The sequence below is a fragment of the Carcharodon carcharias genome, chromosome 20 (assembly GCF_017639515.1).
Source record: "Carcharodon carcharias isolate sCarCar2 chromosome 20, sCarCar2.pri, whole genome shotgun sequence".
Taxonomy (NCBI): Eukaryota; Metazoa; Chordata; class Chondrichthyes; order Lamniformes; family Lamnidae; genus Carcharodon; species Carcharodon carcharias.
The window spans coordinates 90583759-90727937 of NC_054486.1; the positions used below are offsets into that span (position 1 = coordinate 90583759).

The 144179-nt window shown below is 43.0% G+C and overlaps 1 protein-coding gene across 6 annotated transcripts; it reads right to left on the reverse strand.

Annotated features, from left to right (window-relative positions):
- Positions 1 to 8088: 8088 nt before the first annotated feature.
- Positions 8089 to 74752, reverse strand: si:dkey-87k14.1 (leucine-rich repeat transmembrane protein FLRT2). 6 transcript variants are annotated; one of them, XM_041214036.1, is made up of 5 exons: positions 74557 to 74752; positions 68317 to 68383; positions 63576 to 63714; positions 14462 to 14769; positions 8089 to 14096 (listed from the first exon to the last, which is right to left on the reverse strand). In XM_041214036.1, the coding sequence occupies exon 5, from the start codon at positions 13659 to 13661 to the stop codon at positions 11682 to 11684; it is 1980 nt and encodes a 659-aa protein (XP_041069970.1). In that variant the 5' UTR covers positions 13662 to 14096; positions 14462 to 14769; positions 63576 to 63714; positions 68317 to 68383; positions 74557 to 74752; the 3' UTR covers positions 8089 to 11681. The 6 variants fall into 6 exon arrangements, with proteins under 6 accessions (XP_041069970.1, XP_041069971.1, XP_041069974.1 ...); XM_041214037.1 differs by lacking the exon at positions 63576 to 63714; XM_041214040.1 differs by lacking the exons at positions 63576 to 63714; positions 68317 to 68383.
- Between the last annotated feature and the right edge of the window lie 69427 nt (positions 74753 to 144179).

Below are 144179 nucleotides of genomic sequence, written 5' to 3' on the forward strand. Positions count from 1 at the left end.
AGGTGGGATTGCCCAACTTCTGGGCCGATCTTTGGGGCTGCAGTCAAGTTAACAAAATGTCACTTAGAGTGTGAGGTTTACCAGGAGGCTATGGCTGTAATTGTCCAAACAATTACCTGCTCCTTGAGAGGTGCCACCAGTGATTGGAAAATTAGCATTGATGCAACTTCAGTCCTGTGTTAGAGGCTGATCTGATACTGAATTGAATTAGAGTGAAGCTTGTGAAGGAGGGAGTCTGGAGAATTTGCCTCAGAAACAGTTTGAACCTTCTCAGCTGATTTACACTCTAATCAGGGGGTTACTGATAGATGTTGAGGTGCCCTTGAAGCACCTGTGATTAAATGATGCACTGGGTCAGGCAGGTGTCCCTGGCCATTGGAGAAGTGAACCTTCCAGCAGTAGCATTGGAACTGAAGGTGCTGCCAGAAGGCCCCTTCTTGGAGTATGGAGTATCTGGAAAGGAATCCCCCCCAAACCCCTTCTCCTCACAACAACTCAGGAAGCTGCTAGGAGGCTGTGTCAATGTAGTTGGCAGACTCACCATGTGGATAGGGGCCATTTTGACTTTGATAAATCCTTCGGCTCTGGTAAAATGGCTGGAAATCGACCAATTAATTGCCTTAATTGGCTGCCCATGCTGATCAGCTGCTTCTCCCAATGCTGGGAATATCCCCTAGTGGATGGATCACATTGGCCTTCCTTCCTGACACCACTTTACCACCACTTTCGTCCATTAGCCCATCTCCAAAGGGCAGTGAAATTCAGCCTTAAACCTGTGGAACACAAATGCACAGTTAGCTTAAAGCACTAATCTAGGTGAGCTTACCTTAAGCATGGAAAATGAAAATAGAGGAAATCCTAATTTACTTATTATATTCAGCCCTCCTGAAAAGGAAATCCAAGGTCTTTAATATTTCAATAAAGACTGTCCTCTAAAGTCATTTTTTTCACGCAGTTGCCAACTTCTACCCTGGGTGGAAAAATAAAACTGTCAGTGCTCTTTGGATTCATTTATTGTTAATTAGAATTACAGTAAAATGATACCCATGAGTGTTTATGCTGCTTTTACTTACATTTGACGGGTCCCAAATATTTTAAAGTACCTTCTTACCATATGTAACATCAATACACAGAATGAAAGTTATACCAAAGCAACATTTTGTAATATAATGCTTATATTATGCAAAATGATTTCTGTAGCCTAATGACCCATTGCCCAGCACTAAATTCCACGATCATTAGGTTCAATTTGACTGTTAAAAGGAAATGGCAGCAAACTAATAAATAACACAAAAGAATAATAAATTTAAATTCATTTTCAGCCAAAGGCTCAGAAGTAAAGAAAATCATTGAAAATAAATTTCTAGTTTTTAACTATTGTAACTGAGCGCAAATCATTTTTCTATTTCTGAATATAGTTTGTAATGGAAGCCTGGCTTCCATTACAAAAGTCTAATTTAACATGAGGCAGAAGGACAAGAGAGGATAAAAAAAAAACAAAGTACACATTAGAGAGAGGAAGTGAGGTCCATGACACTTTGACAGACCATTGGCCTTCATTTTTTTTTTTGTTGGCAGCACTGTCAATTTTGCATGATGAAATTTTTGAGCCAATTTAAAATCTAAGGATTTCTGACTGAACATCAATAGAAGCTGAAAATGAGGAATATTATTTATGCAGTAGAGTTGGGTATCTTCAGAAAATAGTATCCCATTTGTTCCTACGTGCATATGCAGTTTGATTCAAATTGTATATTATTATTGTCAAACTACCTCTGGGCATTGTCTGGTGAAGGCTCGATTTGGGAAATTTTTGATGTGGCCCATTTTGGGTCCAGGAATGGCAATGCTCAGTTACCCAGCATCCAATCCCATTGAGGCAAGGAGCACAGAAACTTTACACTGCCCGCTCATGATTGTAGTGTGCAACCCAGCATGGAATGTACTGCTAACTGGCTGCAAGCTCAGGGAGACACATCAGCATGCGTGGTTAGCATAAAAGAAGGTGCACGCAGGCTAGGGCAGCTTTTAGAGCTGTCTCAGGAAGGCTTGGATGGCACGAGAAAGATTGGTAATGGAGCTCATGCACTAAATTAGCATCTGACGCTGTTTGACATCACAGTCCACCCACTCGGCATGCTTCCAGCACACACATGGCACGCCTAAGCTAGAGTACTTACTGTCAGAATGTGCCATGTGGGCAATGCCAGGATTGGCCTGGCTGACATTCTTGAAGTTTCAGACTTCCATAACTCTGGCGCCTCCGGCACTATGGAGACAAATTTTACAGCCTATTTATTTTAAGTAATGTAAATTTAAGGAAATTTTGGTGACTCCAGCATCACTCAGGAGAATACGTTGGGAATTGGTGTGGTCTGAAGCATCGATAATGGATGGGAAGTCACAGGCTGGATTGTTCAGTTTCCAAACAGGTACTGGGAATGCTCGAGTAGAAAATCTCTCCTAAATTATGCACCTTGACATATCGTTATGCTGTGGTGTTCTGACTATCCCAGATACTGGATTGGATCAAAAAATAATGAATTTATTAGAAGTATAGTAAAATACTATTAATTTATCCAAATTGAAGAATATGTGCAAATCCTTCAAAAGGAATCCCAGCATTGAAGGAGGCCTTTCAAGCTCTAATGCCTGTGCTTCAATCTACAATGGGAGCCATCATACTATCTAAGCATCAGCCTTAGCTGAGTGTTAGCACTCGTGCCTGTAAGTCTGAAAGTTATGGTTGAAACCCACCTCCAGGGGTTTAGCATATTGATTTGGGTTTTACACTACCCTGTCAACGAGGTTGAAGGTGGGGGCATGTAAAATCCAGCAGGTGGTCTTCCTACCCTGCCCCCCACCCCCCCGACCTGTCTGAAATTTATGGGGTTGCTGCGAAAGCCCGCCTGGCCTTGGGCTTATTGAGGTCCTTAAGCAGTCAATTAATGGCAACTTAAAGGCCTCATCCTGCCACTGCTGGTATTTCCCCCTGGTTGGGGTGGAGGACAGGAGGGCCATGCCATGCAGGAAGCCTGGCACCCTCATCTCATGCAAGGGGGGAGAACCTCCTTTGCGGGCCCCAGTGTCCATCGGAGGTGCCCCCCCTCCACTCAAGGGTAATCTCCTCCCTTTAACCACCCACCCTCCACCCCCAGCCACTTGAGCCCGTCCCCCTCACTGCCCTTGGCACCCTCCAGTTCACCGAGCCCCCATCCCCAGACTTAACTGGGGACTGCCTGTAGTCCAGCAATGGCCACCACTCCCGAATGGCACTCCTGCGACTACAGGGCTGCCAGCCAATCTGATTGGTCAACAGCTCTCTAAGGCGGGACTACCTTCCAAGAAAGGGATGAAAGTCTCTTTTTAAAGCAATTAACACTGCTCCCAGAGTTAAATTGCTGCTGGGCAGCCAATGGGATTGTGGGCAGCCTCTCCCACTCCCCAGCTTTTTAGCCGGGCAGACAGGGACTCCGTCAAATCCAATCCATAACCTAGAATGTCACTTCAGTGCAGCACTGGGAGATTGTATTGTGACATATTAAACCAGGGCCCACATCTCCACTACAAAAACAGAATTACCTGGAAAAACTCAGCAGGTCTGGCAGCATCGGTGGAGAAGAAAAGAGTTGATGTTTCGAGTCCTCATGACTCCTCGACAGAACTTGCGAACCACTTAACTTGTGTAAGCAAACATTGTGAAATTGACAGCAGAGATCAGAGAGCCTGAGAACCCACATCTCCACTCTCAGGTGGATGCACAAGCTAACACTGTAATGGTTGAAGAAGAGCAGAGGAATTTTTACCATTGTCTTGCCATCATTTATTTCTCAACCACTATCAGTAAAACAGATTATCTGGCCACTTATCTCAATGCTATTTATGGGAGCTTGCAGTGCACAAATCTGCCTACCAAGTTTGGCTAATTTTCAGCAGTGACATCACTTTGAAAGTGCCTCACTGGCTGCGATGCGCTTTGCAATGTCATGAAAAGTACTGCATACATTTGAGCTCCTTCTTCATACATTGTAATCCCATTTCCTTCCATTTTCACTCCACTATTTTACAGTCTTCTTTTTAAGTACTTAGCAAATTCAATTTTGAATGATGTCATTGGCCTGGATTTTCATCCTCAAGGCGGGTAGGGGGAGTTGGGGAAATTCTTGGCTCAGCCTGCCCACCTTGGGAGAAAATGCCTGGTAAGGTGGGATCTTCATTGCTTGGAGGAAGGTATGGGCTGAAGTCGGGCCAGCCAATCTGGGAGGAACTGCAGAAGCGACCTTAGGGGCTGCCGTGTGTGGAGATGGGCTGTTGTAAAGGCTCACCTCGGTGCTGTGGGACTTTTTCCCAGTGAAAATATAAACACAAAGACCTTCCATCCCTCATCCCTCACACCCCCTTCACCAAACAATCAATGCCCATGCCCCACATCCATGCCACTTCATGGCACCCCACCGACACCCCATGGCCCATCCATTACTCTTATGCCCCATGGTCCCTCATGCCCTCTATTTCCCTCTACCCATCCCCTATGTCCCTTCATGCCCCCATGCCAAGCTCTGCCCTTCCACCAATCCCCTATTGTCCTTTCATTCCCCCTATGCCAAGCTCTGCCCTTCCACCCACCTCTATCTTCCCTCATGTCCTTTATGCCTAGCTATGGCACTTACAAGCCGGTTGACCCATTGTACACTTTTTAGAATCAATCAACCTCATAGTGCACAGTGGTCTGCATAAAAAAAGCTTTGAAAAAAAGCAATTCATTGAGAACTTTCTCCTATGTTTGAAAAAAGCCTGCACTACAACCTAATATAAATGCCAATCATCCAGGCCCTTTGAAATCTGAAAAGCCACAAACCCTTGAAACCACTTAACTTGTGTAAGCAAACATTGTGAAATTGACAGCAGAGATCAGAGAGCCTGAGATGTCAATCAAACCATGATTCCACTGGGGAGCAGGTGCTCTAATATTCTAATAGCTGTCTGGGATCTCAGCCAAGCATACATAATGAGGCTCAATTTCATAATGATTGGCACCTTTATTAGCTTATAGGGCAGACATTTTTTAAACTTGGCAGAAAATTCTCAATTAACCACTTTTTTTCAATGTTTCAATTTCTTTTACACACCCCACTATACACTACAGGGTTCATTGTTTCTAGAAAGTGTACAGTGGGTCAATGTAGATGGAAATACCATAGCTTGGCATAGGAGGTATGAAAGGACATAGGGGTTGACTAGAAGGGCAAAGCTTGGCATAGGGGATTTGAGGGGACATAGGGGGTGGATGGGGGGGCTAAATTGGCATGGGGGCATGAGGGCAATCTTTTGAACTTACCTATTAAAAGCTCTCCTCATGCAGATTAGGGTTTGCAACTCCCCAGAAGGGCCGTGAATCGTGACCCTTTAAAAACCTGGTCCGTCTCTATGAAAATGGCAGAGGACTAAGACATGCCTATCTCCACAATAGAGATAGGTTGATTATGCCAGGGAACCAGCCCGCATCCAGGAATAGGGTTGGGAATCCAAAATTTGGACTCACCAGCCATTATTAAAGGGTTCCCGAATCAACCCAACTCAGTGAAAATCCAGGCCATTGTTGAAGATACATTCTCTGTTCTGATGAACCTTTGTATATAAAAAATTTCTTCTAAGTTCGCCTTTGCAGTGCTAATTCTCAGTTCATGTCCCCTTGTTACCAATTACCAAAAACTATCTTTTATTGTTAACCCTCCAGAATAGGAATGTGAACATAATTGACTGAGTCAGTAATAAAGTTGAACTTAATAGTCATATAGGAGCAATGTTGCACAGAGAAGTACCAAGTTGCGGTAAAGCCTTTTTATGCAATCAACCATGGCTTAGTTGGTAGCACCTTTGTCTCTGAATCAGAAATTTAAGGGTTCACATCTGACTTGGATATTCTCAGTGGGGTACTGAGGGACTCCTGTGCTGTCAGAGTGACATCCTTCGGATGAGATGTTAAACCAAGGCTCTGCCTGCTCTCTAAGGTGGACATAAAACATCCCATAGCACGATTTCAAATATGAGCTGGAGAGTTATCCTCTTGGTGCCCTCATCAATATCACTAAAAAAAGATTATTTGGTCATTATCACAGTGCTGATTCTGGGATATTGCTGTGCACAAATTGCCACTACAGTGACATTATAACACGAACTATGCTTTAAAAGTACACCATCAGTTGTAAAGTACTCTGGGATATCTTGTGGTCATGAAAGGCACTGTAGGAATGCAAGGAGACAGGTTGCAACAGGGTCAGCTGCAGTTTCATCAACTTTCCCCACCTTCACAGGTGAAGGTGGGTAAATGTTTTTCTCAGTATGGCGGAGAGTTGTACAAGCTCAAAGGGTTACCAAGCTCAATCATTGGACAGTAAGGGAGGTGCTACAATTGATATCAGTACCCTTGGTTGGGGAGGGTGATCTAAAACATTCTAGGATTCCTGTTTTTGATTATTACACAAGGTCCTGTATTGGAAAGTGTGATAATGTGATATGCACCAGACTGGGCATGGCTGTGATTCCCTCTGTGGTAATGGATTCTGCAAGCACTCACTGTCAAAAGCTTCCAACATGAAGAGTAACCACTAGAGAGCAGTCACCAGCTATGCAACTGTACTTGGGCATAAGACAGCACCCTTAAAAGAATGGGATCAAAATTTAAGTATATTCATTAAAAAAAACATGTTAAATTAAGTATCAGTGGTAGATTGGGATTTGGAAATTATATTAGAATGGCTGAGAGGATTATAGCAAAAAAGACAGTATGTCTTCCCTTTATTAGAGAGTAAATCAAGGAAAAAATGTATTGCTTAAATTAGAATTTACAGATGTCTATTTATTTGTACATTGCCATAATATTCAATGCGCTGAAAAATTCCTGGGAATCAAATGTCAACAAAAAGGTCAATTGTGTTCTGTATTACCAAGGATGATCCAGTCTCAGCTTAAATGTAAGTGTCTTAAGTGCTTTTGCTTGATATATGGAGCAGGATGAATTCCCTATAATATCCCACGCAGAAGAACCTAATATTCTGTGAAGCTCAGCATCATTTTGCATTGGAACCAAATTTTTCAATGGTGTCCTCTATTATATTGCATGATCATTCAATAGTGGTTGAAGCAAAGATGTAGATGATTTAGTTAAAAGGATACACCCTTGGGAATTTAGGGGCAACAAACCAGAAAAGTGCAACTCGTTTCAGCCTTGTAAGGTGGAACCTCTGTGCATCCTTTATAAGGTCAGTGATTCCAAGGGTGACAAGCGGGGGTCAGGGGTCATACCCTAGGAATTCCTGTTTCCCCTCCTGAGAGTCCAGTTAACCAAGAGAGGTGAGGTATGCTGGCTTCAATAAGGTAGAGGTTTGCTCTAGTGGGGGTAGGAGGGGCACGCCATCTGACAAAAGAAGTTTTTTTTTGTGCCTGTCCTCCTAAATAGGGTTGGGGGGGAGGGGCAGGTGTGCTTGAGGGAGCTGCTTTAACTCTTGGGAAGGTCTTGCCAGCCCTCTTCACTGTTTCCAGTGCTGGGAATGAACAGAGATTTTCCAGGGCCAGACAAATGTCAAAGACATTCTGAAACCCTAGGTAAATGCAATGCTGTACCACTGACCCTGCAAACTGTGGGAGGGTTAGCACTGCAGGGCATCAATGAAACAACTGTCATCTTCAGCCATCGAATTTTGGAGGCAGAATATTAAAAAAATGATAGTTGACAGATGAGCACAGGCAGCAATTCAATCTTCAGTCTTTGGATAAAACGCCAACACTAGGGACTTTGCTTTTGTAGTTGAAGATGCAAACTGAAACCCTTCATCAGACTGGTCTTGTACTAAATCTCCACCCTTTTATCGGGCAAGAGACCTCTGGCATTGCAGTATCCACAATTCCCATGTATCTCTATAATTATTTCAAAGTAGGATTTGCTGCCACACTTTGTACAAAATTCCTGGAGGCAGTGGAATTGCTAGTTTATGATTTGGATGCAACCAAAAATTCACAAGCCTGACCCATTCAGCATCTCCAGTTTATTCCAAATAACATAAAGCTGATTTTAATGCCAGCACTGTATACGTTGTGACCATACTTTATTTTGCATTTTGGTTATGGACATCCTTCAAACAATGTTTTAGAAATACAGAGAATTTGTTGAAAGTAAGGAATATGCAAGTGAGGTACAGAGTTTATCTGGAATCTGCAACCTGTCAGTATAACAAGTATATCTGTGCATTATTATAAGTTACATCAAGTAGCCATTTTATATATAAAGCATGAGATTTCTTTCTCCCACCTTAACAAGACAAAAATATATACAAAACATAAAATGCACTGTTGAACTTTCAACGTGAGATTTTCTGCTCTAGATAAGGCTAAACAGTAAAGCTGAGCACAAGTGACCTTGCTCCCTTTAACTCCCTATGGTTCAGAAATGTGTTTTTTCACCCATTGTAAAAAAAAAGTGTTTTTTTTCAATTCACTTTTGCAGTAGAAAAAATATTTTGAAAGGATTTATTTTTATTACAACATTGGCTTTGAAGCAGCTACGTAAAAAAATAAAAAGCTAGCAGTGCATTGATCTGTTAGAAAACAAGGATTAACTGGTTGTCAATTGTGGTAACAGGTCCGTGCATGTTGGATCTAAAGGAATGTGCTGCACTGTATAGGGTAACACTGTCCAATTTAGTAAATGCTCAGGTTATTTTTATTTTAGAAGGGGAATAAATAACCACGACAGGGGTTATCATGTGCTGGTCCACAAATGCTTACTTTCACAGACTAATTGCTTGGTCACTGTATTTGTTTAAATTACTACAAAAATGTACTAGTTTTCATTTAAAAAAAAACACAATCATTTTAGTCTTTTTTCTAGAAGTACTTTAAAATGGTAAAAAGCGGTCGTTAAGTCCCAAAAGGGTTACTTGTTGCTTCTGTAACAACTCAGAACCAAAGAGAAGAACTCCAAGACTGCACAAATATAAAGGTCACAGGGTTATCTTTACCTGAAATTAAAATGATTCACATGATTTTTTTTTGTTGAAATATTCAACTTTCATAGCTGTTTATTGTTTCATAAAAGCTTTGTTTCTTTAATGTTTTCATACATTCTCTGTAAAATAAAAGACTGGGGTGGGGGGTGGGGAGATGAGGAGGTTTCAAGGACTCAACATTATGATTTAAATTCAAGGCACATACATGATACACCAAAAGGGTGCAAGATAATGAACTTTGGTTCCTTGCACTATGGAAAATTTGGAACAAAAGGAAAAATTAAACCAAAATGCCACTGTCATTTGCACAAACATGTTCTGACATCTGCATTACAAAAGTAGTCGTTGATTTTAATACATTTTTAAGCATTCTTGCTGTAGGCATTTTTTAAAAAAAATGAATCTGGATTTTTGTTATTGTTCTGTTCACCTTAGATGTAATGCCTGTTTACCAGTATTGCTTATTCCCAACACTGGCTTAATTTCAGAACTGTCTGCTGCCAAGTGGAAGGTACAAAGAATGAACATTTCAATCGGGTCAATGTTTGCGTGGATTAATCAAATTGAATCAATTAAACGTATGATCTTCAGAAACTTAAGTGAACTGCTAATCCTTCAATTTTCATTAACATCAGTATGTCCAAGATAAGGTACTGTGTGAATATTTTACCTATCAGTATTGTACAGAGCACTGTTATCATTCAAACATTGTACAGATTACTGTTAATGCAGTGTTCTTAATATTAAAATGGAGTCACATTTCTTCAGTTAACAAGCTGTCCTTTGCGTTAACTAAATAACATACTGTGGCACATAGCCCCAAGTGTTGGAGCTCTGGTAGTACATGGGTGAAATTGTGCTTATGCATGACGAGTTCCTGATCTCGGTCATGCCATGGTGGAGTTTACACCCTTCCCTCAGGCTGCCAACAGAGCTGACAGAAATCTGGGGGGGGTAAGGAAACAGGTCGTCCTGCTTGTGGCATGGAAGGCACAGGGAGACAGACAGAGACAAAGGGAGAAAGAAATAAACACCCTCAGTTTAGAATATAAAGGTATTAGATGCAAACTAGCCAATCTGAATTATCTGGGTAAGATTCATTCAGTAGGACAGCAACATGTTCCTGTGAAAGCTATCCTCTGCACGCTAAACTAAGAAATGAGGCCATTTTTGTCAAACTGTAATGTACCTGAATATTGAAGCAATTGTCCCAACAATCTGATAATAATTCAACGCCCCAATCGTAGCCCATTCATCTGTGCAACAAGTATGAAATGTAACAAATGGCTTCCATTTGAATGGAAGAGATGTAAGTGTAACTATTACATGTGGGAACCCTACGGAATGTGTTATATGATTAGTTTCGCCAGTACAGAGTTGGTCAGTGAGTTGACATCCTAATGCTTCACTGTTGCCATGGTTTGGTTAGCTCTGGGTCAAAGTGCTGTTAATCATATTTATTAAAGTGTTCCTGAAAACTTCTTGGTCTCAATAAAGAACTGCAAAATTTTAACAAATCAACAATGAAGACAATGCACCCTTTGAATTAATTACTTTGTTGTTTGAGAATAAGCCTTATTTGTTTTCAGTTAATCGACAAATGTGCTGTAACATGCAAAATGTCATTGCAGCAAATTCCACATGGATTCTGACCTCATTATTATGAAACCACCACGCTCTTCAAATATATTAAATATTGACTATTGCGGAGTTCAAAGTCTAAAAAACTTAATTGATCTAATTGTTGGGGGAAATCTAATCAAAGCATTGAATAAAATGGAAGGTCGTAGCTTAAGTGGAGTTTTAAGGAGACTCTGCTAAGAGCGTATTAAATTATATTGTACATACAGTATACTGAAAGTACTGAACAGTCAATTGATGCATCTGATTAAGCTCCTGAAATGGGTCGTTAGGTAGATGTGTGATGTGGTTTCCAGTCTTGGAGACCATAGGTCCCAAGTTCAACTTCCAGTCTGAACTGAGCTGAGTTAGTTGCTCCTAGCTGAGTGTCTGAATGCTAAAACAGTTCACAATGCCCTGGGCTACAGATAGTGGGGGCTGGGGCAGGGGGGTGGAAATCATCAGAAGCTACAAATGCCTAATTGCTATGCAGTGGCCCCCTGCTGGAAAACAGGTGGATGTTGGGCTTGGCTGGACTGTCCTCCGAGGCCATTTGCTTACACTCACATTTAGGCTCACAACTCGATATGGCCATGAGGAGCAAGGTACCAATGGCAGGAAAAACTATACCACAGCAAAGGACAAACATTTTTAAAACAGGAAGGTGAGCAAACATGGTAGAGGACAGTTTGGGAAGATCAGATTAACTATCAGTCTTTGTTGGTTTCTAAATTAGGTGCCAGTGTAACTGTTCAAAAGATGTTTTAAACCCCGACTGTGAAACTACGTCATTAAATGCTGTCAAACGTTAAAAAAATCATTTATGAACATAGGCCTTGATTGTACAGCAACAACTATACAGCTTACTTAATCTCTTTTTTTAAACCACTTGACTGCATTACAAAATTGTTGCTACTTATTTTTTGTAATAGAAAAGATAGCAATTTTTTTTTACACTGTATAAATTACACAGTAGGCAGACACAATCTGTCTGGACAATATTTCACAAATATATTCTAGAAAGTCCCATAACTGCAGGGTCTTTATACTGCATGGTCATGTATGACATTGTTCCAAATCTGGAGCCCCACTAGTACAGTATCTGCTGTTGCTTCTGGTGTGACAGTCTGTAAAGTTAATCGCTCCATTTGGAGGGTATATCGACTGCAGTCTAAAATCCTCCTTAAGCATTTGTTCATTATTTAATGAGACTATGTGAAAACTGTTCTCAGTCATTTCGAGAATTGTGTTGTCCTTTTTAGTGCCCGCCTCACAGTAGTCATCTTTCCTCCGTCCTCGATTGTACTTCCACGAATGTGAATTGTATTTCCCCTTTTTGTGCATGTGCCAGCAGAAAATGCTGAGTAGAACAACCAGTACGATGATCACTGCTCCCCCTATCAGCCCTGCCAACAGTAAAGGGGAGCTCAGATCCTGTTGGGTCGCCTGCTCGGGACTCGAGGCCATGTTTGTGTTAAAAGATGACGACTTTGTAGTGGCTTCTGAACAAACTGTATCATCCTCGGGGTGAAAGTTATTTGAGGCATCCAGGAGAACCATGCAAATCCTGTAGGTCGATTTGGGTTCCAGATTCAGCAAGCTCAGCTGCTCCGTGTCCCCACTAACTATCCTTTCATGCATAATGCCACCGACTAAACTGTGGCCTAGCTTCACCCACGTGACTCTATACTTGGTCACCGTGAAGATGGCCAGCCAACTGATTTGAATGCAGGTGTCATTCACAAATTGAACAGTGAGTCGCAGTTGGCCGACTGGCAAAGAGTCCGTGAATTCTTTGTCTCTTGTAGGGACAAGGGACGTCGACCCCGGTGCGAAGGGGAGAATGGAGGTGTTGTTAGCAGGATTAAAAGTAGTGGGGATGACAGTCACTATGGCAGATGGCAAAGGGGCGGGGGGGATGGGTGTGACGTGAGGAGCAGGGGTGGTAACTGGGCAGGATACTAGGTTTATATTCAGATCTCTTATAGCCATTCCTCTGACTTTATCGGGCCCCTGACACATCAGCCCACGCACGTTTATAGAAAACGAAAGTGACTGCAGCCATTTGGTCACCCACTTTATGTTGCAGTCACAATGCCAGGGGTTATTCCTCAAAAGAATCTGTTTCAAACTAGTCATACCATTGAAAACTCCTTTCACCAGCATCCGGAGCTGGTTATTGGAAAGATCCAACTTCTCGAGTCGTTTCAGTTGAGTGAAGGCAGCAACTGGAATCTGACTGATTTGGTTCTCCTGCAAACTGAGTTTCACCAAGTTGCCGCCTGGAAGGTTCGGTGGGGGCACGGTGAGAGAATTCCGCACCAGCGAGAGCTCTGTCAACTTCATCAACTGCTCCAGGGCTCCCTCGGCAATCCCTCCGTCAGTCAGGAGGTTCCCATCCAAGACCAAGCGCTGAAGAAGGGTCAGGTTCCGAAAGGCTAGCTCTGACACAGTGGAGATCCGATTCTCGTCTAGCCGTAGCTCCTCCAGGCCTAACGGTAACCCAATCGGCACACTGCTCAAATGGTTCCTGGATAAGAACAGCAGCTTGAGGTTGGTAGCTTCTCGGAAAGCGCCATCTTCAATGCCAACAGTTGAGATGGAGTTGTCATCCAGATGTAGCTTTTCAAGTTTCTGCAACTGGCTGATGGCTTCCCTGGAGACAGTCTGGATGTTATTTTCCTGCAAGTGGAGCTCCTTCATGTTTTTTGGTAGGTTTACAGGGAACTCATCCAGTTCATTGCCGTACAAGTATACCGTTTGAACAGAGAGCACATTTCGCAAGTCAAGAGGAAATCCAGCATTGTTGATGACGTTGTTTTGGAGGTAGAGAATAACAGCACCCTCTGGTATCCCAGCAGGCACTGATGTCAAACCACGGTCATTACAGTAAACAAATTTCCTATCACAACGGCACTCCAAAGGACAAAAATCCGCCCCGGCTATTTGTGCACACAGTCCCAATAGAAACATAATCCATAACTGCAATAAAGTAATCCAGTCCATGAAACAGACTCTGGTCCGTGACATTCCCATCACTCTTAACAATTAAGGAATTCTAATTGTAAAACAGCAGGCGTTTAGAAAATCCACAATGCCAGAGGCAGCTCTTGTGAATGGAAAGCCGGTGTTTGCTTCATCCAAACACTTGGGAGGAGAAACAGTACATGTGCCTGGTGAGAATAATCCTTGTGTGCGTTTTTTTTATGACTTAAGAGTGGAAGCAGCAATTTGTTAACTAGAGCTGTGCTCTGAAAATTCTTCCATCTAAACCAGGACACTCGGTGACGACTAACACACATCACATTTTGCTTTTGCTGGAGATTGGCAATTTGGAATTGCACATATAAACGCAAGCACAAAGCCCAGCAGCATTTGGTGGGTTTATTAAATCCGGAGTCTCTTCATCACACACTGCTGCTCCAAGTCAGAAAGGGGTGTCATCTCAGCTTGCCTTGTACATCTAGAATCCTATGCCATTAAAAAAAAACACACACAAGAAATAAATGAACAGTTCATTTGGATTCACATACTCTCAGAGATGCATTTTTCAACCAAGAGCTGCCTCTGCTGGAGAAATCTATGGGCTGTCAGTATACCATTAACTGCCTTCAGTTTACTCCACGCCAGTTAATAAAATAAGACTATTAAAAAGCCAGTTCAGAAGGGACGGGGGAAAAAACACCAGCCCTGAGACTGACTAAGATTTAAACAGTGGCGATGGTGATTATTACTAGTGATGGATGTTAGCACCAGATAATAAAAAATTAAATCAGATTGCAGTATAAAATTCTAGCGGTTTCTTTTTTTTTTGAAAGAAACAGAATTATAACTACCTTTACGTTGCTGACCGATACTGTGCCTCGGTCATACCCTGTTTTTTATCCGTCTTCTTCACGATTTTCGTGGTTTGTTAGTTAATCTTGGCTGAGCCAGGGTAGCACAATCCCAGTAGTTGGGTTAGGCTGACTTGTACTCCACTCGGCTTCTGTCATCACTGAACAGCGTCTCTGCTCAGCCCAGCGGAGGGCTCTGCTTCATCAGTCTGGCCATGCTTTGACGCCCTCTCTCTCTCTCTCTATCTCTCCTGGGTCCCTCAAAGCACTGGAACCCCTCAAGAGTCGCCTCTGCCGCGGTTTCTCTTCTAGGGACGAGAGGATTTATACGTTAAGTAAAACAAGAAAGAGCCTCAGCCACTTATCAGTCTTCCAGCGCCCCAGCCTGAATTCCTGGTGCACGCAGTGATATGCCAGTAATGATGCGTCTGATCAGACTGTTTATTGCTAACGTAAGTCTTCCCTTTCCCTCTTAAAACCCCTGGGAGATGTTTACAGTAATGAATTCAGCTGACAGCGATCTCTCTCTCTCAGACCCTCCCATCTCTCTCTCTCTCTCTCTCTCCCCATTTGAAGAAGGTTTCTGCGCTCCAGCGAGAAAGCTTTCCTCTGGCACTAAGCGAATGCTGGAGCTCCTCAGCGCGTCTCTGTCCACTCCTTTTTGACAAACTGTGGAGTTGTTCGATGAACAATTTTATTTTGCCTCCCCTCAAATTTCCCCTGGCAAAGCCCCCATTTCCTCTGACCTTGAGCTCGCCTGGAAATATAATTGGCTCGGGCAGTCAAATAGCTGAAGGGTCCATTTAAAATTTGGGTTTACTGTTCGATTTTTTAAAAAAAATTATACAAACTTGACAGTTACGCAAGGTTTCCTCAGCAATCAGCTACAATCTTGAGGCTGCCTGAACAGGCAGCAAACGAAAGTATTAAACGGATGCTTGCGGTTATACTGGGGCGGGGGAGTTAATTATGAATTAGACGATTGATTTTCCCTTTATCAATCGCTGATCATTATTCAACAGAGGACATCGAGACTTTGACAGATTCCACTGTGAAGGGTTGGGGGGGGGGGGGGATGTTACTCGCAAATCTGATAAACAATTTACTTTGCGATCAAATTAACCATCTAAGCTGTTTCTTGTTTAATAGGACTTGCCTGGGCCATAGTTGTTGCCTGTGGCCCGAAAAAGCGGCTTGCACTTTGAAGTGCACAGAAGGAAAAATATCGAGCAATTCGCCCAGAAATGTCCTCGTCCCCCTGACCCTTTAGTAGCCACAGGGACGCTGTGGTAGGTAGTGTATTCAAATAATTCGATGCCAGATTGGCTGTTCAGCAGCAATTTAGAGGGATCTTGTATTCCCCCTTGCATGTTGGACCCTTAAAACGTATCTCTTCGAATATTAAAATTTCATGCAAGCAAAGAGGAAGATTAGTCCTCGGAACTGCGCGGTCAGTATGCATTTCATAATGTATTATACAATTTGCAACTTTTACTGTATGGCCTGGCAGCGAACAAATTATATCACCTGAAGGCGTGACTATAAACTCACAAGTTGCTGTCCTCGGGTTAAGATCCCAATGATTAGAGCCGTTCCCCAAACGTCCTACTATAACAGAGGGGCGAACGCTTCAGAAATCCGTCTGTGCCTGCCCGAGATTAGAGAAAGATCAAGTGCGGTCCAGTGAAAATGCAGTGCAGCCAGGTTGTGTGTGTGTGTGTGTGTGTTTAAAAAAAGAAAAGCCTTTCTGGGGCAGCGGGATCGCACTAGGGTTAACGTGCGCACAGCGTTAACAAGTGCTACAGGCGAAATGCTTCGTGCCTGCACCGCGGTAGGTTATAGCGAGGTGGCAGTGCGACACAGGGAGAGTCAGCCCAGTTACTGTGCGGTGAGCTGGTGCGAATGGAGGACCCTGCAAAGCGCAGCTGTCGTAAATGATTTGAATCTCGCCGTCCAACCAAAGACACAAAAAGATACATTGACATGCTGCACAGGGAAAGAGAGAGCGAGAGAAATGAAGCACTTTGAAATAGAAGTGCTCAATAAGCAAGAACAAACACCGAGACTCTGCTTCTGTGTGGGGGGACAAGTACATTAAGGGACAGGGCGGGGAATGAAGGGACGAAATCTCATTAATGGATATTAATAGTCCCTATATTTTGTAGAAAGGTGTGGTGATTTCCATGTGGCAACTCTAACGTGCACTTTGGCGCGAAATGGCACTGGCCCCCTTAAAGGTTTGTGATTTTTACAGTCACGTTGCTTTTGTGGGTCGGTGTAGTGTGTTGTGGTCTACCCTTTGCCGGCGATGATAAAAGGTTCAGCATCGTGTGTTCTTTGCCAGGAGCACCAGCCTAAAAGCGGGTTTCCCATTTTAGAATCAGTAAATACAACGAAGAGTGGGACTGTATTCGGGATCACGTCCGTCCCAGTTTCAACCAGCGAGTCACTGATTCGCGGGGTGAAGGGCTGTGAAAATGCGGGAGCTGAAAGGGTTAAAATCGTTGGTTTGGGTGGGAGATTTATTCTCCCTTTCCCCGGCTGTTCAACGCCAAACCCCCACCCAAAAATAAAACATCTGCCTGACGCCAAGAAGACTGAAGTGTCTGGCCACTGACAAGTCACAATAACTCTTAGCGATGTTACTGTGCGGCTGGAGTTACCGCTCTGCTTTGATCGAGCTGCCGGCCTGTCCATGAGCCGAGCGGCGGATTAAGCTGACAAGACTCCTCTCGCACTCGGCTCTCTGAATGGGGAGCGCGCATTTGTTGTTGCGAGAAAAAAGAGGAAGTTTGTTTTTCTTCCTAAAAAAAACAGAATTAGCTCTGTATTTTTTTTCCCTCCCGTGGACGTTTCAGGGAGGGTCGACTTCTGAATGAGCCGAGAGGGTGATTTGTCCGAAACTCCAGTCTTGCAGCCACATCTTGCTCTAATACAGACGTGACGTCTGCTACAAGTAATGTGCATGTGAGGAGGGCGGGTCGCGTCGAGTGACTTTTACAGATTGATAGATAGATGTTATACCCCCAGGAAGATATCTAGGTTAGCTACCTGACAGGATTGAGCAGACATGGGAGACGGTGGAGCATCTGGGCGCAGAAGGACATGGCCACGAACACCCCCTCCCCAGAAATGTAATGACCACACCAGGTTAGCAAAGCCAAGCCTCCTAACTGGTACCGCTCATTATTCACTGTTTAGCCACTACCTCTTGCTTCATTACTCACTAAACCCCATTCCCATTACCCTGCTACAATCACCACAGCTCCCCTGTTCTTCAAACTCATGCTATGGGAGCATTTATGTCCTTCAGATAGGGCAGAAGTAGCCTCCATTTAACACCTTAGCAAAAAGATGCCACCTCGAACAATGTGGCACTCCCACAATCGCGCGCCACCCCCTTAAGTTCCTACTTCAGTCCTCTGCATCTGTTATTCTCCCTTGTTAGTCCTTCCTTATCACACCTCTTCCAATTTTCACACACAAGTACCATCTTTCCCTCCTTTCAAGCTAACCTTGCATATGATGCAAAAAGAAGAAAAAAAACTAGCATTTCTATAGTCCCTTTCATAACCTCAGGGCAACAAAATCTTTAAAGCCAGTGAAGTACTTTTGAAGTGTATTCAATGTTATAATAAAGGAAACATGTAAGCTAATTTGTGCACAGTCAGCTCCTACAAACATGAATGTGTTAATGACCCAAATAATCTGTTTTAATGATATTGATTGAGGGATAAATTTGGCAGAACAACAGTGATAACTTCCCTGGAAAAACTCAGCAGGTCTGGCAGCATCGGCGGAGAAGAGAAAAGTTGATGTTTTGAGTCCTCATGACCCTTCCACAGAACCAGTTCTGTGGAAGGGTCATGAGGACTCGAAATGTCAAATCTTTTCTTCTCCGCCGATGCTGCCAGACCTGCTGAGTTTTTCCAGGTAATTCTGTTTTTGTTTTGTATTTCCAGCATCCTCAGTTTTTTGTTTTTATCTCTGTGGTAGCTTCCCTACTGATCTCAGTTTAATGTCTTATTCAAACAGCACCTTACGCCAGTGCAGCACTCTCTCAGTACCATACTGGAGTATCAGTCCTGATTTTTGTGCTGAAGTCCACAGTGGGACTTGAACCCACAGCTATCTGACTCAGACTGATCTAGGACTGTCACTACAAGAAGTTGCTGCTGCTTTCAGAAACTAACGGTCCATCTCTGCTTACCCATGCCACTCGTCCCTTTTTTTTGTTTGCATTTTAGCTCCAGCAGCTCCAATCAGCCTTCAGGAAGCAGAAGGTGATGACAACCAGGGCAGCACTACACAACAGGAGCCATCACTCAACCTTACAGACAGCCACCATCTCAGAGTATGGCACCACCATGTGTATAAGTGAAAGACCAAACTCGCATTTGTATAGCATTCTTTCATGACTTCAGGACATCCCAAAGTGCTTCACAGCCAATTAAGTAATTTTTGAAATGTAGTTACTTTAGTAAGACAGGTACCGTGGCAGCCAGTTTGCATACGGCAACGACCAACAAACAACAATGTAATAATGACCAGATAAACTTTTTCTAAATGATGACGATTAAGGGATAAATATTGGTCAGGACACCATGCGGAACTCCCCTGTCCTTCAAAAATCATGCCATGGGAGCATTTATGTCCTTCAGAAATGGCAGAAGTAGCCTCAGTTTAACACCTTAGCCAAAAGATGCCATCTCGAACAGTGTGTGGCACTCCCACAATATTGAACTGAGTGTTAATCTGGATTTTGTGAAGTTTCTGGAGTGGGAATTGAACCCACAATCACCTGACTCCGATGTGACTGCTACCACTGAACCATAGCTGGTGTAGTTTAGAGGGTGGGATAGAGAGGTCTGAATTTGGACATGCACCCAAAAAAATGTGCAAGTGCAATGAGATAAAACAGCTCAGGGAAAGTTATCATCCTAGCGCTGCTGCACAGACCAGATAGCTAGGCAGCTGGATCAGACCAGAGGAAAGTCATCATGGAAACTACAACAATAATCCTTTGGATTTTCTCAAACCTCTATCATAGAATCATGGAATGGTTATAGCACAGAAGACGACCATTCAACTCATCATCTCTGTGCTGGTCCTCTGAAGGAGCAGTTCACCTCGTGCTACTCTCCTACCTTTTCTCATAGCCATAGCCCTACAAATTTTTCTTTCTCAGGTTATTATCCAATTCCCTCTTGAAAGCCTCAATTGACCCTGTCTCCACCATACTCTCAGGCAGTGCACTCCAGATCCTCACTGTGTGATATATGATTTCTTCCTATCACCATTGGTTCCTTGCCAATTACCTTAAATCTGTGCCCACTTGTTCTTGACCCTTCCACCAATAGGAACAGTTTCTCCCTATCTACTCTGTCTAAACCCCTCAACCCCTCATAATTTTAAATACCACTATCAAATTTTCTCTAAGCCTTCTCTAAAGAAAACAATCTTAACTTCTCCAATCTTTCCATGTAAAGTTCCTCTTCCCCTGAGCTACTACCATGAATCTTTTCTTCATCCTCTCTGTTGCCTTCAAATCCTTCCTAAAGTGTGGTGCCCAGAACTGGACTATAATTCAATTGAGGCTAAACCAGTATTTTATACAGGTTTATCATAACTTCCTTGCTTTTTTGCTCTATGCCCTCATTGATAAAGCCCAGCATGCCATATGCTTTATTAACACCTGGAATGGAACACCACCACTTGGAAGTTCCCCTCCAAGCCACTCACCATCCTGACCTGTAAATATATCACCGTTCCTTCACTGTCGCTGGGTCAAAATCCTGGAACTCCTTCCTTAACAGCAACGTGGGTGCACTTGCACCACATGGGCTGCAGCGGTTCAAGAAGGCAGCCCACCACCACGTTCTCAAGGGCAATTAGGGATGGGCAATAAATGCTGGCCTACCCAGCACTGCCAACATCCCATGAACGAATAAAAATAATTGCACTCTCAACCTGTCCTGCCACCTTCAATGATTTCTGCACATATGCACCAACGTCCCTCTGTTCCTTTAGAATTGTACCATTTACTTTATATTATCTCTCTGCATTCTTCGTACCAAAATGAACCACTTCATACTTCTCTGCATTAAATTTCATCTGCCACTTGTTCACCCATTCCAACAAGTTGTCTATGTCCTTTTGAAGTTTTATACTATCCTCCTAATGGTTCACAATTCTTTCAAGTTTCATATTGTGTGCAAATTTTGAATTGGTGCCTTGTACACTAATGTCTAGGTAATTAATGATATAATGTTAAGCAAATGCAATGAGCCCACCTTGATCTGTTACCCATACACTAGATCATATAAAAACAGTATTCTGTTGACAAGCTTGAAACCTTACTTTAAACACTGTCAGGAGTTAAAAGAAAATTGTATCAAAGCAAGTATTTTAATGAGTTTGAAAAGCTTCATCCACTTGTCACCTCGGCAAAACATCAATGATTTGCATTTCAGACGCACTCTTCAGTTCAGAGGAAAAGTACCTCAGAATACTGTACATGGGAGAGGGAAGGCAACCAGGAGGAGTGGGTGGGTGGAGGGAGAGAAACTAAGTTGTCATTAAAAGTCAGTTGAAGAGATCATTTAGATGACTTTTGAAAGCACGGAGAAGACATTGAAGAATTTAAAGTGGGAGTTGCCGTGGGTTCAGACATGGTAGTAGAAGATGACGACCACTGATGGAGTACAGAATGCAGTAGAATGTAATGACATTTGGAAAAAATACATAAATAGCGACATTTAGAGCAAAGTGCTAAATTTTGATATTGTCTGCTGAATGCCACTATGTCATGACCGCGTGATGGACAATATATTTTTACACTGACAGCTTAAGTTTGTACACCTCAATATTCGTAATAATTATATATTCCGAAGCCTTTTCCCCAAGAACGAATGTCTGAGCAATTTGCTACTTTCAGAATCAACGCTGTCAGATGTGTTCTCAGGCCAACCATTTAACTCTCTGAAACACAATTTGGTTTGGAGCTTGGAGCTAAATGGAAGGGATCACTGTCAGTGTTTCATTTCAATTGTACTGTTTATATTGCTCATTCTTTATGTGTTGTTCATTTTGTGCTCAGGTTTCACATTTCCTTTTATATTTCTACCCTGGGTGTCAGTCCAGCTGCTACTTTTCTAAATGTCACTGAAATTGCATGAGTTTTCGAACAGGGGTTAGAGCTGTTGTTTATGGTATAATCAGTGTGCATTTCATGATTACAATATCAGTCTGGGAGACAGAAAATTCCTGTCCCTTTCTACAGCCTTGCAAAAGTCGAGGATGAAGCAATTCCTGACTTGGATCGGTCTGATATTACACCAAATTGGCAAGATTCAGGCCTTGCTGTGCAAATTTCAATGTGCAAATATGAGGCATTTGTATAACATTTCTTTGTCTGGAGATAAAACCAGTTTAAAATTGACTAACCTCTCTACTGAAATAGTGAACAAAGGGATTTTTATGAGTGTTAAAACTCGTAAGCTAATATTCACATGGCATAATTTCAAGGTCTTAAATGCTCATTTATCACATAGCTCATTTTACTTTGTGACTACTATAGCAGTACATGAATTAGCAATAGCCTCTACAGAAAATTGATACTGTTACTTTTTCATTATAATTCTGTTTCCAATATTTAAAGTTTAATTTGCCTTGCAGCAGTTGAATGACTAACGGCAGATGAACTTTGTTACAGCATACCTCTAATTAAATGCATTACTATATTTACATTTAAAAAAAGGGTTGGATCTACAACAGCATTGGTCCCAGTAAGTCAGGAGATATGCTGTTTTATTCATGCCCCCACTAAACCCCAAGAGCACCTGCTCCATCCAAACTAGAGGTGCCTTCTGTGCAACAAGGTATCTCTGTTTCACTGCCTCCTCTAAGAGGGTAGATCCCCTCAACAATTTCTCTCTCACCACCCCTCAGAACAGGATATTTCTTTCTTGTCATTTTGCTTCTTGTTCAACTGGTTCTCTCTCTTTATCTCTCCCCTTTTTCCAATGTGGTCTCTCTCTTTTGTGTCCCTCTATTTTGTCTGTTTCCTCCACATAAGTACTCAGTTTCTTTCTCTATCTCAACTGAATGCCCACTCTTTGTTCTTTATCTAGCTCCTGTTTTCTCTCTTACTGTCTAGTTTATGTCAAATGTCTGATATCTACACATGTAGGAAAATTAAAATCAAATCAGTCCCAATCTGTGTTCTGTCTGCAGTTTGCTTGTTTTCTCGCCATCCCACTTTTATTTCTATGATTTTCGTAACATTTTCTCTTTCTCTCTCTGGAAGTCTGCCTGTGTCTCTGCAATTGCTTCTGATCACTACAATCTTCCCCTCCCCTCTTTCATGCCATCTCTCCCCCTTTCTCTAAGTATATCTTTCCATGTTCCATCCATGTTTCCATGTCCTTCCTCTCTCTATGCAGTTTCTTGATTATTCTCTCTCTCCTCCCCCTCATCCCCTTTCTCTCATTTCTCTATGTTTTAATCCCCATCATCCTTGCCTTTACCTCTTTACTTTCCTTATTGACTCAACTTCTACCTGTCTCTAGATCTCAGCCGTTTTCAGTCCGACTCTCCCAACATCCCTGCTGCTCAAGCGCAGCTAAATTCCAAATAAGCAAAAACCCTCTTGGCATGTCCTGCCCCACCTCGTATGTTTCAAAATCACTGAAAGTACTTATTTCCAGTCTGCCTATTCACAGTCTCCACTGAAGTAAATACAGTTAGGTACTTATCCAAATGGGTTAGACTTTTGTTCATATGCATGTAAGGAATGCCACTGATTCCATGTAAAAATAAACAAGTTCCTTTGTGCATACAGTGGCTTCCATCGTAGAATTTTACAGCACAGGAGGTCACCATTTGGCCCATCATGCCTACACCACCTCTTTCAAAGCAATATTCTTTTAGTTCCATTCCCAGACCCTTTCCTTAACTTTATATTTTTTTCAAATATTTACTCACTCCCTTTTCATGGGCAACATTCCCCCCCACCACCGCCCGTTGCGGGGGAAGTGCAGGAGTGGGCGCGGGTGGGCGGCCTTCCGATCGGCGCCCTCGGTCAGGGGGGAGGGGCGTCGCCATTTTATGTGGGTGGTCCAATTAAGGCCTGCCCAGCCTGACATCCGCCAGGAAGCGCTGTGCGCTCCCTGTGCAGTCGGGGGGGGGGCGGGATTCCCTCAGCCGGGAGTGCGCACTTTCATGTATGTGTGCAAAAGATCTCACAGACCTCCCTGAGGCAAAGCGCTGCCTCAGGGAGATCGGCTCCGATTTAAAACTTTAACTAATGGGGATAAAAAAATTTCCCTGATATGTCCCCTCATGTGACACTGTCACATGAGTTGGGACATGTCCATAACTTTTATTGAAACATTTCATAAAAATTTAAATACCCTCATCCCGCCCGTGGATGAGGTTTCATATTTTTTCCAAAGCCCGCCAGGGCTCCTGGCCTGCCCGCCAACCCTAAGGTTGGATGGGCAGATCCATTACTAATCTTAATTGTTTTTTTAATGCCCTTAATAGGCCAAACTGAGAATCTAAACGACGCGGGGTGACATCGGGACACACGCCCGACATATCCCCTCATCATTTTATGTGTCGGCAAGCGGGCCCCACCCCTGCTCACCGACCAGAAGATGCTGCCCATGACTTTTATGAATTTTACTTCCATAATGGCTTTTGGTAGAGAATTCAATAACAAAGGTTTGCATTGAAAAACAAATCACCTAATCTTTCACTTCCTTTCGCTTTCACAGGTGTACAATGTTGTCACAGCCTAGGATGCTTAGTGCCAGTGTAAGGCCCCAATTTATGGGTAAGTCCGAGTTTTATTTAAATGTTAAGTGCTAAATTTTGAATTTTAGACACACAATAAACTTTCATGGCATGTCAAGTTACGTGTTGGAAAGTGAAGTCATTTGGTGGAAGGTGAATGAAGAGAGCCTTGCAATGGGGAGAAAGGTTTTATGTAAATGATTGGTGTATAACAAAAGGGCAAAGTAATCAATTAGAAGGGAGAAAAGTACAAAACCCTAACCAATGAAGTGGAAGAAAATCAACAAAGCATAGATGACAGATACGATGCACAGGAAAGTTTAATTATAAAGATTATTCAATGTGAATTCGAAACAGCAGAGCCAAAGCTCTCAGTGTAATAAAGCAATAGGAGATTTATACTATTATTTCCAGCAAGGGTACTAATATAGTTCTGCTGTTTGCAGCAATGTACATATGGAGCAATAGTTTAAAAGGCATATGGCATTTAATTTTTGCCAAATGGATGGTGTTCATCCAAGTTGTTTGGTGTTATTTATTTAAGTAAAATAACACAGTCAGTAGCAAATTAAATGTGGAAAGAAATTCAGATCACTGCTTCAGCTGGCTACATCCTGGTCATCTGCTACAAGCTGTAAAAATATTAGACTTCAACAAGAAGGCTGTGTTAGTCAGTGAGTGTCGTGAAAATCCAGCAAAAGGTCACCCAGTGAGGGAATGTCTGGAACTGTTGAATAGTAATGTTCAGGAAACGATGATCTTTTCAGCATCCTTCCCAAGGTCACAGAAAAATCTACTTGAGCTACCAGGCCCAAGTGGCTGCGCACAAACTTACTGAGATATTGATCTCACAGCGGAGTCACTTTACTGTTATTTTAGAACAGCTGGACAATAAAGTTGGAATTCCAAAGGTTAGCATGTTCAGTTTTATCAAAGGAGATTCACGAAAATATTGATAGGCTCTGAAATAGCAAAAATGGGGAAAAAGATCTGACAGCCACCCATAGCAAAATGGTCGCCCACTCATCTGTCTACACACCACTCATGCACCACACATTGCCGGCCACATTTGCCACAGATTTGGTTCGTTCCTGTTTTTTGGGGCCTCACTGCCTAGAACATTTCTTGGGGTTGTCCGGTGGCACATTGGAAGGAATCCCAGAGAAATGACATAAATGGTAAAAGATTTTACGTTGCTTACTCAGAGCTTTCACGGGGAAATCAATCATGGAAATCCTGGGCCCGTTTCTTCAACGTTTACGGTGTGCAGTTTTGGTCCCCTTATTTAAGGAAATGCATTGGAGGCCGTTCAGAGGAGGTTTACTAGATTGATTTTGTTTTACTAGACTGACGGCTGGAATGAGCGGGTTGTCATATGAGGACAGGTTAGGCAGACTGGGCTTATTTCCACTGGAGTTTAGAAGGTGACTTGATTGAAGTATACAAGATCCTGAACGGCCTTGACAAGGTGGACATGGAAAGGCTGTTTCCTCTTGTGGTTGAGTCCAGAACTAGGAGGCACTGTTTTAAAATTAGGAGGCGCCCTTTTAGGACAGAGATGAGCAGAAACTTTTTTCTCTCAGAGGGTTGCACGACTTTGGAACTCTCGGCCTCAGAAGGTGGTGGAGGTGGGGGGGGTCGTTGAATATTTTTAAGGTAGAGGTAGATCGATTCTTGTTAGGCCAGGGAATCAAAGGTTATCAGGGTTAGATGGCAATGTGGGAATCGAAACACAAGATCATCAGCTATGATCTATTGAATGGCAGAGCAGGCTCGAGGGGTCAAATGGCCTACATCTCTTCCTATTTCATATGTTTGAATTATGTTAGCTTGTCTGTTAGTAGTTGTGCAATATATAATTCCTCTGCCAGTGGGCAAATTAGTAATTTCCTGTTGAAAAATGTAAAAATGCATGTTACAAGCAGAAAGATCAAGCAGATTTGGGACTCCATATTTGCCTGTGCACACCTAAGCTGGGATGAGGGAAAAGGAAAAAAAGTCTGTCGCTGTACAGTTACTGTTGTTGAACACTATTTGTGAGGATGTTGTAAGAGCAGAATGTGACTTACATGTGATCTAGCCTGATTTTTTTACAAGTGAGTAGTCTGTATCTATCACTGAACTGCCAGACTCTTGCATGTGTGTGTGTGTGTGTGTGTGTGTGTGCGCGCGCGTGTGTAGTCAAAGTGCCTTGTGTGCTCACACATTAAGAAAAGCCACTCGCTACGTTACCAACAGTGTGACAGGAAATTTGTACAAGCTGCTTGTTCAGATTTCCCTGGATGTTTGTAGAAGCCTGTTCTGATTTATGGTTAATTTTTTCCAACCCTGGGAAATTTGCACAGGCTCATAGAAATCGCTGCCTGTACAAATTTCCCACCACACCAATAGCTATTGACTTCTTCAGCAAGAGGCACGGATGTGAGAGAGAGAGGATAATTGGGATTTAAAAAAAAAACCTCATGCAGACTTATGACACATTAATTGTGCCAGATTTGTACTCAAAGAAAAATATTTTTATTACTCGAGATGTTTCAAATTGCAAATTTAAAACAATTCCAACTGCTCAGTTCAAATGCCTTACAAACAGGGTATATGATTTTGCAAAAATTGCAAGAATGAGGCAATAGATTGACATTTTTGTTGTGGCACTTGCAATGCACTACATTTTTAGTTTTGTTTAAATATTATAGATAGCTTCTTGGTCGTCATTGAGGAGTTCACCTGGAGACGGAAGGGTTGAATCTAAGGAGAGCCAAGTGGCTTGCTTGAAGGCTGCTTTGAGGACTAGGAATATAGGACTTTGGAGCAGGAGTAGGCCATTTGGCCCATCGAGCCTGCTCTACCATTCGATAAGATCATGGCTGATCTGATTGTGGCCTCAACTCCACTTTCCTGTCTGCTGCCCATAATCCTTGACTCTCTTGTCTTTCAAAATTCTAACTCTGCCTTGAATACATTTCATGACCCAGCCTCCACTGCTTTTTGGGGAAGAGGACTTCACAGACTAACAGCCCTAGAAAAAAATATTTGTCCTCATCTCCATCTTAAAATGGAGACCTCTTATTTTTAAACTGTGTCCCCTGCTTTAATGGTCCAACATTGCTCCATAACAAATGGAAAATGGGTCTGTGTTAGGGTTGCAAATGCTGCAGGATTGTCCTGGAGTCTTCTGGAATTGAACACTAATCTACAGGATTATTGCGACCAACCAGGGAAACTCAAAGGAACAATGAAAATATTGTCTTCAATGTCTCTTCCATTCAACAGCTTTGGTTTCTATTTATAAAAATATTAACATGGAAAAACAGGTTGTTTGACTGACAGCCAAAAGAATCATCTAGTCAGGCAACAAACAGTCTGTTCCTGTTCCGAGAAGCATGGGAGGGCTAGTATGGACATGTTGGCCAATCAATGGAGGAGTGTGGGGGCGAGACAGTTGGAGGCAGGCAGACATGTGGTGACACCACAAGGAATTGACAGCCCTAGGCTGTGTTTTTACTTTCCACACTGTGAGCTTCTCATTCCTACTATGCCATCCCAGAAAACTGCAGAATGGAGCTTCAGCACTTCTCAACAGGGACGGTTGGGGGATAGAGAAGTGAAGGAGTTACAATTTATAGTCTTTTAAAAGTTTCACCAATTCCATGTTGTTGAATTAGCTTTCCTTGCTGATACGCTGATATCTCGGAGATTGGCCAGGAGTCCAGTCCAAGCATTCCCTTCTTACCATGTGGAGTGAAGGGTAAGAGAAGCTGGCAATGGTTCCAGTTGAGGCAAAGAGAAGAAAATTCAGCTCAGGGCAGGAAGGTGGACCTTCCCTCCCCATTTTATCAATATTTCCACCACTATGTCTACCTTTGTGAGCTAGTAGAGGAAAATTCAGCCCTAACTGCCGAAAGTCAGATTGAAATGAGATGTCAAAAGATTATATTTGATACAGAACTTCAACAAGGACTACAATTATTTTCTTAAATTACAGATAAAAGCACATTTTCCTTCATATTTATAATCCACCAACAAAACATGCTGAGACAACATGTGGCTGAGATGAGTGCAATTTCTGAGGATGTGATTTTTTTTAGGAGCTGCTGATTATTTGTTCTTGGCTTGAAAAGTTGTTGTCTTAAGCTCCACTGTAGGACTCAAGCACACAATCTCAGCGGACACACCAATGCACTCCTGACTGTTTCAATGCCACAAGATGCTCTGTCTCAACTCGAGATAAAAGAGTGGGGGAGAGTTCTCCTGGTGTCCTCACCAACTCTTATTCCAATAAACATCAATAAAACCATTCAATTGGTCGGTTATCTCGTTGCTGTTTGTGAGACTTTGTTATGCACAAATTGGCAGCTGTAATCCCTACATTAAAACAGTGACAATGCTTCAAAAAGTACTTAGGGGGTTGGAATGTCCCCAGGTCATGAAAAGCAGTATATAAAAGCAAGTTCTTCCATTCTTTCCATTCTCCCATTTTTCAGGGCTATTCAGTGGAGTGTTAAATTATGATGACAGGATACATAAAGTTGACTTGTATTTCCTTGAGTATGATGGGGAGGTTGAGGAATGATCCAGCTAAGATGCGCAAAATGATAAAGGTCTTTGATAGGATTGATACAGAGAAACTCTTTGCTTTGCTGTGAGACTCCAGATCAAGGGGACATAATCTTGAAATTAGTGTTTGGCCACTTAGGAGTGAAATTGGGAAGTGTACTTTCTCACAAAGGGCAATGGAAATCTGGATCTCGCTCCTCTGAAAGGCAGTGGATGCTGAGTCGATTTAAATGTTTAAGGCTGAGATCAATAGCTTGTTGGTAAGGGTATTAAAAGACCACGGAATCATAGAACATTTACGACATGGAACATTTACGATACTGAGAGGTGCAGAGGAAGTGAGGGACCTTGGAGTGAATGTCCACAGATTCCTGAAGGTAACAGGATAGGTCGATAAAATGGTCAAGAAGGAATATGGAATCCTTTCATTTATTAGCCGAGGCATAGAATATAAGAGCAAGGAGGTTATGCTGGAACTATATAAAACATAAAACAGGCCACAAGTTGGGTACTGTGTACAGTTCTGGTCACCTCATTACAGACAGGATGTAATTGCATTAGAGAGGGTACAGAGGAGATTTACAAGGATGTTGCCAAACTGGAAATTTGCAGGTATGGAGAACTGTCGGATAGACTGGAGTTGTCCTCCTTGGAACAAAAGAGACTGAGGGGAGATTTGATTGAGATGTACAAACTTGTGAGGGGTCTAGATAGAGTGGATGGGAAGGGCCTATTTACTGAAGCAGAGAAGTCAGTAACTAAGGGACATAGATTTAAAGTGATTGGTGGAAAGGTTAGAGGGGAGATGAGAAAAAATCTTTTTACCCAGTGGAGCTCACTGCCTGAGAGGGTAGTGGAGGCAGAAACCCGCAACTCATTTAAAAGGTGACTGGATATGCACCCGGAGTGCTGTAACCTGCAAGGCAACGGACCAAATCCTAGAAAGTGGGATTAAGCTGGGTGGTTCGTTTCTTGGCTAGCACAGACACGATGGGCCAAGTGGCTTCTTTCTGTGCTGTAAACTTTCTTTGGTCAGAATTTTACAGCCTTGTCGCAGCAGGCCGGGGCCACAAAATGAGGCGAGCTGTTCAAATGTCCATTGACTTCGGCAGGACTGTAAAATCCCGCTGGCGTAAAATTCTGCCCTCTGATTCTAATGAACCAATGACACTGAAGGAGGCCATTCGGTTCATCATGTCTATGCCAGTGATATGGAACAAAGGTGGGTAAATTTGTGTGTGGCACAGATCAGCCACGATTTAATTGAATAGGTCGAGGGGTTGAATGGCCGATCCCTGTTCTTTTATTCCTACATTCTTGGCAATGCTGTTCCATGCAAAAATTAGGGCATAGGATTGTATTTTTCAGCAATCAGGTCATGGGCTGGCCAGTGTGTCTCTTTACTGCAGTATGTTCTGGCAAGATTATACCGATGGTTCTGGTTTGCATTCTGCAGCCCTCTCATAGAAGTTTCCATAGAGTTTAACTCAAATAAAATAAATGTACTTTGTGAGCCAACATTCCATGGAAAATTAGCAGAGCAACAGAGAAACAAGTCAAGCAGTTCCGCCCTCCCCCCCACCCCTCCCTCTGCAACCTCTTTTTTGGACTTTGTTTTATAGTCTGGCCAAAATGTCTACATTACCAGATGTAACTAGTTACTTTGTACATTAAACATTTTGTATTACAGAGTTCATTACTAAAGCACATTACTGAAAACAAAAACTGACTTGGACATTTTAAAAAAATTGTCTCTATGATGCACAGACGCGTAAATATAGGTCATAGCAAGCCACAGCGGCATTTTATTCCTGAGATCAGTTCATGTTAAAAATCATTTCTTGTAGACTCGAGTTCAAACTCAAATTTAGAATTCTTCACATGGCACAAGAAGAAATGTTCACTCTGACAATTTGGCCTCATAGAGGAAAGGACTAAGATAAATGAGAACTCAGAAATTGTCTTATATAGTCCATGTAGATCATTAAACCATCTGTAAGTCACGTGATAGGGCACAGATGGACAGAGGATGTTGCACAGTGGAACACGAGTGTACGTTTGTTTGTAGTATTTTGCTCAGTATACAATTTGGTCCATGATATTTAGTCTAGACCTTGAGTACTGCAAAGAGCTTTCTTGGCTGAATTTAGAGTCACTCCGCTTATACAAAATAGGGCTAGTTTGAAGTTCAAAAGCATGAAATGCTTACAAGAGGACCGTTTAGAAAATCAACACCTCATTACAATTTACATGATCCTGATATATGCCCACCAATGAGATTGCCGCAATTGTTTGGGTAGTGTTTTCTGCTATGCTGAAGAATACTGATATGCAGCCCTTTCTGCCCACTGCCACTTATCAAGGATATTAGATTTTCAGTTCTGACTAGCCATGAGCCCTGCTTTATTTTTATGTGGATGTATGCAAACCAATATGGATACTAGGTCTATATCCATTTGTTGAGACAAGTATATTTCTGAAAACAATTATGGTTCACATTTTGCTGTACTAGTAATGGCAAGGCCATTGGTGCTCACTGTTACTATATGGTAAAACTGACAGCAACTTTTGGCCTCTGCAAAATCATAGTTGAAAACAAATATCCAGAAGTCGCTGTCAGTGATACCCGGCTTCTCCACATGGCGTGCTGTAGAGGTCTTTGTTGATGAAGTCTGCCCAGAGATCACTGTAATAGTGTGCATTTAAGCTAATTACCTACTGTTCTCACCAATAAAAAAGTTAGGGTTTGTTCAATAGGAGTAACTGAGCTTTCAATGACATAGTACGGTGATAATTATTGCTGCAAAACCTCTCTGTTTCTGAAAAAAATAATTTCTAAGTGTGGTGTCCCATTCTCTAAGACAATTAATGTTGCAGATCCTTTTAAAATGAGAATTAAAATCATTTGTTTCATTTTTCTGCTTTTCTCTTTCATGTTCGTCCCTTAATCCCATATGTTTGTCTCAATCTTTTTTTCACTTCCTGTATGGCGATACAAACGTAACTTATGTTTGTTTTTTTTAAAAACAATAACTTCCTGCTTCGCAGTCTCCGTGTCTCTCAGAATTTTTCATCTGATAGGTTGAAGAACCTCCCTGCTGCTTGCCCTGATCATGGATACAACAGATCTCCTGTACAGGGCACCACATTAAAAAAACTGGGAAATCTTTTCAGACAAGTCCGCAAAAAGTCTCTGGGCAACTGTACATGAAACGGGCGGTGAAAGCCAGTCTATTGCTCCTCTCAGCAAAAGCCAAGCCCATGGAATTTTCTTAACTGTTCCTCCCACACTCCCAGTAAATCTCCTCAGTTGAACAATGATTGTTCAAGTAAATTATGTTTATGTATTTGTGGTGCTCATATAATTTCCAGAAACCAAGCAAAAAACTCTTGCTTTGCGCCCTTATTGCTGTTTCTTCTCATGCCCATCTCTGCCTCACTACCACACCGTAACCAGCCCAGAGTGCAGCATCGACTATGAATCACCATGAGTAACTGTGATTTACTAACATGGATCTACAACGTTATAGGAACCCCCTATCCATCATACTTTGCACACTGCACACTGTGTAATGGAAATGTTTATGTTTTACATGAAAAACACCATAAAGAAACAAAATGTAATCAACTGACATATACAGACAACTGAACATACCGTATCTTCAGCGTTAATTAACCTTTGTATAAACTTGCCAAATATTTAATTAAGGGGAGGCACACCTATACTTTAGAAAAATAATACATCAATTGAATTTTATCTGGTATAATATGCCTTTCCTTATAAAACCATCGACCAATGATGCCATAAGTATTTTCACAGGAGATTTTTTATAAAAAAAGTTATGAATCTCAAGTTTCACACACCACACTTCAAACTATCAGGAACAAAGGGAATTATTTCATTCCTCTGATCTCAATCCAGGGCACTGGGTTAATGATTAACAAGACAGCCTAGCAGACTAATGCAACCTGAGGGATAGAACTATCACTGAGGTTTGGGAATCCTCCCATTTAAGTATTTGCAAACCAATGCTCCAACAAGTAGGGTGGTCCTGGTTGAATTTAGAGTCAGAAGGCTGCTGGTGTTTTGTGTTTTGTTTTCTAAAATGTATTCATTTACAAGACATGGCTATCACAGGCAAGACCTGCATTTACAATTGCCCTTGAGAAAGGGTTGGTGACTCGCCTTTTTGAACTGCTCCAGTCTGTGGGGTGAAGGTGTGGCCTCCTTCGAATGCAAGAAGCAAAGAGAAAACACAAGCAGAGGAAATCCCGAGCCAGCAACTCATCCAAAACTCAATCATCTGCGGATCCTTGCCCTATTTGCAGCTGAATCTTCTGGGTGCAGATCGCCCTTAACAGTAACCCACCATACTCACCGGAACCCTAACAAGCACCATGGTTGATGAACACAGTCATCTATCCCTCGAAGGACAAACAAGGAGAAGGTACTCCCACAAAGCTGTTAGTGAAGGAGTTCCAGGATTTTGACCCAGTGATGATGAAGGAACAACAATATATTTCCAAGGAAGAAGGGTATGTGATTTGGAGGGGATCTTGCAGGTGGTGGTGTCCCCATGCGCCTACTGCCTTTGTCCTTCTAGGTGCTAAGAATTCAATGGGAGAAGCCTTGAAAAGTTGCTGCAATCTACTTTGTAGCTGTTACACTACTGTCAATGTTGAAGCAGTATTGGGAGAGTGAACATTTAAGGTAGTGGATAGAGTATCAAATCATTGGGCTGTTTTGCTCTGTTGGTGTTGAGCTTCTTCAGTGTTGTTGGAACTGTATTCATCTAGGCAAGTGGAGAATATTTCATCACACTGAATTGTGGGTGGTGGAAAGACTTTGAGGAATTTGAGGTGAGCAACAGAATGCCTTGCCTCCTACCTGCTGTAACATTCCCATCAGGTATTAGCACAAGCCGAATGTTGTCCAGGTCTACCTGCACGCGGGCATGGGTTGCTTCATTAGACCATTCATCCATCTGTGTCTGTGACAGCTTTTTGAAAAAGCAATCCAATTAGTTCCAATCTCCAGTTCTTTCACCATAGCCCTGCAAGTTCCTCTGAGTGAAATTAAGATTTCTAATTAACATCTTGAGCAGCTCCATCCAATTTATTGGCATTATTTTTCAATCTCTTCCATTTGATTTAACCCACAGCCACTGGCCGTGAAGGAAGACTCCCACAGATAAATGTCATGTTGATATACAGCTTTTACAAGGCAGCAGCAAAATATTACACTAATGGCTGAGAAAGCCATTGATAATGAAAATAAATCAATAAAGGGATACCTCTAAATCAGCCATTTTCTTAAAACTGAAGCATGCAGTGCACGTCAGACTAATATCATTAGGATATAAATAATTCACTTTTGGTGGTGAATACTTATGTGACTATGCAAGCACTGTAGATAATTATCCCAAAAATGCAGGTAATTAGGCATAGTCCTGGGCTTTGATTTTCCTCTTTCCACCCCACCCTCAAGGCCTGGGTCAGATGGAGCACACCCGATTGCGGCCTATCCGACTTGACCTGATTCCAACATGGATCCAAGGCATTAAGCATTGGCCCACCATTCCCTGGGTACAGGTCTGCACCTAAAGTTTCGGGCTGGTGCCTGCAGCAGGGGAAATGACCAGTGGCTACAGAGCCTTCTGGCTACAGCTCTAAAATAGCTGCCAGTAGGCCTTAGAACTCTTATCAACATCCTCAGATCTGAGTGGGGTCCAAAGCGGATGTGAGACTTACAGCCTAATTCATCTGGGCACCGTTCCTAATGGGTGCCCAACCAGTGTATCAGCAGAGCAATGTGTAACCAGTTAAAAAATACTGTAGTCAACAATCACTTGCATTTTACTCACCTTTTGCTAAGCAAAATTCAGATACAAACTGCTATTTTATTCTGACTCCAAAGGGTTAACTGTTCCATTGGCTCTTTACACTCAGCCAAAAATACAGCAACAGAGCAGGAGGTCAGTGAATCATGCTTTGTTCATGACTTTGTGCATTCACATCTGGAGCTCCGGTATTTTCCTCAAAGCGTTACAAGTTCCCAGTATATCTGGGCACACTGCCTGATAGACACATGGCACTGATACAGTATCAACACCTTCAGTATAAAAGAAGCATTATACTGGTGTGTTTGAACATGCAGAGCTATATTCTAATCACAGATATCCCACTAGAAAATTGCATTTGTCTCAATGTACAGGGATGGCGACAGTTTTTTTTAGGCATGCTAGTTTTCTTTTTCTGTAAAATCATGCTGCCTTCTGTCTAAATAGTGGAGGCCAACGCTGACATGCTGCTTAGGCTGTAGTGTAGCTGGTGGCCCACCACCCTGTGGCGTTCCTGCCACAGTATTGCACATCCAAAATGGGATAGCAGTCTCTGTAAAAATGTTTTTTTTTATTGAAAGTAATCATTTCCTTAATAATTCACAAAACCTTAATGAAGCAACTTTTGATAGTGAAAAAAAATCAAATGTATACTCATGAAGGAAGTGCCCTTTAAATCTCTCATGTATTCCTCAATGATTCGCAATGCAATAAACCGAGAATGTGATACAATAAGTCATAAATGTTCAGTGGGATGACCTGCACTCTGCCTTCAAATAAAATTGCAATTTTGTGCATGTCTGCACTTGTGTATTGTCAGACGCTTTATGACAAGATCTGAGTCTATGCCATCTCCTACGCCAATGGTCACAGTGACATTATTTGAATATCTTGACGTAAATAATGCTGAAATAACTTTGTCTGTTAATTCAAGAATCTGCTATTACTTACGTGGTTTCTTTATTCAGAAGCCATGTACCAAGGAAATATTCAGCAATTTTACTCACTTATACAGTTTAAACCCATCATTATGCAAAAATGCACAGCAGGATTCCACTGTTAGCATTGGTAATAACATTCTGGTGTCCTTCTCCCAGCTCTGCTCAGCTACTTCTGATTTTCTTTCTGTTTCTCATTTCCTGAATCTGTGACTGAAATGCCACTCTGCTATATCTTTTCAATATTGCTACATGATGTTATTAAGTGCAGTTCCCACACAAGATTGTTGTTTGCTTTTTATTTTGGTGAGTGGTAGTGTTAACATCCAAAATCAAATCAAACAAATCTTTTACATAAAATAATTACTATTTGTCTTGTCTAGATTATTAACATTTAAAAAGCCTAAAAGTTTAATTTGTAGCGCAATGGTGATATGAGCTGTTCTCAAGATACAAGTTTGTTATGGGTGATGGAGAAAGTACCAGTTCCATTCCACAGCTTTCACTCAAACAGTTGTCTTCACAAATGGTTAACACCCTCCTTCATTCTTTCAGTTCAACAATTACTATTCAGCAGAATTTTTCAGCTGACAGCTTCAGTTTTTTTTACTTTGAGTGCTTTTTGGTGAAAAAATAATTAGAAGATGCCATTTTACTGATATATCAAATGAACTCCGATAGTGACTTACTACCCTCATGAATCGACATTGAAGGTACTGTCATACACAGTTTACTTTTACTTCGGCTGAGATTAGATTCTCCGTAAATGGTTCAGTAAGGTAAATGACATCTTTTGGTAGGAGCCACCTTTCTTTTTAATTACTTATATAAATAAAAAGACAGTGTAATGATTTACATTTACATAGAATTTACAGCTCTGAAACATTGAGGTCTTTAACTTTACAAAAGTGTTTGATAGGACAAGACATACGCCAGAATGTTCCTGTTGGCGTGCAGGGGTGATGCTTTCCGATGCGCCCGCGCCATTAATTAACGGGCCACTTAGGGCCTTTGAGGTGCCAATTGACGGAGATTTTTCGGTGCCCGTGCGGACTCCGGATCGGCGCACGGGCGCAACGGGCAGGCAGGTAGGACACATTTGTATAAACCTCATCCACGGGCGGGATAAGAGGCTCAATTGGGTCATGAATGTGCTCTGTCAAATATTGTTTTTTCAAAGCTACTGATACTTGCCTGTGTGTTCTGCAATACTTCAAAACTCATATCAGCTGCTTGGTCTGGACTCACAATCTTCAGGTCAGCACTCTGCAGTGAGGCATCTTTTTTGGGCCTGCAAGGTTCAGGAAGCCTTCCCTTAGCCTGGGAATGGGAGCTGAACTCTCCACTGGAGGCAACTCATCTGAGGAGGAAGGGAGGGCTAGAAGGGGGAGGTGGCCTAGAGTGCACATTCAGCCTTCAGGGGAGCCACCTTTGGGAGGACAGGTGCAGGCACAAGGGGTGCAGGGCCAAGAGGTAGACCAAGGCGGAAGGGGCCGCAGAAGACACCACATATATAGGCAGCGAAGCAGCTACCTCAACATATCTGAGGCGCAGTGCTAAAGGAGGCTCCGTCTCTCAAGGGAGCCAGTCAACAGTATCAGATGATCGGGTCTGAGGATGAGCATGCACAGGGAAGTGCTGAGGGGGTAGATGCTAACCTGAGCATACTCCTGGGAGGCAGGGACACTCAGGAGGCTTTATTCCAATGAACCTTCAGCTAGCACACCACAAATGGATCTGCAGGACAAGCCTGGGCTGCAGGCTCCATACTTGATACCTAAGTACAAAATCTGCATGGATAGGAACATTAAATAAGGGCCTTGTTAATAAAGCTGAATGTCCCACAAATCACTCATAACATTATTGGAAACCATCCACCTGCAGAAGAAAAGAGGCACCCTCAGCCGTGGTGAGAGGAAGGAGTAACAAGCCCAGAGAACCATGGATTACCAGAGATATCCACGTTACGATGAGAAGGAAAAGAGAGGCTTTTAGCAGGTACAAGGGAAGCAAATCAGCGGAGGCATTAATGGAGTACAAAAAGTGCAGGGTGGAGCTTAAGAAAGCAGTTAGGAGAGCAAAGAAGGGATATGAGAAAGCTCTGGCTGATAAAAGTGGGGAAAATCCCAAGATACTCTATAAGTATATCAATGGGAAGAGGATAACCAGGGAAGGAGTAGGGCCCATATCGAACCAAGGGGGCAATCTATGGATGGAGCTAGAGGACATCGCTAGAGTATTGAATGAATATTTCACATCCGTCTTCACCCAAGAGAATGAGGATGAAGGTATCAAACTCGGGGAAAGAGACTGCGAGGTTCTTAAGCAAATTGACACAAGGAGTGACAAGGTATTGGAGGTGTTGACAGGCTTAAAAGTGGACAAATCTCCAGGTCCAGATGATTTGTGTCCCAGACTACTGAGGGAGGCAAGGGAGGAGATCGCATGGGCTCTGACCCAAATTCTTAATTTCTCCCTGGCCACGGGGGAGATGCCAGAGGACTGGAGAACAGCTAATGTGGTTTCGCTATTTAAGAAGGGTTGTAGAGTTAAGGCAGGGAACTACAGGCCAGTGAGTCTCACGTCAGTGGTAGGGAAACTATTGGAGAAATATCTGAAGGAGAGAATCTATCTCCACTTGGAGAGGCAAGATTTGATCAGGGATAGTCAGCATGGCTTTGTCAGAGGGAGATCATGCTTAACAAATTTGATTGAACCTTTTGAGGAGGTGACTAGGTGTGTAGATGATGGTAGTGCAGTTGATGTGGTTTATATGGATTTCAGCAAAGCCTTTGACAAGGTCCCACATGGGAGACATATAAAGAAGGCAAATGCACATGGGATACAGGGTAATTTGATAAGGTGGATTCAAAATTGGTTTAGTTGTAGGAGACAGAGGGTGATGACAGCAGGATGTTTTTGTGACTGAAAACCAGTGTCCAGTGGCGTACCACAGGGATCTGTGCTCGGTCCCCTATTATTTGTCATTTATATAAACGACATAGATGACTATGTGGACGGTAGGATTAGTAAGCTTGTGGATGACACAAAGATTGGCCAGGTTGTTAACAGTGAGGTTGAGTGTCTTGGGCTACAGAAAGATATAGACGGGATGGTCAAATGGGCAGATAAGTGGCAGATGGAATTTAACTCTGAAGTGTGAGGTGTTACATTTTGGAAGGAGTAATTTGACAAGGAAGTACTCAATGAATGGCATGACACTAGGAAGTTCTGAGGAACAAAGGAACTTTGGCGTGTGTGTCCATAGATCTCTAAAGGCAGAGGGGCATGTTAATGGGGTGGTGAAAAAGGCATATGGGACACTTGCCTTTATCAATCGAGGCATGGATTACAAAAGTAGGGAGGTCACGTTGGAGTTGTATAGAACCTTGGTGAGGCCACAGCTGGAGTACTGTGTGCAGTCCTGGTTGCCACATTATAGGAAGGATATGATTGCACTGGAGGGGGTGCAGAGGAGATTCACCAGGATGTTGCCTGGGATGAAACATTTAAGTTATGAAGAGAGGTTGGATAGACTTGAGTTGTTTTCGTTGGAGCAGAGAAGACTGAGGGGGTGACCTGATCGAGGTGTACAAGATTATGAGGAGCATGGTCAGGGTGGATAGGGAGCAGCTATTCCCCTTCGCTGAAGGGTCAGTAACGAGGGGACATAAGTTCAAGGTGAGGGGCAGGAGGTTTAGGGGGGATGTGAGGAAAACTTTTTTACCCAGAGGGTGGTGAGGGTCTGGAATGCACTGCCTGGGAGGGTGGTGGAGGCGGGTTGCCTCACATCCTTTAAAAAGTACCTGGATGAGCACTTGGCACGTCATAACATTCAAGGCTATGGACCAAGTGCTGGTAAATGGGATTAGGTAGGTAGGTCAGGTGTTTCTCACGTGTCGGTGTAGACTCGATGGGCCGAAGGGCCTCTTCTACACTGTGATTCTGTAATTCTGTGACATGTCTGAATTTAATATTACAACCAAAGAAACTTAATGAAACAAAATGACAAAGGTGTTAAAAATCAGACCAACTCATGATGACCTCATTGCTGGCCAACACAAAAGCACCAGTGATAAACCCATGTTGTGCCAAAGGTGCCTTATGTTTACATTTCGGGTGCTACGTCTTGGTGTTGCCCCCTCGCTGGGCGTGGTATCTGAGACAGCCTGCTCACTCTGCTGTCCTGTTGGCCTCGATGACCTTGGCGGTCGTCCTTTGGCCCGTGGATCCTGTGCTGGCCCCGCCTGGAAGGGAGCTGCCAGTTCCACAGCTGGCTTCTCATTTGCCGCAGCCTCAGCAGATGCAACGGTCACTGGCAGAGGGGCGGAGGAGCTGCCGCCCTCATCCGGAGCGCCCTGAGAGGAGCCCACAGAGACGACAGGCAGCTGCTGCACCGATGTGGGGTCACTTCAGACCTCCCTGCTCACCATGAGTGGATGGGCATCGAGCTGGGAAACTTGGTGCCCAGACCATCTCCCACACCAGCTGAGGTCAATGCTGATGTGAGAGCTTGCTGGTCAGAGCGCATCCCCAGAAGCCCTGATGGGTCTCCTGGAGAAGCCTCTCCATGAGAGTTGCCACTCTCTTCATGGAGGATGCAAGGCACTCGGCCATGAGGCTCATTGCATCGGCGATGGTCCACATAGGCTCCTCCACCACAGACACCAAGCCAAGCATAGCCTCATGTATCTCCACCAGATGCTCCCACACACCTTGCTGCATTTCTTGCTTTTGCTGTGTCGTGGACGACTCCAGAGACACATCATTAGGCTCCGACTGAGCATGTGCCTGGACTCCTGCAGTCCTCCGACTGCTGGCACCATGGGCACTCTCTGTCTCTGCCAGCTCCTCCAGCGACTGTGAAGTGCCCTTCCTGCTGTGCCCCGGGACACTAGCCAATAGGTGCTAATATCTGCGTTGGTGCCTGCCTGGCAGAGATGGTGTGATGCTGGTGAGCCCTTGACTTCAGGGCCCTCAGGTGTTAGAGAAGGCCCCTGCTGCTCCTCCTCCCGGCCCTGCTCTGCTGATGCTGAAAGGAAGAACAAGGACATTGAATCAGTTATTGTGGAGACAATGTCAATTTGTATCTCTGTCCTCCAGATCATTATGCGCTCATCCTTCCATAAGCAATGGTCAACCTATGTTGCAAACTTCAATCACGGAACAGTCAGCACTGCCATGGCTGTTGGGAGAACAATGGTGACTCACTGCTGGGCACACATACCTGCCTGTGGCACCCCAGCCTCCCCGACACCGGTTGACCTGGGCACATGGCGCCTCTCCAAATCTAGGGCCTCCTGCTCGAAGCAGCTGAGAATTGCCAACTGGGCCGGCCCTCCTCCAGTCCTCACCCGCTCGGCAGCATTATGTGTATTCTTCTCCTGAAAAGGAGAGAAGAGCATTGATTAGTGCAACTTGTACCTGGACTCTCTTCGCGGACGGCCCACCCCAACCAGAGTGGGACATTGCAGGGCTCCAGTGCCTCCTCACCCCACTGCTGCCGAACACTCACACAAAGATGCCAGGCCTGTCCCCATGCCCCCAACCCCCTTGGCCAAATGCTGCCTACAACGCATTAGAGACTACACAGTCTAACCTTCCATAGCAAGGAGGCGCAAGCATGTGATGTGCAGAGGGCAGCAGATCGATTGGTCCCACACCACTTTGAAGCTCCCCTCCCAACATGTCATCACCCTGACTTTGACATGTCCTGGATTTCCAGCACTGCGCCTAGATGCATCTCCTCCAGGTTGCCCCCAAAACAGTCATGTGGGTGTCAGTGTACGACATGCTGCGGGTGCAGAACCCATCTCTTCACTGCCCTCTCACAGTGACCTTGGCATGGGCAATATCTGCTGGCCCACCCAGCGAAGGACACATGCCGTCAATGATTCAATGCAGTCACTACACTCAGAGTAGATGGGGGTGGCGGGGGGGAGGGGTGCACCAGGGGGAAACCTGCCTGCCGAGTTAAGTGACCAATGCCAACATGGTGCTCACCCTTCCCGAGAGCAACAGGTTGTTGAAGCGCTTGCGACACTGGATGCAGGTATGCTGCACCACGTCGTGGGAGCTCACTATATCCGCCACCTCCTCCCAGGTACGTTTGGTCATGTGGAGGGGCCTCCTCCTCTCGTCCTGGGGTACGAGGACCTCCCACTGTGCTGCCAACTCCTCGAGGAGGGCAGCAAGGCAATCGTCAGAAAAAGGAGGGGCACAGTGCCACCCCCCCCCGCCCCATCCTCCTGCCTGGCCTGCTCACCAGCAGCGCTCTGGGGAGCCCTTCCACTGGCCGTGACTCACAGCTTTTGAAAGGCTGCAGCAGCTTTTTTAAACAGACCGCCGGGTCGCCATTGGACCCGGCAGCCATGGCAGGCCCCCCCGCTGCCCGCCCAGTCCCGCTGTCCTTGGGAGCCTCTAGTCACGCTGGGCGGGCCTTAATTAGCCCACCCGCGTAAAATAGCAGCACGGACCTGATCACAGGCAGCAATCGGGTCCGCGCCCGCTCCGCCCACCAGACAGGCAGAAAATTCTGCCCATGGAGCTGATATTTTCACTTGTAGGGGAGACCAACTATCTCATATTTATGGCCTCTAGTTATTAAGAAACTCAATAGGGAATTGAGGAGAAAACTCCTTACCGAAAAAGTAGTTAGAATATAGAGCTCGGTGGATCTCCCTATGCCAAGGATTAGTTGAGGTGAATGTAATCGAAGCATTTAAGGGGAATTTAGGTAGGGACATAGGAATGGAAGTTGGCCACTTAGCCTCTCAAACCTTTCTGACATTCAATAAGATCATGTCTGATTTGCGACTTAACTCCATATAACTACCTATTTTTGCCCCATGTCCCTTAATACCTTTGATTAGCAAAAATCTAACAATCTTAGTTATAAAATTAGCAATTGATCCAGCATCAAATACATGCATGAGAAAGGAATGGAAGATGTTTTGCTAGGGTTAGTTGAAATGGATGGGAGGAGGTCCACTTGGAGCAGATGCACTGGTAGAGACCTTGTAGGCCAAAGGCTTGCTTCAGCATAGTACAGTGCATGTAATTCTATGAAAGTTTAGGGTCAACTCTGATGTTTCTTTCCCTCCCGCTGTCAAATATCACATCATCACTTCCTAAACAGATTTAGACCAGAAGAATATCCAATAAAACTACATAATGGAGCCTACTAGCCCTTAAGTATTCAAACCCCAGCATGATCTACAAGGGAGCAAGCAGAAAATTTGTGGCACGTAACAGTTAACATTGTGCAGTTGAAGCTATTAGGTGGAATATCTAGGGATGATTCCATGATATGATTCTCCCAACTCAGACCTTCAATCAACAGGAGTGTGGGTGGGAGTATCAAGATTTCTGTCTTTTAGTTTTTATGTCTTGGGTAAATGAGTTTGTTGGCCAGCCGAACTCTAATTGCACATCTTCCTATGTTCTCATCAATTGCTGCTTGCAATCAATAACGGGGAGAGGCTGATATAAAGAATAATCATTGATGGTTTATTGAGACATAAGAGAGCACCAGAGCATACGTGCTCACTCAGAAACCTCCAGAACTAGACTTACAGTTTCCAGTTGCCCACGCTGTACAGTGATTCGTCAGTGCTGTCACATGATCAGTACATGTGCATTCTCTTAAAGGGGCAGTATACCTCACTTTACCACATCCCTCCCCGTGTACTTAAAGATACAACTAACAGGCCTAAAACACATTGGGATGAATTTTGCTGTCGGTGAGCAGGGGATGGGGCCCGCTCACCGACACGTAAAATGGCGCGGGATGACATCGGAGGGAACCCCGACGTCATCCCGCCCCATTTAAATTTTCAGGAAGGTGGGCCCGCAGCAAAATCAGCTGCGGGCCCGCCGACCTGTTAATGGCCAATTGAGGCCATTGACAGGATCGTTGGTACAATTAAAGGACCTGCCCATCCAACCTTAAGGTTGTTGGGCAGGCCAGGAGCCCCAGCGGGGAATAGGAAAAACATGAAACCTCATCCACCGGTGGATGAGGTTTCATGTTGGGATTTAAAAAGTTTAATAAAGTTTTAGTGTAATTTATGAACATGTCCGATCTCATGTGACATTGTCACATGAGGGGGACATGCTAAGGATTTTTTTTTTCTATTTCTAATATTTTTAAAACTGTCAGCGATCTCCCTAGAGGCAGCGTTTAGCCTCAGGAAGACATGCGCTCTTTCCTGCACATGCGCGAAAGAGCGCACTCTCGCTTTTGGAGATATCCCTAAACCCCCTGCACAGGAAGCGCATAGCGCTTCCCGGCGGACATCACGCTGGGCGGGCCTTAATTAGCCTGCCCATGTAAAATGGCGGCAGGGCCCGCTTCTCCGGCGGGGATCAGCTCCCCGCCCACCAGAGATTGGGTTGGGCCCACCCACCCGGCAGGCAGACAATTCTGCCCATTAACTATTTACACAATAAATATTTACAGGTCAGGTCTCTCAAAGGAGACTTTCTTGGATGGGTTGAATGTTGTAGCCCGACAAACCTTGGCTGGTGTTTCCGAAGCCTCCTTTTCAGGGGCAGTTGCCCACTATGTCCCTCAGTGGATGATTTCACCATCTTCCAGGTGAAACTTCCCTGTTCACTCCTGCTGCCCCTCCCCCTCCAAACTGAAACAGATAAAGCACAAAGCAATACAGCGAAGAGCTACATGATGTGTGAGGAGAAAGCGGGAAAGGAAATAAATAAATTATTTTTGTTTTTCTTTCCGAGTACTCTCAATAATCTCTTTTTCTTCCTGCATGCCCTTTTCTTGTAGCACTGACCCATACCTCTGCCTTCTCTTTAATTCTAACCCTCATAACTGCAATGAGCTTTGATTCCAACACAGAGGGGTGGATTAAGATGGTGTTGAACCTATAATATTCAGCTGACATTTGTTTTTTCATAATGTGGAATTCCTTTGATCTTAATAGTAAAGTAGTCATTTTCCTGCACAAGAATGTTTGACACTTTTGTTTTGTGCTTTAGAATCCTTAACACCACTTCCAGCTGATATTTATGCAGCTCTTTTGCTTGTAAACTCAGAATGAATAGCTTTTATTGAGACTCTGTTCAACATATCCACCATTCTGTGGGAAAAACACTTTTTTCTAATCTGTACATTTATTATAGGTGTGTTAAGGTTGTCTTCATATTTCTAGATTTGGTGGCTACAGTCCAAGCTAAACAATCTACTTAAATCTACATTATCAATGCCTGTCAGTATTCTGAAGATGTGGATTAAGCTTTAAGCTATTTTCCTCCAGTGGAAAGTAAAACAAGTCTGTGAGGCCCTCTTCATAATTGAGAATTTTAAGATGCAGAATAATCCTTTTTGCTTTCCTGTGAACTTTCACCAGTGCATCAGTGTCCTTTAAGAAGTAAGGTGCTTACTACGTTATAATTATGACACGAACAATGATCTCGATATAACAAAAATAAGCTGTTTCACCTTCTATAATCAGATCACCTCAGATATATCTCAGTGTTTGATAAACGTTAATGGTAAGTTTCATATTGACCGGATACACTCAAGAGGTACTTTGAATCCTTTGCTACTTTCCACTTTTTAAGATTAACATGAACACCTTTGTTGTTCCCTGATTCAGTGTGTCTTACAATTATTAACATTATATTGCATCTTCAGTTCCATGGCCCCTCTACTTAATTATCCCAAATCCCATTGAATGAGAGGAATTACTTATGGACTATTAACTAGCCTCAGTTGATAGTATCCTGCAGTCAGAAGGTTTAGTGCATTACTAAAGGAGTACTCAATGCACTGTCAGCAGTCCAGTTCTTCAAGTGGAATGTTAAACTGAGTCTCCATCTATTGGTTCAAGAGGCATTGAAAATGCAATAGTAATACTTAGACACGATAGAATTCACATTATTCACATTCTATTCTATCTCCAGGTCCATATCCACTTAATTAGTTCAGTTCTATTCAGATGGAGCGATAGTACAGGACAAATAAGACTGGTTGATCCCATAACTTGTTTATGCTGTTACTGACTGCTAGTAACTAAAATTTAACCCCGCCACTGAAACTTCATACCATATTTCTGTAACGGAAGCACAGAAATACAGGGTTTGAATCCAAAGGAACTATTTTTCTATGGGTTATTTTATTGTATTCTTTGAGCCAACAGCAACATGAGGAAAAGCTAAGTTAAGCAGTGAGTGGTTAGTATCTGGAATTCACTGCCTGAGTGTGGTGGGGACAGATTCAATCATGGTTTTCAAAAGAGACTTCAATAAACACTAGAAAATAAATTATTTGCAGGGCTACAGGAAAAGGGTGGGAGGGAGTGTAGGTCCAGCTGAATTGTTCTTTCAGAAAGTTGCCATGGAATTGATAGGCTGAATGGCCTTCTTCTATGCTGCAACCATTCTATGATTCTTTTCATTCGAGATAAGCTTTTACATTCCCAATGTGAGGTTTTATTTTTGCTTCTGTTTTTGCACATTAGTTTCTGTAGTCACGGCTCCATCATTATCAGAAACACTTGGGTAGCTTGTCTAAGTGTGTTCAACTTTGGAGGCTAAGTCCACTTTCATAATTGTTGACTACTTAATCACATTATGATTTTCTAAGTACTTTTTTTTATCATATTCCTAAAAATAGTTTCTGCCATGTGTTACTGGTGTCGGGCAAACAAGCCTGCAACACCCTGTTTTCTCTCTCCTCCTCATACATAGGAGTGTTACACTTTCTCCCTTCCAATCTACTGGGACCATTCCAGAATCTGAGGAGATTGGGAAGATCACTAAGATAAAAGCGAAATACTACGAATGGAACAAAAACAGAAAATGCTGGAAAAACTCAGCAGGTCTAACAGCATCTGTGGAGAGAAAGTTAATGTTTCGAATCCGTATGACTGTTCTTCAGAGCTAAAGAGAAGCAAAAATGTGATGACATTTAAACTGTTTAAGGGGGGTAGAGTGGGTAAAGCTGGATAGAAGGTCAGCAATAGATGGAGACAAAAGAGAGATTGACAAAGATATCATAAACAAAAGGACAAAGGGGCATTAATGGTAATGGTGCTGGCTTAAGGAGATGCTGATGGTGGTATTAAGGTCAGAAAGCAGAATGTGGTAATATCAGGACAAGGGTAAGCACTCCGGAAAGAACAATATGTACAAGTGTCAGATGGCCCTAGTGGGGGTGGGGTGGGGAGAGGGGACAGTGGTGGGAAAAAAGCTTAGAAAATAGGATAAAAGGTAGGGATGAAACAATGAATAAAAATGAAAATAAATAAAAATAAAAATGAGTGGAAAAAATAAAAATGAATATTGAAAACAAGTGGCATCACCTCTGTTCCAATTATGCCACTTTCCAAAACGGCGCTTCTGAAATGTCTTCCTTCTTCCTTAACCGAGGTTTCCCACCCACTGTGGTTGACAGGGCTCTGAACCGTGTCTGAACCATCTCCTGCGTCTGCCCCACCACCTTCCTCTCCCTCCCAGAACCATGATAGGATTCCCCTTATCCTTACTTTTCACCCCACCAGCCTCCGCATTCAAAGGATCATCCTCCGCCATTTCTGCCAACTCCAGCATGATGCCACCAGCCAACACATCTTCCGTTCACCCCCCACCCCCCGTCGGCATTCCGTAGGGACCGTTCCTTCTGGGACAACCTGGTCCACTCCTCCATCACCCCCAACACCTCATCCTGCCTCCATGACTCCTTTCCATGCAATCGTAGAAGGTGCAACACCTCCTCCCTCCTCACCGTCCAAGGGCCCAAACACTCCTTTCAAGTGAAGAAGCACTTCACTTGCATTTCCCTCAACTTAGTCTACTGCATTCGCTGCTCCCAATGCGGTCTCCTCTACATTGGAGAGACCAAACGCAGACTGGATAACCTCTTTGCAGAAAACCTTCGGTCTGTCTGCAAGCATGACCCAGACCTCCCTGTCACTAGCCATTTCAACACACCACCCTGCTCCCATGCCCACACTGTCCATCTTTGGCCTGCTGCAGTGTTCCAGTGAAGCCCAATGCAATCTGGAGGAACAGCACCTCATCTTCCGAGGAGGCACTTTACAGCCTTCTGGACCTAACATTGAGTTCAACAATTTCAGACCATGAACTCTGCCCTCCATCCTCACCCCCTTTTTTATCCCCTTTTTTCAATATTCATTTTTATTTTCTAATTTTTGTTTTAAATCCACTCATTTTTATTTTTGTTCATTGTTTTATCCCCACCTTTTATCTTATTTTCTATCTTTTCTCCCACCACCGTCCCCTCCCCCCCACTCCACCCTTACAAGGGCCACCTGTCACTTGTTCATGTTGTTCTTTCCAGAGTGTTACCCTCATCCTGCTATTATCACATTCTGCTTTCTTACCTTAATACCACCATCTGCACTTCCTTTAGTCAGTATCATCAATACCCCTTTGTCCTTTTGTTCATGACATCTTTGTCAATCTCTCCTTTGCCCCCACCTGTCACTGGCCTCCTAACCAGTTTCACCTGCTCCACCTCCCTTAAACAGTATAAATTTCATTACATTTTTACTTCTCTTTAGCCCTGAAGAAGACTCATATGTACTCGAAACGTTAACTCTGTTTTTCTCTCCACAGATGCTGTCAGACCTGCTGAGTTTTTCCAGCATTTTGTTTCAGATTTCCAGCATCTGTAGTATTTTGCTTTTATCAAAAAGGCTGCAGTTTGGTCTGCCAAGCTGAAATGCTTTAACTTGTTTATTCACACTTTTCAGTCGGAGGATTAGCACCTTGTTGTCATTTGATTGTATGCACATTTAAACATTTACACACTATACTGTTACTCTGCCTATCTTGAGGAATGTGAGGCAAAGCAATCCAGAAATAAAAATCTCAGAGGTTAGGGACCACCCGGGGAGAGAGAAACAGAGTTAACATTTCAAGTCAAAGACCTTTCAAAAGATCATCAGCCTGGAACATTAGCTCTGTGTTTCTCTCCACAGATGCTGCCTGACTTGCTGAGTATTTCCAGCATTTAATGCTTTTATTTCAGATTTCTAAGTGTCTTGCTTTTGTAAGTGTTTCAGAGCCATGTCATTTGGAAATTGGAGAAATCAGGAGATTTATCGAGTATTGCGATCAATTTTAAGCAAGGGGGGTATTTTCAAACCATTGAATGCAATTCCAAAATCAGGAGACAGACCAGGATTAAAATTCATCCAGTAAATCTTAATATCTTGATTAAACTGAGATGGTTAAAAAATATGCTGTCGAGAGTAGGAAACCTGGCTTATTCCCCTACCCAAAGACATGGTTTAGAAACATTAGAAACATAGAAAATAGGAGCAGGAGTAGGTCATTTGGCCCTTTTGAGCCTGCACCATCATTCAGTATGATCATGGCTGATCCTCCATCTCAACGTCATACTCCCGCTCTCTCCCCATACCCCTTGATGCCTTTAGCAATCTATCTGTTTCCTTCTTAAATTTCCTGTTAAAGGTGAGTCCAGAACTAGGGGGCACTGGTTTAAAATTGGGGGTTGCCTTTTTAGGACAAAGAAGAGGAGAAATGTTTTCTCTCAAAGGGTTGTGTGATTTTGGAATTCTCTACCTCAGAAGGTGGTGGAGGTGGGGTCATTGAATAATTTTAATGCAGAGGTAGATAGAATCTTGTTGGGCAAGGGTATCAAAGGTTATCAGGGTTAGGCAGCAACGTGGAAATCGAAACACAAGATGATCAGCAATGATCTTATTGAATGGCGGAGTAGACTCGAGGGGCCGAAAGGTCTTCTCCTGTTCCTATTTCTTCTGTTGTTATGTTCTTAAATATTTTCAGTGACTTGGCCTCCACAGCTTTCTGTGGCATAGAATTCCACATGTTCACCACCCTCTGAGTGAAGAAGTTTCTCCTCATCTCAGTCCTAAACGGCCTATCCTGTACCCTGTGATTGTGACCCTTTGTTCTAGATCCCCCAGCCAGAGGAAACATCACCCCTGCATCCAGTCTGTCCATCCCTGTCAGAATTTTGTATGTTTCAATGAGATCCCCTCTCATTCTTCTAAACTCCACTGATTACAGGCCTAGTCGACCCAATCTCTCCTCATACGACAATCCTGTCATCCTAGAAATCAGTCTGGTGAACATTTGCTGCGCTCCCTCTACAGCAATTATATCCTTTCTTAGGTAAGGAGACCAAAACTGCACACAATACTCCAGATGTGGTCTCACCAAGGCACTGTACAGCTGCAATAAGACATCCTTGTTCCTGTACTCAAGTCCTCTCGCTCTAAAGGCCAACATATCAATAGTTTCAATCGCTTGTTCCACAACTTGTGGTTAACTAACTCTGTGCAGGCTTTAAATCGAATTACACCGAAATTATAGCACAAACATAGACAATTCAGCTCAACTGGTCTATCAATGTTTATGCTGTGCACACCCTCCCCCCGCCTACTTCATCTCACCATATCAGCGTAACCTTCTATTCCTTTCTCCTTCATGTACTTATCTACTTTGTCCTTAAATACATCCAGATTCCGTTCAATACTCTATGTGGTATCAAGTTCCCCATTGTAACCATTCTCTGGATAAAGAAGTTGCTCCTGAATTTTTTACTGGGCTTATTAGGTATTATCTTATACATACGACCTCTAGTTTTGAAGTCACCCACAGTGAAAACATCAGAATGGGGATAGAACCTGGGGCCTTCTGGCTCAGTACCAGACTACAAGGTGCATTAAGCTCATAGAGTCCAATAGTACAGTAGATTTTTTTTTTACAAATTTGCACTTTCGGTTCCAAGCATACATTGGGAACTTGAACATGGGTAGTCAGTGGGGCCTCCAGGAGTTCATTCAACTGAATTGATAAAAAGAAAGATCAAGTAAAGTATGCCTCAACTCCCAATTTGCACGAATTCCATGCTGGAGGCACAAAATCATGTAACAACTATAGTTTTCACATCCTTTATTGTGCTAGCTGAAGTATATGGTGCAAGGTTTTCATATTTAATTTTAGCTAGGGCAAATGATTAATTAGATACTTTAAATTAAAAAATAAGGGAAAAACAACTACAGTGTGCTTGACATTTTGGTTTCCATGTGCTGTTCCTTCACAATTATTTGAAAACTATGTCAGGGGTCTTTGTTTAATATTCATCGAGATTCTTTGCTGCAGACAGCTTCCTGCCCCTGGCTGTTTCAAGGTCTTAACTGTTAACTATGGTACAATGAAACTCTTTTTTGGCCATGTGTAACCTTGCACAGCAAATTCTGAAATCTAAACAATTTATCATCACAAACTGAGCAGCATGACACCTGGTTGGTTGAAGGTAAACATACGACACAGTGAGCCAGGTATTTCAGACCATCTGTATGTCAACCCTTTGGCTGGGAAGTTTTTCCAAAAAGTAAAGTGCAAAGATTTTCGTTATCATTATTTACTGCATCTTGGGAAAAAATGTGAATACTTTACTAAGATTATACAGTCCTGTGATTAATAATTAACCTTGCAAATGGGAGTGTGGGGGGAAGGGTTCTACTTGAAGTCCTGAATCTCCATACTGTCAAATAAAATCTTTCTCTGAGCAGTTTCTCAGCTGTTAACTGGGTATCAGTGCTGTTAGGAAGTTATTAGGATTATAATATATGATGGACATCCCTTTCCATAACAATTGTATGTTGCAAGGCCCAACCTAACAGATCTCCCCATGCCTTCCCAGCTTGTACAGTGGGTGCTGGCTGACTGCATGTTTTCAAGATGGAATTGGACCAATTTTTGGCTGGGTCAGTGATCACATCATATAGAAGGCAAGTGGATTTACAGATAGCAAGCACATGGTCTATGTGATCCCCTGAACTGGTTTTGTTTCGACAATAAAGGAGTGGAGTAGAGTGGAGGCTAGTGATGTTATCAAGACAGAAGTCAGCAGAGAGGTTATGGCATTCAACCACAGATAGTTATATTTATATGCTCCATTAACCATACTTGAAGCAATGGCTAGGACTGGCTTGACCACATCAAGCTCTACTGGGTTTCAGTCCTCTCTGCCTAAACTGCCAGGATCATCCTGGTAAAAAAACTGAATGACCTGTCTGGCCTGCAGCACAAGCTCCATATGTTTATCATCGGTTCCATCCTGTGCCCTGGCCATTGTCTCAGACAGAACCCATCTGTTCGCAACCTAAGCAACATGTTCAAACTTGAGCTGAGTTCCTGTCGACTTATCCTTGCCATCATAAAGATGGCCTACTTCCATCTTTCTGCTAAATTTTCCTTTCCATTTGCTCACTCAGCCATTGCAAACATCCTCTGCCCATCTGAAACTCTCACCTTGTCACATTTAGACTAGATGATTTCAGTGTTCTCATGACTGGCCTCCACACTCCACTCTCCAGTAATGTCATTTTGTTCACACATCAACTCCTGACTTCATTGACTTACATCTCCGAATGCTTCAAATTTAAAATTCTCACCTTTGTATTTAAATCTTTCCAATGGCATAACCCCTCCCCCTTTTAATTACAGTTGTAATATGCCTTTAGGGGATTGCACCATGACATCACTGAAAAGGAAGTGTGCCAGATGATCCAGTTTTAGTTTTAGTTTTGCTTTTAAGCACAGCACACACAAGCCTGCCTTCAAGCTTTATATCCTTGTATAAATGTTCTCATGTGCCTAGTCTTAATAAATGTACCCACAACGTGTTTACCTAATCCCGTATGAATAATTGGGGCTTTTATATCATTGTAAAAATATGACATGATGTGCAGCAGTGGTTCCTTCTAGAGAACCTTGTGCTCAGCCTGGCAGCAGGATCAAGTACAGGTATGAAATGGTGAACAGTCTTAGATCATGCTATCTAGCATGAGACAACAATTGACATTTTCATCAGGCTGCAACAGAGCTGCAGCACTGGAGAGTGCTGAAATCGCAGCACAGTGACTGCACAGAAAGGCTTTGAAAACACAGTGCCATGACAGTGCTCAAATAAAGATCCCTTGTGCTAAGATTGCAGCGCATAGCCAGTCAACTCAGTGAGTAGGACAGTGCGTCGAGAGGACCAGCAATGGGTTAGCTCAGTCAGGAAAGGCGAGCAATCAGGGTGTGGGCTGGATTGATAGCAAGCAAGGGAGAGTCAAACCAAGTAAAAAAGTCATAAAAGTTGGGTCAGAGAACATTGTGATCATAATGGGCAGGGCTTCAAAAAAGCACGCAAAAGCAGCTACAGCGACACTCATCCCAGGCACTATAGGAGGAGGAAGATCAATGGGACACTGTCAGAACATCCACAAAAGTCCCCTGTTTAAATTAGGATGCTGCTGCACCAACAAGAACACCTAAATCTAGCAGGACATGTAGAAAGTGGAAAATGCCCAGTTTTCCAGCAATTCTCTAAGGCATGTGGCAGAAAGGGCCATTGGCAGTGGCAGTGCACTAGAGCAAAGGGTGATGCAGCTATAGAGCCTTGCACTGATCCAAACAGACCGTACACAACAGGTACCTTCAAGCTGTAAGAATGACCATCTGGTATCCAGTTGGAAACATACACAAGGTGATTGACAAACCAGAAAATGATGGTGATGTGCATGACGAGACGAAGAGTGGTGAACATATGTTTCATATGGTCAATTTGTGGAGAATATAGATGCCATCACACCATCTGAAGTTTTTGCCAAGATTCAAATTACCTGCCTAAGAAAGTTGGTAACTACTCATTCTTGGCCAAGATTGACATGGACAATTGCCAACTACCACAGCAAATTTTAAAAGATATCTATCCACAGACATGGAAGGCCATGGAAAAACCTACCGCTGTGAAACTTTCGAAACACAACATTTCACTAATTCCATGCACAGGATCCATAGTACTGGAGTGCTGGTGCAATCAATCCTCCTGGTTGCCACCAATGTTATGCAGTGTGAAGACTAAACTCCAGGTGATCACAGGTCTACCAGCATGCTGTGACCTCACACTAGTGACAATCCATTGAATTAGTCAGATATCACCAGGCAGATCAACTTCAGAAACTACTCCTATTAATTCAATTTCTAACACCCGAACATCGAAACATCCAGAGGGTTGACAAAATTGGCAGTTTCAAGGGAGCTACAACATTACGCTTCCAGGAGAATGCAAGTCCATCAACCGATCTGGTACATTTTGCGCACTGCAATGCTAGCAGCTACAACAAGAAATGGTGAAAGATTGCACACCTCAGAAACTGTGGAAAACCATCTTTGAAGGATGGCCTAATTTAATTCAGTATGCCCATGAACATGAAAGACTATTTTGGCTTTGTTGGGGTCCTCTCCTAGGGAGTCATTTATAAAGACAGGCAGGTCATCATACCGGAATCTTTGCAACCTGATACTCTTCCCAATCCTTCATCACTTACACATAGATCGGACAAGAAGACTCACAAGAGAGAAAGTCTACTGGCCGGATATGAACAATGACATTGAAGTCATCACCAAGAAGTGCGACGCATGTCAAGAGCATATGCCAAGTCTGTACAAAGAGCTATCAATTCCACATGAAGTTCCTACCCATCCTTGGTCCAAAATTGCATCCATGCTCTTTCATGTACATGGCACTGACTTTATCATCATTGTTGACTGCTTTATCAAGCACCCTATTATTCAACAATTGCACAATAAGTCAAGCACAACGGTTGCACACACTCTAAGTACTGTTTTCAGTCTATCTGCTGTGCCTAGAGAGACCATTATATATAACAGTCCACAATCTATTGGTAAGCCATTTCAGGATATGTGAGAGAAGTGGAATATCGATCACACTACATCTACTCATTACCCTAGATCTAATGGTCTAGCTGAATGAATGATTCACAAGAGATTGCAGCATGAAATCCCTAATTCTCAAATGTAGACACACCAAGCAAGATCTACACAATTACAATGTTATGTCTAAGGGCAACACCTTTTAGTGCAACTATTCCCTCACCAGCACAGCTCATTTTCAGCAGACCAGTGCACACCAATCTGCCTACTCTTATCCGTTCTACTCTCTCAGAAACTAGATAGCAACTTTTAAAACTGCATGAGAAGATGATCAACGCACACAATAAAAATGCAGGTACAGAATTGCCAAGTTTAGAGTTGGGACAGCAAGCTCACATTCAGGATCTCACAGAAAGTGTGTGGCAACCAGCCAAGGTAACAAGGATTTGTTTGGAACCAAGATCCTACACATAAAGGTGCAACGGTGAGGTCTAGCCAAGGGCAAATCAGATCCATTCCAGCTCCTCAAACACCATACAGCCCTATTGCATCAAGGACAAGATCCTGAATACAACCAGGAATAATATCCAAGAATGACAATCCCACAGATCGTGGTGAGCAATTAAGAACACGACAAGACAATGTAACCATTATAAGGTCAGGGTGTACCAGCAGATTACCTCTAGACTTTAGCGACTCATAGATTCATCTGTTTCATACACTTATGTAATGGTAACTAAGCATGAACATGCTTTGCAAATAGTTGTACTTCTTTAGAAGGGGGGGGAAATGTCTTTTAAAAAAAAGAGGTGGCTGTTTTCATAAGTTTTTAAGGGATGGCAGCATGACGTCACTAGAAAGAAAATGTCATGTGATCCAGTTTTACTTTCACTTTTGCTTTTAAGCAGAACACAAACAGACAACACTGCTGCTGATGTCTTCAAGCTTTATGTCCACGTATATATGTTCTCATGCACCTAGTCTCAATAAATTAACTCACAACATGTTTAACCAATCCCTTATGAATGATTGGTGCCTTTATATCGTTATAAAAACACAACAGTTACATACTCCAGCACTAGAATATACCCTGACTCTCTTCAAAATGGGTACTGAACATTGGACAGTCCATTTGAAAACCAGACAATCCAATATAAAACCAGATGAAAGGCCATCCTAACTCTCATACTCACCATTTCTCTCAATCTGGCCATACTTTGGCTCACCCTTGGCAGCCATGCCTAGGTCTCACTCTCTGAAACTTTATTCCACCTGCATCTCTTTCAAGATTTTCCTTAAAACCCACTCTTTTGATGAAGCTTTGGACACCTGTCTCAACCCATTTTCTGCTTTGGTCCATTTTCTTGCACACCTATGAAGCATTTTCTATATTAAAGCTGCTAAGTGTAAGTTCTTACATTTTAAGTATGGTCAGTTACCACCAATACAATATTATTTAAGATAAGCTGCTGTTGGTATGGCTTGAGAAGAAATATCAGAATAAAGGAAAATTGATATTAATTTTCTGCAAATCATAATGACGAGAAGCCTCAATATCAATAAAATATTTGATATTGCTGAGGAAAGATACAACTACTTCACCTGACTAACATAGCAATTACTTACTGCTGCACTTCAGTGAAACTGTACTCCTAAGATTAGGTCATGATAGCAATGAAGGCAGTTTAACAATAGATTATCGACGTTTAATGGAATAAGTGCAGATAGATTGATTTTGCGCAGGGAACCTGGATAAGGTAAAATTCCTGTCATATTAATTAACATACCTGATATTTTTCACAAGTAAATTTGCCTTGCAGTGTGAACAGCTGTTCCCACTCTTTCAGAATAGCATCTTGTACCCCATTTACACATTTGCTGCAGATTCACACCAACTTTTCACACATAAAAGTTCTTTTTTTTTCCATTGAATATTGGATTTTTTAAACATGCCTGTCACTTGACCGTGCAGTTGTTTGAAGCCGCAAAGACTTAATGGTTAGATTACTGAGCTTTTAAAAAGGAGAGATGCAGGATGCAGTCAGGATGTCCTCCTGCAAAATTCTGTGCTATTTAAATTATGCCACAAAACTTAGCACACAATTCATTTGTGCACCATTTCAGTGTAGGGGCAAACCCAGTTACTTAGAAATGGTTAATGAATTCTGTGAAATAACAGACAGAGGAGTTGTATGCAGCTTCACTGGCATCTGGAGTTCCTTCTAAAACCTCTCCCTGCTTGCTCATTCAACACAACCTCGATGTCTTTATTTTATCCTCGGTCGAACTTCAAGCTTCATTTCTTAATCTATCACTGTGAGTCCCTATTTCTCCATCTGCACCATCTACCTGTCTAGTATCCCAAGCTCTCCTCTGCCAGCACTAAAGCCCTCAGTCCAATTTTCATCACCTCCAGATTCAACTCCTCCAATTTTCTTTTTACTGACCTCCCAAGGTTTTTTTTTCTTCATTCATTGGCATGTGGGCACTTCTGGCAAGACCACCATTGATTGCCCATCTCTAATTGCCCTCTAGAAGTTGACAGTGAGCCACCTTCTTAAACTGCTGCTTTCTGGGAGATGCAGGTACTTCCAAAGTGGTGTTGGGTGGAAGGGAGGCAGTGGGGGGACGGGGAGGTGGGGAGTTCCAGCAACGTCACCCGCAGACAATGGCAATATATTTCCAAGCCAGGATGGTGTGTGACTAAGAGGAAGGTGGCAGTGTTCCCCTGTGCCTGCAGTCCTTGTCCTTCTAAGTGGTGGCAGTCATGAGTTTTGGAGATTCTGTCAAAGAAACCTTGGTGGGTTGTTATACATGGTACACACTGCTGCCATGGTGTGCTGGTGGCAAAACCCAGGAGAGAGGAGTGAACAAGGTGCAAAACAATGCCATGGGAGGCCCAAGCTTACCATATCAAAGATGGTCAAAGAGGCAAATGGAAAATCCCGTCGGGAGGGGGGGCTATGTTTTTATTGCTGGCAGATTGCACTTGGAACGTCCACATTTTATCCTTGGAGAATAAGAAATATAGAAATCCAAGGCAGTAAATACTGTGAATTAAATACCTTTCTCACATAAAATGAAGGGAATGGATTAGCAAACGGGTAGTGATTGGTGGTGAAAGGTTACACAGGTTAGGCAGCTCACGGGCCCCAGTTGACAGTTGGTGGTGACGAGTCACATGTTGGGCAGCGGTGAGAGCAGCGGGGGAGAGTCACATGTTGCAGAATTGTTGTTGGTGATTGGTTGTGATGGGGTAGGTGAGGGGGCGGTGATGGGTGTCTCATGTTTTAGGACTGTGGAAGATGATGGGATCACGTGTAGAGCACTTCGTGGGTGGTGATTGACAGTTGGTCATGGTCACATGCTGGGCAGGGTGAGACCCAGGGAGCTGTTGGGGCTTGAGGGAAGGCGAGGCGCCAGGGGCTGGTGAAGAGAGATGGAGGGGATGGCAGAAGAGCAGGTAGGAATCAGACTGGGTAATATCAGGCACTCCCGACATTACTGAGCCATGTGAATGTGTTCCCAGTTCAGCTGGTCCCGGGGCTGCGCTGGCGGAGATCTCTATCCCGCAATGGGCTTTGGCTGGTGTTACAGGTGGGAGGGGATTAGTAGAGCCGCCAGTGACAGGCCTCTGGCTTCAAAGCCCCACTGTTTCCAGGACTAGTGTGCCTCCAGGTTAAAGCTCACCCATCTTCAGCACTGCAATGGCAGAGATGCTACTGAACCAAGGAGCCATTTCCCTCTCTTGCTGTTTCAGCAGGAGATTAAAGATCCCATGGCTCATGTTGAAGGACATTTCCCTGGTTTAATAACCAACATTACTCTCTCTGGGCTCACACCATTCCTCCCCCTCCCCTTCACTCACCCTTAATAATAAAGATGGCAGGGGATAAGGGGCCCAGAAATTAGAGGAGCAACAGGGTATATGATTTCTCTCCCAGCCCTGGCTGGCCCAAGAGGGAGTGAATGTTTAAGGTGGTGGATAGGGTGCCAATCAAGAGGGTTGCTTTGTCCTGGATGATGCTGTGCTTCTTGAGTATTGTTGGAGCTGCACTCGTCCAGGCAAGTGAAGACCATTCTATCACACACCTGATTTATCACTTGTAGGTGCTGGAAAGGCTTGGGGGAGGCAGAAGGTAGGTCATGTGCCACAGAATACTTAGCCTTTGAGCTTCTTTTTTGTAGTCACAGTATTTATGTGGCTGTGCCACTTAAGTTTATGGTCAATGGTGTCTCCTCCCGCCAGCCCCAATAGTGGGGATATCCAATGATTGTGACACCATTGAACATCAAAGGCAGGAGATTAGACTCGCTTGTTGGAGCCGGTCATTGCCTGACATGAATGTTACTTGCTGCTTAACAGCTCAAGCCTGAATGCTGCGTGTAGACACAGACTGCTTCATTATCTGAAAAAGTTTCAAATAGAACAAAGCACTTCATAATCATCAGTGAACATCCCCACTTCTGACTTTATGATGGAGGGAAAATCATTGATGAAGCAGCTGATCGTTGAGCCTAGAGCACTATCCTGGAACTGAGATGATTGGGCTCCAATAACCCCAACCATCTTCCTATGTGCTAGGTAGTACTCCAAACCGTTGGGCATTTATCTCCCTGATTCCCATTGATTTAAATTTCATTAGGGTTTCCCACACTTGATCAAATACAGCTTTATTATCAAAGGCAGTAACACTCACTTCACGCCTGGAATTCAACTTTTTTGTCCATGTTTAGACCAAGGCTGTCATGAGTTCTAGAGCCAAGTGGTCCTGGAAGAACCCAAACTGAGCAATGATTAGCAGGTTATTGCTGAGTGAGACCTGCTCTAGGGCACTGTGGATGACCACTTCCATCATATTGCTGATGACTGAGAGTAGACTGATGGGGTGGTGATTGCTCATTGCCCCTATTTTGGGGATGGGATATAGCTGTGCAAACGCCACCCTACACAGAGCCCAATTCATCTGAAGTTCTTCCTTTCAGGTACTAATGTCACACTTCTCTATTAACCCTGTCCTAATGAACATCCATTGGCTCCCTGCCCTCTAACATTGAGTTCAAAATCTTGGTCCTCATTTACAAATCCTTCCCCATGTCCTTGCCCAATTCTACATGTCCAATATTCTCCAGTCCTAGGTGAGGGTCTGCACCCTCTAGTCTACTGATTCTGGCTTCTTCATATCCCCTCCACTTCACCTTCAGAAATCTAGATCCTATGGCCTGAATTTTCAGAGCGGTGTGTGAGTGCGATCAGTGGACCGGGAAGCAGACGTGGAATCCACTTCCTCCTGCAATGGGCTGTCGAACTCAATTTCACGCTGGCTGGCCAATTAGCTGTTGGCCAGTGTGAAAAGCACTCCGGGTGAGGCTCAGTGCTGCCGGCGGGGGAGGGGGTGGGGCAGGAAGAGGGCAGGCAGCGGTAAGAGGAAGGGTATAGGTGGGGGGATTTAAATACAGCTCCCTGCAGGCTGGAAATCTGCGCTTACACCTCAGGGAGCTGGTTTGCAGTGGGAATCTTTTTGATCTCCATTACAGATTTGAAGTGCTGTTCCGTTGTGCAAGATGGCAGCGATGCCCGGATCTCATGCCAGGCGTGACAGGAATGTCTGGATCCACCGCATTTTTCGAGTGAGTGACTGATGGTATTATTGGAGGCAGTAAATGACCGTCATCACATCTTGTTGCCAAGAGACAGCGAGAGGACACCACCTCACGTCATGAAGTAGGCCTGCATGGAGGTGATAGGCTTGGTCAGTGGCCATGGTGTAGTGTGCAGAACCTGGACCCAGTGTTAAAAAAGGTTCAATGACTTCTTATGCTCTGGCAGGGTGAATACTGATTCCAGTTGGAACCTTTGATAGATGTCTTTGTGGGTAGCAGCACATGTTGGTGCTCTGGGATGTGAAATACAGAGCGCAATGTGGCTCATAATTATGTGCCTTGACAGACCATGGCTAGCATGTAGGTCAGGGGGGATGTTTCACAGTGTGACAGGCAACTGTCCCTGCATCTTTGGGGTTGGGGAGGCTGCAATGTGGCGGTATGTTGGGGGCAATTAATAGGAGCACTTTTTACCATACAGGAGGAATCACAAATCGGTGGAACGAGAATGGGCTGATGGGGGGATACCAAACATACTGATCCTTAGTCATGCGGAGGAGCAGGCTTTGGAAATGGCCTGCGAGCATGGAGCCAGGACCACAGGTCGCAGAGAGCCAGGGGTGTTGGATAAGGATAAGAGTCCAATGGAAAGGGACGAGATTGGTGTAGAGTCTGAGCGATGTGGGGCTGTGGTTGTAAGACTGACATGTGAAATGTAGTTATTCCTGTTACTCTTCTTTTCAAAAGTATTTGCTCAGCTAGATGTCCATTCTAATGAGAAGGCACACTGAGTGCACTCTGACCTCGTAATGTTGGTCGATGCTGACATTTTTGCTTCCTCCCTCAGGCAGCTCATCATCATGATCCCAGGAGGACCCTGAGGATTCCCCCCCTTGACCCCCGAGATGGAACAGCTGCTGAATGCACCTGTTTCACATCCTCCCTCTGCACCACACACCAGCCCAGATACAGGCACATCAGTTGGCATAGGCACCTTGGCTCAGCTCATAGTGCAGTCGTGAAGGCACATTAAACTCACCCGAGGAGCTGGCAGAGGCAGAGAGTCCATAGAGCGCTAGCAGTCGGAGGATTGCTGGAGACCAGGACCATGCTGAATCTGAGGCAGATGATGAGCCTATGGAGTCGTCCATCAGGTGGCAGATGCTGAATGTCCAGCGGGATGCACTGGAAGACCTGGCAGAGACCCCCGAGGGCCTGAGTTCCATGGTGTACACCTTGGAGGAGTCCATGCGAAGCCTGAGCACTGCATTGACCAGAGCTCAGAACGGACAGCTTCCTCCATAGAGAGAGAGGCAACTCTCATGACGAAGCAGCTCTAGGAACTCAAAGTTTTCTGGGTTGTGTTCCGACCTGCAAGCCCAGACACTGGCAGTGACACAGGTCACTGCCAACGTGAGAAATGGATGAGAAACTCTGCTAGCTGCCCATCCATCTATGGTGAGCAGGGAGATTCAAAACCAACCTCATGTTTGCGGACGAGCTGAGATTGCATCTGTGGGCTCCTCTCAGGGCACTCTGGATGATGGCAGCAGCTCCTCCGCCCCTCTGCCAGTAACACTCACTAAAGGAAGTTGAAGTCACTTTGATCAGATAAGGTGCTGTCACAGGTGATTTATGTCTGCTTGGTACATGTGTACTGGTTCATTTGTATATTTGCCCTTATTATAAAAATGTCTCATTATGCACAATGGCCTTGGTGTACTTCATGCCTTTGATAGAGAGGAGGCTTGGAAGTCGCGTGTGACACAGAGGAAGGGCTGCAAAGTTTATTTCAGAGGTCGGACCTTGACTTAAGGCTGACAGAACTGCCTCATCAGGAAAGATCAGTAAGGTGATGTACCCCTTGCCATCGGCTTGACTCCTTGCTTTGGATTTCTTTCTGAAAGTCCTCTGGATCAAGGCCTCCCTGTCTCCTCACATCGGGATCCTGCTCATCACCCTGGGACTCCTCTGGCTTCTTCTCAGACCCAGCACTTGAGTCATCCTCTGTGGATCCTGTGGAGCAGGATCACTGTCTTCATCCTCCAATGAATCCCCCCTTGACAGAGCCAGATTGTTGCTGTCTGCTGTGCACTGCACAATAAGGGAAACATGCTGTGGAGGATATTGCAGTGAGCCCCCTGAGCAGTCCAGGCAGTGAAACCTTATCTTGAGTAGGTCTATGGTCCTCTCAGTTACTGCCCTTGTGGAGGCATGATTGCGAGTATAGCTCTCCTCAGCTTCTGTTCTATGGTGTCTAATTGATGTCATGAGCCACCTTTTCAGCAAGCACCCTTTGTTCCCCAGGAGTCAACCATCCAAGCGAGCTGGAGCAATGAAGAGCCTTGGCACCTAGGAGTTATGGAGGATGTAGGCATCATGACAGCTCCCAGGATACCTGGCGCAGACCTGCAATATCTGACCCTTGTGTTCATTTACAATCTGTATGCTAAGGGAGTGGAAGCCCTTTCTACTGATGAGGCAACCAGCTCCCCCGCGGGGACCTTTATAGGCACATGCGTGCAGTTAATGGCCCCCTGGATGTGGGGAAATCCTGCAATTGCAGCGAAGCCTCTAGCTCTCTAAGCCTGGCTGGTCTGGAAGTGAATGAAGGCACTGACCCTTCGGAACAGAGCATCATTGACCAGCTTGATGCAGCTTTGGGAAGCCGATTGGGAATCACCACATATAGCTCCTGCTGATCCCTGGAAAGAACCTGATCTGTAAGAGTTCAAGGCCACTGTAACCTTAAAAGCTACTTACATAGGGTAGCCACCTACACAGTTGGAGGTGATCTCTGGACCAATCATCTTTCATATGGAGGTGACAGTGTCCCTGGAGAGGTGGAGCCTTCTTCAGCATGAAACCTCAGATATGTCTGGGTAGCAGGAGCGCTACCTGTATACTCTACCTGCTGGATTATGGCACCTTCTCCTGATGCTTCTGCCTTGCACTTCCTGCTGGCCCTTACCCCTCCTGGCTGCGCCTAGGTCCATGGGTCCCACTCTCGGATGCTGCTTGCAGGCAACTGGCTTCCTCTCCCTTCTGGCACTCTCCCCCTCTTCGGAGAAGGTCCCTCCAGCAGAGTAAACAATCCCCATTTTTGTGCTGATGTTTCCCTCACTGGTAGAAGGTCTCTGCAAATGATAAGAAATCAGTTTTCCTAAAGACCACAAAAATGCCCAAAACTATCTGTCAACCAGCTCCACACCACTCACAGCCAAACCTCTTAACTACTCACCTTTGCATCTCCCTGTGGGTCTTTTACCCCACCCTGGATGTAGAATCCATGAAAAATATGAAGGCTGCCTAGCCGAATGGCCCTTGCACTGAGTGTAAAAGCACATGGGCCATTTAAAATCCCAGTCAATTGCCCTTTAAATTATCTCAATTGGCCCTTTAAGTGTCGGCAGCCACTTCCAGCTTCCACACGCGCTCACTTTTCTATACATCACCAGGCAGCGCAATGACATCAGGATGCCCTCTCGACATCATAGCGCCCCATTTCACGAACGATCGGGACCGCAGCACACCCCCGCTCTACGAGCACAAAATTCTGGACTGTACTTTGGAAGTCTCTTTGTAAATCCCTCTAACCTTGCTCCCCTGTCTCTACCTTCAAACTCATTTTTAAAAGCTATCTCTTTGACCATGGTTTTAGTCTCTTACCCTAAATCTATCACTGCTCAGTGCCTGTTCTCCCCTCGTTGAAGCACCTCAGGATGTTTTTACTATGGTGAAGCTACACTGGAAATGAAACTTGTCTTTGAGCATTTGTGAGCTAATTTTCTCTCAGTTGTTTCAAGGCCTGTGAGGGAACATAATGTGGAAATCAATACCTGCATCAATTGATCACAAATAATAACAAATAATAATAATAATAAACAATAACAACTTCCATTTATTTAGTCTTTAAATGTAAAAAACATCTCAAGGCACTTCACCTAAACAAAAATGGGTACTGAACCACAGAAGGCAATATTAGGAGGGGCAACTAAAAGCTTAATCAAAGAAGTGGGCCTTAAAAAGGATCGTAAATGAAGAGGGGAAAGTTGAGAAGGGCAGGATGGAATTCTGCAGTGTGGGATCTAGATGGCCTGAAGGCCCTGCTGTAAACTGAGTGGTAAAAGGAGTGGAGTGTGCATGCGAGGCCAAAGTTGGAGTTTGAACACAAAGTTCTCGGAGGGGTGTAGGGCTGGTGAAGAATATTGAGAAAGGGAATCAGTGAGACCATTAAGGATCTTAGAAATGAGACTTTGGTGGACCAGAGGCTAATGTAGGTGATAAATAATAAATCTCACCCTGACGTGCATTGTTAGTTTGACTAGATTGTTGTGATTTGTTTTGTGGTCAACCTAGTGTCTTTGCAAATGGAGGCAACTCACTTCGCTAAACCTAGAGAACTTGGATGCCCATTAACAAAAACCAAAGGTTTAAGACTGCCCATTCCTTCAGGTGCACCCGTGGGGTACTGCTGGAATGTAATTGCCTAAAACTGTATAGGTATCCAGAGCAGAACACTGGCAATTTTGCTATTTTTGTCTACTTAGGAATTTTAGGGTATTTCCTAGCAGGGCTGCCTGAATCTGAGTTGGAAGAATTCCAGCCTCCCAGTGACAAATCCACCCTTTTGTGCCTCATGAGTAAATCAGTCTGGCAGGTGAATCATCATCAGCATGGAGTACTGCAGTCTTACATGCCTCGGGTATCAGATTGCTGAGCTGAGGATCAAGTCAGTTCCATGCAGGCAGGTTTTTCTGAAGCTAAGTTGAAGCCAAAGAAACTCCACTTCCCTTCTCCATGCCCATCAAATGGGCAACCTTCTAAATTTAATATAGGCCAGCCATTTAATTAAGGACAGTTTCCTTTCAGGCTAAGAAGGATCCAAAACCAGCAGACTGAACTGTTCTAGTAATGAGAAACATTAGTGAAGGACCATGGCTCGAGTGTAAAGATTTGCAGATTATTAAAGAGTAGGATGTGGTAAGCTAAATGTTGTGACTGATGCAGAAACTATGTTATTATTAAAGATTATATTGGATTAAAGGTAGGTGAAAGAAATCTAAATAAAGTGATTTGAGAACAGGGCAGGTCAATGTAATTGGAACCATCTGCTCACACAGAGGGTGAATGGGCTGGTTGCTTCAAATGGCCTGTTTCTGTGTTGTAATTTCTGTCTTTTTATGCTTGTATGACACATTGGAGTTATTGCACTGTATATACAAGGTTCAGGTGCCAGATTTACATTTGTTAAGTTTATCTGAGCATGAAGGGAGGGTACAATCTAATCAAACCTGAATTTGCTGTTCTGTAAATAGTACGCCAATATGTCTCTTGGGGCAAGGAGTGAAATTTTGTCAGATCATGAAGATAATCTTAAATCATAATTATTTCACAGGCCATTTCAGGCCCCCTGTTCTTTAAGCCTCTTTTTGTCTAACGGCCTCACACAAGGTTAGCAGCTGTTACAATAGTTAAAGAAATCTGGCAGAACTACAATACTGATGATATTAAAAGACTTGGATTTATATAGCACCTTTCACAACTTTAATACATCCTAAGCGCTTTACAGTCAATGATATACTTTTGCAGTATAGTCACTCTTGTAATGTAGGAAGTGCAACAGGCAACTTGGACACGGCAAGGTCCCATGAGTGACAAGAAGATGACGGCCAGATGAAATATTAGCCAGGACACAGATAACTCCTCTGCTCTTCCTTAACTAATGCAATGGAATATTTTACATCCAAAGTAAGGGCAGTTTTTTGGTTTAACATTGCATCTGAAAGATAGCAACTCCAATACTGGAGTTGTACTCATGTACTCAAGTCTCTGGAATTGAGCTTAGACCTACAATCAACTTAAAAGGGAGAGAGCTATCTTAAAGCCTTGTCTATTGTAGAAGTAAAGGAACAATAAGGTGTAAGAAATTTGACAATCTAAGGTCCTGAGAAAGAAAGAACAGGTGTAGTAGATAATGCAATGAGCCCTAATTTAAACCAGTGGGGATGCAAGTAGCTTGGGAGGAATGAATGAAAAATGTGCAGAGCGGCAATAACAATAGAAGTATCGATAAAATAGGCAAATACAGAGAGAAAAATTTTTTGCTCGGTGTGTGGGTGCACACCCAACTCGCTGGAGCATGAAATAGAGTGCAATGATGTCAGGCGAGCATCCCGACATCATCATACACTCGCGCGATTTTTCGGTCGACGGGCGCATGCTAAACTTGAAAGCGCGTCCACCGACAATTGAGCCCATTAATGGCACAATTAGCTGTGATTTTTTGCTGCCCATCCAGCCGTCCAGTTAGCAGGCAGACGAATTGGCCAGGCGGCCTTTGTATATTTCAGGAAACCTCGTCCAAGGGCAGATGAGGTTTCCATTGTTAAATAAAAAATAAATAAAAATGTTTGGACTGAATTTTCATGTTGTATATGTTCAGGTGCTTTCTGATGCGTGGGCATTTTCCCAGTTTCTAAAATCTTTATTTTTTTTTGTATTTAAGTTCTTCAGTTTCCTGAGGCAGCTCTGCCTCCAGGGAGCTTTCATTCTGCACTCCCCTGCACCCGCACTGACTACAGCGCTCAACTTCTCCTCCCACCCCTCCCCCAACCCAGGCAGTGCTGATCATATAAGCGTGTGCTTCACACTGGCTGGTCGTTAACTGGCTAGCCAGTGTGAAACGCGGGGTCAGGGGGACAATCACGGTCGGCGGTCCATTTCCTGATCACTCCCGGGCCTGCCGATCGCGTCCACCTGATGAGCTGAAAACTCAGACCATAAAAATTGTGATGTAGAGAGAGCAATTGGAGATTAGTGCTGGTGGAAGAACTGGCTGTCAGATGACAAACTTTTCTTGTCCACTATTCAGGAGTGCCCAAGTGGTGGTTGTTCAATCACAGGGACTTTTCCTTTAACTGTTACTTGGAAAAGTCTATAAGTAATGAGCTTCATTTATCTTGTGAGTAATGCTGAGGTCTAACAGTAGCAGTTTCAGAACATTGTTTGTTTGCTTCCCAAGAAGCACCCTACTGTTTGTCTGCTCATTCTTCCAACCTAATTACACAATAAAGCTCATTTCTTCCTGTGGGATAACTACAGCTGAGTTAACTGAAGACAGTGGGAAGCTCTAATAAGAAGCTTAATTGTTGTCAGTGGGACTTGCTAAGCTTTAGTTGACCAATATTTTGAACTCCATTTAACCTTGAAAAATGTATTTGGACATGTTTATGCTTTGTTTGTTTAATTATGTGGAGCATTTATATGGATCAGTGATATACAATGCAAGATCTTAATGAAATTTCAACCTATGTACACACTTGTTAAATTTGAACACATATGATCATAATGCTGCCACAGTAAGACTGCTAGTAAAAACTAGTACAGAATGTTAGCCATTTTAGGATTGAATTAATACCTGATCAATATTATTCAAATATTAGGACATGTATAAAATACAGTGCAAGACTACATTGGACAATATATATTTCAGAAGTAGTGCATTCTAGAAATGCGGTGGTACAGAGATTACATAGTACCTTAAGATTCTTTCATCTCTGGGATCTGGATTAAATACAATGCAAATTGATGAGATGAAAGCTTCTCCTCTAAGTTGATAGTAAGATAATTAATAATAATAAATTGGCAACTTGACTCACAAGGGTCATTGTTGCATGAGAAGCAGAAAAAAAATCGTACTGATTGAGTAATAGGGTACTTTTCTGAAGCTAAGGCTAATGGACAACATAGAGGGAACCTTACTGTGCATGTGTCATGTACAATAATAAGTCCTCACTTACAGTTGTAGCTAATTTCCTGGAAAGTGCTATTTGAAGTGAAACAACTTTAAGCGAATCAAATTTTCCTATTACTGTCAATATAAATGCTATAGTTACATTCTGTAGGACCTTGCCCGTGAGAAAGAACATTAAAACATTATACACTCTATGTTGAAATACTATACATTCCTAGATTTGAAACTGAAGTAACTTTTAAAAAAATAAATCTAAAAATATGAAAGAAATATGCCATATCTTTCTACTTACCTTCACTTCATCAACTCTCTTACGCAGGCCATGCTCACTGCCCCCCTGCCCAACTTGCTGCTTCCCTGCCCAAGTGTCCCCCGCTCACCATTTCCTCTTCTGAACCTTTGATGTGAGGGATGAGAGGAGCTGCAAGTGGGAGAGTCAGGGAGGGAAGCAGCAAGTGGGACAGTTGCAAGTGGAAGAAAGTCTCAGCGAGTAGAGAAGCTGCTTCAAAATGGTCCCAATTGGATCACGTTGACCCTGGCGCAAAACAACACTAAAGCGAAAGTCTTGATGCTAAGTGTGCATTCTCACCCGAACATTTCGGCAACACTAAAGCAAAATTACACTGAATGAGGCAATATAAAAGGGGGACTTACTGTATACCAGGTCGTGGAGTGCTTTATGTTGTCACTAGGTGATGAAAGTTGGAAAATGTTCCATTCCCTGACATTAACGAAATGAAAAAATAATACAATTTGCCAGGGTTTGGTGATGCAGTAAAATAGAGAATGGTCTTTCATTGTAAATTGATGGGATGACTTTTTTTATGTCTACCTGCTTTAAGCAGCTTACATGAAGTGAGCTTTATCTGTCTTAGTCCAGTTGTTAAGGGCCTTTGGCATAATTAGGCCCCAATTGATACTAAATCAGCATTGATGCAGATTGGTTAACAGGGACAATGGAAACAGTTTATATTGGTACTTTGAAGCTACTCAATCAAGATTGAGATTGAGAAACATTGTTGATGCAGAACCAATTAGGTTTCACTCTCCATTGAGAGGGAGGTCTCGTGGGCACAGTGGGTCGTGTCCCTACCTCTGAGCTAGAAGCTCAGGGTTCAGGTCCTGTTCCAGGACCTGATAGCCATGTAAGATGCACTTATAACATGGCCAAAGTGGTTGATTATCAACCTGCAAATCCTTCCAATATGCCTATGGTGAGTAGAAAAGTATCCTGGTCAGCCAGGCTTGATAAAGAGTGCCCCTTAAGCTATAGCCCCTGGCTTCAGGCTAGCAACATGTTCCAGGAAAACATGAGCTATGGAAACAGACAGAAGTATGTGCTTCACCTGCTTCAGGCATCTCTAGTCATGGGAGACCTTTTAAGTCAAAGCTGACCTGACCTGAGGCACACGGTATTGTGTTTAAAATGCAAAGTGTTCCATTACCCTGTACTAAATTCCCACACATCACATGGCAGAAATAAAAAGTTTACTTTGAGAAAAAAAAAGTTGTATATTCTGCTGAAATTCTCATGATCACATCAGCTGTATTGAGGGCACATTATCCCTGTTCCTGTCTCTGGGCATGTGAGCAGAGCACAGAAGAAAATCTAAAGAAAGGGGTTTGCACAAATCAGAGAGTTCGTCCATGTAACTGAATGAATGGAAAATTGAGTGATTCCCTTCCAGGCGTGCAACTCATCTGGTTGCTGTACCCATGCAATCCAATACATTCAGGAAGAGGAAAAATCTGTCAAAACACCCAGACACAAGGAGGAAATTCAACCTTGACATGGAGTACAAAGTGGACAGTAGCATATCAGTCACCCTTTATGTAACTCACATGATCTTCCTTACTGCTGAAGTCAAGGTATAACATTATCTCTTACTCTATCCCTTAATAATCCTAAGTATGTATACACCATTTTGAAATTTTACAGGCATTTTTCAAATGGTTGTAAAGATCATGACCATCAGTGCCTTCCAACACTGATTTTCACGTAGGATTATAGGGCTAGTGGGAACACACTTCACTCGTATGGAACTGGCTCTTCCGGCACTTCTTTGACCCCCATCTACATCATAAAACACAGAAATGTTATGGCCTACCCACCTGTGGGGAGGTATTATTCAAACCTCCCGTCCCCAACCCCAGTGCTGCTCAGATTGTTCCCTGTACATGAGAAGATACAGGCAATTAAGGTGTTTTTGTCCCCCTTCATCAGAGGGTTCAGACTGCTGGTGAAGCCTATTGGTGGGGCTTGGAAACAATCTTGGTAAGGCCAGTATGCCTGATGTAACACAGTGTACTTCCAATCACCAATACCACCTTCCAAGGTCATGAGTCATGACTCCCAGCTTAGGATCAGGAGCTGAGGCACATGCCCTGTAAGAGGCAGATATGCAGTCCAATCTTTATGAAGCAACCCAGAAACTCACAGAGATGGCAATAGGCTGGATGCAACTGAATCCCCTGCCAGTCTCCCACTGATATTATGAGTAGAAGACCAATGGAAGCCCTCCTGGAATTTTAGAGCATATTGTTTGGATTCAATCTCGCTGGGTCTTGCTGGATCGTGGCAATGAAACTGAGTTGACAGAAATGTGAGCCAATACATCTGCTGCATGACTTTAATGTTTTATAATCATTCGCATGAGTGGATAAATGTTATTTTCAAACTGCACATTCTAAAGCTTTGCAATGAACAAAACCACTTACTAATCAGATTTAACCCATTCAAGTCATTAATGAGTTGACATCACTGCTATTGTATGAATTTCATGCAAATCTGTGCATGAACCAATCGCACTGATAGTGTATTTGATTCAACCTGTATTATGGACCAGTTATAGCTGAAGCATTTCCATCTGCAAGATATGAAATGATTCATTTATGTCTCATTTTCAACTCCTACACATGCAATGCATCTAATCCTGGGAAACTATGTGCCCACAACAGCAAAAATGTTGATATTAGAGAGTGGGACAGGCTGCATTGACAACAAAGCAGCATCTAACACCTTAGAAGGATGACAGCAGCCGTGTGCATAATGTACATTTCTCCAATGGTATGCTGGCTACACAACTAGTATAATGCTTCTGACGTGTATTTGTGAATATAGGTTTGTGCCAATGAATAGGGTTAATGCATTAAATTTCTGGTAACTATTTTCTAAAATAATACATCTTTGAAAGTTTAAGGTGTACCATATCAGAGACCCAATTGCTCAATTAATGGTAAAACAAAAAAAAGGCTTGTACATGTGAAATGTATTTTACTGAACAATCTAACTATTGTAAAATAAACAAAACAAGGGCACCCAGGTTGTCACCTCATGTTACACACTGATGTAGCTGCAAAAAGTGTTTGCTGCCGTTTCTGCTGAATGTACGAAATGCCAGGCATCAGCGGGATACAGAACATCACCTTCAGCCAGCCCACAGTCAGAGACTAAGAGTATCGCCTATTTATGCCTACCAGCTGCTGAATTAATGCTTAAAGCGCTCTTTCTTATGCGTTTCGCTATCTTCAGCGCAGGCTGCAGAACGTTGTGAAGTTCACAGCCAGACTCAGATTCACTGCGAGACAAATGGCTCGAATGTAATAGCTCTCGCTGCCAACTATCTGAGATAAGTGCGCTGACAGGATGAACTGCTGAGAATGAGGATCGATAGAACATTTTACAGTTGGCCATGACTTCTAGTTTAATGTGTCAAAGAGAAGCGACAAGGTCTGTCAAAGTGTACAAGCGTCTGAAAGAATTATAAATAAAATGTTTGTGTTTAAGAGAGAGAGAGAGAGAGAACAGGGATGGGGAATAATCTGGTGACATTCCAAAAATAGTTTCAAGGAAGCAGCACCCGATATTGCTTTTGGAATGTGTCGCTTCTGTTGGTCAGATGAATAAACAAGTAAACAACAATGAATGGTGGGAAGGAAAACAGCAGCATTTCAACACAGTTATCGTCAGGCCAGTGCATACTGGAGGAGCTCTGTTGTCATTAAATTGTCTCCACATGCCAGGAGGCTTCACACATGATGAGTCAAAAAAAAAAACCCACAAAAGGACAGCACACGACGGGCATGATATATCTCTCCCAACAGCCTCTCAAACTCCTAGTGTCATCCAGCCATCCCATTAAGACTGCTTGTATACTACAGGCTTACATAGTTTTATGTACGGACTGGAATAATCCAAGCTGTTACACAGGTCAAAGAGGAAAGGTAGTAGGAGAAATACTTTAAGTCACTTACTAAAGCAAATCAGGCAATATCGGATTTCGTCTTTCACTATTGAGGCATCGTGGACAAGTACAGAATCAAACTGTTTTAATAAAATAAGTTTGAGGGGTGCAGGGGTTTTTAAACATTTAAAAAAGTAAAATGACACCCATCCATCAAATGGTGAAGCATGTTGCATTTAGTCTAAAATTGCCATCATGGGTCAATAAGCATACTTACTTAGCAAAGTACCAGTTGTTCAAGCCCATTTTAAACCCGCGAATACAAAATTATCAACACAAACGCAATATAGGCAGGCCTTGAAATTTTGGATTTAATTTTTTTTTGGTTTATAAATCAACTTCGGTGCAGACGAAGTGAATTCTCTCTGGAAGTTTCAGTTTCTCTTATTTCAAGACTTTCTGCTGTGTCTCGTGTTAATATTTATTAGACTGGATTTATTTTGTAAATGTGGTTTCCTCTTTGGGTTTCATTGTAAGTCAGTTTATTTGTTTTCTGTCACCGGGGAGTTTGTGTTTTTTTTTTCTCCTGTCACTGCACGCATCATTCTTTTAAAATATGTTAATGTGTGTTCCGCTGGCTAAACCGATGATCTTACATTAAATTATATACAATTAACACCATAAGTGATCTTAACACCACCGATGATCTTGCATTAAATTATGTACAATTAACACCACAGAAACAGACCATTCGGTCCATCTTGGGCTATTCAGCTATTTATGCTTCCCTCCCCCTTCATCGAATTCAACAACATATCCGCCCGTTCCTTTCTCCCGCATCAAGCTCCACATTAACGACACTGTTCTTTCTGAATAAAGAGATTTGCCCTGGATTTCTTAATGACCCCCAATTTTGCACTTCCCTATATTTGGAAACATTTTTTTTTCTGTCTACCCTATCAAACCCCTCCATAATTGTAAAGTCTTCTATCAGGTCACCCCATTTAAAAAAAAAATCCAAGAGCCCTAACTTGTTCGGTTAACAGTTATAATGGCAGTTGTCAGTGCTGTGGCCCGCATCTAATACAGACTGAAATATTAATTCCCATCGTAGGCCACGTTCTTCTTAGTGATTTAACAAATGGACTCAGTGGATGAAAGGTCATATTAATAAGGGAACTTTTAAAAAAAAGGACGTACTTAGTGTTCATATGTTCTTGGACCCTACTGGACATCTGGGACCAGTAATGAAGACTACCCACCCCCCCAAGCATTTACTCACTGCGGGTCTAAAGGACTTAACCTTTGGCAAAAATGAAGTTTCTGTAGAAGAGAATGCTAAAAAAAATCCAACTTTTTTTCTTAATTGAAACATTTGTTTCCTTACCCCCGGCACATGGGCTCATTTCGAGGTCCGGATTTGTCTAAATAGATAATACAGTTTAATGCGTCTGCTTATTGAAGTGACCTAACTCCCGGGCATAAGACTTTGGGTGCTATTCCACTCACAAAATAGAAGTTAGGTAACAGTTGTCTGACCACTTTTTTTTTAGGTAATTCTATTTTTGTATGTCTTTGCAACCAGGAGCTCCTCCTGTACCTCCGTGGTTTAATTTTAGCCGCGGAAGATGAAAATTGCGTTGACAGAACTTCTGCAGTCGATGCATTTTGCAGGCAAGGATTTTTTAAAAAGGACATAAGCTTTGAAATCCGGGATAAAAAAAAACGGGAAGAAGTGCGGGAAATAGACGGCAGGGCCCCCCAACATCTGAGAAAAAAGATGATTAGTAGCTTCAGGTGTGGACGCTTGGCTAGAAACATCCTGGGAAAAGAGTGCACCTGAAAAACTAGCCTGGCTCTTCCATACGCAGATATACACAGGCACACACACGCAGACACAGACACACACATACATGCACACACAAAGACAGACGCACATTGACACAGACACACATGCGGCCACACATACAGCCACACAAAAGAGACAGACACAGAGACACAGGCACACACAAACAACACGCACACAGAGACACAGACACACACATGTGCACACAGACACGCATGCAGATATACACACGCAGACACACAGACACACATGTACACACACATGACACGCCCTGTGATTCCAGCCAGCAATTCATTCGATAACGTATTCGGTGACTTTACCATGGTGCGAGTGCAGCTATTGGAAGAGAAATCGGAACCTGAAATAAATGATAATCGTTCCGTATGAATGGATTGGCGCGATGCAGATGGATAGGAGATCACACGAGAAAAAGACACGAGTGAGGAAGACAGAACGCTTAAGGAAACAGAGGGCAATTGGAAAAGGGGAGTGAGTGAACCTACCACTTTCAACAAAAGCCCCTGAAATGTCCCCATTATCACACTGAATGTCCATGATAATTACAGTCAGTACTAAATGTTCTGATCTTATGATCGCATAGGTGTAAACTTAACTAAAGTGCTTAGAAATGTGTACAGAATGCGCGACTTCATCTCGACTCCACTACGTGTCTCACAGCAAGCTCGGCGGGGTTTCAATGTAAAGACTGAGAGCGTTGCTGACTTCTAAAGTAACTCGACTTAATACTTTGTGAATGAAGAATGCGCCTGCAGCTTTATACAGTGCAGAATACAATGGTCGGCATTCCCTCTGCCTCAGTTATGCCAATTTACAACTGCGAGTCATTACAGGATAAACGCTTACCTGAATGATCGCACCAGTTCCCGGTATCTGGTCGCTTGCTGCTGCACACACACACAGAGATCCACTTTACTCTTCTGAAGGGGGCGGGGAGGGGGGAGAGACCTGTTGAGTTCTTGGGAACTGAATGCAAGTTCAGGCACTCGTGGACTCACAAGTCTGAAATGTGAAAACGCCCACTTACTGATCTCACCAACCCACGAAGTGCAACTTAACTCTTCCAGACCGCTCATCGCGCCCTGAATGTGTCGGCTATTGCCAGAGCTGTCTTTCCGATGAACTCAGATGGAGTCAAGTTACACGGTGCCATGCTTTGGAGGAGGGTGTTACGAGCAGTCTCGGTGTGTCTTTCTTGCGCTGAGTAAACTTGGCTGAGTTGGAATAAGTTGTCATTCAGATTATTTCTCTCCATTTACCCGGAAGGCATCCAAGCACTCACTCCCTTGCAAAGGAGTTCGTAACCTCATGGGAATCTCTGAGGTGACGCTTTACGAGCAGACGATGCCGTAAAGGAACTTTGAAAATGATTCCTTAAATAGTCTGGTAAAACTGGGGGAGTAGGTGACATTTGCGTGGAAATAGTCGTGGTTTAAACGCAACCATTTTTATTCAAGGCACAGTAACCAACAAGAATACTTCTCACCTGCTCAGTTGGACTAATGCCCAGTATAGTGAAGTCTGGCAGGTGTTACACTTTCTCTTCTGAATCTCTCGTTCATTCTCATTTGTTCCCACTCTTTTTCGTGTATCTGGTCACTTCCACCCTATCTTGATGTTCCCTTCATCTGTTTCAACACATCATCACATTTGTGAATTTCCCTCCTGGTAGTCCATTGATTACCGTGATTCTTTTACGTGTTGTACTTTAACCATCCCTTAATCTGTTTGGAATCAACAGATTAGCAACTGCATTCAAATAACGCACGCAGAGGAATTTTACGTGGAGAGGGAAACCAGCCTCTATCAGAGAACAGTGAATCCCACAGAATCCTTCAACTTCTGCCCAAAGTGGGCCGTGCTGTCCAAATGCCCATTGAAAATAGGATGGGTTAGAGCCACATCATCGACATTCAATTCATGTGATTTTCAGGCGGTCCTCTCAACGAACAAAGAAAACTCCAGCCTACTTTAGGCAAGACGCTTCTTAAATATGAAAATCCTCACCCTATTCTCTTCTTCTCCTTGAATTACCTACCCAAAGGCAGGTCTAACCACAGCAGTATGATCTCCACCATAGGCAGGGCAAGGAGGCTGGTCCTGAATCTGCTCCCAGCCAAGACAGGGGTCGAATCACAAGCTATTAGCGCCAGCCAACTGCCCCCATCACTAAGGAGTCCAAGTTGCTGTAGCAAATTTTACAAAGTTTATATGCATGTTATACCCTGGAGCTATGGATAGGAAGGTAGGGGCTTCAATTTCTTTCCATCACATAGCTGAGCAGGAATCAATCCCACTCTTATCACCTGTCACTGGCTCATGTTGGAAAGGTTTACAAATTGCTACTTAACCTGTTTGGCTGAGTTATGAACACACCTTCCTTGACTTTCAAGTCCTGAAGTGGGACTTGAACCTGGGGCTTCCAGCTCAGAGGCAGGGACACTACCCACTGCACCATATGACCTCCTCTAAGCTGCTGCAATTTCAATTTTCAGTTACAAATAGAACAGAGGGTGCACTGCTCATACTTCTTCCATTTTGACCAGGTGTTGAGTGATCTAATCATTCAGGACTGCTGGAGGACGCTCAACAGTTGGTCATATTTTTTTTCCTTTTGTGGGACCAGGAGGAGCAAGCTTCCTCCTCCTGGGTTCACACAAAATATTATGTCCCACTGCCAGCCTGGGCAAGACCAGACTCACCCTCAAGGATCGCCTCCATCTCCATCCCAGGTCTGATATCATGGCTTGGGGAGCCATTTAATTTTCTGCCCTCTGTAGTTGCCAGCGCTAGTTGGTGCCCACTGCTCTCCAGCATTTAAAAATGGTTTGGTCCTCCTATACCAGCTTCAGGAAGGCACTGCATCTACTCTGCCAATGTCATATGCATTTTGGGTACAAGTCAAAGGCTGTCCCTTCTGTTTTACCAGAGAAGCTGTTCTGAAGTTCTCTTCATTCCAATCTTTCATTGGAATGGTGCTTGCTTTCTCTAATTATTGGTTCCATGTTAATCAAGCTTTAAACTTTTGAACCTGTTGCCGACTATGAAACCACATTTATTCAATAGTTGACTTCTGTATTACATTCTTTTCTGTTCTGCTACCTTCACATATTATGTCTGAGTCTGCCCTTCTTACAGACAACGTGATAATACACAGACCAACCCCTGAAAGTTAGACGGGTATCAGATCAATCTTAAGAAAGGTGCCATTTTTTAGATGAGGGGAGAGGTCTGTCCTCTCAGATGGACATAAAATATCCCATGACAATAATTGAAAGAAGAGCAGAGGAGTTATTCCTCGTGTCCTGACTAACGTTTATCCCTCAATCAACAACACAAAACCTGATTATCTGGTCATTATCACAATGCTGCTTGTGGGAGTTTGCTGTGTGCAGATTGGCTGCTCTGTTTCCTACATTACAACAGTGAATATTCTCTAAAGCAGTTTTTTTGTTTTTATCTCTGTGTTTAATTGACCCGATGCTGCCAGACTTGCTGAGTTTTTCCAGGTAATTCTGTTTTTGTTTTTGTTTTGGATTTCCAGCATCCGCAGTTTTTTTGTTTTTATCTCTGTGTTTAATTGACTGCCACTGCTCTTCAAGAAATGCCTACCTCCTTGAAGAAGTTCTGTTCCTCTCTGCGACAAGATTTCCGTATCTTTTGGACTCGAACTCAAGTTCTGTTGAAGGGTCATGAGGACTCGAAACGTCAACTCTTTTCTTCTCTGCCGATGCTGCCAGACCTGCTGAGTTTTTCCAGGTAATTCGGTTTTTGTTTTTGCTCTAAAGTACTGTGTTGGCTGTTAAGTGTTTCGAGGCATCCAATGGATTTGAAAAGTGCAACATGAATGCAAGTTTTTGTTTTCTTTCAGAAAAAAGGATTTGTAGAACCTTTCTTTGGGAAATTAATTGGGTTAAATGGATGCCTAATAAGGCCAGATCATATGTGCAATGTGGGAAATTTGGTTAGGTGGGTTGAATAGTTTTTTTTCACAAGGACATGGGTTTGAGAAAAAGGATATTTTAGTTAGAGATTTCATCAAGAAACATTAACTCCCATGCTCTGTGTATAGTCTAAAAATCCTGAGGTTAGATGCATTTTTCAATTAATACTAAACATGGACTTTGGAGAAATAAACATTGTAAATTAACTTTTTTCTGTGTACATAGGACCCAGAGTAGGCCATTTAATTCAGCCATTTCCTTAGTCATAAACAGCTCTATCTTCTATCATCTTTACCCTAATTACCCTAACTTTTCCAGCTCCATTAATACTGTTGCTTCCTAAATAATGATCTATCTCACCTTTGAGCATGTCTATTGCCATCTATGTCCTCCTGGTGCAAAGTAAACCAAGGTGTCACAAATATTAGATTGGCTTGTAGCTTTATTCAGATAATGTCTGGATTCCCCTACTAAGTGCATGAGCATTTTCATTTTTACCTTCATATTCTCTTTTCTACACCACAGTCCAACTATCCCGTAATCTTATCAGCTCCAGAGAATGTAACTCAGATTCGTCTAATCCCTCTTTATAGCTCAGCTCTCCATCCTAGATATCGTCCTGTTGAACTGCGACTACGCTTTCTGCAAGGTCAGTATATACTTCTTAACATTCGTTGCTCAAAACTGAACATAGCATTTCACATTATGTCTGATCTGTACTCTAGTACTTCCCTACTTTTATGTTCTATACCTCTAGTGATAAAGCCCAGAAGGCATTCAAGAGGGCATTGGATGATTATTTGAATAGAAACAATGTGCAAGAATACAGGGAAAAGGCAGGAGAATGGCATTAAGTCATAATGCTCATTTGGGGAGCCAGTGCAGACACGATGGGCTGAATGTCCGCCTCCTGCACCGTAACAATTCTGTGATTCTGTGATTACATTAGCCTTTTGATCACTATTGTACCTGCAATTTCTTTTCATGACCTCTGCACCCGGAACCCTAAATCTGCCATCCCAAATTTTCTTATTTATGTGATTTCCTCCTCCACTCATATGTCCAAAGTGTACTACTTCATACTTTCCTCCATTGGACTGCTGCTGTCATTTGTCTGTCCAACCATTCAATGTCTTCTTGATAATTTCTGCTCCGTTCTTCACTATACATGCTAATTTTGTATTACCAATATTTGGATATATGCTTACCATTTCCACATTCAGCTAACTAATATGTAGAGTGAAAGAATGCAAGCTTAGGACTGATTCACAGAGGAGACTATTTTTCATTGCGCTGTGTTCATAAAATACCCTTTCTCTTAGCTCAAGTCAATTACTGCCCAGCCAGTTTCCTGTTCTCATTGCATGACATATGTCACATTCTGAGGTGCTGTGCCTGTTCTACCAATACAATATGAATGCAGAATTAGACCCTTCTTGATTATGTAGCTGGGAAGTGGTATCTCAACACCAATTTTAAAAATAGCTCCTGGCTGTGATATTATTTAACCAAATTAGTGCTCAGTTTATACAGATATTATTAAATGGTAGAATAAAGACATCAAATAGTAAGAATATCAGCATTTACAAGCTATAACATTATGAACTACAAATTCTGTCCCATGAGGGACCATGATGGATTCATAAAAGTTTTGTTCAAGAATCATAAAGCCTCACCCACACACGGTGAATGCTGTGATGGATTTGGACTTTGGGTGATAGTTTAAAATGGACAATAATGACTCAATGTGCAATAATTTTCCTTTCTATTGAAGTTAATGGATGCCTGCATCAATATCACTCATACCACACTATTGACTGAATTCAAAGTTGTCCCCCATAGACTGAGGATTTTATCGATCACCTTAAAGGTGTATAAGGTAGGTGTTATATTCCCGGATGCATGATTCTGGTATTTGGATATGGAAATGATTGGCAGTTCACTAAACAGAGGGAGGTGACAATGAAGAAAAGCAAAAGTGCAGCAGCTGAAAAGGAAAAGAAACTAAAAAGCACAGGAATGCTACAATTTGCACTTCTGCCTAACACAGGAAGTGGGTGTTGGAGGAATTGGTAGGGTAGTTCTGAAGAAGAGTCATATGGACTTGAAACATTAGCCCTGTCTTTCTCTCCACAGACGCTGTCAGACCTGCTGTGTTTTTCCAGCAATTTTTGTTCTTGTTTCAGATTTCCAGCATCCACAGTATTTTGCTTTCATTATATTGGTAGGGTAGTTGTTTGCCAGAGAATGTTCCAGTGGGAATGCTGCCAGTTATATTTGCTCAAAATAAGAAAATGCTGAAGTGCCCTGCTTTATTTTGTGCTTGACTTATTATTTTCTTGATGTTGTTGGACAACTGAAATGTTTACTAAATGTGTTCAGAGCATGGCACATGCGGCAGGCATTAACATTACAAGGAACAGCACTGAACAGCAAGTAATTGGAATTATTTTGGGACACAAAATGAATACAATCTGAAAACTTAAATGAAAAGAAGAAGGAAAATGCATGCCAGAATAATACTGAATGTCAGCACTGAAGAAGAATGAACGTTGAAGCCAACATTAAGAAGTTAGTTCCGAAGAAGTCAAATTGGATTCGAAAAGTTAACTCTGTTTCTGACTCCAAAGATGCTGCCAGACCTGCTGCATTTTTCCAGCACTTTCTGCTTTTATTTCAGTCCTCCAGCATCCACTGTATTTTGCTTTTATTTTTTGAAAAAGTTAGATAGAGCTCTTTCACCCAAAGTGCCCTGTCAGATAAATGTAAATAAAATTCCATGGGATTATTCAAAGAGCAGAGGAATTCTCTCCAGTGTCCTTGGTAATATTTACCCCTCAACCAACATTACCAAAAAAAAATGATCTGGTCAGTATCACATTGCACTTTGCGGGAGCTTCCTGAGTACAAACTGGCTGCTGCGTTTCCTACATTACAAAGTGACTGCACTTCGGAAAAGTATTTAATTGTCTGTAAAGCATTTTGGGATGTCCTGAGGATGTGATTTTTTTTTCTGGTCTTTTCCGACTATGAAAGATTGCGGGTGCACAGCAAACAAAAGCATTTCGGATGGCGCGTCTTCACATGGTGCATCCTTGCTGATGGCTGAAGAGGCCAATTCTCGAGAGGCAGGTTCTGCCACAAGTGCCGCACACGAAGCTACCGATTGTTGTTGAGGCTTGTTTTTTTCCGGTGTTGACATCTGCTGCCAAACTCCTGTAACCACTCATCATGGTGGTGCATTCCAGCCCACAGGAGGTGTCACCATTTTCCTCTGTCATCAGTTAGTGACCCCCAGGCGCAGTAAGTGATGTCTATGTCCTTCATGTCACACTTGCAAGCATCCTTGGAGTGGAGCTTTTGGTGTTCTACTGGTCATCAGGCTTCGGCTACCTCACCACGCAGAGAGCCCTTGGGTGTGTGATTGTCTTCCACCCTGCACGTGTGCCTGAGCCAAGGAAGCCACCTCTGCCTGATGAGTGCTAACAAACTTGGGAGCTTTGTTTTGAAAGGACTGCTGGAGTTGTGAGTTTGTCCTGCCAGGGTATGCCCACAATCTGCCACAAATAACGAAGATGGAAATTGTTGAGCTTCTTTTCTCCGTTTCAGAGCCACACAGCAAGGTGCTGAATGAACTCTATGTCACCAACATTTTCTTTCAATGTAGACATTGCTGCAAGTATCATGGCATCAACCAATGTCTGGAGATTGGCACCAATTAGATTTGGCACCAATTAGACTTGGTCATCAAGAGAAGGCACAATCTGTCAAGTTTTCTCCACACCCACATCCACCACAGCTCAGATTGTGACATCAACCTCCCTCTTGCCAGCAACAGAGTGAAGGTGAACCTTCCAAAGTTTCACAGTTCCAAACATGACGGCCCGCCATGCATCAACCATCCTTGCAAAAGTAATGATGCCAAATACCAGTACTTTGCACTATTGCTAAAACAATTGCTACCCACCAAAGGTTTACCAGGAGGGTGTAAAAGATGCTCCATATAGGAACATCTTTCTTTCCTCTTTCTTTGTAATATATTTGTGCACAAGTTTACCAAGGAAGCTCATTGAGGTAGACACAATAAATGTTTTTGGAGAGATACGAGTTTGAGGAGGATGGGAATAAATATTCCTCTGGTGCCTGTGTGTAGCAGCAATGTAAATTGCATCATAAAAATGTTCTCATTTTGATTTTATGGTGAACACGTTAATTGCAGTGTTGTTACACATAATGAACATAAGGAAGAATCCTTATCCCCTGATGAGAAGGTGGAGAAATGGATCGAGATCTATTAAGGAGGAATGATTTGCTTGATTAATTAGGTTTTTCCTGCTCCCGAAAGCTACTATGTCTTTAGATACCCTCTAATATATACAGATACAATTTCAATAAAAATACATGCATTGCTGAAAGAAAGACGTAAGTTGAAGCTTTGATGTGTCTCTTTTTTCAGCAATACGCAAGTTCTCTACTACCAAATGACTATTTAAAAACGTGCATTTTAATAGTCACATAAATATATAGCTCACACACTATATTTGTCATAAAACAAAGTTATTGTTCTTGTTATGCTTTAGCCTGTAGGTGCCATAAGCTCCGCTCCAAGGATGCTTGCAATGATTCAGTGGTAGATGCATGTCCTGAGTGGTTTTGAGCAACTATCTCTGCTCTGTGCACAGTTAACCAATTTCAGTTGGGAGGTCAGTAGAGGGGCTACAGCTGGTCTCAGTGACCCTGGATTATGGGTGATTTGTGTGGAAACAGTCTTCCTGGTCCTTGTCATTTTACTGTGGTGCCCTGTTGAAAGCAATACAGGTGTGAACATTGGATGAGAACAGGATCAGACTCAGCTTTGGTGCTTCACAGTCAAATAGCCAGCTGCTTCACTTGTCCTTGAAGCATGTTGATCAGAGCAATGGCTGCTGTTTCCAATGGAGCCATATCTCACCATAGCTCACTATCTTTGGAAAAGAGACAAAAATTACCTCGATCACTAAGAGTTAATTATAGAATGTTACCCGCTGTAGAACACTTGTTTTAATCAGTCTATGCATTTTTATAAGGCTAAAACAATTCAATGTTCATTCCAGTTAGTGCAATGCAATTTTTACTTTTAGTTAAAAGCAAAATCTGCCATGAGCTACGAAGCCCAGATTGATTAGTTTTATAATATTGTGCTGTGGTGAGCTTGAAGTGTCTTATTTGAAGATTATCTTGCTGGAAGCTGTTATAGTTTATAATTATAAAGCTCCATGATTGTTTAAACACTCATAATATGAACCTCAGTGGACCAATATGGCTTTAACCATCTTAAATCATAAGCAAGATTTTCTGTCTTGTGCAAGATTACAATGGTTCATATTTGGGCACCATTCCACACCTGACTTTGAAATGGTGCTGCAGGGCCAGTGTTTATTGGCCAAGTTCCCTGTAGATTCATTGCATCAAGTAGCTTCAGAGTAAATAGTGCATGAGAAATTCCCTGAGACTGAGTACATTAGAATTTGACTTGCTTGTGCTCTGACTGTCAGCCAGGACTGTACATTTCCAAAGGACATTTGGCTCCCAGAAAAGCTTCCCCTTCTGTTTGACTGCATTCCTGTGGAATGTAAATATATGGGTGTGCTGCTATTTCACTGATTTCAAACATAGAAGGAAGAGGAGCCAGCCCCACTTACTTCACAGATGGTGATTGGATCCCTTCAGCTCTGAGTACTCCTACTGGAATACTGCATATAACAACCCTCCTGTATACTGTTTCTAACCTGTCCAATCTCTTTTCCCTTCCATGAGCAATCTGTCCCGCCTACGTTCCAGGCTGTTAAATTTTTTTTTTTAGAATCTTTCCTCTGTTCCAACTTGCCTCAATCTGTGTCTTCTGTACGTTGTTTGTATCAGCCCTCCCTTGGATCATTGCTGCTTTGTTCCCCAGCTTGCTTTATTTTTCCCTTCTCCCTTTCACCTCTAGGAGCTTCTTTATCCCTTGTTTTCGATCTTTCTCTTCTTTCTATCTTCAGCTCACACCCCGATGACTGTTGCCAATCATTTTAAACATGAGTGCCAAGTTGACATAAGAGGGAAGCAACAGGGAAGGAGAGGAAGACAGAGGAGGAGAGATGAAAATAAAAAATCTGGACAGACAGAAAGAAATACAGTAAATAATGAATGGAGCATTGCAGTACAAGTGTCTCAAGTTAAGTTTTAATATCATAATCTGCCTTTCTCTCTCTCTCCCTGTTTTTGTGTGGTTGTGTATTTTGGATAACCAATTTTTTATCCATGTACATCTATTCTCCTATTTTTCCACAAGGCCTTTCTCTTAATTTTTCTTGAAGTGCTTCCTTTTATTTTCCCAATGTCTTTTATTTATTTTTTTTGGAAGACCTACATCCAATTTTCTAAATGTTTTTCTGCACTTTTTCTCATGATCTCTCTTTTTTCACTGTCTCCTCCTCAGGACCACCCCCTCCCCACATTATTCACAAAATCCCTCGTTTTATTTCTATCATTTTATTCCCTTCATTTTCATCTTTATTCCCTTCTTCCATTTTCATAATTTGTCTAAATGGTGGTTTTTCTCCCAGCTTCTACCAATTTTCTCTACTTACCATTCAGCTAGCAGTAAATAAAAATGAAACTGGCCCTTTGATTTGCATTGACTCTTCAATCACTGCAGAAGCACGAATATTAATACTTCACGAGTGACAACTATTCATCCAATGATCACAATTCCTATGTGACAGCATATGCATAGTGTATGGGCGTAACATTCACCAGTGGCATGCACACTTAAAGAAGGAACACATCATTCTGACATACAAATGTAGGGTTCCTAGCACATTATAAGCAAGATACAAATGCTGCAGCTGGTCCCATTCAATACTGCTCTTAACATGATTGTGGGCCTGTTGTACCTGCCTGTGCAATGTACATTGTCAGGAAGATAATACGAGACTAGAGAGGAATGGGAAGAGAGGCTACTTTAAAACTTATTTCTGGTGTCATTCAAAGACCCCACTGAGGAAGTGCAAGTGGACAAATGCATTTTAAAGATATTAATTCTTGTTGTTACATTGTACTTGTTTCTAAGAGTACATCAACTTATCCGGGAAGATTTTCTTGGTGTTCTGAGGGCAACTAAATCAAAATACATTTATGAGAAGCATGTTTATGACATTACTATACAGCTTTCAGTGAGGAAATCTTCCTACTGTACCAAACATTTTTCTATTATAAACACTGATTTACCCATTAACATATTAATGTCCACTTGTTTTATACTGTGTTTGCATTTATTATGGTGGGTTGTATGTTTGTGTGTGTTTTCATTAAAGTGAAGAATTTGATGTCTGGGAACTGAAACACTTTCATTCTTGGCACCAAGTGTCAGTCACAAGCACTCCTGGATCAGCCAGACACCGTACCCTAAGACCCCCCAACATGTTGTATCAGTCACATTACCATTTCTCATACCTGCCTAAGTGATCAATTTGTTGCCAGTTTGTGTCTAAGTTCATTAAGAGCTAAATTTGAACTGTTCCAACTCATTTCACTTGTTTCCCCTCTCATCTTAAATGCCTTGCATGTTGAACCTATCTTGTGTCAATATCTTTTATCAATGCACTTGTGTTGAGTGCTTGTCTGACCTTTTCTCCCATGTTTCTCCTAATCTACAATCACATACTAGTCATCATTTCTGTATTCTCACTGCACTAAAGTCAAGACACATTCTGCTCTATTCTGTTTTAATTCATTCCTTCCAAAGACCTCAACATTGTGGGTCCCAAACTCCCCTTAGCCTTTTCTTCTTCCTATAGTTTTCCAGCTGTTAACCCCCCAATTCTAGAATTACTTTCTTTCCTTCGTTTCCTCACTATTAAATCCGTCCCTCTCCCTGGCTACAGTCTGAGACTAAACCAGTCTGATTGCAACTTTGGTGTCACATTTGACCACAAGATGAGCTTCCAGCCACATATTCACGCCATCACTATGACCACCTATTTCCACACCCATAATATTGCCCGACTTCTTTCCGGTCACACCTCAGTTACTGCTGAAACCCTCATTCATGCCTTTGATTTTCTCTAGATTTGACTATTCCAAAGTATCCCGGCTGGTCTCCCACATTCTACCCTCCCTAAACTTGAGGTCATCCAAAATCCCACTGCCTGCATCTTAGCTCACACCAGGTCCCATTCCCCTACCACATCTGTGCTCATTGACCTACATCGGCTCCCGGTCAAGCAACGTCTTGATTTTACAAATTTCATCCTTGTTTTCAAGTCCCTCCACGGCCTCACCCCTCAATATCTCTGTAATCTCCTCCAGGCCTGCAACCCTCTGAGATATCTGCATTCATCTAATTCTGGCTTATTGAGCTCCTCTGTTTTCATCACTTCACCATTAGTGGCCATGTCTTTAGCTGTCCGGGTCCTAAGTTCTGGAATTCCCTCCCCACATCTCTCCTCCTCTCTACCTTTCTCTCCTCCTCTAAGACAATTTTAAATTTCTACATATTTGACCAAACACTTGGTCATCTGGCCAAGTATCTCCCGATGTGGCTCTATGTTATCTTTTGTTTTATAATGCTCCTGAAACAATCAGGGATGTTTTATTACATTAGCAATGCTGTATAAGTGATTGTAGTTATTGTTTTGCTGCTTGCTGCTTTGCTGGTTCCCTGAACTGAAGGTCTTACTCTTTCTAGAGTCAACAAAAGGAGCAAACTTTCAATTACATTGCACTTGACCACATTTTGAAAACAGTCCAAACCACTTCCCAACCAATGGCTTAATTTGAAGTGCTTTCACCGATGAGTCGCCGGAGAATTTGGCAGCCAGTTTGTGGACATTGAGACCCCACAAGCACCAAATGAGATGAATGGCCAGCTAACCTGTTTCTGGTAATATAAAAGCAAAGTGCATGACCCAGACCTCCCTGTCACTTGCCATTTCAACACACCACCCTGCTGTCATGCCCACATGTCCATCCTTGGCCTGATGCAATGTTCCAGTGAAGCTCAACGCAAGCTGGAGGAACAGCACCTCATCTTCCGACTAGGCACTTTACAGCCTTCCAGACTTAACATTGAGTTCAACAATTTCAGATCATGAACTCTCTCCTCCATTTTCACCCCTTTTTGACCCCCTTTTTTCAAATATTTAATTTTTATATATATTTTTTCCCACCTCTTTCTATTATTATTTTTGAAAATGTATTTCCAGTCATTGTTTTATCCCCACCTTTTAGCCTATTTTGATCTTTTTCCCCACATAGTCCCTTCCCTCCACCCACCCCCACTAGGGCCATCTGTCACTTGCTCATCCTGCTTTCTACTCTTAATGTCACCATTAGCGTCTCCTGTAGCCAGTATCACCATCAACATCCCTTTGCCCTCTACGAAGGTGTCCTCCCCCTTTCTATCGGGGACCTGGGTTGGAGGGTGTTGCATGCAGCAGTCCCGTATAATAAGAGGATGCATAGGTTCACGGACTCTCAGGACACGTGCCCTTTTTGCGGTCTTGTGGAGTCCGTGGACCATGCATATATAGGGTGTTGTAGGCTGCACTCCCTTTTTAGTTATTTGAAAAACCTTTTATTGATGTTTTGTTTGCACTTCAGCCCCACGCTCCTGATCTATGGGCACCCGGTGCGGAAGGGGGTCGGGAAGGAGGAGGACCTCCTCGTGAACCTACTCCTGGGCCTGGCCAAGTTGGCCATTAACAGATCCAGGCAGAGGGCGATCGACGGGGAGTCCCGCCCGATTGTTTGTCCCTCTTCTGCGGCTATGTTCACTGCCGGATGTCCCTGGAGAGGGAGCACGCGGTGTCTGCTGACACGCTCGAGGCCTTCCGTGCTCGGTTGGCACCGCGGGGACTGGGGTGTTTTGTTGACCCCTTTAATCACATTTTGATTTAAAGTTTGTAAGGTTCCTTTAAATTTTGTCCTTGGTTTTACAGCTGACCTGAATTAGGGGCTGTACCTGATTTATCCCAATTTTGTTGATTTGGTTTAATTGGTTTCAATTAAAAGATGATCAACATCCCTTTGACCTTTTGTTTATGACATCTTTTGCTATCTCTCCTTTGCCTCCACCCATCACTGACCTTCTATCCAGCTCCACCTGTCCCACCCCACCCCCCTTAAACAGTACACATTTCACCACATTTTTACTTCTCATTAGCTCTGAAGAAGAGTCATACGGACTCAAAACGTTAACTCTGTCTTTCTCTCCACAGATGCTGCCAGACCTCCTGAGTTTTTCCAGCAACTTTTGTTTCTGGTAATGATGGTTGAGGGAGAAATGCTGGCCTGGACACCAAGGGAACTCTCTGAACATCTTCAAATAGTACTGTAGAATACTGTAAACTCATCTAACTTAGCAAATCAGCTAATGGTGCACTTGCAAGGCAACTCATCTCTCAGGACTGCTTAAAACGTGTCAGCCTAGATTATGTCCACAACTCCCGGAGCGAGGTTTGAACTTAAAACCTTCTGATTCAGGCGTGTGCTGCCAACTGAGCCAAGCTGAGACTTGAAAGGATAACATTCCAACTTACTGCATTGCTCACTCCCCAGGGGAAAAAAATAATATGTGTATGACACTTTGATTTAAATTTTGCAGATTGCTTTTGATAATGAAAGACATATGGAGTGATAAAGTAAAACATTTAAAGATGGATGCTGTTTGGACACCATAGCAAAAACATTATTTGGAGTGAACACCTCTAAATCAGTCAGTGATAATATTATTCTCTCCCTATTAGCTAAAACTGAGACTCCTAATTTCTGGCGGACAAATCCATGGTCAAAGGATGTCACATTTAGATTTACTTGCACTGAGGGACCACACACAGGAGAGTATGGACATGATACATACACAGATTATTTTAACAATAATGATTACTTCTTAAGGTTATTTCATCCACTAACATAAAATTGTTATTTCATTTGAGTTTCTTACTTCTACTTTAGTGGATCGCAGTGTTAAAGTGGAGCACCTTATGTTCACAAGCTTCACTATTCCAGACTGGAAAAAATATATGTTCTTAAAAATATTTGAGTTTGAGTCTATTTGTTGAGCTGTTAAATGTTTATTTACACAGAGACCCATCAGGTCAGCTTTCTTCCTGTCTGTTATGTTGAGCTGCCTCATCACTGTCTTCTGGAATCCTGAAGCAATCCAATGAAAGTATTAGGTGGTTACCATTTCCACGGTGACAATGAAATCTCGGGTGATTTGGATTCAGGAAAATATGCCATTGACCGCATTTGTGTTTCTAGAAAAACCTGTATGGGCCTCACCTTTCTGAACTGATGTTTGTTTTAAGGAATATCTATGAGATAATGAGGGATGCATTTTTAGGCCCTGCTGGGGCAAAAGGAGGGCAGACTCCAAAAATAGCACTGCCAGCTAGCACTATCCATTCCTGGGCCATTTCCCAGAGGCAAAATGGGAGCTCAGCAGGGCTACCAGCCCATGAGCCAGGGTAGCTAATTGATCCAGTCAATGCCCACTTATCAGAAGTTGACTGGGAGTTTCAGTTGGCCTCCAGTCCCTGTAGATCAAGGTTGCTGCCTGGAGGTGGCATGGTGGAGCATTGCAGGTGAAAGTCACCATAGCCCCAGATGACCATAGGCTGCTCTCTCATTAGAGAGAGACAACTGGTGGTGAGTTTAACCTGAGGGTCACCATACCTCAGGTAAGGGGTGAGGTTGAGAAGGCAGGGCCTTCATGGATAACCTCAGCCAATGCAGAAATTGAACCCACACTGTTGGTATCACTCTACATCAGAGACCAGCTGTTCAGCCAACTGAGCTAACCAACCCTGCAGGAAGGCTTAGAGCACCCCAAACCCAACCCCAACCCCTGGCCTACCTAGGTTCAGCTGCAGTTACAGGACACCCTGTACAGGTTACCCTCAAACAACATCACTAAAAAAGGACTGATTACTCTATTTTATTTCATTACTGTTTGTGGGACCTTTGTGTGCACAAATTGGCTGCCATGTTTTCTCCATTACAACAGCGGTTATGTGTCAAATGTTCAGAATTGACCATAAAGCACTTCAGTAGGTTCATGAAAGGTGTTTTTTTCAAGGCAAACTCTTTCCTTACCTTGCAAAAATTACTTTGAGACTCACTCATGAGGATTAGCTGGGTGCTAAGGTACCAGAGGGAAGTTTGCAGGAGTAGAATCGTGTTCTGTCACAGGTCTCTGCCCATAGCAGCAAAAAAATTTAGAGGGAAAAATCTTCAGGGAAAGTGAGCATTTGAAAGAAATCAAGGTGGAATATTTTTGCAAGGACAATGCTTTAAGTGTCTACAGAGCAGTGTTTGTATAGCAACCAAAAAAATGAATTCACGTGGCTTCCAAATAAAGCATTAGCTTCAGTACACAGTCTCCTGCTGTCACAGGGCTGTGAGAGGGTAAATTGTCTAGTAATTAGATTCTAGCAGCTTAATAATGGAGATTTCAAAGGGACAATCACCAGCAGCCGTATTAGATTACCAATACTGCTGTTGTGACAGTCGCTGTGTAGGGGGGATGTTTTCGTGGAGGCAGGGAGCTATCAAAGGGGAAAGGTTTCTCTGTTTTTGTCAAGGGAAATTTGACTCAGCAAAAAATAATAAAGCAAGAACTATTGATTTCATCTGCAGATGGTACTGTAATTCCTAATTTTGTTCTCCTGTTGACTTTTGCTCAGTTTCTTAGAGGGATAACATCTAACAGCTTTGATATGTTATTCATTGTCAGTACTGCCTGCATACTGGTAAGTCAAACCATTTCAGATCAATCTGAATTGGTTTCTTTTGTACTTACCAGGCACACAGTTAGAATAGGAAACGGCACTCATGGAAGACCTTCCTAGAGGACTAATTCAAATACACTAATTTATTGAAAATGAATGCGCGAGGTTTTTGACAAAAGTGCATGATAACATAGGGAGGCCCAAAAACATAGATCGTTATGAGATCTAAATCTGATAGTGTACAATAACGGGCATGAAATAGGCTCACTTGCTAGAAGATAATGCTCTGAGGATTATCCTATATTTATCCTCGAGCTTCATTGGAATAAATCCAGTGAGCTCTGGAAACCCACTGGGCATCTCACTTGTCCAGGCTGTTGAGTTTTGGTCAGCTTAGACCTCTGCCAGAGCCACTGGTAAATCTGGAAGAGGGTAAGTGGCAAATGGAAGGAAGAAGGGCACAAACCAAGAGGATCTCCCTTGGAGGTAGGAGAGTCTTGACAGGCACATTTAAAGTTCAAATCAATTATGCCATTAACTTGCATATATTTCAAGTCATTGATAGGAATGTGTTTAGATTATCTAATTTATGATTTATTAATGAGATAATGACAGTAAGAAAAGGCCTTCCCAAACTTCCAAGTCTGCAAAACTCACAATACAAATCAACAAGTAAGAATTGTGACTAAATAGTGTCAGCTGCACTGCGAGAACTCTGGGACCACATGTGGCTGGCCCTTTGACTGCAAATTGGCAATCCTGCTTTAGGAGGCTACATGAGAAGGTTTTTTTTATTCTGTCAAATAAAAAGCAACACAAATGCTGCGAAATGAAAATAAAAACAAAAGTTACTAGAAATACACAACATATGAAAAGAGGAAAGCCAAGTCAGTCACATGAAGATGGTGCTAAAAATGAAACATTTTTGTCCAAGATTTAACATAGTGTTGGCTGCTTTAATTGAAGTGGGACATATGAGGTGAAACCTTTCTCCCCTCACCTGTTATTCCAGAAACCAATTTCCAAATTTAATTAATACAATGAAAGTTTGATTGACAACTTTAACCATTCAATTAAAATACAAAAATGTTGGGGTATAAATTCATCTTGGGTGACAGCACAAAATGGGTGATAGTGAATCAACTTCACTGGAAAAGAAAATCAGGTAGAATGTTAGCGGGTGATCACTATCATCCATTTTATGCAACCGTTCTAAGAGGAATTCATTCTCCAGCATGTCACTTGTTCATGTCAGATTTGCATATTCTGAACCTTAGCTGGCAGTTGTATAAATTTTCAAAGTCCTGTTCACTGTGTTTGGAGGGAATTTGAAGCCTATCCTATTGAAATAAACTGCTTTGGAACCTTTGAAAGAAATACAGTCTCCAACTTCTGAAGAGAGTTTATTGAAGCAGATGATCAAAAATTGAAAAAAAAAGTGTCAGAAAATTAATACCAGCATTGCAAACTAATTATTTTCAGCCAGGTGAGGGAAAAGTATAAAAGCAGACAGGTTTTGCAATTGCAGAGTGAGAGCACAGATTGGAGGTGACATGGTTTGAGTGCAACAAGGAAAGTGTTAACTTGGCAATCTAGTTGAATGGTGGAGCAGGCTCAAGAGACCAAATGGCCTACACCTGCTCCTGCTTTCTATGCTCCTATGTTCCTATGTAGCATGTGGGAGCTGGTGAACACCAATGCTATCCAATGGCAACCACACCTACAGGAGATGTCTGCAGCTCGATGAGCTTCAACTCTGAGTTAGTGAGCTGGAGTCTGAGCTTCGGATGCGACAATGCATCAGAGAGGGGTCACCTGGACATCCTTGAATATATTTAAGACTGATTTTTGGTCTCTCAGGGAATCAAAGGATATGGGGAGCAGGCAGGAGAGTGGAGTCGAGCCCAAGATCAGTCTTGATCATATTGAATAGTGGAGCAGGCTTGATGGGCTACATGGTTTTCTCCTGTTCCTATTTCTTATATTCTTATGCTTTCACTATTACTGCAAAAAAGATGTTTATTTATTGTTGCCATTTGCTTGTTCTGTTGCTATTTGGTAAGTTTTTCTTGGCAATTAAATGAAACAAGACCTAATGTAGCACTGAATCCAAGAAGCATCCCATTGAGATACAGGATATAACCAATAGCTAAAGTAACCTAAAAAAGATTCCTTGTTCATTATCCAAAAGACAATATGATATTTTTAATGTAAATAGTGGGGCTAGAGAAAACATTGCTAAGGAGAAAGAAAGTGAGGAATTAACCTACAAGGCTCAGTAGCACAAAAGGCAAAAATATCTAAAGCATAAAACAGTCCAAAACCATTAACACAGAGAACTATTCCATTTTCTTTTCTGATGCTGTCGGATCTGCATATGTTTCCAGAATTTTCTTTATTTTTATTACATTTTTTTTTCCCAACTTTCTCCCCTTCCTTAATTCATCACTTGAGAATTGTGGTTGCCATTTGGACTATGATTTCCATGGAGCTGGCAACCGACTGATATCTCAAATGCCTGTTCATCATTGTGAAAGCAAGGCAGTGGGGTAGAAATTGGTTATAACCTATTTTAGGGCACATAACCAGTGGCACTCAGTGCATGCCTCAACTGGGAGGCCTGAGACACACTTGAAGTTGGCCCTAGGCCCTAATTTCATTAATTTAGACAAGCTGCCTGGCGCCTGCCATGCCTCCAGAGGATAAATTTCAGGTAACTTGCCTTGCCGGTAGAAGCTGTTGGATAAATTCCAGGAAGTACAACAGGAGGGTGGATCATGAGCCAGCAGTAGCTTCTGGGAGTGGTGTGGAGCCAAGAGGAGAATTCCTCTCCTGGTTTCACATCAAACTGCTAACCGAAGTGACAACTAAAAGTTTCTGTTCCATTTGGCATTTCTCAATTTAGCAAAGGGGTCCTATAAAAAGACCAAATTTGCATATGTAAGGAGCCTAACACCTGTTTTAGGCAGGAACCAGGGATGGCTGAAAAACTACCTAACCCAATATGTGGTTGAACGTCTTTCAGGCATCATCAAGGCATATGCCATTGTATTCACAAATTAGTACCCTTTGGGCCAGATTTCTGACTGGAAAGTGGGCACAGTAGAAACCAAATATCCCCCCAGTCAGTGTGAGTATGATATTCAATGGAGAGGAAGTGTTGTTTAAGCTGTTCCCAGTCCTATTCTCACGTCTGACATCGGGCCGCACTTTCCAGCAGCAGTAACCAGATAGAAATCCAGAGTGGGATTCTTAGCTGATTTTTTCCCCCTTTGCTGGAAAGGGTTTGAACCTGGGATATTGCTGATCTGTGGGGCTTATTACCACACTCAGTATGTGGTGAACTTGCCCATTGAACCACTGGGGGAACTGAGAAACTGTTTATTAACCATAGTGAAAGTGATTACTGTTTTATCAATACAATAATATTGAAAAGTCAAACATAGTGGCTAAGCATCTAATAGCTAAATGCCACTTCAGCTAAAGGTGGATGATATGGTAGCATGAAAAAATGAGAACTCTTGTTAAATATTAACATCTAGAATCATAGCCTGATCACATTCTAAGGAGTCATTCTATGAGTCTCTCCTGCTAATGAGAATCCCTACCAGCTAGCTGTGTGAAGAACTAGAAATTAAAATGTACATTATTTGTGATTTTCCAATCATTTATTTTTATGGTCAGATAATTCAAAAGCGATACATATCCAAATCCACGATATATATTCCAAAATGATAGCGCAGGCTTTGAAAATCAAGCCTTAGAAGCCTAACTTTCCATGGGATGTAATAACAGCAACTATAATGTTTCACAAATACAGAAATACAAATTTACAGAGTGGGAGGAGGGATGAACATCAATTAGGAGGCAGCAAGAAGTGAAAGAAAAAAAAATTGCGGGAGAGAAACCAAAAGTGAGGACAAAGAGGAAGCTCTTGAAGACAAAAAGAGGAGGTGGAAAAGTGGAGACTCAAGGGATGAGAATGCCCAAAGATAATGACTGAAAAATCAGGGACCAGTAATGGAGGGAAGGGTTTGGGGCATAGAGTAGACTAGTGTTAGAGAAGAGGAGGACATTGTAGGACCTTACAGCTGGAGAAGATCTCAAAGTAGGATTGGTATAAGAACATGAAGATATTTGAAAATGAGGACAAAGACTGCACTTAAGATTGTTAATAGTATGTTAATGATATTGTTAAGATACAGAGGTGAAGGGCATTGTTTAATCCAGTACTTGAGCACGTATAAATAGGGGACAGCTAGGATGCTTGGGGAGTGGGAGCTGAGTTGTTAGACTGAACAAAGCCAATAAACTCTCTCCATGGAGAAAGGCTCTGTGCCTTGGTTTCAACTTCACCAACTGGCATGGATTTGTTAACAAAGATAGCACATGGCTAGAGTATATGATTGGCAGTAAAATTGCTGAGGTTTCAGGCGATGTAATAAAACTATGAGGACAAAGCCTAAGTGGCTTATCAATGCTATCTCGGACTTAGCGAGTTGCATTTCACATGCACAATCAGAAGCAAGAATCCTGCCCAATATTTTACAACAGTGCTAAAAACAAAGGTAGCATCATGTACTCCTATCCTAGCTAGAATTAGGTAGCTCAGTCCAGATCTCATGTCCATGTATAACCAAGTTCATTGTTAGAAAGATATTTAAGAACAGGGTTAGTTATTATTAATCCCAGTGTCTATCCTGTTTTTACTGAATAACTCTACTGATCCACAGTATTATCATACTCAACCCTTTGCCTTTCAGAAATCCAGGTTAATTGCTGCATATATTTGTGCAGCTTGAGATCTCTCTGCCATTCCCATTCTAACCTCTGCACGGTTAACTCTCCACTATTTCAACCAGGCTCAACTAATCAGTCATGACTGACTTCAGGGATAGTGGAGTCAATTCTTTCCATGGGTGTCTCTAATGATTTTTCACCACCTTAGCTAGTTTCACATTCTCTTGCTCTTTTTAATGGTCAGGGTTCCTTCCCCACCCCCCCCCCTCCCCCACCCCCCCGTTGGGGGTGAAGTTGAAGGGCGGGCGCGCTTTCGATCAGCGCCCCCAATTGGGCACGTGGTGCCATTTTGCATGGGTGGGTCAATTAAGGCCTGCCCAGTGTGATGTCTGCACAGAAGCACTATGCACTCCCTGTGCAGGCAGGGGGTGGGGTGGGGGGGGGGTGGAGGTGGTTGGGGGGATTCCCAAAATCGAGAGTGTGCTCTTTCGCGCATGCACACGAAAGAGCACACTCATCATCCTGAGGCCAAGTGCTGCCTCAGGGGGATCAGATCTAAATGTAAAAAAGCTAAAAATAGAATAATTATATTTCCCTAACATGTCCCCTCATGTGACAATGTCACATGAATTGGAACGTGTCCATAATTTTGACAAAAACTTTATTAAAATTTTTAAAAACCTACATGAAGCTTCATCCCGCCGGTGGATGAGGTTTCATGCTTTTTTTAATTCCCGCCGGGGAACCTTAGGTTGGACGGGCAGGTCCACCAATTGCTTAATTACTCTGTCAATGGCCTCAATTGGCCATTGACAGGTCGGTGGGCGAGCAGCTGATTTTGCTGCACCCCTGCCTATCTGAAAATTTAAATGGGGCACGGTGACATCGAGAGTTCAGCCCGACGACACCGTGCGTCATTTTACGTGTCGGCGAGCAGGCCCTGCCCTCACCCGCCCATGGGAAAATCCTGCCCAATGTCTTTTCATCACCTTGCAGATGGTCTTTTATGTCATCTAACAGTTTCTTTTAAGCCAATTGTAGGCTAACTATTCAACCCAATTATGTTCTCTGTGGGATTAGAATTTCTTTTGTTTCTCCTCTCCATCTTATTCAACCTTAGTGAGGTCTTTGTTTAGACTTCAGCTATCAGCTCTGATGAGTTGTACCTGAAACATCAACCTCTTTTTTTCCTCCTTCACAAAGATCAATTTAAAAAATTGCATTTTATTAGCACTTTTCACAACCGCAGGATATCGCAAAGCACTTTATAATCAACAAAATATTTTTGAAATGCAGTCACTGTTGCAATAGAGGAAATGTGAAAACCAATTTTCATACAACAAGGCCACACAAACAGCAATGTGTAGTGACCAGATAATCCATTTCAGTTATGGTATTTAAGGGATAACTATTGACCAGGAAACCAGAGAAAATGCCCCTGCACTTCTTCAAACTAGTGCCATAGGATACTTTTTTTAATCAACTTGAGCAGGTAAATGGGGCTCTTGGTGCTGCACTGGAATCAGTCTAGATCCTGTGCTCAAGTTCCTGGAATGGAAGCTGATCCTATGATACTTTGATTCAGAGGTGAGATTGCAACCACTGAGCCATGACTGACTGTAAAATTCCAAAATTTTCTGTTTTTATTTCATTCATTAAGGCTTCAGTGGCCTTCCTTAGTAAATTATTCCAGATGTCTGTCCATCTTTGGGTGAACAAGTTACATCACGATTGCAGATGAGAGTTAAATCTGAAACTAGCGTCTTAAATCTGAACAAAGCAAACAAAAAAGGTGAGTGTGAGTTGACTAAGGTAGATTGGGAAGCTAGATTAAAAGATATTATAGTAGAAAAGCAATGGCAAACATTTAAAGAAATAATTCAAAGTTCACAACGAATATACATTCCCTTAAAGAATAAAACCCCACAGAAAAGTCCTCAAACCTTAGCCAACAGCTGAAGATTTTGTTAGGTTAAAGGAAGAAACTTATAATTAAGCCAAATAGCAAGTACCAAGCCTGAGTATTGGGAGGATTTTAGAATTCATCACAGGACCATAGGATCAAGATAAAGAGAAAGAAAATAGAATATGACTAAACTAGCAAGAGACATAAAAACAGATTGCGAAAGCTTCTATAGGTATGTTAAAAGGTGAGATTAGCAGAGATGGGAGAGTTTATAATGGGGAAATAAATAAATAGCAGAGGTATTAAACAGAAACTATGCATATGTTTTCATGATAGATGATACAAAAATATTTCAGAAATAATGGGAATCCAAGGGTCTAATAAAAATAAGGAACTTAAATAAATTAATATTAGTAAAGAGATAGCAGTTAAGAAATTGGTGGGGATAAATGTTGACAAAAATCTTACACCTGATGCCTCGCACCCTAGGGTTTTAAAATATGTGATTGCAAAGACAGTGAATGTATTGATTTTGATTTTGATCTTTGAGAGTTTTAGGATGGTCCCTGTGGATTAGAAGGTAGCAGGCATAACTCCACTACTTAATAAAGGAAAGGAAGAGAAAGTAGGAATCTATAGACCAGTTATCCTGATATTTGTAGACAGGATGATGCTAAAATCTATTATTAGGAATGTAGTTACAGGGCACTTAGAAAATCATAATATGATTGGGCAAATTCAACATGAATTTATGACAGGCAAATTATGTTTGACAAATCTATTTCAGTTTTTTGAGGTTATAACAAGGAAGGTGGATAAGTTGTAATGACCTTTGACCTGTAAGCAATAACAGTAAGGAGAATTTGTAATTATTTCAAAACATTCAGGGAATCTGTTGTTTTAAAAATATTTAAAGAGACTTTTAAGAGTTTGTATCACCTGCAAAGGGATTAATTATAATATTGGGTAATAAGAAATACTGGTCCATGTAATCTGGTGTCACTTGACCAGGAAGAAGTACCAACAGGAAGAAAGTTGAAATGTGGAGGCCATGTGGCATGCAGGCAGCAAAGAGGAAAGGGATAAGCTGGAGAGAGGGAAGTTGGTTAGCAAGCAGAGCTGGATTCCTAAGAGATTAGAAAATATCTTTAGGACTGCTGCTACTGTTTCTTTCACTTCCCAGTGATTGAATGCCCAGAATCAGCGACATTGTGTGAAGCTAAAGGCAATTCTAGTATATCCACACTACCACAGCTGACTGGATCTGAGAGTTGAGAACGTTCCAGAAAGAATTGTGCTATCATGCAGAAGGTTGCCTGGATGGAACCCTGTTTACATGGAAGCTGCTACCTGCGGAGAATGGGCTAAACTCTTGAAGTAAAGGGATTAGAGTACTGCTTAGAAGAATTTTGTGGCTGAAGATGGGGCAATACAGGCAGAGTGAACTGCCTTCTAACCGTGTCAGTTGGTCTTGGTTCTACCTGCTTTTCCATGTGTAATTTATAGTTTGTACCAACTGTGATTTGCCTGTTAATTTGTTTTTAATTTATGTTGTTTCTGATTCATGTTAAAATAAAAGTTAAAAGTGAAATCTTGTTTCGTAATTTCTTCATTTGGGGTCGTTCAGTAAATTTGGTTATTTTGGTTTACAATCCCCATGGGGATCGTAAAAAGTGGAGAACCAGTAGATGGTAGTGCATTTTGATTTTCAAGAAGCATTTAATAAGGTACCATGCAAGACGATACTACACAAAATTAGGGCTATTGGAATTGAGCGTAATATATTAACATGAATTAGGATTGGTTACTTGACAGACAACAGAGTAGGAATAAAGGGTTCATTTTCAGGCTGGCAGGCTGTAACCATTGGGGTATGACATCACTGGATCAATGCTTAGATGAAGGGACTGAGTGTAATATATCCAAGTTTGCTGATGATAAAAGATTAGGAGCAGAATTTTCTGCCTGTCAGGCTGGCAAGCCCGAATCAATCGCCGGTGGGCGTGGAGCCAATCGCCGCCAGCGAAGCGGACCACACCGCCATCTTACGTGGGCGGGCCAATTAAGGCCTGCCCAGCGTTACATCTGCCGGGAAACGCTATGTGCTTCCTGTGTGGGCAGAGGGGGAATCCCTAAATTCAAGAGTGTGCTCTTTCATGCATGCGCACGAAAGAACGCACATCTCCCTGAGGCGAAGTGCAGCCTCAGGGAGATCACTTCGACTTTTAAAACTATTAAAAATAAAGAAAAGAAAAATCCCTTACATGTCCCCTCATGTGACAATGTCACATGAGTTGGGACATATTCAGAATTTAGAGAACAACTTTGTTACAATTTTTAAAACCCTACATGAAACCTTATCCCGCCGCTGGATGAGGTTTCATGTTTTCTCTAGTTGCCGCTGGGGCTCCTAGCCTGCCCGCCAACCTTAAGGTTGGACGGGCAGGTCCTTTAATTGTTTAAGGGATCCTGTCAATGGCCTCAAGTGGCCATTGACAGGTTGGCGGGTGCGCAGCTGATTTTGCTGCGCCCTCGCCTTCCTGAAAATTTAAATGGGGTGGGGTGATGTCGGGGGTTCCACCTGACATCATCCCGCATCATTTTAAGGGTCAGTGAGCGGGACCCGCCCCCTGCTTGCCGACGGCAAAATTCTGCCCTAGGTGTGAAAGCAAGCTATGAGAAGGATGCAAAGAGGCTGCAGAGGGATCTAGACACATTAAGTACTTGGGCAAGAACATGGCAGATGGAATATAATGAGGAGAAATGTGCTGTTATCCATTTTGGTTGGAAAAAATAATAAAAAAGCAGAATATATTTTAAATGAAGAGACTAAAAAAAATGTTGGTATGCAGAGGGACCTGGGTGTCCTTGTACATGAATCACAGAAAGTTAACATGCAGGTACACCAAGCAATTAGGAAAGCAAATAGTATGTTTGCTAATATTACAAATGAATTGGTGTATAAAAGAAATGAATCTTATTGCAATTACATAGGTCTCTGGTGAGATAACGCCTGAATACTGTGTACAGTTTTGCTCTCCTAACCTCAGAAAGGATATATGTACAATGAAGGCTCACTAGGCTGATTCTTGGTATTATAGGATTGTCCTGTGAGGGGAAGTTGAGTACAATAGGCTGATATCCCTAGGCCTGAATCTTCTGTTCAGCATGTGGGGGTGGACCCCACACGCCGACACATAAAGTGATGCGCGGTGACATTGGGCCTGCGTCCCAATGTCACCGCGCAACATTCAGATCTTCAGTTTGGTGGATGTGCACCGGAGTCGGCTGCGCACCCGCCGAACTGTCAAAGGCCTATTAAGGCTGTTAATAATCTAATTAAGCTGGTTGTCTGGGCTGCCTATCCAATGTTAAGGTTGGCGGGCAGGCAAAGAGTCCAAGCGGCCTTTGTATTTATCATGAAAGCTCATCCAGGGGCGGGATGAGGCTTCATGAAGTGTTTATAAATTGGATAAAAATTTTTATTAAAATTCATTGACATGTCCCAGCTCATGTGACACTGTCACTAGAGGGGACATGTCTGAATTATTATTTTTTTCTTTATTTTAATTTTTCATAATCAAACTAATCTCCAAGAGGCAGCTCTGTGCCTCAGGGAGATTTCGGAGCTCTTCCGAGTGCATGTGCAAAAAAAGCGCAGGCCCTGACTCAGTCTCCTCCCCCTGCCTGCACAGGGAGCGCTCAGCGCTTCCGGGTGAGCGTCACGCTGGGCGGGCCTTAATAGGCCCACCCACATAAAATGGCGGCGCACAGCCGATCACGGGCAGCTATCGGCTGTGTTCCCACCCATACCCATCCCCGCTCAGCCCTCCCCTCCCCACCCCCCACACCGACGGGGAGAAAATTCTCCATCTAGAGTTCAGAAGAATGAATAGAACATAAGTCATTCTCAAAAGGCTTAAAACTGGAATGTTAGGAAATTTCTCTGGCTGGGAAATCTAGAACACGGGATCACAGTTGCAGAATGGGTTGGCATTTTGGACTGAGGTGAGAAGAAAATTCTTCACTCAGAGGGTTGTGAGTAATTGAAATTCTCTGACCCAGAAGGTTCTGGGTGCTCAGTCATTGAGAGTAAGAAAGTCAAAGATCAATAGATTTTTGGGCACTGAGGGAATTAAGGGATATGGCAATAGTGTGGGATGGTGGAGTTGAGATGGAAGATTCACCATGATCTTACTGAATGACAGTGCAGCTGGAAGGGCTAAGCAGCCCACTCCTGCCTCTATTTCACATAGTCTTCCGAGAGGAGTGCTTCAAACTGGCCCTTCATTTCGGCTGCATTGATGTGTGAAATTTCCAGCTGTTTAATCCTTCAATAGACTGATCACCCTGATCACTTCCATGATTACTGTCATCAACAGAAGGTGAATGAAAACATCGATCAAGCGCAAAAGTCTTTGATATTCACATCGACAGAACAATTATTGCTCATCGATTTCTAAAATGTGCAACAAAGCAATGTTCGCCACAACTTGACATTGATGTCAGTGCATTGTGTCATCTATAGATTAGGGGACAAACTTGTACTTTGCCCAACCAGAGCAATTTGAGGTAAGGTGCAAATTAGTATTAATTTTAAAATCATAAGCTAGAGAAGAGCTAGGGACTCAGGAACAAGAGTCGGCCATTTGGTGCCTCAAGTCTATTCCACCATTCAGTCAGGTCATGTCTGCCCAACTTAATCTACTTGCCTTGATCCCATAACCGTTAATATTTACACATGTTCATGATGCGGAGCTTCATGTGGTCATAAGAACCATAGAAACACCACTGCAAACACGAGTGAGAAGGTTTGGTTCCCACGACCACCACTTTTCCCACTCTCTGTAGGCTCCACACTCGCTTTGCTCAATGTGACAGATTGGCCTGATGCCACCCATCCAATCTCGCTTCCTCCTCCAGCTGTGTAACTAGAGCAATGAAGACCACACCGTCTCCTGTACACCTCCGTTCTCTAGCCTTGTGAGTTCACTTGTCCTGCAACAGCAGCAACACAGAGTTTCATACAACGCTCCTGATCCATTATGCTCTTCAGACTGTGTTACTTTTAATGGCCACCATCGCGTCAGAGGGAGGTCTTTTTCAAGCACTCATTCATGTTTGACACAACAACAAGTGCCTCTGATGGACCATGGTCTTCTGATATGAGACCACTCTGTGGCTCATCGCAAGGACCCTGTGCATGGGTGGGTCACCTTGCCTCACATCTCATGGCTGCCACATGAGACATGCAAGGCTGCTACCTTGCCACCATGCACGCCACTCATCCTGCTAGACCTCAGTATGTCATTGAAGCACTGTACCCATATTTGTACGTCCATGCCCGGCTACTCACTTCCTCAGCTGCCTTCAAGCAAATGTTCTTCATGAAGCTTGCTAACCTTCTCCTCCGGTCCACTGGGAACAGAATCTATTTCTGTTTGCTCGCCACCTGCATGGACTCATCACTGAATCATGGAGCAACCCTCCCTCTCACTACAGCCACTCATCTACAAGTTCCCTTCTGCTGCACCCCTTCCTCTTTCTTCTCTGTGTGCAGAAAGTAGGAAGGCAGCATGGTGGCCTTTAAAAATGGTGCTGGTAACCTCCCTGCCTGCAATGGCTCCTACCAGCCACCAGTTATTAGCTGGCTCCTTAGTCAGACGGATGCTAATTGACAGCAGAGTGGAAGATTGCCACAGATATAGTGCCGTTCACCCATGTGGGCAACCTGGCCACAAATGACCCTGGAATATCAGGACTTTTGGATCATTCATTAAAAACCAGCCAGATGTTTTTCTCATACATCCGTTGTTGCCAGTCTTGTGTAAATCTGTGGAATTATAACATCACTGGTATACATCATATGATTTTTCTGACCCTTGAGGGATTCTTTTAATCTGCTTGAAGCAGCTGTAAATAAAACAATTTTCTAGTTGTCTTTAAAGCTTGTTACAAGCAGGGCTGAATTATCAATCCAGCTTGGGTGCTCTCATTTCGAAATGCCAGTAGAAAGAAGGCCAGCAAAGGGTTGTCATTAACAGAGCTTGTCTGTTTTTTTTATATCAACTGGCCGGGTTTCCTTTCAACTGCTTCATGTTTACACAGATTTCAAGGTTGGCAAAGAGGCATAATAACAACATTTACTTCTTCTGATGTTCAGAGATATGTCTCAGAGTGCTCTCTACAGCGTAGCGGATAATGCTCAGGAAGGAGGTCTCAGAGTCAGTGAGGTGCACAGTTGAAGAGACGAGAGTTCAGGAGTCTATTGAAGGCAGGGAGAAAAGTGACAAGATAGAAGAATGAAGGGAGATAATTCTGCAGGATGGAAAGGAGCAGCAGCTGCTGCTGATGGCGCAGAGATACCAGGGGACAAGAAATCGCCCAGTTTTGAAGAAGCTAAAGGTGTATGTAGGGATGTATTGCAGAAATAAGTTTTACCATAAAATACCATAAAAGGATTTAAAGGGAAGATGAAAATCTTAAGTCATTTAATCAGTGTAGGTTAGCAGGGAGGGGCAATGATGGGGATTTGGGCCTATCACCAGCCACAACCCCAAATTAAATCCAATGGTTCACAAGCTCAGTGTTCTATTTGACCTAATGAGCTGAGCTTCTGATGCCCATATCCACTTCACATAAAGGCTGCCTATCTCCAGTTCAGTAGCTCATCTTCAGACATGACCATTCTGATACTCTTCACATTCACAATCAGCCAGCTCATCCAAGACTGCTGCTTGTATCCTATCCCACATCAGCTTCTGCTCACCCATCACTCTCATCCTCGCTGAGTTGCATTGACTCCTGGTTCCCTGTTTCTCAAATGCAAAATTCTCATAGTTGATTGAATCCCTTCATGGCCTCGGCCTCTCTGTCATTGTTAATGTGGGAGCATTTGAAAGGATTTGTAGTTTATGCCTTTTGGATGTGGAGAGGCTGGCAAAGAGATCGTAGGAGATATTAATCCTCAAAGTGATAAAAATGTGAAATAAGGACAACAGCAGAGTGGGAGAGGTAAAGATGGAGGGATGTGAAGGAAAGCAGGTCCTGGCAACAGATTGGTTGCGAAGGGAGAGGTGACAGCTCAGAGTGAAGTAAAACACTGAGGTTCTGCACCTCTCGACTTCATTCAGAAAGCAGGTGGAGGGCAGTACGGAAGAGATAAGTTTGATGATTTTGAAAGGAGAGTTGGAAGAGAAACAGTGGAATGAGAGGGTGAGGGATTTGAACAGAAACATGGAAGAGGAAAGGTCTGGTGAGGAGCTTGGGCAGATGCAGGCCACAGATGTGCTTGATTTTTGTACAAAGGCATCAAAGAGCTTTTTTGAGATGGTTCAAGGAGACAATTATCAGGGTAAAAAGGAATTAGAATTGTTGCAGGGTGAACTTAGAGTACCACGAGGCCTTATCTGTGGGAGGGCAATATTTAAGATGTTGAGTCATGTTTGCTGATGGAAAGCTAGGACAATTGCTTGCCAAGTGCACTTACACTTACTGTCTATGGATTTAAAATCACGATGGTGATTCCTGTAGTGGTGAAGTGTTGGAAATGTGAGACTGAAATCTGGTGAGACAAGGGCATTAAAAGAGCAGGTGAGGCAGCCACAAATGAATTTATCTTGTCACAATCTGGACTCATGTAGTTTTGTAAATAAGGTTATTGATGACATGTGTAGCAGGGAAACAAAATGAATTATTTATAACATATATAACCCTTTCACTCTGGCAACCCATAAGCACCCATCCCACTCTAACAAGGACCAGCCAACCTATAAGGAACTATATGGAGTCAAATTACTTCATGGTTACCTCATCTGCTGTTTGAATGCCTTTGGCCCATTAGGTATCAGCCCTACATTTCTATCATTTTACCAGTAAAAGAGCCACATTCAGGGCCTCAACTCTGCAGGGACTGAAACATTGGGTAGAATTTGACCTGGGTGATGGGGGCTGCGCCTGCAGGATGGAGAGCTAGCAAGTGCCCCATGTGACCTCCTTTGGTAAATACCCACAGTATTAAGTGCCAATCGGGCACTTAAATGGCCAACCCGTCCTTTCCTGGGATCAAGGACCCCGGGGGCAGGAATCCCAGCCGCCAAGAGCTGTCCGCCAATCAGAGGCTGGCAGTTCCCCGTTGCAGGCAGCACCACTGGGAGTGATGGCAGCTGATGCACCCACCAGGGGTCCAGGATCAGTGAGAGACCCAGGCCACACGCGAAAGAGGGCATGATGGAGGTTGCAGGTTGGTGTTGCTGGCTGGGATGGGTATGGGGGGATTGGAAGAAAGAGCATGGGATTGGCTTTCAGCAGACCCCCTCCTTCCCAATGCTAGGTTGCTGGGTATCTTGATCGGGCAGTGCCTGACAATGACGGAAACCTTCGCATCCCCCACTCCCCTACCGAGGCGCCCACAAGAAAACACAACAGGGCTTGCTTTTTTCGGCTCCCTGTGTGGTGGCTACCCCATAACCCCCAACCCAGTTACTGGTAGAATACCAGCGGTGGTGGGATGAGGCCCCTAAGTGGGCACTAACTGCCCACTGAAGAGCCTCACTTGATATCAAGACGGGAAGGCCATCATGGACCTTCCCGCCCTGGATTCAATCAGGGCAGAGGTGGGAAGATGACGAAGTCCACACCCCACATCGTCCCGCCTGACTAAATGTCTCCCCACTGCCACATTTGCCACAGTGGAGGGTATTAACTTCCACCTATACTTGCTGAACAACCCTCCCAGTTCAGCGGATATGACTGGATCAACTGAGCATAATTTCTGTTTTCCTATAGTTTTCCTATAATTTTTAATAAAGGTGGTAATTTCACTGCAAGCTTCAGGTGATTTAAAATATGACCTAGATTTTAATATTGAGCTTTGTGTATGTTGTAAATCGGTTGTTTTGATCTACACAGGCCTGGAGAATAAGCTTGGCCCAATTTTCTTGCTATCTGACTATTTTCTTTCACCAATGTGAGCTCTTGATTGTTTCAGGTAAAATGAGTTGGCTTCTGTGCCAAAAACCCCTGAAATACTTTTTTGCTGACCAGCGCCAGTACAGTCATTTTGCAATTTAAAAGGAGACATTGCAGTTTAATTAGAATAGAGTGAGGCAGTCAGCCATGTGTTCTTCAAAGTAACTTTGGCGGGAATTTTACAGACCTCCACTGCACCCCTCTCCGGAACCCCGCCACCCCCTCCCCCTCTCCATAGCCGGTGTATTTGCAGGCTGGGGACGGTGTAAAATAGAACGGGTGGCTAGCTCACCGTTTTCCCACTCACCCCTGAGCTGTCCCCCATAATATGGTGGGCGGGTAAGGCATCAGTCCATCTGCCCTTAGGCCTATTGAGGCCCTCAACTGGCCAATTAATGGTCAGTGCCAGATGTCAGGGAGGTCCCTGCCACCGCCTGCTGTGGATCAGACAGTGCGATGTGCTCAACAGATTGTGATCCCGCAGCTATTCTAAAGCTAGGTCCTACTGAGGTGTGTGTCTCTGCACTGGTGGAGGGTGTGGGTGAGCGCTGTGATGGGACTTCAGTGGAGGTGCCTCCAGATTCCTCTTCAGAGGTTTCTTCAGGGCTTGATTGGAGGCCCTGGATCATGGACTCCATCATCTGTTTCCCAGATGTGCCTGTGGAAGCAAGGGGAGAAAATTATTGCATGGCAGTGGCCTGTGAAACAGGACACATCACTGACAATATGGTTGTCTGATGGATGTTGCACTGCTGGACCCTCACTTGGTAGAGCACCGCCAACCTCACCGTCAGCACAGGACCGGTCCAGATCCTCACCGTCCAGCTGGATGGCTCTGCTTTCATAGTATGTGAGGACCTTGATTTCAGGTGTTCTGCCACTGGTTAGTGACCTCTCTCTCTTGTTGTGTGCCAGCTTGTCCTGCATGAATAGCGATGGAGAAAGTGTAAGCAGGATGCTTGCCAGGCCAGATGATAAGTATACCTGGCCTGTATGGGTGGTGAGTGCTCTCCTGGATGGGATAAGGGCAATGACGGTGAGTGTGAGAGAGTGAAAGATGATGTCCCTTGAACTGGCAGTGAGTGAGATCACTCTGGATGTGTGATGGGTTTGTGAATGTGTGAGTTGAGAGTGATGAGAAGAGTGACTTAACCTGGCAGAACGGAGGAGGTCATTCATCCTCTTGCAGCACTGGGTGGCTGTCCTCTTTTGAAGGGCATTGGCGCTGACTACCACTACCACCGCCTCCCAAGCTGGGTTAGTGCTGTTTGCTGCCCATCCTGCAGCCAGAGTTGGCCCAGAGGACATCCCGGTGGGCATCCATGGTATTCAAAAGGCGCTCGAGGGACATGTCACTAAACCTGGGGGCTGCAGTCTTCTTCAGTTCCAGGGCCATGTCTTCCGTACAGCAGTGGTGGTCTGGAAGCACCGAGATGTGTGCTTGAGGCTGGACTTTAAATATGGTGGGCGGCATGATGCAATGGCGGGGTGATGGCGGGCAGTTGATTGAGAGCCTGCTCTCCATGGAAACGGGCGTGTTTCCCAGGGGTGCATAAATAATGTGGCGGGGATTGGGAATACGGCATGAAAACCCGCTATTGCGGCCGGCGGATAAAACCTTGTTTTACCCGCCCACTATTGCACTTGGTGCAAATCTGAGAAACTTCCATGTACCATTACTCTGTGGTGTATTCCCACCACAACTTGTCATCGTGGGTGGAACTTCAGAAAAACGCGTGAAAACTGTAACAGTGACATCATGCCAGATACTACAGAAGAAAGAAGGTCAAAGGGACATTGTCAGAATGTCCACAAAATTCCCCAGTTTGAATTGGAATACAGCTGACCAACTATCTGAATTCAAAATGTTTATACAGCGTGCAGAGCTTTAGTTCCTTGATTTAGGTGTGTCTGAACCTGACAAGCAAGCATAAAAATTCACCCAGCAATTGGGAATGAAGGTCCACACAAGGTGAACACATCAGGATTAACAGAAGAAAAGATAAAGGATCCCCAAAAGATATGGAGTACATTGGAAGACCAGTTCAGATTCAGGTTAAACGTCTATATTCATTGACTAGAGTTCGTGTCATTTTGACAATAGCATACAGAATCCCAAAGATCATTTTGTCAGCAGATGCAGAGAAAAGAGTACATACTGTGATTTGTCAAACACAGAACTAACAGACAGAATTGTTGAGTTGCTGATCACATCCACTCCCATGGAAACATTCCAAAAAGATCTAGACATGCCCAAATCATATAGCATTGAAGAGCTACTTGAGGGTGGACCTAAGCATGAAGTGATCCTCGCAGGTCAACGGAACTTACAGGTCCTAAGTACAACGCCAATTGTTGACGCACTCATTAGAACAGCCAAACCTAGCAAGACATGTAGAACGTGTGGCCTTCTACATGCACCAAGGAAATGCCCAGCCATCCACCAATTCTGCAAAGCATGTGGCAGAAAGGGCCATTGGTAGTGACAGTGCACTAGAGCAAAGGCTGATGCAGCTACAAAGAGCCGTGCACTGATTCAAACAGACCATACACAACAGCTACTTTCAAGCAAGAAGAATTACTGCCTGGCACCCTGTCAGAAACATATACATGAGATGATTGACAAACCAGAAAATGATGTTAATGTGCACCATGAGACGAAGAGTAGTGAACACATGTTTCACACCATCAATCTCATGGAAAACAGATGCCGTCACACCATATGAAGTGTTTGCCAAGATTTAAATTAACTGCCCTAAAAAAGTGGGTAACTATTCATTATTGGCCAAGATTAACACAGGGGCAAATGCCAACATACTCCCTCTGTGAATTCTAAAAGGCATGTGTCCACAGATGTGGAAGCCCATGCTGAAACCTGCTACTGTGAAACTTTTAGTGTACAATGAAGTACAGCATCCACATGCAAGAAAAATTGAAGATCAAATAAGACAAAATGGAGAAAGACAGAATCATTAAAAGAGTATAAGAGCACACAGATTGGCGCAGCTCAATTACTTGAGACAACCTCAATCCATGATGATGAAACACAATTTTGAAGCATTATCCTTACAAAATACCCACATTAGATGAGTTAAATCTGAGATTTGCAGGTGCAAGGTTCTTCTGGAAGATTAATGCTAAGCATCATTACTGGTCAGTATATCTCACGGAGAAATCCCAAGAGCTTACTACATTCCATACCCCATTCAGACAATACTGTTTTCAATGACTTCCTTTCGGGCTATCTGTTAGCCAGGATCTCTTTCAAGCTCACATGGACTGCATCACATGCACTGTACCAGGTTGCATCTTATCACAGATGATATCACTGTTGTGGGAGGAACAAAGCAAGAACATGACCACAATCTGCATTTATTGGTGCAAGCAGCACAATGATGGATTGGTGTTCAACAGTGTGAAATGTTTCATCAACGAGCAGCAGATCAATTTCTTCAGTTCTATTCCAGTGCTGGCATATGTCCCAATCCAAGTAAAATCAACAAACTGATTGCATTTGCTTCAAAATCTCTGTCCGCAATGCAATCCAACTACTCCAACCACAAGTCACTAGTGATGATTTTATGAAAAACATTGACCAGTGCATCACCATGATTGCAATGTCTCTTGATAAAGATTCAAGGTTACGACTGTGAGATTTAGGTACAAATCAGGTCACTTCAGCTGCACTTAGGAGTGTAACACAGACAATATATCCTTAGATCTAAAAATTGACATCAAACTTGAAGGTGTTCTCCAAATGAATCTGGTACATTTTGCACAATGCAAATGCCAGCAGCTATAGGATGAAACAACAAAAGATTCCACACTACAAAAACTGTGGAAAACCATCATTATGGGATGGCCTGGTTCAACTCCACATGTTTACGGACACATGAGAACACTTTGACCTTCTTGGGATGAGCCAGGCATCTCGCGGTGAGTCATTTTCAAAGGCAGGCAAGTCATCCTACCAGAATATTTGCAACCTGATATTCTTCATCATACTTCATCACTCACACATAGGCATAGGTTGGACAAGAAGACTCGCAAGAGAGACTGTCTACTGGCCAGGTACGAACAATGACATTTAAGTCATCATCATGAAGTGTGAGGCATGTCAAGAGCATGTGCCAAGGTAGCACAAAACACCCTTGCTTTCACATGCAGTTCCTACCCATCCTTAATCCAAAATCATTCTTTCAAGCCCATTGCACTGATTTTCGTTGTCCTAATCGACTACTTTACCAAGTACCCTATCATTTGACAATTGCACAATATATTAAGCACCACTGTTGTGCACTTTTAAGTGCTATTTCCAGTTTATTTGGTGTACTTAGATCATTACGGATAATTGTCTGCACCTTATTGGTAAGCCTTTAGGGAATATGTGTGAGAAGTGGAATTTCGATCTCGCTGCTTCATCTCCTCATTACCCTAGATCTAATGGCCTAGCTGAATGAATAATTTGCACAGTGAAATCCCTAATTCTCAAATGTAGACAGACCAGCAAGATCTACACATTGCAAGGTTACACCTGAGAGCAACACCTTTAAGTCCAGCTATTCCATTGCCAGCAGAGCTCATGTTTGTCAGTGTGTACCAACTTACCTACTCTTACCCATACTACTCTGTCAGAAACTAGAGAACAATTTTAAAACTACAAGAGAAGATGACCAACAAGCTCAATTAAAAATGCAGTTACAGAATCGCCAAGCTTTCCGTTCGGGCAACAAGTCGCATCCAGGAACCTACCTGGTAGAAGGTACATGGCAACCAGCCGAGGTGACAAGGATTTGTTCAGAATCTCCTCATTACCCTAGATGAATGAAGTCATTACACACATAGGCAAATGGTGAGGCATAACTAAGGAAAAAACAGATCCATTCCAGCTCCAAATCCACCGTACAGTCCTATTGCATCTAGAACAAGACCCCAAATGCAACCAGGAACAACATCCAAGAATGACAATCCAACAGATCACTGTGAGCAATTAAAGAAATCTCTAGACAATGTTACTATCACAAGATCTGGGAGTACCAGCAGATTACCACTATGCTTTAAAGATCCATCGATTCACCAGTTCTATGCACTTATGTAACGGTAACTAAACGTAAGTATGTATTATAAATTGTTAAACTTCTTTGGAAACAGGGAAAGTTTCTTTAAAAAGAAAGGGGGATGTTGTAATATGTTTTAAGGGATATCAGCATGACATCACTAGAAGGGAAACGTATCATGTGATCCAGTCTTAGGCCAGGATTTTCATGCCCTTCAGTGTCGGGCGTGTTCGGTGGTGTGAATGGACAATATGTCATGATCAGTTTCACGATGGTGTGAAACCAGATTGCAGTCATCTGCTCAGGCCGCCAATGGCGGGTCACATTTCCTGACATTGGACATTGGAAACCTGATTATAATACATCAGCATATCATTATAAGTCCAGCCCGTTGGACACTGCTCCTCCCACCTCACCACCACCCCCCTCCCCGAGCTGGATTGTCCGCCCATGTCGGTGGGAATACACGCCGACGTGTTTCACAATGGCACATAAGCGATGTGCACCTGGTGCACTGCAATTCGCTCGTGACTTCAAGATCAGCACTTGCAGTAATCAGCGCCAGGCTTCACAAGCAGCACCACATCGCTTTTAGGGGGGGCTCATGGGGAGGTCTCTAACTTCCAGATCAACAATATGTGGGTGGCTTTTCAATGGCTGCAGGGGAAAGTCTTGCTTGGGGAAGGGGGAAAAGTGGCCTCAGGCAATGGAAGAGGCTGCAGGACGAGGGCAGTACTGGGCTAAGAGGGTATCCCAGGGGGCATATATTGATCTGTGCATGGGGGCTTCAAAATGGTGAGGGCTGAGGAGGCAGCCTCCAGAGGAGATAAGGCCAGATGGACATGTGAGGATATGTGTGTGAGAATGGGTGGTGATGTCCCTTGATCTGGCAGTGAGTGAGATGCCAGTGATGGGCTTGTGTGAGTTTAGAGTGATGAGATGGCTGCCAAACCCTAGCTGCACAGATGAGACCATTCATCCTCTATCTGCATTGGATGGCCACTTCTTCAGTGCGGTATTGGCACTGACCACCGCTGCCACTGCCTGTCATGCTGGATTGGTGTGCCGCTGCCCCATCCTGTGGTCAGAGGAGGGGTAGAGGACATTATAGTGGGCCTCCATGGTGTCCAAATGGCACTCCAGTGATGGATCATTAAACCTGGAAGCTGCAGTCTTTTTGCCTTTCGTGGACACCTTCCCTGCAGTAGCCATGGGCTGGAAGCACTGAGACGTGTGCGCGCAGCTGGACTTTAAACATGGCGCCCAGTGTGATGAAGGGGCAAGGTGATGGCATGGCGGGCAAATGAGAGCCCGCCTGCCATGGAAATGGCGTGTTTCCCGGGAATGCAACAGGTTTCGGATGATACGGCATGAAAACCCACCATTGTGGCTGGCGGGTAAGACATCATTTTACCCGCCTATTACGGCACTTAGTGCAAATCTGGGACGATTCTGCCCTTAGTTTCACTTTTACTTTGAGAAGAGCACACACACAGCTCTGATGCATTCAAGCTTTATACCAATGTATAATTGTTTTCATGCGCCTAGTTTTAATAAATGCGCACACAATGCTTTTACCCAATCCCCTATGAGCGATTGATGCCCTTTGTCTTGCATGGTAAATAAGCCCAAGTTATTATAGTATGATAATAAGGTGACAGTCATGAGATTTGTGGGGGAGGGATACAAATTTGCTGCACGCAAGACAATACAATTGTTTTTACAGGAAGAAGGATGAAATTTCACACCGATGTTTCTTCCCCCCAGGACCGGCTTATATTTGGCAAAAAGGTTAAAAATGAAAATTGGGACATTAGAACTATTTTTAGGAAATTGTTGGGAAACTGGGATATTTAATGAAAAACTTGGACTGTCCCAGCAAAACCGGGGCATCTGGTCACCCGAATTATCATCCTGGAGCAACCTTTTTTAAATTCGATCAGCTCACTTCTCCCCACGTAAAATTCAGCCCTTCAGCTCCCTATTTAGGACACCTTAATTGACAAAAAAAAATATAAAAAAGGCCACTGTGATTTGAGCTGAGAAACAGGAACAGTAAAATAAGTTAGAATTACAAATGAAAATAAAGTAGATGATTTACGGGAAAGAAATTCTATTGTTACAATCAGTTTTTTTTTTCTCGCCATGAAGTTCGTTGTTTACCTCTGTTGGCCGATTTTCAAAGGACTAAAAATTGGTCCATGCCATTTTTTGGGCATGAGGGGCATGATTCACGACCTGTCTGCACCCGTTGCCATGGAGGTGGGCAGCACCCAGACTTGATGCTTAACCCTCATTTAACTGATTGCAGTGTTGCCTCGAGACACTGGCTGACTTAGTGCTCAGTAGGAGGCCAAACAGCATTCACCAAGCGCACACAGTGCAGTCATCGGGAACACCCCCTCCCCACCCCCGAGTCTCCCCCCCCCACCCCCCACCCCCCCCACCCCTCACCCCTTCAAACGTCTTGAGGCTGAGGGTCAATTGAAAGTTTTAAACTGAAATTTTTGAGAAGAGCATTTTACAGGGTATTGGACCAGTGGGCTTGTAAAATTTCACCCAGCTATCATTAAATTAATTATATTAGAGCTTGAAGCAGGATTGGATAATTTCAAATTACTTTGCCAGAAATGAATTGTCCGTTGGATTTTCACAATATTGATGCTTCTATCATTTAACTTTTCTCCTTGCCTTCAATAACCTCCTAAAGACCCTTCTGTTCAATTGTGCTTTCAATCTCTCCTAATCTTTCCTACCTTTCCTGCTCCTGAGCACTGTCTACTCAATGCCCTGTGAAATGCTGTGACACATTCCTATTGAGGGCCGAACTTCAGATAAGCATGTTGTTGTTATACCTTTTCCGCATCCTCGAGTGCTGAGGTAAAGAAGATGAGCCATTTGATTAAAAAAATGTGATCAGTGAAGTGAATCTGTCAGGCTAAGCACAAATCCCTACTGATAAGTCAGAAAAGCTTATCAACTATTCCAGTCATCTTATCATTCCACCGATTTACACAAGACTGACAGGCATGAATGCATGAGAAAGACATCTATCGTAGAATCACCAAATGTATTATAAAGTAACTTGAAACAGGAAACAGGCAATGTCCTATTACTTTGACAGAAAGGAAATGCCTGTTGGGCTTGTATGATATTGATGTCTATCAACTACCCACAAGGGTGCTATTTTAGATTTGACAAAACCTCAACATGCAAACTCTTTGTCCTTGAAATTATACTGCCCAAATGTTAGGATATGAATATTTAACACCTTTGTACATAATTTCTATGTCTGATATTCTAATGGAGGTGTTAGCCAATTAAGTTAAAATGATGGGTTCATGCCTCAACTAAAATGGTAGGCAATGCAATTCGATACAAATGCATTAAGCATTCACACACTAAATATTCCCACAGGGTAATTTCAAGCCTTTTGTTGGTAGTGCTTGTAGACAATATGAAGAATGTTATCTAGTTACATAAAATGTCGGTGTATTTAAATCAGAGAAGGTAAATAGCCTAAGGCAGCTCACCATTCACAAACTCTACTGTATGATCTTCAAGTATTAAGGATCACAACGTTTTTAATGCAGGTTGCAAATTGAAAATGTCCTATTTTTAAGTTATTTAAAAACATGGGGACTTTGTCTAAAAATTGGTGTAAATGTTGGGAGAGCAAAAGAATCCTTGCGGATATTTCATCCCGCTGTATAAACACCGTAAAATTACAAGGGTATTGGCTTGTATGAACCACTGAGGCACCACATTCCAAAATTGGTTCCCGAAATCTCTCTGGCTCCCACATAATTTCTTTTCTTTCAGACACTCCTTAAACTCCACCTCTTCATCCAAGCTTTTGGTCGCCTTTCCTAACAATACATAAAATTATACAGAACACCTAGCATGGAAACAGGTCATTCAGCCAAACTGGTCTGTGCCAATGTTAATACCCGACAGGGGCCTCCCCCCAACTATTTCCCATAATGCTATCGGCATAACATTCCCTTCTCCCACCTACACTTATCTAGTGTCCCCTTAAATATATCTATGCCATTCACCTTGACCACTCTAGGTGGTAACGAGTTGCCCATTCTTGCAGTGCACACTGAATTTATTGGTGAATATCTTATATTTATGGGCCCCTTCCATGTCCTATTTTTAGCCTGGCATCCAATTTTTCCTTATGTCTCTGTGGGGTGCTTTGGAATGTTTTTCCAGGTTGTAGGCAGTAAATAAATGAAAGCTGTTGTTTTGTTATTAGAGTTTTTCCAACCCACACTTAAAATCCCTCAGCTACCGAGTATCTCTGATACAGCATGCTGCTGGGAATTGTGCTCAAAGCAAGGAGCTGCTAAATTGTAGCAGATTAATTCAGCAGAATGATACTTTTGGGATTGATTAATCATCTTGCCAAAGGTAACCTAAGCAAAATGTCATTGTTCGCATATGACAGTAATGGGTTAAAATCATGCTGTTTAAGTATTCGGGATGGTTGTGATACCATCAAAAATTGATTTATCAGAGCAGAAGTTCCATATACGGACAGCGGTCTGATTTGGATGTCCACCATCACAATTTGAGCTGCTCCTCATGTTCCAATTGCAGAGTAAGTGGCCGCATCTTCCCTGGACCCGTCCTCAGGTTGTTGAGAGTTGTCTAGATTTTCCATTGAAGGCTGAAACCTGGGTCAGTTCCCATAGGAACGTAGGAACAGGAGTAGGCCATTCAGCCCATCGAGCTTGCTCCATTCAGTAGATTCATGCCTGATCATCCACTTCAATGCCTTTTTCTCACACTATCCCCATATTCCTTAATGGCATTGGTATTTAGAAATCTGTCAACCTCTGCTTTAAACTAACTCAATGACTGAGCTTCCACAGCCTTCTGGGGTGGAGAATTCCAAAGATTTACAATGCTGTGAGTGAAAAAAAACATTCTCCGTATCTCGGTCCTCAGTAGCTTCTCCCTTACTTTGAAATTGTGTCCCCTGGTTCTAGACTCCCCAACCAGAGAAAGCATCAAACCTCTTAGTACCCTGCCTATCCCTTTTAGTATTTTGTAGGTTTCAATGAGATCACCTCTCATTCTTCTAAACTCTAGAAAAACCCAGGTCTCCATCCTTTGTAAGCTCTGAAAGTGTTCTTGTGACAAATTCGGTAGTTTCTCCCAGTTCCTGGTCCATGACATTAAGCAACTTATATTTCAGCACACATCAACAACAATCAACAACTTGCATTTATATAGCACCTTTGACATAGTAAAACATCCTAAGCTGATTCATAGGAGCATTATCAAACAACATTGAACACCAAACCAAAGAAGGAGTCATTAGCACAGCTGACCAAAAACTTGGTCAAAGAAGTAAGTTTTAAGGAGTGTCTTGAAGGAGGAAAGTGAGTTAGAGAAGAGGAGATGTTTAGGGAGAGAATTCCAGAATTTAATGCCTTAATTGACATTAAGGTACTAATCTAGTAAAATTGAGAAGAATTTTAAAATTCTCTTCTGATATTCAGGAGAGGGAGAACAGGAGCCATTAATAATTATGAGGAACAAAACATAGGATTAGAGAAGGTGGTTAAAGGGGAAAAAATATGTTTCACTAAATGCCAAAACAAATGATAGGGGTGGAAATTGGTCTTGACACACTTACAGGTGAAGAATCACCAGGTATACATCAAACACTAGAGGCTTGAGGGTCACTAGAAACTGACCTTCAGGCCTTATGTTGATCTTCATTCTAGGCTGTTAATGTCTTAAGGGGTAGTCTTGCTAATGGCCTCAGGACCAAACTTGGTCTCAGCTAAGCTCTCGATAAAGGGAGGAATAAAGTGGGAGGACTGGTGTGGGTTGCTAGTGACCCTCAGCAGTGCCCCCTTGGTTCCATATGAAGGTAAGTGATTAAAATGCATATATTTTTGTTGGGGCCTCCAATTAAGGAAGACTGGTAAGATCGCGTGTGGAACTGTATTACTAAACAGAGTTCATTCTGTCCACTGTATCAATGCCCTTTGTCATTTTAAACACCTGGATTAGATCTCCACCCCTAATCTTGCTAACTCAAAGGAATACAAATCGAGTTTATGCAAGCTGTCCTCGTAGTCACATAGGAAATTTATAGCATTGAAGGAGGCCACTCAGCCCATCATGTTTGTGCTGGCTGAAAAGAGCTATCCAATTTAATCCCACCATCAGCTTTTGATCTGTAACCAAGGGCAGGATTTTATGTCCTGCAGGCAGGAGCGCACCCAACCCAATCTGGCATAAAATAATGCGTGATGACGTCGGGCAAACACCCCGATATTTCAGTTGATGGACATGTGCAGGAGTCGGCAGCACGCCCGCTGACAATTCAGAGGCCTATAAAGGCCCTAAATCAATTAATTGAAAGCTATTTTTCGCTGCCCATCCAACCATACAGTTGGCGGGCGGGCGAATCAACCAGGCGGCCTATGATGTTTTAGCAAACCTCATCCACAGGTGGGATGAGGTTTCCACAATTAAATTTAAAAAATATACATTTTGGGGCAGAATTTTTATTCTGCTTATGTTACTGTGAGCTAGTCCTATGTTGGGACGTTTTTCTCAGGTTTTATTTTACAATTGTTCAGCTCCCTAAGGTAGCTCCCTGAAGGCACACTCCCCCGCACGTGAGCTGACTTTTCCACTTGCCCTCCTCCCTCCCCCCACCCTGGCAGCACTGACCCTTTCAGCGCACCTCTCATGCTGGCTGGCCGTTAATTGGCCCACTAGCGTGAAACCATGGATCATGGTTGGGGGGGTGGGGGGCATCGGGGGCGGGGGACAGTTTGCCGACCCCTCCGGTCCTGCCCACCTCCACGCCCGTGTGACGGCCTGAAGATCCTGCCCCGAGGGTATACCCGGGAATCTTTTTCCATACGATGAATGTTTCTACCTGCATGCTTTAGTTCCACCTTTTAAGCCGTGGTATCGTTCTGGGTGAATCTATTCCGTACGCCCTTTTAGGCCAATATATCCTTCCTGAGGTGTGGTGCTCCAAGCCGAGCATAGTAATCCAGGTGGTGTCTGGCTAAAGACCTGTACGATGAAAAAATAACTTTCTCCCCCTTGTATTCAAGCTCCTTTGAGGAATACAAGGACAACATTCCCTTAGCCTCTTTGAACATGTGCTTTTAGAGACTTCTGTAGGTGGACACCTAAACCTCTTTCCTTCTCCACTGCTTTTTTTAATTCATTCATGGGGGGTGCGGGTGCCATTGGCAAAGCCAGCATTTGTTGTTCATTCCATATTGCTGTGCAGATCATTATTGTCGATATAGGTCAGACCAGGTAAGGATTTCCTTTCCTAAAGGACATTAGCAAACAAGAATAAAAATACTTGGAAAAACTCAGCAGGTCTAGCAGCATCTGCGGAGAGGAACACGGTTAACGTTTCAAGCCCGTATGATTCTCTAACAGAACTAAGTAAAATAGAAAAGAGGTGAAATATAAGCTGGTTTGGCGGGGGGGGTGGGGGGGGGGGGTGGGGGGGGGTGGAGGGGAGGGTAGAGCTGGATAGAGGGCCAGTGAGTGTTTAAATAGCAAACAAGATGTCGTTTTATGATAATTGGTGATAGTTTCATGGCCTCGTTTACAGAGGCAAGCTTTCAATTCCAGATTTTATTAGTTTAATTTAAATTCCACCAGTTACCTTGGTAGGATTTGATCCCATGTCTCCAGAGCCTTAGTCTTGGCCTCTGGATGAACTATAGATCATGAAGGTGGCAGGGCAGGTGGATAAGGTGGTCAAGAAGGCATATGGGATACTTGCCTCTATTAGCCATGGCATGGAATACAAGAACAGAGAGGTTATGCTGGAATTGTATAAAATGCTGGTTAGGCCACAGCTGGAGTACTGCATGCAGTTCTGGTTGCCACATTATAAAAAGGATGTGATGGTGCTGGAGGGGGTGCAGAGGAGATTTACCAGGGTGTTGCCTGGGCTGGAGGGTCTGAGCTATGAGGGAAAATTGGATAGGCTGGGGTTGTTTTCCTTGGAGCAACAAAGGTTGCGAGGGGATCTGCCAGTGGTGTATAAGATTATGAGGGGCATAGGGTAGATAGGAAGGCACTTTTTTCATCAGCAGAGGGGTCAATAATCAGGGGGCATAGATTTAAGCTAAGAGGTAGAAGGGTAAGAGGGAAATTTTTTTCACCCAGAGGGTGGTGGAAGTCTGGAACTCACTGATTGAAGGAGCGCTTGAGTTAGAAACTCTCATAACATTTAAGAAATATTTAAATATTCATTTGCGTTGCCATAGCCTTCAGGGCTATGGGCCAAGCACTGGTAAATCGGATTAGTGTACTTAGATCTTTGTTCACTGGCGTGGACACAATGGGCTGAATGGCCTCCTTATGTGCTGTAGACGTTTGAGTTTGAGAAGGTTCTGCCCCATGTTTTTTTTTAAAATCACAAGGCCTTTTGCCAAATTAAGAAATGCAATTCTTAGTTAAGCAAAGCAGATTTTGAATAGTTATGTTGTAAAATGGACTTGTTGGGATTTTCAGAAAAGCCAATGAGAACCTAGTTAAAACATTCTGTAAAGAAATGGATTGATTCCTGTTTCAACAAGGAGCCAAAGCATATGGGCATAGTGCCAAGCAACAAATGAGAAGAACATGGTCCTGAACATGGTCCTGAACAGCAACATGAGCCAGAGGGGCAAGGTGGCCTTTGTATTTCTGAAATTTATACGTCCAAGGGAAATTCTGCTTTAAGGAAAAGAAGCAGCTCGTAACTACTGTGGCCAAATGATTATACACAGAAAATAATGTGTGAACAGTTCTTAATGAGTGGCTTGTTTATTTTGCTGCAAAAGTGCTGATAGGGGACTGGATGTTTTGACAGAGAGATTGCCATGATTACTATCTGAATCTCATGACTGGCCTATCATAAATCTCACAGGTTGCAATCAATTTACCTGTGCTGATGGAGATACAAAGCACTGAAGCTCATTTATGAATCTGAACACAGCAACTGGATGTTTTCCATCACATTTGGAGACGCTGCCCGGAATTCTTTTGACAAGAGAAATAGAACAGGAGAATGCTTGCTTTTCTGTATAACGAATTGTCCTGCTGATGCAATTTTGGCCGTAAAATGGTCAGCTTTGTAACCAATGTGGTCTGTGACTGTAATTTGATTCATGAGCTGTAAATGGGCATTTTCCCAATTATCGTTGAAAAATACAAATATTCGAGTTATCCTCTAGTTTTCAGAATCCCAGTGGTATGGGTGAGGTGAGGGGGAGGGTGGAGGGAGGTCAGATTATATCCATTTAGCTTTGCAGCACCATTGACCAATTTACTTGTCTGGGCATAGTTGGGTTCTTCAGGCTAGATTTTGTCATTAACGGGACCTAGGGTGGCATATTTTTGGCAGTGTCCAATGAAGAGGCTGCCCATGAGCCTGCTGTCTAATTAAGGAGGGCAGCGCCCCCAAGAGCTTCTGGCCCAATCGCTAACGGTGGCCATTGCTGAGCTGCATAGAGAGGGCACCTCATTTCAGACGTTCTTGAAGTCAGGTGGGTGAGATTGGAACCCAGCCTCGCAGATTGGGGGTGGGGGCAGGTGGGGCAAGTGTTCACTGAACGCTGGGAGCACAATTACAGCAAGAAATGGTCAACCTCTATTGTGTGCCATGGAGTGCCCATAAAGGAGGAACCCCTCCCAGAACCTGCACGGTGGTTGCCATGTTAATCTCACCTATGGTGGCGGAAAGTAGCCCTTTGATGGCCACTTATGTAGTTCAATTGGCGCTGGTGGGTGTACGGGCTTCCAAATTTCCTGCCGCTGGCAAAATGGCATGGTGGTGGGAAGTCATCAAGCTACTCTCCCAAAGCCTTCCCCTCCCGTTTTTCCAGTCTTTTCACCTCCCAGCCCATCCCTAAAGGATCTGGGAGATTGTGGCCAGTGTTTCTGATTCCATGCCTAAACATCTCCACCTCAACCTCTTTCCTCTTTTAAGTCACGCCTTACAACCTATCTCTTTGACCAAGCTTTTGGTCATCTGCGCTAGTATCTCCTTATGTGACCCGGTTTGTTTGTTAGCACTTTTAAAGTGTCGTGGAATATTTTAAAGGCACTATATTAATGTAAATTGTGTTGTTGCTGTTATTATTTGCCTCTCTCTGATTGGCAGTCGCTGTCATTTCTTCACGTACTTTTATTTCTTCATAACCCTATTAAAATACTAGTTGATGTGTCAGTTTTCAGTTCGGAGAGAAGGTCAAAGCTGAATCATTAACCTGCCTTTTCACTTTATTCATTTGATGGGACTGTTGCTTATTTGAAGAAGAAATATCAGGAGACAGTTTCATTTGATGATGAAATTATTAGATGTAATGCTGTTTACATTGCCATGCTGCTGAAATCAGTCTGGCCCTGGTCAGATTGTTCTAGCTGTCAGGAATTTTCCCAAAACGCTCTTTATGATTGATTAGATATAAAGCAGGAGCAAAAAAAGGAAAACATTTCTTTTCAATCTCTGCTTCCCCAATAGGCATTAGAGAACTAGTGAAGAATAACAAGTCAATCCCATTTTTTCACTACACAACATCAAAGTTTCCACTTATTTAATGGAAGTTCTCCAATGTAAGCCTAGTTGCTAATTCACCTCACAGGAATCATTCTTGCAATGTCTGGTATGTATTCAGCCACTGATTTGACTGAATAAAGTTACAGCAATATATTTCTGCAATAGGTGCACAATAAAACCATAGCAGCAAGACTGTGGTGGACAATTCAAAAGAAATTTACCATTTTAAAGGTCAACTGACATGCACACATGAGGTAATTCCCAAAATGTGGCAGCAATTTACAAGTGATAAACGACTTATAATCTTCAGTGCTTTTGTGACCATGTTACCTCGAGGGCAAAAATCAATTGAAGGCAGGTGTGAGTTGGTACATTCTGATAGAACTCTCTATCACAAGTTTACAACATCAGTGTTCATTCAGGGTCAGAGCCCCTGTTTCCAACCCTGAGCAGACAAATGAAATACCCACTTACCTTGCCCCAATTTTTTTTTTAGGACAATCATCCATCCGATGGAGGATCCTGCAGAACTCAGTCAGTGCCGGAAACCTTGGAGGGAGCAACCTCGAGAATCCGTAATTAAGGAGTTTCAATGTCCCTAAGCTTCTTTGAAAAGCTACGGAGAGAAGCTAAGTGTGCAAGGGGTTAGGGTGGGTAAGGGGGTAAGGTGGGTGAGGGATAGGGTGGGTAAGGAATGTGAGTAAGGGAGTAGGGTGGGTAAGGTAAATGGGTAAGAGGGTAGATTTGGTGAAGGGTTAGGGTGGAGTAGGTAAGGGCATTGGGTAAGGTGGTAGGTAGGTGAGGGGTTGGATAAGTGAGGAGTAAGGTGGATAAGATAAGTGGGTAAGGGAGTAGGGTGGGGAAGGTAAGTGGGTAGGCTAGGTAACGTGGTAGAGTGGGTGAAGGGGTAGGTTGGATAAGGTGAGTCGGTAAGGGGTTATAGTGTGTGAGGAGCTGGGTGGGTAAGATAAGTGGATAAGAGACAGGATGTGTGAAAGGGTTAGGTAAGATAAATAGGTAAGGGGATAGGATAGTGGGTGGGTTGGGTGGTGAAGTTGGGTCAGGTAGAGGGGAGTCAGAGGGTTGGAGAGAGTCGCAAGGGTCGGGGTCACTGGGGGATTGGGCTAGGGGAGTAGTCGGATGTTGAGGGTAGTCAGGTCAGTTGGGGGGAGCTGGGTGGAAGGTCAGAGGGGAGAGTTCGGGGTATTCAGTGATGGGGACTAGTGAGGTCGGGTTGGGGGTAAGGCTGGGGCTTAGGGGGGTAGTTGGACAGTCATTGGGGAGCAGGTGGGTTTGAGGGGGTAGTTATGGGCAGAATGTGAATGACTGAGGGGACACAGTCCTGTAGTTATCCAGGAGTTAGACTAGGTTTTAATATGTCTAACATTTCCTGGGTAACTACCTAAGTTGGAACTTTCCAAATCCTATGACTCTAACTCAGAGTTGGAGACTCTTTCAGAGGGTACTGGGGAGCAGTGGTATTACTCATCAGAAATTCAAACTTCCTGGGCAATTCCCACTGAGTCATTTCACTGGAGCTTGCAAGGTATCCAGCAGTGCATCTTGGGTAGTATGTCCTGTGTCCGACTGTCTAGAGACTGGAAGATTTGGGACATCGTATATGACTGGTAAGCAGCTGACTTTTGTCTGCAAGGGAATAGAGATTCAAGGCTAAACTCAGTAGGCTAACACTTCTACGCCTAACGGAGAGAATGCTGCACTGTTGGAGGTGCCACCTTTTAGAGGAAAAATGTTAAACTGAGATCCTGTTTATCCTCTCAGGTGGGCATAACAGATCCCATGACAATATTTCGAAGAAGAGCAGGGATGTTCTCCTCAATGACCTTGCTGATATTTACCCCTCGACCAACACCATTAATATGGAATATCTGACCATTTCTCATATTGCTATTTGAAGGATCTGGTTGTGTGCAAATTAGCTGTGATGTTTCTGACATTACAACAGTGACTGTACTTCAGAAACACTTCATTAGCTATAAGGCACTTTGGTCCTGATGCTGTGAAAGGTAAAACGTACATGCAAGTCCTTTCTTTCTGAAAAATAAGTCTCGAGAGCTCCCTCCATGGCTCTAATGTTCAAACCTCTGTCCAACATAAAACTGAACCAAATAAAAACAGAAAATGCTGGAAAAACTCAGCAGGTCTGGCAGCATCTGTGAAGAGAGAAATAGAGTTAACGTTTCTAGTCAGAATGACTCTCCTCCAGATCTGCTGAGTTTTTCCAGCATATTACGTGTTTATTTCCGCTTTCCAGCATCCAAAGTATTTTGCTTTTATAAAACTGGACTGTGCAGACCAGGGAGTTGTCATTTCAGAACTAGCATAATCTTAGTAAAGGCAGAAAGATGTGGGTTCTGGTGAGGGGAGGTGGGGTTGGGGAAATGAACTGGGTTTCTGCTCCTGAAGAATAATGGAAAAGAAAGGAATTACTTCCATATGCCTAATGTCTCCTCTTGCTGAAACTGCAGGGCATGGCACACAATGAATTACTGTCGTGTGACACCAGTGAGAGAGTGGGTACATGAATTTTGGTTGAGGATGAGATTAGGGGGTCAGGTGTGATACCTCATAGTAAATAACTCACTGACAGACGGGAACTTTAAATTTGTGGCAGGATTGATGTGTGAGAAGCTCAAAGTGGGCAGGAGTGGGGGTAGGGGCGGTGGGTTAGGTGCTCCTGGGTCTTTAGAAGGAGGCAAGTCCTGTTAGATTTAAAAGTTAGGCCTCATTTTAATCTTCGGACTTGGTCCCCCACCTGAAGTCACCATGGCTGGTAGGGAGGTGGGGGAGTAGGAATTAGCAGGGAGGTTGCTGCCACCAGCCACCCACGGAAACGGTGCCCAGTGTTAGACAGTTCTGGTGGTAGAGGTGGGGTGGGTGGATATAGAATGACGCTGTTGTCAGGATTGCTGGGGCAGGGGAGGTTCAAGGATTCCTTCTTGGGGGCCAGAATAAGACTCCTGCTCCTCCTAGTCCTCAAGGAATCCTCCCAAAGCTAAGTATTATCACAGACCTTGGCTTCATCTGGCCACAGTGATGCTTCTCCCCAGGTGTCAATTGTGGGCTTAACAACACTTAAGCCTGTCTCCTTCCTGGGTCTTTGCTAAAATCATGTTATGACATTGAAGATGTCATCTCATTAGGACTGTTAGATTTAAGTTAGGCCTCTCCTTCCCGCAGTGGGAGCTACTCTTTGAAGTTACTTAAGTCAATTTAAGATAAAATGCTGTCCGCAAGAATGACCCAGACCTCCCTGTCGCTTGCCATTTCAACACACCACCCTGCTCTCATGCCCACATGTCCATCCTTGGCCTGCTGTAATGTTCCAGTGAAGCTCAACGCAAACTGGAGGAACAGCACCTCATCTTCCGACTAGGTACTTTACAGCCTTCCGGACTTAATATTGAGTTCAACAACTTTAGATCATGAACTCTCTCCTCCATCCCTGTCCCCTTTCCGATACCCCTTTTTCCAATAATTTATATATATTTTTCTTTTCCTACCTATTTCCATTATTTTTAAATGTATTTCCATCCATTGTTTTATCTCTATCTTTTAGCCTATTTCCCTTCCCCCCACCCCACCCTCACGAGAGCTATCTGTACCTTGCTCGTCCTGCTTTCTACCCTTAATATCCCCATTGGCACATTTCTTAGCTAATATCACCACCGTCAACACCTCTTTGTCCTTTTGTCTATGACATCTTTTGGCAATCTCCACCTATCACTGGCCCTCTATCCAGCTGTACCTGTCTCACCCCCACTTAAACCAGTTTATATTTCACCTCTTTTCTATTTTTCCTTAGTTCTGATGAAGAGTCATTCGGACTCAAAACGTTAACTGTGTTCCTCTCCGCAGATGCTGTCAGGCCTGCTGAGTTTTTCCAGGTATTTTTGTTTTTGTTTAAGATAAAATACTGCTGGACATGTCTGATTTTAACTCTTCCCATGCACCATTCTGGCAGGACAGAGGAGTGTAGAGAGCAGTTAATTTAGACCGTCAGTCTGAGCTTGCTCTTGAATGATAAGTACTTGGGCAGCCACTGACCCTGAATACTGGGATCAGGGAACGGTCACTATCCATGAACCGTATTCCAACATGACTCAGTGCCTTCAAGTGTGTGAGATGAGAACTTTGGAGTACTATTTGATGTTTCCACAGCCTGATTTCTGATTGTAAGACACATTACACTGATAATCAGACTCGAGACTTGGAAGGTGAACTCTTCTTTGAGTAAGTTCCTTCTTGTGAAAGGTTTGCCCTAACTTCAAAAAGCTGAGAAATTCACAGCTTTAGTCTTCCCTTAATAGTTAGATCAAAGAACAACTTATCAGTAATTGCACAGTTTGCCATTACCAGACATACTAATGATAGCTCCTACATTCCTTCCACTTGTAATCGCATCACCCTTTATTAAGGAACACCGAACCAGCAGACTGAGAATCCTGGCACTGTGACTTGCTTAATATGTTCTTATGAGCTCTGTGATGATTTATATACTATAAGCCAAATGAAAACTCACAAAAGGAATTCACAGCATGCAGAAAACTGATAAGAAAGTTGAAAAAGGTGCATCATTGAATAAGGTGTCATAAGATTATTAAACAGTGTTAGTTTTTTGACATTGCGCTTCATGCATATCAAGTCTTTCTTGCATTATGTTATCACCCTGTCACTTTGTTCCTTAAAAGTTGAAAATGAAGGCAGTGAAATTTAGTTTTGAACTTTTCCTGTGCTATGTTATCAGTGAAGAGGCGGGCATTCCTTTCTGCTTGAGTTGGTGATCTGTGGGTCTGTTTTTACACCTATTTCATCAAAACCAGACTTGTAGAGCAGCTGGATGCAGAGACCGTCCAGCCTTCAAACTGTTTAACTTCTCAGAGCAATTTTACTGCCCAAGTGAAGCTGGAAATAGTAAACGAAAAGTAACACGCCTGTTCAGAACCACAAAAGTAAAGCTCGGATTGTTTCACATCCAGTTATTCACATGAGTCATAAATTGGATAATTATGTGCATTTACTAATCCAGTTTATTTTTAAAAGCTTAAGACTAGTTACAATATGCATTTATAACCTAAAGCTGCTTAGAGTTGATCAACCTATTCCAGAACAGAAAGTTTTACAATTCAATTGATGATTTCTGAGACATTTTGTCATTGTTTTATATAGCGAAGTGCCCATGCATAATCTGGGCACCAGGAAAGGAGCAAATATCAACTGAGCACAGCAGTTGGTTTCAGAATGACACTGGCTAGGGAGTTTATCCACCCTATTGATCAGGAAATGATGCCTGGTCCAACTTAAAGATGAGCATAACAAGGAACCCTCAGTGTGAAGCTGTGGCTCAGTGGCCACAACCCTGTCTCTAAGTCAGATGGTTATCAGTTCACAGTCCCACATCAAGGACAAAATCTACGCTGACTCTCCTGTGCTGGGCTAAGGGGGCGCTGCACTGTCACAGCTGCCATCTTTTGGATGAGTTGTTAAACTGCGGCCTGTCCTCTCCATTGGATGTAAAATATCTTTCTCCAGAAAGGGGAAGGCTGATGGGCAACCTAATCGAGGTCTTTAAATAATTGATGAAGGAGTTTGGTGGGGTTAGACATGGGGAAGATTTTTCCGGATGTGCGGTAATGCAAAAATAGGGGCCATAAATCTAAGACAGTCACTAATAAACCCGATAAGGAATTCAGGAGAAACTTCTTTATTCAGAAAATAGTTGGAATGTGGAACTTGGTTTAAAGAACCACTGGTTTAAAACTGCCCAGACTGATTTCACATGGGCCGACAGTGAATTCTGTCAATCTGGGTTGGATTTGACCTCAGGTCCCAGAAGTGAAAGAACAGTATCTAACCCGATGCACTGCTAAATTCCAAGCGTTGGACTTTTATAAAGTTTGTTTACATTTTTCTTTTGATTGGGTCCACTGACAAATTCATAAAAGGAGACTGTCAGCTGTAATGCTTTGCCTCATGGAGTAGCTGAGGTGAATAACGTGGGTGCCTTTTGGGGGAAGCTAGATAAGTACGTGAGGGGAAATGGAATAGAAGGATATGTAGACAGAGTAGGTAAAGTCAGGTGAGAGGAAGTTTGCATAGAGCATAAACATTAGGATAGATTAGTTAGGTTGAAAGGCCTGTTTCTGTGTTATACATTCTCTGTAATTCCTGGCATGGGGCCTAACTCTATCATGCAAACTGAACGGGTGAGAAGTTGGCTATTCACAGCCTGATTCTTTACAGAGTGGTGAATTTGGACTGAAAACTTCTGAAAACTGGCTGCCAGGTATAATTGAAATCCCAGCATTACCACCGAGCAGTTCCTGGCTAGGCATAACATGGCCAGATGCAGAGTAAACGCCCTCTGCCTCTTCGCACCCAGCCTCCAAAGAGGATCCAGGGCTACACCAATGTGGTTATATTTCTCCATCCCACAAGCTAGCCATCCTGAGGCTTCCCTGAGTGAGATTGACTGATATTGCTGATATTGATATTGCTGAACTAGCTAGTGTTACGCCTAGCAAGCTTTTGCCCATTGGGAACTGGTTTAAAACTGCCCAGACTGATTTCACATGGGCCGACAGTGAATTCTGTCAATCTGGGTTGGATTTGACCTCAGGTCCCAGAAGTGAGAGAACAGTATCTAACCCGATGCACTGCTAAATTCCAAGCGTTAGCCTTTTATAAAGTTTGTTTACATTTTTCTTTTGATTGGGTCCACTGACAAATTCATAAAAGGAGACTGTCAGTTGTAAAGCTTTACCATTTTTTTGCCTAGGTTCACAGCTTGTAGAGTCTGTTGACTTGGCAGAGAGCAGTAATCAGTCTTAAAATTAAAGTTGGAGCTAACATAACAGAGAGCAAATTATCCAGTAACAGCTATAGAATATTTAGAGCAGATGTCGGGGTCTTTAGCGAAATTGGATAAATGGTCCAAGTCAGTTATGGTCAGCCTCATTTGTGGGCAGATTTATCATGTCTTGATGCTTGCTATGACACATTTTAGTTGGACTGCATATTTAGATGTCATTTTTTAAATAAATCTACATGTTTATGATATCGTGAGTGAATATCTCCATGGTTTTCAGCATGGTCTCATTTGTCTTTTTTTCCCTCTCTCATGTCCACATCAACCATTCAGTACAGATATATGTTCCTTTATGATGAAGCTAATGCGGTGCTCTTTATCAGTTTGGTCTGCCTACGGGAAACAATGTGTTTTGCACTCACTTCAGTTCTTTTGAAGACAGGAACACACTATGTCTGCTGAGTTACTGACACTTTGTTGACTACATTTGTGCTGGTGCAAATGAGAGCACCACAATGTTGCTTTCTTATACCAGGGTTATAACTAGTAGCCAGCATCTCATTGCGATTTTGATGAAGAAATTTGAGTATTCAAACACACATCATGTCTTTTAATCTCTCACTATGCAATTTTGAAAGCTAGCTCAAAATATATGATTGGATCAGAAAATGCTGCAGATCCACCTCAGTCGTCTGCAAGAGAAACAAATGGGTAACATTTGAGGAACAAATCTTGATGGAGTCGGACATATTTAAGGCATCCTTGGGGCATGGGACATCGCCCCGTAAGACTGGTCCATCTTGAACCTGCTTCCACTTGGAAAATGAGTGCAAAGAGGTCAAATATCTAGGCCATTGCTTCCCAACTCCCTTCATCCTTAACCATAAAGAACCATTGTCTCCCAGACATTAATTGAAATATGTTCTAAGCCTTCAGGTATTATGTCACTGTTACTTTTATTTCTCCTTCACCAATGTCAGGTTGCCTTGACTCAGGGTCAGTGAACAGCCTCATGGCAATGAGAAGAGCCAATAGGTTATAGCATTATATGGTTTTGACAGTGGGCTCATGAAACCATTGAACTCTGAGGTTTCTACTGGCATTTGGTAAACTACTCAAGGTTTACACTCTTGGCTTGTGGCATTACAAGAGCAATTTCACTGAATTATTACCATGGGAAGCCATCTCTAAATATATAAAAATATAAAACATATATTAATTATAAAACTGTATCCAATGTCTTTCCACCAGTTAAATGATCCATTGTATGGTTACTATATGGCACAGATAAATTATGTCAGTTAACAAAGAATAACAAACTCAAGGAATATTGACAATGGCAGGTGACAAAGTTTCTTGCACATTTGACATAAAAGGTTAATTGTATTGTTATCATTATTATTAATTGTTATTGTAAAAAAGAAAGAATTCCAGATTTGAATTGGAATTTGTGAATATTAACATATGAACACTTAACAAGCCCGTAAGAAATTTCTTTGTCCTCTGTATTAACAGAGTGTTTAATGTGTTTCAAGTAAATGGGTTAAATTAATGGATGAAGAAATTCCATATGGAGGTGAATTTAATTGTACTCTAATATTCACAGCGTTTCAAAGCCAAAGTTCTAATGGTTTTATAACAATTTTGTAAACTCAACTCAGAGCAATGAAGTGAACATGCACAACTTACAGGGTGAATAGAAAATGTACTAGCCAAAAGAGCTAAATGTTAACATTTGTATCAAGTCATGCAAAAATAATGTTGAAATAATTGGAAGTGTTAGTTTTAAAAAGATTAAAACTGCACAGTGCCACAATTTATTTCTGCTAAAATCAATAGTGCTCTGTAAAATAAATAGCTCCAGCAAAATTTCTGATTTAAATCCATTTAACTTTTGTGATATTAAAATTGAATGTTTTCTGAATTCAATTGAAAGTAATGGCTTTTTGCTTCTCTGCCTGTCAAACCTTTGCTTGACATCATGGGCACGGCAGACCTGTCAATTTTTAGTGATTTATTTTGGTGTGAATCAAAATGACTGTGGGATGAAGGGAGGTTCAAGAAGGCAGCTCATCACCAACCTTTCAAGGGCAACTAGGGATGGGCAATAAATGCTGGCCCAGCCAGCGAAGCCCACATCCCATGAATGAATGAAAAAAAAGGCAGTGGGATGGAAAGTTCATGGCCAAGAACAGGAGTGGGAAAGGGGGAACCTGATAGATTAGATCCACAATTAGAAGGGGTGGGGTCTGGCGAGGATTGAGTGGCAGCCTGGTTCAAAGGAGGCACAAAGCTTTCTCACAAGAAAGCACCCATGCCCATTCTGGCCATCAAACAACTGAATAAAAAAAAATTAAACTTACCTTCTCAACCAATTCTGGCCCAGAATTCCAATAAAATAAAATTCAGGGCAGAATTGTCCCAGATTTGCACTAAATGCAGTAGTGGGTGGGTAAAACGATCTTTTACCCGCCGGCCGCAATGGCGGGTTTTCACGCCGTATCATGCGCATTCATTACACATTTCCAGGACACATGCTGTTTCCATGGCGGGTGGGCCCTCATTCGCCCGCCACACCATCACCTCGGCTGCTTCATCACACCAGGCGCTATACTAAAGTCCAGCCACGCGCACACATCTCAGTGCACCCAGCCCACGACTACTGCAGGGAAGATGTCCACAAAAGGCAAAAAGACTGCAGTCCCCAGGTTTAGTGATGTGTCACTGGAACGCCTTTTGGACACCATGGAGGCCCCCTGCGATGTTCTCTACCCCTGCTTTGGCCGCAGGATGGGCAGCAGCGTGACCACCCAGTCTTGGTAGGCGGTGGCAGCATTGGTCAGTGCCAATTCAGCACAGAATACGTTGGCCATCCAATACACATAGAAGATGAATGATCTCATCCTGGGTATGGCAACCATCTCATCACTCTAAACTCACACACTCAAGCCCACCACACATTCAATGGCATCTCACTCACTGCCAGCTCAAAGGACATCACCACCCATTCTCACACACATGCCCTAACATGTCCATCTGGCCTCATCTCCTTTTCAGATTGCCTCCTCAGCCCTCACCATCTTGAGGCCACTTGCACAGATCAACATGTGCCCCCAGACATGCTCTGGGTTACCCTCCTTTCCCAGTACAGCTCTTGCCCTGCAGTCTCTTCCCTTGCCTGAGGCCACATCTCCCCCTTAGCCAAACAAGCCCTGGCCCTGCAGCCATTGAAAAGCCACCCACATATGGCTGATTTGTTAGGTAGCGACCTGCTCGTGAGCCCCCTTAAAGTGAAGTGGTCCTGTCTATGAAGCCTGGCGCTGATGACTGCAAGTGCTGACCGAAGCAAGGTAGGCAAACAAACCTTGAAGTCCTGACCAAAGTGCAGCCCGCCAAGTGCACATTCCTTATGTGCTGTTGTGAAACACGCCAGCATGTTTTCCCGCCAATGAGGGCAGATGATCCAGTGGAGGGAGGATGATACCAGTGGGCTGGTCTAATAATGATATGCTGATATATTACAATGAGGTTCCCAACGTTCAATGTTGGAGAATACAGCCTGCCATCAGCGGGCTGAGCAGATGATCGCAAACTGGTTTCACGCCATCATGAAACCGAGCACGCCATATTGTCCGCTCACGCCACCGAACACGCCTGATGTTGGTGGGCACAGAAAATCAAGGCCTCAGTTTTGGAAAGTACTGAGTGATATTTATATGTAGTTTTCTGTTACTAACTTCATTTTTCAATGTTTGATCATTTCATGAAAGACTTCTTTGATCATTATTGAAAGACAATAATGCCTTCAGATTCTGTTAAAAAGTATTCTTCCTTACCAATTACAATAAAGTCCAAAACCATTCTTTCACCATTCCTAATTATTTCACATCATGAGCTATCATCTTGTAGCCATCACTATGTGCAATTAGGGAAGTTAATAGTAGAGAAGAGGGCTACGTCCACCCTTTAAGATGATCCTAGTTGGCTCTAAACACAATTTCCATTTAACATAAAAGCTTTATCAAGTTGAATGTGTATAACTTTCTTTTGTGTTTTTATGTTTTTGAAATTATTGTAAAGCAGCTGCACAAAACAGAATGTTAAAATAAACCAATTTCCACTGGAATAAAACCTGTTTCAAACGCAGTTCACCACTTCCTGATTTATCTTGCCTTCTCTCCTAATGTTTTCAGCTGGTCCCAAACCTAACTTTTCAAAGTGTGTCTGCTGGGATACACAAAGTCATCTGAAATTTGTCTGTCCATCATTTGAGTTGTATTTGTTGACCGAGTAACATATTGGCCCTGATATTTGCGTGGAATGCAGGGGTACCCTGGTAGCAACCAAGAATGCACACTTTCATCTGACAGCCAACCAGTTTGACAACTTGGCAGATGGACTAGAACAAAAAAAGTGACAACAGGTTCAGCCTGGCATTACCATTGACCAGAAACTGAACTGGACTGGCCGTATAAATACTGTGGCTACAAGAGCAAGTCAGAGGTTGGGAGTTCTGCAGTGACTAACTCACCTCCTGGCTCCCCAATGCCTGTCCACTTGTCCACTATCTACAAGGCACAATTAAGTCAGGAATGAGATGAAATACTCTCCACTTGCCTGGATGAGTGCACCTCCAATAACACGCAAAAAGCTCAACATCGTCCAGGACAAAGCAACCTGCTTGATTGGCATCCCAACCACCACAATAAACATTCACTCTCTCCACCACTGACTTGTGCTGACAGCAGTGTGTGCCATTACAAGATGCACTGCAGCAACTCATCAATGATCTTTTGACAGCACCTTTCAAACCCGCGACCCCTACCACCTAGAAGGACAAGGGCAGCAGATGCATCAGAACACTACCACCTGCAATGTCCCCTCCAAGCCACACACCATCCTAACTTGGAAATATGTCACATTTCTTTTTGTCGCTGGGTCAAAATCCTAGAACTACCTTCTTAACAGCACTGTGTGTGTACCTACACCACATGGACTGCAGCAGTTCAAGAAGGCTGCTCAACACCACCTTCCCAAGGGTAATAATGGATGGGTAATAAATGCTGGCCTAGCCAGAGATGGCCACACACTGTAAAAGAATTTAAGAAAAGGCCACAACCGGGAAATGGGAGTTAGTGGGGTGGATGGGGGAAGCTCATGGCTTCAATCAGGAAAGGGAAAGGTGGAGCCTGAGGATTTAGGTCCTTGATTAAAAGGGTAGGGTCTGGCCAGGATAGGGTGTAGCCTGGCACACAGGAGGCACAAAACTTTCTTGTGAGTCCTGCAGGAGCACCCAATCACATCCTAGCCCACAAGAAAACTGAAAGATAAGTTTTAAACTTACCTTCTGACCCAATTCTGGCCCAGAATTCAAAAGATGCCAACCCCATTATTTCATAAACCATGAGAAAAAACTCAGAAAAACCAAGGAATTTAGTGTAAAAATCACGGCCAGAATCTTCGGCTTGGCGAGTGGGGGTGGGGATAAGGTTTCATGAATGATTTATCAGTGAAATAAAGGTTTTCATTAAAATTCATAGGCATGTTCTAGTTCATGTGACACTTCCACATGAGGGGACATGTCCTAGGTTATTATTTTTTCTTTATTAAAATTTTTGAAACTCAAATTGATCCCCCTGAGGCAGCTCCGTGCCTCAGGGAGATTTCTGCGCTCTTTCGCCTTAATTGGCCTGCCCACATAAAATGGTGGTGCGCAGCCGTTCGGGCGGCGATCAGCTTTGTGCCCGCCTGCACCCACTTCCGCCGAACCCTCACAAATTCTCCCCCCACAAATTGCTACTTTTTTTTAACCATAAACCAAACTTGACAGTTTATAAACACCGTTAACAGTTTGCTTAATTTCTAACTGTCCAGAGCTCTTTACAGAAACTAAATCACTGCATTTGAAAATGCTTAATAAAAAAACCTTCTTAAAAATCCTACCTATGATCCCTGCATCTGTTAAAAGATATAGGTTACTACACATTTTACATTACGCGTTAAAAATCCATTTATTTACATTGGAATAGCTATTGTTACCTCCAAATCTGAGTTATTCAAAATATGATAGCGGTAGTCAATACAACTATATGAATAATACCGTGACCGGTAGACGAGGTCCCATACAATTGCAATACCTTGTGTATCTGCGCTCACCACCCATGAAATGATCTCAATTATCAGTTACTTGTCATCATTATTTTTGTTTTCAATATCTTGAAATAATTTAATGCAACATAGGGGCATAGTCAGCACAAACAGCAGGAAGGGAGGTGAGGGGAGAGGAGGAGGAGGAGGAAGTGCAGGGAAAAGGAGGGGTGGAAGGAGAGAAAGAGAGAGAAGAGGGAAGATGGAGGAGGGAGAGGAGGTGAAAGGGGAGAAGAAGGGAATGGGAAGACACTGGTTAGCATGCCCATGCTCTAACTCTTCAATTCCTCGTTCAATCTTTTCTCTTCAATGAGCATGCTCCAGATTTTCTTCAGACCTTCCAGTGCTCGGAGATTTTTGAGCAGCTCCCCCTTCTATTACGTTTTGTTTCTCTGCAATCTGATTGGTCCACTCTAGCACACCCAAGGAACATGGTTCTGGCCAGCTTCTGCAAGCAGTTGTGTAGCTGCTATCATAGTGACATTGTCTGTGTTTGCAGGTTCTGGTGATAACTGTACCCTGTACGTGTTCCGGAAACCGAGTGATTTCAGTTCGAGCAGCCTGCCAGGAGGTTAGTGGAGAGTTCTTGCTTTCAGCTACCGTGCAAATTTCGGATGGGCCCTGTTTATGATGTGATTCCTGCTGGGTCCCAAATATGGCCGATGGAATCAGAGAGGGAGATGAGGCTATTGGCCCTGACCTCTTGAGCGCCAATGTGCCAAAATATACCAGATGTGGCAGATCCGACTAGCGAATGTGGGCCCACCCGTGCTTCCAGGCCTGTTTTCTGCCTTGGGCTCTCATGAGGTCTTTGCCTCCTGCATTATTAGAAAGGAGGCTGATTGTGTTAAGCTGTAGAAGATTATGCCTGCTCAGGTGTGAGTGGCACCCAGCTCCATTTTTCCCATCTTCCCGTCTGCCAGGTGCTCAAGATGCACTTAAATTGGCATGGGCACCTGCCAGGATTATTAAAATGAGATGACGTCCCTTTGACCCTCAATATTTTGGCAGGGTCAGAGGGCACCAATGGACACACCTGAACACTGACACCAGCAGAGCCATCGCATGTATTCTCTTGATGAAGCATTTCATATGCTTTAAAATGAAATCGAGCTCACCGTTTTAACACAATTTCTAAAGTGGGGTAATTTCCAGCACTTCTTTCTCTGCTGAAAGGTGCCAAGGAAATTTTGTTAATCAAATGGCTGTTTCTGGCAAAGTTTCACAGCTGAAAACCTAGAAAAACAAGCAATTTTTATGTCTGTGTGCATAACTGATAGACTGTTTTCTGTAATTCTTAACAAGGCCCTCATGCAAGAATTTCTGTTAATCCTGTAACATGTTATATAGTGGTGAAAAAAAATATAGGAAAATACAGGGCCGCTCAGGGCCAGCTGGCTAATTACCATAATTCACTGTTTCTTTATGACATTTGTCAGTTCACAAAGGACCTATTGAAAAAGCTTAGTTAGAAAATTGTGTGGTATTGATTGCAGCTCACTGAAGGTGGAATGAAAGTGGTGGAACAGCCTCACTGTAGGACAATAACTCAAATGTTCACATATTTAATGTGTAATGACCTCTGGGTGAACTCTGCAGCTTGCAAGATGTGGCTGGTATAATTTTAAAACCGCTTTGATTGCCTGCTTATAATCACTTCAAATTTTCAACGCTGTATCATAAAAGCCCTCTTTCTCATGCCGCTAATACCTTTTTATGAAATGTGCTGTGTAATCAATACAATTAGCCCTATGAGAGGTTATGAATACCCCGCCTTAATTTTAAGCAAAGCAAAGCATGCATTATAGACATTTTTAAATCCCAATTCGAATCACTTAAGATTACAAGGTTCATATTGTTTGGTTTTAATAACAGTACTCACACTGTTAGGCTCCTGAGACTCTCCTGCCATCTAAGAAATTACCCCACTTTACAACAGTTAGCTGATTAAATGCAATCAGAAGGTTACTGTTGTTTCATTTACACTGACAAATATTAGTAGAAAGATTCCTCATGATCAACTTAATTATGTGTTTAGAGAAATTTCAATTTGGTACTCCAAACGTTTTGAGTGTGGTAGGTTCAGATCTTTTTAACTTAGACATACAGGGAAGATGTTTCATCCGTTACAGCCATAGGGTCTCGTCCTGTTTTGAATGAGACATTAAAGGAAGGCCCCATCTGTCCTCTCAGGTGGATGGAAAAGATTCCACGGCACTGTTTCACAGAATGGAAGAGGAGTACTCCCTCATGGCCTGATCAATATTTATCCCTCAATCAATGTCAGTGCGCATTGCTGTTTATGGGACCTAGCTGCGTGTAAGTTGGATTCTGCAGTTCCTACTTTGTAACTACACTTCAAAAATATCTCATTGGCTGCAAAGTGTTTTGGGATGTCCTGAGGTTTTGAAAGGCACTAAATAAGCATACGTTCTTCCTCTCTTACTTGCTCTGTGCGACTCATGCTGTGTCAAATGAGTGTTACCATAAGAAACATTGACTGATTCTGGTCAGTGTTTTAAAAATGGCGCTGGTATCCACCGTATAGCCAGTTCAGACTTAGAAAATAAATAAAGAAACTGTTAACATTCAAAGTAATCCAACTTTAAGAAATACTCGCTAGTAACTAACCTGAGAGTGCATCCAACCTATTGAAATCCTAGTTATGTATTCCACATTATTTAATTAGTAAACTCTCAGCAAGGGAAGCCTTGGGAGATTCACCTTCAATATGCTTGTTGCTGGAGTCCATGGTGAACTTGAAGCGTGGAGTTTTGCAATGACAGAGGCCCCTCTGTCATTGCAAAAATGGTGGAAGAGGCTGAAATCCAAAATACCCAGCTTCAAATATGGCACATACCGTTTTCGCAGGGGCAGGAATGGGGTGGGTCGCATTTTGCACATGTATTTTTCGCAGATGCAGCTGCTTATTTAAATCAGCAACTGCCTCCACTTATGCCTGATTTGGTGACCTAGGTGTGCGAAAAACAATGCTGTTTAGACCTGGTAGGAAGACGTCTAAAATTTACAGGGTCCTTTGGAGAGGTCAGGTGCCCTTTTGGTGAGGTAAGCTGCCCTTTGGGGTTCTTAAAAGTGGACATGAATGTGCATAAAAGTGCATGAACTCATTGGAACTGTCAAGGGAGCTATCAAGATAAACTGTCAAAAGTGTCAAAGGCAACTGTCAAATTGTCAAGGCATTTAAAACTCCTGCCCTTGAAATCTTTGAAAAAACTGTGTGGAGTGTTAAAAAATCATTGCTTGCTCTTTCACTCTGTCTTATAACATAAGGTGAGGGTTATTGTTACTGGATTTGTACTGTGGACTGATTTGGCAAACTTCTACTATCACTTTCAGATGCCTTCCATTTCACTGTTTGATTGACAGCTCCAAGTGATTGTGGAGTCTTTGTAGTGGGCCAATGAATTTCAATGCTAATTTTTATAAGGGATTAAGCACTTGAATGAAATGTTTGTTCTTATGAGGGATTATGTAATTGAAGGAATTTAAATGTAAATGTAGTGAATGGGTTTTTATGAATGAGAGTGTTTTTTTAATACCTGCAATAGACACTTGGAACTTAATTTACTTTCAGCATGGCTCCTGAGGTCTGCCCATGGAGGATTCTGGGTGAGTTGGCGTGATTCTTTAAGGGCAAAGGGTGGTAGATGGGGGGCATGGGTTGGCACTAAGTTGATATACAGGTATAAAGAGCCATTGGGGGATGATGGAGAGCATCATTGGCCTGGAGGGTATGAAGGACTATTGGGGCGGGTAGAGTGTATAGGTTGGCATGGAGGAATGGGTAGAGGACATGAGTTTGCATGAGTTGGTATGGATGGGGTTGGGGAGTGTGAGGGATTGAGGGCTGTTTTTTGTTTGAATACTTCTTTTTAAATCTTTGACAAAGTGCTGGTGCACTGAAGTAGGCCTTCTGCCCAGCCCGCTTCTGCATCCGGCAGTTTCCGGACTCATTCTAAGGCCACCCAGCCAGACTCCCAGAGAACCCCACCACCCCAGAACAAGAATCCTAACTTCCAGACACTTTCTCCCGGGTCAGATTTGCAGAGTCAGGAAACGTCCTGACTCCGTGCTCCCAAACCAGGAGTGAAATTTCAGGTCTGAGAATGTCTTCAGCAGAGTTGCAGGAGATCACCTGTCTGCTGTCTTAGTTGTGAAATTGTTTACAAATGGGTGGGGAGTCTTTGAGGAAAACTTTAGACAGATATGGGTTTCCTTCATCCCCTCAAATTGAGCATCTATAGCACAGGTAATATCAATCCACAAAGTTAAATTCAACAGTGATGACTGAAGGTAGAAGAGTGGGTAACACAAGCAGCTATTGGTACTGGAACTCTATTAGGACAAGACTCAGGGAAATATGAATATTATTATAGATCTTATGAAAAGCAATAAAAGAGCAAGAATTCATTTGGAGAGAGCACACCCTTCAAGTTCTGATGCCTGTATAAATCTGTCTTCCATCCAATTCAACCGTCACCCAAGTTTCTGACAATAAAACCAGGAAGGTGCTGTATATTTGTGCAATATTTTGTTCAAACTCAGGGTTTAGTGGTGGTGAGTTCAGCAGGCAGAATAACCTCGCCTGATGGCTTCCCAGCTTTTGTTAAGGATAAAATTTAACGGAGGTCCCCAACAGCCATTAAATTCCTAATGATTTAACAGAGCTGGTGATCTCGTCAGCTCTCATCTAACAGGATAAATGTCTCTGGCAGTCAGAGGCTAATACAAAGTATTCCAAATATTGCCTGGTCCACTGTTTTTCTCCAATCACGTGGGTGAGTAGTAGAATCACAGTTGCCAACTTTGTGCTGCTCTCAAGTGCATTGCTCTAGTCCAGAAGGTAAGGATGAGAAAATAGACACCGTCATTGTTTGTTAATGGCTGAAAGAATTCTGGCTTTAAGTTTCCTCGTGCTTCCAGTAGAGTTATTCTGTCACTTCTCCAAAAGAATAGGGTTGGGAATTTCCTCAGGGTTGTCCCTATTGGCAGCTTTAATCTGGTTGGAAAGCTAACAGATCCCCCAGACATCAGAGTCAACTGCTGAATTTCAGCAGCCAGCCAGGAGAACCTCTGAGGAGATTCCCAGTCAATAAACCGGATACAGTTCGCTTGATACAGTGCAGCCTGATTGTTGGGGAATGTGATTAACAGTGGACTTTCCTTTTCTGCCATTATATTGTGTTATCGGCTTAAATGGCCGCTACAAACTCAGATTTGTGCTCTTTGTCTCGCATTTTCAAATTATGGCTCCAAAATTAAATAGGGCCATTGGTTGGCATCCTTAAGCCATGCCTTACCAATCCTCTGTACAGCTTCTTAACACCCAGAGTTTCCTGGACTAGCTCACTTAAATATATATTGGCAGTTCACTACAAGTTCTGTGCAAAACGGGTGCAATGTGCTGGGGAGAGCTTGAGGGTTAGAATGGCGTATTTACAAATCCAGAAACTGTTGAAGGCTACAGCACCAGGCAGGTAAGTGGGAAAATATCCAGATCATTACGCTCACTGCCATTTTGTGTCAATATTTTTTTTTTTAACTGTGTCTTCTGCTGGAGGGTTTGGTTGAGGGAGCCAATGAAGTGAGGATGCTATTACATACGTAGGAAAGAACAGCACATTATTTCAATGACACCAATCTTCATACACCATGGATGAAGTTCCAGAGGAGAAAGAGATAAATGGACCTCTATGGGATGAAGCTGCAAATTAATGTCATGCATGCCACATGGACAGAAGAAGTAACATCAGTATTGAGTGCAACTTCTCTCAGCTTCGGAACTGCAGCCCAATGTTGAAAAAAGTTTGTGACCTGATGAGGGAGGCGAGGTATCACACTAGCCACTCTTCCTCTTATTCCTTGGGCATCAACACACCGGTGATTGTCTAATGGTAGTTACTGTACAACTAACCCTTGAACAAGGCACTGCGGTTAAGGTGCGCACTAACTCAGGATATCATAGTTGGTGATTCCACCTCCCTGAAAACAATGGTTATGTCCATCCCAAACTTTGTAACTCGTTCCTCCATTTAAGTTGAGTGAAACCAGTAGATCTTTTACACCAGCCTCCCAGTGCCTTATTTATTCAGTCAGAGATGGTGAGCTCTGTGGAATAATGCAGATGGCAGATTAATGGGTGCACGTCTACATTTTCACCTTGGCATCGCTTTGAAGCAGCACATAAGGGACAGCCTTCCACACTTTTCTCTGACCGCTTAATCACATTGGCTGTCATGTGTTCCTGTTCCTATGCCTTCCGTTCCTGCTGATGTCATACAACTGGGGGAATAGGATGAAGAAAAAGAGGAAGATGATGCTGAGGAGGAGAAGCAGAAGGGAACTAAATACTTCCTCATTGACAATGATGATGAAGATTAAGAAAAGGATGTTGAAAAGCAGCCCACGAGTGAGGGCCAAGCGCAACATTTCATTTCCTTTTCCCCTGTCTCAGTCCCATACGAACAAATGAATCAGGAGCGGGAGTAGGCAATTGAGCCCTGCAAGCCCACCCCACCATTCAATAAGACCATGGCTGCTCTGATTGTGGCCTAAACTTCAGATTCCACCTATCCCGGTAACCTTTGACTCCCTTGTTAGTCAAGAATCTATCTAACTTTTAAAAATATTCATTGACCCTGTCTCCACCGCTCTCTGGGGAAGAGAGTTCCAAAGGTTCACGATCCTTTGAGAGAAAAAAAAATCTTGTCATCTCCATCTTAAATGGGAGACCACTCATTTTTAAACTGTGCCCCCTAGTCCTAGTCTCTCCCACAAGGGGAAACATCCTTTCAACATCCACCCTGTCAATTCCTCTCAGGATCTTATATGTTTCAATAAGATCACCTCTCAATCTTCTAAACTCCAATGGATACAGCCCTAACCTGTCCAATCTTTCCTTGTAAGATAACCCCGCCATCTCCGGTACCAGTCGAGTGAAACTTCTCTGAACCGCTTCTAATACATTTATATTCTTTCTTAAATAAATGGACCAAAACTGTACACTGTGCCCCCGATCAGGGCCGCGCCACCATTTTACGAGGGTGGGCATTTAAGTGTGAGCGAAAGAAGGCAGAAATCTCCCTGAGGCACAGAGGTGCCTCAGGGAGAACAGTTTAAGGTTTTAAAATTTAAATAGAGGGAAAAAAACTTTTAAAACATGTCCCCTCATGTGACGTCATATGTGCAGGCACTGGGGTCAGTTTCAAAGGATATGTGACAGCTGACAGTTGTGGATCTGGAGTCTAGAGCTCCTCATTCATCAGGGAAGTTTCTTCTTTATTGCGATGCGAGTAGGGTTGCAGCTTCAATGTGATCTGAGATAGCCCTCAGCCTAGAACTAATTGGAATCTCCTCCTCCTGTCCATGCTATTGGTGCCCCTTTGCTGACTCTGCAATCTCCAATGAATCCAGCACTGGAGTGTATTGGAAATCATGATCTTGGCATTACTGAACCCATGGGGCAGAATTTTGAGTTCGATGGGCGGGCGTGGTTGGTGGGACTGGGAGCGGCCGGGAAATGGTCTGCTGCCTTCAATCGGCCCCCAACCGCGATTTCATGCTGGCCGGCCAAAGAGCCCTGAAATTAAGCTGGGAAATGCTAACAATGAAGCCCTGAACAGAGATGAAGCTGCCAATTACCAATAAGTCACCAGCAGCAAACAATGTACCAAACTTCCCACTACTGACACTGGCAATGCTGCTCACCCCTTTTATCCTGCCTCTGGGTGTGATTTTTGAAATCGTTGGCTGGCTACCTGCCCACTTTGCCCATGCGATGAGTGTGAAAAATCACTGTCAATTGGCTTTTTAATGGCCTTAAGTGGCCTTTTAAGTAATGACAGGTGCGGCTCTGACACCCACTCGCACCCGCTAACCAAAATATCACGTGAGTGCGCGATGGCGTCGGGACGCTCATCCGAGCTCATCGTGTGCTATTTTATGCCCGATCGGGTCGGGCGTGCACCCACAGGACGTAAAATTCTGCCCATGGACCTTTGACCCCAATCTGTTTTTCCATAGAGGTCTACGGGAACAACTCAGTCGACATTATCTGAACTCACTTTTCAACAAGGACACAGCTTCTGAACCCATCACTCTTACAGGGTCTCTTTGCAGGACATTCAAGTCTGAGTCTCTAAACAAGGATATTTTCTCATTTTAAAACTGCTGTCAAATGCCATGACTTAGAAACGGTGCTACTGTGCTACTATTACTTAAGCTTGGAGGATCAATAAATCTATTGGCTGACTTCCCAATCTGTTTTTTTTTTAAATGACATTTTATTTCCAGCTCTCAATTAATTCCCGAAGTAGTTTTAGATCACTCTTTAAATCTGTTATAATCTGTACTGAGTTGAGATCAAATCACTGTCAAGTTATTTGAAAACCTTCAACCTCCTTCTGATGCCAACAGCCTGATAAGCAATGTTCTTCCGTGCAGAATTTCCACACAGTCATTTATTTCAACATGCATTGTTGATTTTACATCCTCTACCCATTTAAATTCCAACATTAATGGTGCAATGATCAATGTTCCTCTCTGTTTCTCCTTAGCTCCATGTAAACCATCCTAAATATTATTTGCCCTTCCTGCATCATTCCTGTTTCAGGATCAAGACTCATCATAGCACCTCCTAGATCTAATGCATTATCCCACAGGACTACAGAACTCCTTATCATTCCCACTTTCTCCTCCCTCCTCCATTCTACGGGCTTTTAAAACATAAGGATGTCATTAATTTGCCAATATATCTTGATTAATCTCTTTCTTTCTCCTATTTCTTTTCAAAGTTCTTCTGTACTAAGGTCATAGTCCTTTATCTAATTGGCCGAATGTATTAAAAAAGAAAGTCTGCATGCATCTTAAAAAAAAAGATCAGCCCAGTGAAATGCTCAGATTCAGGAGGGCATCCATGGCTGCATCACTTGTGCAGAATAGCTTATCTTTGGCACAATTTTATCCATAACATATTGAAATGGCTGCTGGTGTGCCTATGTGTGTGAATCAGTCTACAGCAATAAAAAGGTTAAATGGAGAGCAAGGGGTGGTTGGATGGTTGCAATTACGAGGCAATAATCTCTACTAGTGGTTTAGATGACATCATAAATCACAAGAATGAAGCTTCATTGGCGTCCGAATCCCAAGTTGCCAAAGGAAAAAGAGTTATTTTCCATCGTGGTCACTGTTACCTACCCAGTATTGTTCTGTTATGTATAACACTGCTGTTTCTGACAATAACATGTAGACATAATTGCATTTGTCATTTCATGTTGACATTGTTTTTTTAATACTGGATGTCATAGCTGATAGTTAATGTAGTGACATCCTCACTGGAAGATCAAATCTGTGACAGTCACTGCACAACCACCAGATTGTAATGTATTAATGGAATGTATAGTTTAGTAAATGACATTAAAGTAAAATGTATTCATTAAAAACATTATGCAATATCTCATTCCAGTAGGACAAGAGGTGTTCATAAAGCAATGAAATTACAGAAGGATTTTCTATTGCTAATACATCATAATTTTTAAAATCATCTT

What these genes read in the sequence shown, in the direction of transcription:
- si:dkey-87k14.1 (XM_041214040.1), bottom strand. Translation starts at nt 13,661, where the DNA reads ATGGGAATGTCACGGACCAGAGTCTGTTTCATGGACTGGATTACTTTA.